At 41.3% G+C, this 113292-nt stretch overlaps 2 protein-coding genes and 2 long non-coding RNA genes across 10 annotated transcripts; 3 read left to right on the top strand and 1 right to left on the bottom strand.

Annotated features, from left to right (window-relative positions):
* The first annotated feature begins 3044 nt into the window (after nt 1-3044).
* On the top strand, nt 3045-11693 carry RNF6 (ring finger protein 6). Of its 2 annotated transcripts, XM_060079587.1 has the most exons (5): nt 3045-3394; nt 4130-4240; nt 5385-5595; nt 6493-6588; nt 9840-11693. In XM_060079587.1, exons 2-5 carry the CDS (start codon nt 4154-4156, stop codon nt 11543-11545), a joined length of 2100 nt encoding a protein of 699 aa, XP_059935570.1. In that variant the 5' UTR covers nt 3045-3394; nt 4130-4153; the 3' UTR covers nt 11546-11693. The 2 variants fall into 2 exon arrangements, 1 of the variants encoding a protein (XP_059935570.1); XR_009530258.1 differs by lacking the exons at nt 4130-4240; nt 6493-6588; nt 9840-11693 and having other exon boundaries at nt 5385-6165.
* On the bottom strand, nt 6917-34341 carry LOC132477321 (uncharacterized). 6 transcript variants are annotated; one of them, XR_009530261.1, is made up of 6 exons: nt 33900-34341; nt 23491-23586; nt 19548-19676; nt 18564-18690; nt 15252-18239; nt 6917-11624 (listed from the first exon to the last, which is right to left on the bottom strand). It is a non-coding gene; the product is annotated as an uncharacterized LOC132477321 (long non-coding RNA). The 6 variants fall into 6 exon arrangements; XR_009530260.1 differs by having other exon boundaries at nt 18564-18694; nt 33900-34340; XR_009530264.1 differs by lacking the exon at nt 15252-18239 and having other exon boundaries at nt 18564-18694; nt 33900-34313.
* Nucleotides 34342-55441: 21100 nt separating this feature from the next.
* On the top strand, nt 55442-78518 carry LOC132477633 (uncharacterized). The gene is made up of 6 exons (XR_009530303.1): nt 55442-55511; nt 56670-56748; nt 58151-58235; nt 64187-64325; nt 76607-76779; nt 78334-78518. It is a non-coding gene; the product is annotated as an uncharacterized LOC132477633 (long non-coding RNA).
* Nucleotides 78519-81793: 3275 nt separating this feature from the next.
* Nucleotides 81794-109108, top strand: LOC132477632 (uncharacterized). Its single transcript, XM_060080079.1, has 5 exons — nt 81794-81808; nt 82185-82368; nt 85329-85415; nt 86450-86999; nt 108806-109108. Exons 2-4 carry the CDS (start codon nt 82219-82221, stop codon nt 86588-86590), a joined length of 378 nt encoding a protein of 125 aa, XP_059936062.1. The 5' UTR covers nt 81794-81808; nt 82185-82218; the 3' UTR covers nt 86591-86999; nt 108806-109108.
* Nucleotides 109109-113292: the final 4184 nt, after the last annotated feature.

Genomic DNA, 113292 nt, shown 5'->3' with positions numbered 1-113292 from the left:
TGTGCATATAGTAAAAATCACTGAATTGTACACTTTAAATGGGTGAATTTTATGGTATGTGAATTATAGCTCAATAAAGCTCTTTTAAAAATATATTTTAAGAGGAAATTAATAAAATACTCTTTTAAAAAATCTTTGCTTTAAACAGTTAATATTCAACTTATCAAATTCCAATTCAATGCCCTACTTAAACCTTAGGCTTTTAAATCTAGTTTACAGCTCTCATTATTCTAATAATAAGTAAACTTTAACAGTCATTTGGAATTAGACTTTGACTAAATTTAGATCTCATTCACATACTTATTTAATTAATCATCTTCAAACAAACATTTTAAACTGTTTATAAATGTAATATTTTTTCATTTATAGTACTTCAAATGTTGGATTTAATGTCTTCCTGAATCCTTAAATAATAATCTTAAAATTAATCAGAAAACAATATGATGAGCCTAAATTTTTCTTAGCTGTTCTTATACTGTCCACAAACTTATTAAGATTTCGACTTAAGGGAATTCCCTGGTGATCCAGTGGTTAGAACTCGGGGCTCTCGCTGCCGTGGGCCCGGGTTCAATCCCTGGTGGGGGAATTAAGATCCTGCAAGCCAGGCGGCACGGCCAAAAAGAAAAAAAAAAAAAAAAAAAGACTTAAACATAAAAGTCTAAATCCACATCTCAGTTTGGATTTTAAATTTTAATTAAGGCTGTCATTCTAAGAAGCCAAAATCACTTAAACACTATAAGTACATAAAATAGCAAATATACAGAAAATCCTTCTAATGTTATGGTTTTAATTCTTTTATACCTTTTTATTCTTCATTGTAAAAAGTCCTGGAGTTGAAAGACGCCTACACACTAAAAAGGCGAGGTAGTACCCCAGCAAACGAGATTAATTAGACCCAAGATTTTGGCAGGTGATGAGAGATGGAAATACAGAAATCCAGAATGACCCCTCTCTCTGTCCCCATTATCATACGTACGACTCCTTTATAGTCACTTTGTCTTGGGCTACAAAAGTGAAGCAAGGTATTGGATTCAAGTTCCATACATTACCTGACTATCTATCCACAGAAATTTGCAGCCTCCCACCAGGTAAATCACTTGATTAGACTTTATATTTTTTGACTCTTAGGATATATACACGTCTTTTCGGTTTAACGTTTTAAAGTATTTGCACTTGATGGCGTATTACACTCATTACAACTGGTATAGGTATTTAAAATGATTTCTGCTTGAATTTTGGATATCTCACATGTGATTTTCTCAGACGTGTACTCAGAATTCCTGAGGTCATTGTACTAACATGCATTAATCCTGTTTGTAACAAGTTTGCATTTTTCTCTGCTCATCCACGCAGTTGGCTGAGGGGCATTTTGTGCCAGGTGCCATGCTGAGCTCTGGGACTCTAAAAATGAATAAATCCATTTGTTTGAACTGAAGGAGTTTGGACTCTTAGATGGGAGAGAACTATAAAACAACGGAAAATCATTGTAGGTACTCGTTCAGTGGCTGTCTTCTTCCATTCAAAAGGAAGGCACGGGCCTGGTTTGTCTTATCTTCTGCTGTTAGCATCAGCACCTCATTCCTAGTGGCACCCAGTAAATATTTGTTAAGTAAATGAGTAAGTGCTAAAATAATTATACAGAGGAAGCTATGGGAGCCACCGTACTAGGGACATGGGCCTAGCTTTATGCGTGGTTGGACGTTGGGGTTAGAGTGCCACTTCAGAGGTATCAGAAAAAAAATCCCTTGACCATGAGATATGAAATGAGTCCTGGGAGATAAAGGAAAAAGTGGGGTTGAGGGTTGCTTAATTGAACTTCAAGTAGTTCCAGAATGCCAAGAAGCGCCCAGTCTGTAGTGGTATACAGCAGAGATATCGTGAAGGGCCTTGAAGACTGCATCGTTTGTATATTTCCATTTTCGTATCTACAACAATATGCCGATTTCTAAAAAACCCTGTCCCTTCTACCCCTACTACACTGGTAGCTCATGGATGCTAAAGTTTGTTACCCAGGCGCTAAGCATGAGGGCCGGGATAGATTAGCTCCTCCAAAGATAAGGCAGGAATGAATGAGTGAATGAATGAATGAACGAACGAATGAAGAATCACAGCACGGTGAGCACGGTGCAATGATTAAACCTTCTAGAGGGTAGGGCAGTCGGGGAGCCTATACCAGGCTGGGCAGGGACTCAGTCAAGGGCGTAACTAGTGGTGAGGCGAGTTTGGTAAGCGTCACATCTCAGAAATAAAACCAGAGACGCGACTGTGGGGAGGGGCGTGGGTTAAAAGCGCATTCCTAGCGAGAATTCACTTTCTTCACTGAAACCCGAGTAAAGGCACTCGAAAATTGATTAGGGTTTGTAATTTCCGATTGGCAATAAGGGAAAGCGCCTGGGTGGTGATCTACGTGGTACCCAGGCAGTCAAGGGACAGGAACAGACCGCTGGGCTGCACTCCAGCCCAAGTCGTCCTTGGGCCGCCGCACGCCGGCTGGAGAGGCGTCCACGTGACATCAGCGCGGGCGCGAGCGCCGAAAGCCGCAACGCGGCACGCGGCATCCGGGATCCTACCGGACGCAGTTTCCAGACGGACCGGCGAGCGCCCGGCGGCGGCTGAGCGCCTCCTGTCGCGCAGGGGGCGGCCCGGCCGTAGGGAGACACGGGTGGGGCCTGCCGTCCCTCCTCCAGAGCCTCCGCTCCGGCTGGACCGTCCCGCTGCAGCAGGCTTCTCTTCAGCAGACGAGCAGAGGGCCCAGCGGCCTCCGGAGGCGCGGATGCGAGCCCCGCCCGCCGCCCGGTCACAGCCTCCGGGGCCGCACGCTTCTCTCCAGGTAGCGGGAAGACGGCCAGGTCCCCGGCGTAGCGAGCTCGGGGGAAGCACCGGGCCCCCCGCGGCTTCCGGGAGACGCGTCACCGCAGGCCCTCCCTGGGCCCCGCCTCTCCTGATTGGCTACCTGCGGTCTAGATGCCCTGCCCTGGCCGGTGATTGGCTCCGAGGCCCCGCGTCACTGGCTTCATTGTGAGAATCTAGGTCGCTAAGGGAAACGTTACTCTAGGCCCGGTTGGGGAGAGGTTGGTTGGGCCCGAGTCCAGTTTGTTTATTGTACTGGTGGCCCTACCCCGGCGCGAGCTTCCGTCGCAACTTCCAGGAAGGGAACCAGTATCGGGGCGGAGGGCAAGGGTGGCGAGCGAGTGAAGGTTTAGAAGTAAGCTGGAGGCCCCTAAGCCTGGCAACACCCGAGTGGGAGCGGCGTGGGAAGGAAGGCCTTGAGAGAAGAGTTGTCATCCCAGGAAGGGTGACGGTGGAGGAAAGAAAGGCCTAGTTTCTGTTGTGGCAGAAACGGGCCGTGAGGGAGATTTCCATGACCTAATTGTTTGGGGATCTCATTTTCTAGGTGAGTTTCTAACAGAATCCACTGGAGATTTTGCCTTGACTTTACAGTAGAGTTGGGAGACGACTAGCCGTTCCTAGCCTTCAAAGAGGCAACTTATTGAATAATTCAGCTCCCTTTTATCGCTTAGGATGGGCAGCTGTCAAAAAAAGCACACAGAGTGGAAGGATGGATACCATTGCATATATTAAAAGCATATTGAAAGGCAAGTAAGGTATTCACGTGGACTTAATTGTGGTTAATTGTACGAGAACATGACCACTTAAGGAGAAGCTCTTAAAGTTTTGAATAATATTAAAGTAGCTTGGCTTTATGGTAGGTTTCAGATATTTAAACTGTTGAATACAGAAACCTTATTACTGCTGTACCTACCGAATATGCTCTTTGCTAACGATGGTCTAGTCCTAATTATTCTGAAAATGGAAAGAAATGTGGAGTTTTTGATGTTAATTTGCATGTGAATGGATAGTGCTACTCGATCTTTCCTTTAAAACATGACGTAGGGATCACTGTGAAAAAATCCCTGGAAGTTGTAATTTAATGTCAGAATGTGCATGAGATTGGTTAGTTGCTAACTCATACAGTAGTTCAGACTTGTAGGCTAATTTCACTCTGTTTTTAAAGTAGCTTGCTTATTAAACACTGAGTCCTAGTTACCGAAGTTGCTTCTCTGGTCACCTGGTCATTCGATCCTGCGGCCTTTATTAAGTCATGTGCTGTATGACACGTACCCTTTAGTGATCTACCAGAAATCGTCAAGGAATGGTTTATTTCAGCCACAGAACACCCAGATCAGCTCTGAAGGTAGACCTGGGCCCTACCGTGGAAAATTCTGACCTAGGATTGGGGGTGAGCTCTGGGCATCTGTTTTTTTTTTTTTTTTTTTTTTTGCGGTACGCGGTCCTCTCACTGTTGTGGCCTCTCCCGTTGCGGACGCGCAGGCTCAGCGGCCATGGCTCATGGGCCCAGCCGCTCCGCGGCATGTGGGATCCTCCCGGACCGGGGCACGAACCCGTGTCCCCTGCATCGGCAGACGGACTCTCAACCACTGCGCCGCCAGGGAAGCCCTTGGCATCTGTATTTTAAAAAATTTCCTCAAGGGAATTTGATGTGCATTCCCAGTTGAGAACTGTAGCTTTAACAACTTAGTAAATAGATGTGTTTAAGAAATTCTGAGATATTTATGAAACAAATACTTTCCTCCCTTGATTTCCTTATGGTTTAAAAGTAAACTTCTCAGGAATGACATTTCAGTATAATCCAAAAGCAGTGTTTGCCTAGCAAGGTCAGGAAGTTTCACTGGCACTCAGAGACCTCCGGGACTAACCATTCCAGGCTTAGGAACAAGGTTTCCTATGGGGAAACCCAAAGGCTCTTACGTGCTTTTACAATCCCCAGAGCTGTGCACAGAGTATTGTTTCCTGTTAGCTGTAGGGAAAATCAACTCCAAGTCTGTTCAGCTAAGTTATTTTTTACCTCAGCAAAGTGCAGGGGGGGTAATATTACATTTATGAACTTTATTTTGGGAAGAATACCCTTACTGGAAATAAATGTAAATGATACCCTTCTGATACCCAATAGTCCTTTGCTTATGAAGTAAAGAATGTGCATAATTCAAGCTTAAGATTTCTATGGTAATGTGAAATACCCAGATATTTGGAACATCAGTGAGGGCTTTTAGGCCAACAGGAGAGTCAAAGACGTAAAAAATGAGATAATCACTTTGATTTTCAGCTGTGAGAAATGTGTGGTGCAACCAAATCCAATCTGACTTAGAGGATGGCTTTAGGCAAAGAAGTAGGTCCAGTTGTGTTCTATCACCTAGGAGCCGTTATTCATTTTATATGTAAGTTCTTCACTGCAAGATTTGGCATATGACGTATTTGAGTAGTGGACAGAATTTTAAAATGAAAATGAAAAAACTAAGTTAAAATATGAAGCCATGTGTAGTCCATGACTAATACCTTGAATTGTGTATATACTGTTTGAACAGAAAGCCAGGAATCTCAGCATGAATTGGTCTAGATCTAGATCAGATGGTGGTGGTGAAGAAACCTCATCTCAAGAACAGAATCGTCATGAAAACGAGAGAAGGTGGCAGCAAGAGCGTCTCCACAGAGAAGAAGCCTATTATCAGTTTATTAATGATCTCAGTGATGAAGATTACCGGCTAATGAGAGACCATAATCTTTTAGGCACCCCTGGTAAGAGATGGGTAAAAGAGGAAATACCTTTTCCAGCATTATTAGAAGTTTCAAAATAAGGAGGGGTTTTTACCCCATCTTCCCTCTCTCAAAATATAGTGTACTGTTTTTGTGACTTTAAGAGCATTGTAACATAACAACATAGAAAATCACTGGCTCACTTCTGTATTTTACAAGTAGGTAAGAATATTGAACCTAGAGCACTGTTACCCAAGTGTCAAACCAACAGGTTAATGTACATGATAGTGTCAGATATGTATGTGGTCCTATGTCTCTTAAGTAATATTCGTACAAATAAAATATGATTCATTTAAAACCTAATTCTAACTCATTGGAGGTCTTATCATGTATTTATTTAGCTGAATTAATGACTCCCCCAAAGTCCAATGTGCTCCATTAATGTTTTACCAATTAATTTCACAGATGAACTAATTGAAACTTGTATGCTTGTATATATTTGTGTGTTGCATATTTGCATTCTGTATACCCATATAATGAAGGGCATTCATTACCCATATAATGAACTAGGTAAAATTCAAATAAATAAAGATCTGAAATTTTCTCTGGAAATACTCCCTTCTTCATTTCTTTTTAACTCTGACGAAAAGCCACAGAATTATAGCTTATAGGTTCCTAAGTATATCAACTAGGAGCACTTCATTAATGATTCAAATTAAATCTTATTTTAATTTAAATAAAACATTGATAAATGAAACAACAAAAATGATGTGTATTTGCATGAATTAAACATTTTTTGCTGTGTTCAATTTATAGAACATGAAAACAATAGAATGTCTTCTACAGATTGCTAAAGATTAGTCTTACCCTTCATGAGTTTTCATAAAACTTAGTAATTTAAAGATTTTAATTTTAGTGGGCACTTTTCCATTGTTTTAGGAGAAATAACATCAGAAGAATTACAACAACGGTTAGATGGAGTCAGGGAACAGCTAGCATCTCAGCCTGACTTGAGAAATGGGACAAACACCGGAGGTATTGTAGACTCCTTTCCATAGGAACAGGTTTGATTGGAGTAATTGCAGAAATGAACTTACAGGACCTTGTACAATGTTTGTTTTTAGTGTTTTCCAGATTAAATGTGATAATCATTCAGGTAGTATTTACATATTAGATGCCGAGCGGTATAGTTAGGTAATACAGGACAGGGGTTGCATATAAAGATGTCTTACACACCTATTGCCTTCAGGGAGCTCATGTGTATGAAATAGTATACAATTAATTACCAGCAGAGTTCTTTTTAATTTTAGAATTTACACACTACTGTTTTTTTTTTTAAGTAATATAACTAAACTTAGCTTCTAAAAATTTATACAGAACAATACAGAAAGACTGAGTCAGGAAAACCTATTTTTGTTGCTTTGTTTTATTGGTTTTGTGTTGTGTCATTTTACTGAACAGACACTAAGTCGTAATATAAGAAGTTCTTATAAAAAAACAAATCACTTGTAAAAAAACCAAAATTCAAACTAAACAGAAGTGTATAGAGTTAAAGGTAAAGCCAACTTTAAGGTCCCTCTTACCAGTTCTACTTCCTTCTCCAGAGGTGTTCATTAGTAGTAGTTTCACATATTATATCAAGATCATGGTATTAGTTAGGGTGAAGACTATTAAAAACCCCAAATGCATTCGCTGATGAGATAGAAGTTTACTTTTGTTTTGTGCTCACAGTCCAGGGCAGACACATGTTAATCCATAAAGCCTTCTGGGACCCACACAGCCAGCACAGTGGTTCTACAACTGTGCTGTCCAGTGCAGTAGCTACTGGCCACATGGGCTTATTTAAATTTAATAAAATTGAAAATTCAGTTCCTCAGTCACATTAGCCACGTTCAAGTGTTTAATAGTCCACTGTGGCTAGTGGCTTCTGTATTGGACAGCACAGGTACAGAACATCTCCACTGTTGCAGAAAGGTTCACTGGGCACTGACTGCTGCTCCAGGGTATGGTTTGCGTGATCAAGCTAAGTCACAGCCACTTCTAGTTTCCAGCTGGCAGTTCCAGGTTCCAAGAGAAGGCCTAGGCCCCTGCCTGAAAATGAGCTCTCTCACTTCCACTCCCGTTCGATTGATGAGAACTTAGTCCCGGGGCCACACCCAGATGCCAGGTTGTTCACAGGACCACTTCAGTGCATTTCCAGTGGAAGAATGGGGTGACGGATTTTGTGAGATATGAGTGACCTCTTTCACACACTGCCATCACTATATTCTAGTAATTAAAGAAAGAAGTGGCATCTAGAATGACTTAATGTTTACCTGCCCTTTACTAATATCTTTTTGCAAATTAAAATGGAAAGTGGATATTAACCCTTTTTCTTCTTTATGTTTAGATATGCAAATTGTACTATATTGGTATAGCTGGTAATACTGGTCCTTTGAATATGTTTTAAGGGAAAATGTACTCATCACATGTGAAATAGCTTATACCTTTAGAATATGGCTGAAGTTGCTATTTTTATTGATGCCAGCAGCTGATTAACAGGTTTAGCTTTAATATTTAAAAAAAATTTTTATGAGAGATTGGAGTAATGAAATAAAATCAAAGCAGTCTCATTTAACAACTGTTTTTGAGAAGAATGAACTTGGTAAAGTCTGTGTAGCTAATGTGCATTAGAATGCTTTTCATTGAGTTTTGTACTTTATCTAATCCACTGGTTAAAATGGAAAACTTAAAGCTTCCCACAGTAGCACTGACATACTCAAAGAAGTTTATTAGGGGCACATTTCTTTCTTTCTTTTTTTTAAAATGTATATATTTTTTTAATTTTATTTTATTTTTGGCTGTGTTGGGTCTTCGTTGCTGGGTGTGGGCTTTCTCTGGTTGCAGTGAGCGGAGGCTGCTCTCCGTTGTGGTGCGCAGGCTTCTCATTGCGGTGGCTTCTCTTGTTGTGGAGCACGGGCTCTAGGCACACGGGCTTCAGTAGTTGCGGCCCATGGGCTCAGTAATTGTGGCTCGCGGGCTCTAGAGCGCAGGCTCAGGAGTTGCGGTGCACAGGCTTAACTGCTCCGCGGCATGTGGGATCTTCCTGGACCAGGGATCAAACCCGTGTCCCCTGCATTAGCGGGTGGATTCTTAACCACTGCACCACCAGGGAAGTCCCAGGGCACATTTATTTCTAAATCGATTCATTCAACAGTATTAACTGACAGTCTGATTTGTCCCAAATACTGTTGTAGGGGTTGGGGATTTAACAGTGAGTAAAATAAGGCAAAACTCATTGTCTTCATGCAGCTCATGTTCTAAATGAACAGAGAATGTATTTTATTGTATTATATATAATGGCTAACATTTATTGAGTGCTTCCTATGTGCCAGATATTATACTAATCATTTTATATACAGTATCTTATTTTATCCTCATGATAATCCTTTGACATCTATACGATTATTATCAAATTTACAGATAAGGATTTAGCCAGAGAACTTAAGTAACATGCCTGAAGTTTCCTATCTTCATACGAAGATATAATGTGGTTCTAACAGTTTACTCATAAAGCCATATTTCTTGGCTTATACATTTTTGGCAGTTTCTGAGAAATAGGATAAAATTCTTAAGGTTACCAAAATACCTAACTGCAAAAAAGATTGAGTTACCTTTACCAAAGAATTCTAAAAATTCAAGATAAATTATATATAAGTTTTGCCACTGTATTTTATTGATACTGCCATATGAATAAAGCAATTTTTTAAATATTTATTTTTATTTAGTTAGTTGCAGCGGGTCTTAGTTGTGGCAGGTGGGCTCCTTAGTTGTGGCATGCAAACTCTTAGCTGCAGCATGCATGTGGGATCTAGTTCCCTGACCAGGGATCAAACCCAGGCCCCCTGCATTGGGAGCGTGGAGTCTTATCCACTGTGCCACCAGGCAAGTCCCAATAAAGCAATTTAAATGTACAGTTTTGATACTGGATATATTTTTCATTTGCCTTAATATTTTGCCAATAACAGGCATATAGAAAGCAAAAGTGAGGATTTCTTCACACCTTTGCACAAATAGTATTTAAAAGTTTATAATTTTGATACAGTGTATATTATAGTATGCTTATAGTATACACCTTTCTTTTAGAAAGTTCAGTTTTTTGGCCGTTTTTCATTCATTAAAATGCACTGATGTTCTTAATTATATTTTTAATTTAATAAAAACTTAGTTTATCTTACAAGCTTTCAGTAAAGATCTAAAGATAGATTTTAGGAATTGATGTTAAGTTGATTTGGTTTGCTTTCCAGACTCAGGGGTCCCTCGAGAAAGTTCACGTGAACAGTCTCTGCTGGAATGGATCAACACCTTTCCTCTCAGGAGAAACGCAACTCGAAGTGGACAGAATGGGAACCAGACTTGGAGAGCTGGGAGTCGAACAAACCCACACAGTGGAGAGTTCCAATTTAGTCTGGAAATCCACATCAATCACGAGGATAGAGGATTTGAAATGGATGGCGAAGATTATGTGGGCGTTCCACTTTCAGATGTCAGCCAAGATCACACTACAGATGGGCCGCAGAGATCAAGTAGTCCTGTGGCCAGGCGAACAAGGAGCCGAGCTGCAGGGAACCTCAGTGGTAGTGGTGCCAGCGTTCCGAGAGCTAGGCTTGGATCGAGGGGGCGGAATTCAGTAGAAGGATCTTTGTCAGCATTCGGAAGATTAAGAAATGGAATTGGGGGGGCGGTTGGCACCCCTACAACTAGTGCTCCACGCACTAATTTCAGTCGTCCATCAGGTGGTAGTGAACTCAGGCAAAGGGAGGGGCAGCGATTTGGAGCAGCCCATGTTTGGGAAAATGGGGCTAGAACCAATGTCACAGTGAGGAATACAAACCAAAGATTAGAGCCAATAAGATTACGCAGTAGCCGAAGCCGGTCACCAATTCAGAGGCAAAGTGGCACTGTTTATCCTAGTTCACAAAGGGAAAGTAGACCTTTTCAGCAAACTAGTATGCGGTCTGTTAGGAGGAGAGGTAGATCTCGTGTCTTTCCACAGCAAGACCGAGAAGGCAGAGGTACCGCATATACTCCATTCTCTAACTCAAGACTTGGGTCAAGAGCCACAGGAGAAGAAGAAGGAGAGTCCAGCAGGTCCTCCACTGCTGCACGACGACATCCAGCAGTCACAATGAACCTTCAACTGAGAAGGATTCCTCCTGGAGAAAGCAGAGACTGGGACAGTATTGCAAACAGAACTCGATCTAGGGTGGGGCTGCCAGAAGACACAATCACTGTGGAAAGCAGTAGTGGGGGCTTTCGGCGCACCGGCTCTCGTTTAGAGCGCTCAGGTATGCGATCCTCCGTCACTACCATAACTGTTCCTCTTCATAGGATTTCTGAGAATGAGCTCGCTGAACCATCATCGGTGGTTCTTCGATCAATTGTAAGGCAGATCGTGAATGGACTTGGAGAACTGAGTTCTCTAGTGGAGGCCGAATATGAGTCAGAGGCTCAGACAAGTGGTCAGCATCGGCCAGAGACACACTCAGAAGTGAGTCTCCTCGGTGAGGCCGTCAGCCAGCACAGGGGAGGGTCCTCCCAAGGCAGGTGGACCCGAGAAGACAGCCCTAACACCCCGCCTCGTGCCCCAAACAGAGGTGGCAGGCAGTCGCGAAATTCAAGTAACTTAGTCGAAACTGGCACCCTACCTATCCTTCACCTTGGTACCTTCTTGCTTAATGAAAGGGAGGATGATGACCGCACACGTGGTTTAACCAAAGGGCAGATTGACAATCTTTCCACCCGGAACTATGAGCACAGCAGTATCGATAGCGAACTAGGGAAAACCTGTAGTGTTTGCATCAGTGACTACGTAACTGGAAACAAGCTCAGGCAGTTACCTTGCATGCATGAATTTCACATCCACTGTATCGACCGGTGGCTCTCAGAGAATTGCACGTGCCCTGTCTGTCGGGAGCCTGTCTTAGGGTCCAGTACAGCAAACAACGGGTGACATGCTGGATCCAGTCAAATGTTGCATCTTAGTAGAGCTGAGTATTCAGGCATTCTTTTGTTGAATTATTTGTGATAAGCTAACCAGGATGAAAAACAACAGATGATTATAGTTTGAACTATTTTTTTGTGTGCTTTTTTAACTTGTTAAAAAGAGAAAATTTATAGAAACTTTAAAATGTAAATGTTAAACTATCCTAAAGTACAGAATAGTTAATATTGCTAGAACCAAATAACTTTTAAAATGTTTTTATTTTGGTAATTTTGTCATGCTAAGCACAACTTTAATACTTACAGGATCATCTCTGGGAGGAAGTAGATTAAGATATTTAAAAATAGACATAATTTATGAAGCGTCTCTGACACTCTGACTTATTAGACAGCAAGCAATATATAACACTGAACAAGTATTTCTTTTTTCAGAAATGGAACATGGAAATTTTAGAACATAGAGGTTATTTAACTTGAGTTCTACCTTTTTGTGACCTTTTTGAAAGTGCAGACAATTTTTTGGATTACATTAAGTAAGATATACAATATGCATGGTTTCTCAAATTTAGTTTAAAATCTAAAACCAAGGGTCTATAAAGAATCAAATGCATAGATAATATGTTAAGTTCAACTGGAGACCAAAAAACTCCAAATGAAACAATAACAACAGCAGCAAGAAAAGTTAAGAGAATGTAGACTTTAAAACACGAAGTATGCATTGAAGATCTATTTTTACCAATAAATATTAAAATGTGTCAACTATTCTTCTCTATTGGTCCACCGTGGTTTATTCACTGAAAGAAGTAGTTATTTCGCACTAACTCGATGCCAGGCAGTGTTACAGGTGTTGAGGATTCAGCAGAGGACAAAGTCCCTGTCTTCGTGGGAAAGACAGATTTGCTCTTAGAAAATCGGAAATCGATCAATAAAAGGAGTTATTGTTCTGACTTTTATGTTTGTTTATGAATAAATGACATAGTTTGCTATGGTGATACCACTTGGACAAAATCACCAGAACAAATACCTCAAGGCCGATTCTGTGAAATTTAGGTATATCTCAAGATTTAGTTTTTGTTTCCAATTAGTGATTACGTGTAGTTCGTTCAGTAAGATGCACTCACAGAACTTGTTAGGGGGTGCATTTAGCCCCTGGAGTGAGATTTTAGTAAAGGTGGTGACTTTTGTAAGGCCAACTGGCCCGAGGCAGGGGAACGCAATCAGATTCACAGGTTGCATCAGACCGAAACTCTCCGGACCACCCAGTTCCAGAAACTGACCTGGGGGCTTTCCACCCGGCCCAGCCTTCCCACCTTTCGAGGGGCGGGACTAGCGGTCCCAAGACTGATGTAACCGGCACCAGATACTGGCACCAGATATTGCCACGATACCCGAAGACACCACCAGATAAGGAATACCCTGCGCCCTCCCAGATTCACCACACCCCTTTCCCTTCTTCCCCTGTAAAATCTTGCCCAACCCTCGCCCGGGTCCGACTTCTCTGGCCCCTTTCTCTCGGACCAGTGAACCTCGCCCGGGAGCGCCCCCTAATAAAGCTCACTTGAAGTTTTCCTCTGTTTCGCGATGCCATCTGTTAAGATCCGACCTTACAACTTTGTTTGGAGTAAATGGTTTATGTAGGTCACATATGGGACATAGGACTGGGGAGTTTGGTTTGAAGGCTTTAGATACCAGACTTACGGGATTTTTGCTTTACAGAGTCTAGATGGCTCTTGATAAATCGTATTGGCGAAGGGTAAGATCATTTTTCATGTTTCAGGAAGATTGGTATGGGGCAGCGTGCAGAACACAGTGGAGTGGAGAGAGATGGGAAGCAAAAAACCAATAAAGGAAATATTATGATCAATTTTTACTATTAGTTATCATCATCATCAGTTATTATCTAGCCTAGGTTGACGGAAGTGAAACTGGAAAGGAAGAAGGGCATAAAAATGTTGACAAAAGACATTCTTTGGTTTCTAGTTCACTGTGAGGAGGTGGGAGAGTCATGTGTTCACAGGTGGAGAATCTCTGAGTGGAGGAGGGCGGACAAATTACAAGCTCGGCCAGTGTAGTCCGACCTGAAATGGAGCCGTCTTCATGTATCTATCTATCACACTCACTTTCGTGGCACCATTTGTCCCCTGTATGACAAGAGACTAAATCCAGCAGTTACTGCTCATATGGAACCTTCCTCGGGACGTTCTACCTCCCCTGGTTTGAGCAGTTCGGAAAGTCAAGAGGAAAACAAAGAAAAGGGGAAATGAACAAAGTAGGGATAAAGAAGAGAAAAAAGCATGTTGATCCTCAGTCGTTTGCAAGACATGGGAGGACCAGCACGTGAAGAGATTCCCAAGTAGGCACTGGAAATAGAACTGGATTGTGCACTGTATGGAGAAGTCCCTGAAAGCAGCAGGAAAGCCTAATGAATTTGGTAGATTGGTACCTTAGTTGGGAACAAAGAAGTGTTTTCTTTAATATTTTCATTCATCTCCCAGTAAACAAGGCTGATGACAAACACAAAGGCTCATTTATAGCTTCTACTCAGCAAGGATTGTACCCTTTGTGCTTCCAATAAAGAAGGGAACAAATCACTTAAATTCTTCATTTGGGGGCTTCCCTGGTGGCGCAGTGGTTAAGAATCTGCCTGCCATTGCAGGGGACACGGGTTGGAGCCCTGGTCCGGGGAGATCCCACATGCTGCGGAGCAACTAAGCCCATGCGCCACAACTACTGAGCCTGCGCTCTAGAGCCCGTGAGCCACAACCACTGAGCCCATGTGCCACAAGTACTGAAGCCCACACGCCTAGAGCCCGTGCTCTGCAGCAAGAGAAGCCACTGCAATGAGAAGCCCACGCACCGCAACGAAGAGTAGCCCCCACTCTCCACAGCTAGAGAAAGCCTGCGTGCAGTAACGGAGACCCAACGCAGCCAAAAATAAAATAAATTTATAAAAAAAAAATTCTTCATTTGACTATTTTCCATGACATGTCCTTAGAGCTTGTTCTGTATGGTTTGGCTGTCTTGTGAACTTCTGTTTCTAAACTGTCAGCTTCCTAGCTGCCTTCCTACGTATCACATCCTTTTACCCTCTTTTTCTTGTATCCCAGAGTTTTATAATTTCGACTAGCATTGTTATGACTTGATTATCTTTCCCTCTTAGGTTGTGTTTCTTTCAGTCTTTGACATGAGTTCCTAGTTTAATCTCCCACGCTCTCCTTGAAATATTATTGCCACTTAGCGTGGTAGGAGGCAGAGTTAGAGAGCCAGTCACAGGACCATTTGCCTCCAAAGCCTGTGCTCTTCCCACTGCCCTGCATCCTGGAGAAGCTGAAATGCCTTGGGAAGTTTTCAGCCTAACTCCTTCCCAAAGATACTTGTCTAATTTTGAAACTTTGTTATATCATGTCTTTGTTTCCATGTGCAAATACACCTTTTCTTTCCCAAGAATGAAAAGAGAAGGACCACTCCTGAAAGATAGCAAACAGAATCTATACCCTGAGGATGAATCCAGCAAAGAGATGAATGAGGCATCTGAAGGTGCTGTGTTAAGGTCAGAGTTAATAAGCTGTCTGAGGCCTTTTTGTAAATATTTCTCCCGCACAAGAACTTACAGTGAACTTCTCATCTTCCTACATGTCTCCGTTTGAATAACCTCTGGCCAGAGGAGGAAGAAATGGTGTAGAAATAGGAGCCCATGTGAAGTGGCTGGTTGTTACCTTTGCAGTGGCAGCAGACCCCTGTAGGGTCTCTCCCTCAACCTTGTATGACGCTGGCAATCAGAGACCTGGGATCTCTCTCAGCACAGATGCAGGAGATGATTTCCCACGAAGCCAGAGCCGGCTCTCATCGAGAGGGCCAAATGTTCCACGTTCTAAAGGACATGGCTGAATGGCAGTGGTGGTGATCGTTTCCTTGATGTCGGCAGACAGTTTTGGGGTGCTTTTCAGTGACGGAGTGTATTAGGCCCTGATGTATCTGCCCTTGTGATAATTGGGGATCCATAAATACTTTCAGCAAATATGTTTGTTGTTTTATTTTGAGCATTACATCTCTGGAGACTCTTGAGCTGGCCCCTATAGTCTTCTTTCTCTTTTTTCATTTTTAAAAAAACAACAGTCACACTTCTTCTGGAAACTCAACACTTTCAGGCATACTTTTCCTCTATTAATGTCTCATTTGAAGACAATTACATATTTAATCATGGTCCTACTTGACTATAATCCAACTATCTTCTGTGCAGCTTCAGACATGTTCACATTTTCCCGGTGGGAGACAGTCCAAGGGCATGTGTAGCTTCTGTATCGTGAAGTGTCACAATTTTGAGTTCAAGTTCTCTGGATGGTGTCCGTTCTTCCGTGAGCTTGGATTTGACAATAAGCTTTTTTTAAAAAAAATTATTTATTGTTGGCTGCGTTGGGTCTTCGTTGCTGCACGCGGGCTTTCTCTAGTTCATTAGCTTGGATTTGATCAGGTTTAATTTCAACTCCTCACCCTCCAGCTTATGGGATACATGATAAATGTAGCTTGTATCTACCTGCTAGAGTGAAGTGGAATCAAGATCAAACTAGAAAGGGGGAAGGACATGTCCCTGAGCACATCGATTACTGGTGCAGAATACACACCAGGCCTTGTTGAGCAAGCTTAGTAGGATGAACGACAGAAACAGTCTCATGGCATCTCTTTGCTGCCCCACTTAGCTGGACGTGTTTGGTCAGCCACTATGGCTGGTTCAGATCCTGAGTCAGGGCCCCTTCAGAGAGTCCCTGAGGGAGGAATTCCCTGTTGGCGCTGGTGGTGGCACCAACGAAGGCACGGGCGGGAGGGTTTGGGGGGTGCTGGTGAGCAGGTTGGATATGCACGCTTGGTTCGGGCCCTGCTGCAAGGTTGAACAGTCATAACTGTGGAACCGGCTGAGGCTTCTGTGACAGCACAGCTGCCTTAAAACTGTCCTCAGGTCCTTAACAATCTCATTTGCGGTCTTGAATCCAATGCCAGAAATCTTGTCTTATCCTTGATCTGCTTGGGGGAATAGCCATGGCCATAACTCCTTAGGTTTCTGTTTGTTTTTCAGATTTTGTCAGGAGTATCCTTCTATGGCTCTAAATCTTAGTTAAATAAGGTATTGTTTCTGGCATAGCCGGGAGCCTTTCGTTAATCTTCCCTTGACCCTTTGCTGCATTTCAGACCAGTGTGCTTTACAGTCGGAGGGCACCATCTTCATTTTTGTCTGCAGGATGAGGCCAAGGGACCATTGCACTCTGACCAACTGGGGTCAGGTCATGTGGCCAGTCCACTGCAACCACGTAGATTGGGAGGGGATCAATTCCATTCTAATTCCCAGCACTGAATTACCCGGTGTTCCTGACAACTCCCTGTGTTGGAGTTTCCCCAGACCACTTCCAGGTTAGTGGTTGGCTAGGACTCAGGACTCAGCATACGGTCGTGCTTACAGCTCAGATATATTACGGGGAAAGAAGACAAAGCACAGTCAGCAAAGGGGAAAGGCACATGGGACAAAGTCTGGAGGAAGCCAGGCCAGCTTCCAAGACTCCTGTCCCTGTGGAGTCACACAGACGTACTTAGTTCCTCCAGCATCGAATGTGACAACGTGGGGAAAGTGTTTTCTCCCAGGGAAGCTCATCGCTGACTCAGTGGCTGAAATTTATTGAGGGCTGGGCGTGTAGGCATCCTCTGCCTGGCGTGTACCAAAATTCCAGGCTCCTGGGAGTGAAGCAGGTGTTCAGCATAAACCAGATGATTTGCACAGATAGTTCAGGCCCATCGAGACACGCCTGTCAGGGAACAGTGGGGACACCCCCACATCAAGTTCCTGGATGCTAGCCAAGGGTCAACCTTGCACACAGGGCTTTCCGAGGACAGTCTGAGGCTTCTACGTGAATTCTTTTCTGCATACACCCACATCATATCTCCATCTCTAGCTCAGAACGTTCTCCTATACTCCAGGACCACATTTTTTTTTTTTTTTTTTTTTTGCGGTACGCAGGCCTCTCACTGTTGTGGCCTCTCCGGTTGCGGAGCACAGGCTCCGGACGCGCAGGCCCAGTGGCCATGGCCCACGGGCCCAGCCGCTCCGCGGCATGTGGGATCTTCCGGGACCGGGGAACAAACCCGTGCCCCCTGCATCGGCAGGCGGACTCCCAACCACTGCGCCACCAGGGAAGCCCGCAGGGCCGCATTTTGATAGCCTTGGTTAATGTCTGCTAGGCTGGCCCTTTGGAACCTCAGGGTCAGTATATTCAGAACTGAAATAATCTTCCCCCAGAGTGTTCCTCACTTTCTTTTTCTGAGATCAATGCTTCTGCCGTTCACCGGTTCAGTCGAGGCAGGAACGGCCGATCCCCTTCCCCTGTGGGGAGGTCAGGTGGCACTGGCTTGCTGAGGATCGTTCCAAGGGGTCAGAATGAACCTCTGCCTCATGGCTGTGAGGGCAGAGAGTCAAAGTTCAAGTACAAAATTGTGATCAATACACTGATAAACCTCCGAGGTGGAGAACTGGGTTTAAATCGGGTGTCAGAACAGGAGGGATTGGAGAGACAGTCAAAAACCAGGAGCAATTAGTTCAATCCGATGAATGGGAGAGTGATCAGGAAAAATGCCTCCGATGGTGGCCGTTCCCATAGCTGGTTGGTTGCTTGGCTTGAGTTGGTGTATGTTTGATGGGGAGTCAGGCGCTAAAGAAAGGGCTGAGAAGGGGATAAATCAGAACCCAGATTCCTGCCTCTTTCCTCACATCCAGTTGAGCAGCCTACGTCCTTTGGAATCCTCATCGTCTCCTTCCCATTGTGTCAGGTCAGTGAGGGCGTGCTCATGTCCCACGTCACCCGTTAAGTGGCGGCAACCCCCCTGCGGTCTCTCAGGGCAGTCCTTCCACAGGCTCATTTGGGTGCGTCCCATGTCCACGTCCTCACTGTTCTCACAATAACACATAAGATCTTTATATTTTTGGCCTCTGCCTACCTTTCGCAACTTCATTTTCTACTATTTAGGGGGCCTCTCGGGGTCCTCACCTTGCCCTTTGCACTTCCAAGTGTGTGGCCGTGCTGTTCTCTCTTCCTGTGATGGCCTTTCTGGTTAACTCCTGTTTATCCTTCGACTCTCACCTCCAGCATCACTTCTGCAAATGCTCCTCTTGTCCTGTCTCCAGGGCACAGCAGACACGAGATCTGGGACCCGCACTACTTCTTAGGGGCCCATGAAAATGTTTTAATTTCTTTAAAAATCATCAAAATATATACGTCTATGTAAATATGATGTAACCTGTATCACATTTATCATTATACCAACACAGAAGTAGAATATAATTTTGATATTTTTTATGGAGGAAGGGGCCAAGGCAAAAGTGCCAGAATCCTGTCATCCCCCATTTAGGAGCTTCAGCTACTCTCTGTTTTCCCCTGAGAACTGTGAGCTTCTTGAAGTCATCCTCGGCCCCTAGCATGAGGCCAGGTACACAACAGGTCACTCTATGTATTTAATAAGTAATGGATAAAAGTTTGGGTATGTAGGTAGACACTGGCTTACAAATAGCTTGTATCAGTACATTAAAAGTTGTTGGTAAGATTTTTTTTTTGGAAATTCAGAATACATTTACCATGGAAATAATATCACACGTTTGTACTTTGAGGCAAGAGGAAAAGGCTTCTGTTCCAGGCCAGCCCACAAAAATTTACGTTACTCAGAATGATCCTGAAAATCGAGTTAAGCACAGTCAAAAGCAGAAAAACCCAACGGTCCTGGAAGTTAACAAAGAATGAAACCGAAGAAATATCGAAGTAAGTCAGAAAGAGAAAACCAAATACTGTATATTAATGCATATATGTGGAATCTAGAAAAATGGTATAGATGATATTATTTGTAAAGCAGAAATAGAGAGACAGACACAGAGTACAAACGTATGGATATCAAGGGGGAAGGGGGAGTGGGATGAATTGGGAGATTGGGATTGACATATATACACCACTATGTATAAAATAGATAACTAGGGGACGTACCTGGTGTTCCAGTGGATAAGACTCAGCCCTCCCAATGCAGCGGGCCCGAGTTTGATCCCTGGTCGGGGAGTTAGATCCCACATGCCGCAACTAAGAAGTCCGCATGCTGCAACTAAGACCCGAAGCAGCCTAAATAAATAAATAAATAAATATTTAAATATAAATAAAATAAGATAGATAACTAACGAGAACCTACTCTATGGCACAACAGGGAACTCTACTCGGTGCTCTGTGGTGACCTAAATGGGAAGGAAATCCAATAAAGGGGATATATGTATACGTATGGCTGATTCATTTTGCTGTACAGCAGAAACTGACACAGCAGTGAAAAGCACCTATACTCCAATAAAAAAGAAGAAAACAATTTATCTTGAACGCTAGCACTTGAGATGATGAGGGCTGCCTCTCCCAGATTTTAAGTTGTCCTCCCCTCATCAGCTGTGGCAGAGGGATTTAGGTTTAATCTTTAAAAGTGTTTACTCTGTGTGATTGTGTGATGGGAGAGTAGTTTGTGTCTTGGGAGTTGATGATAGTTAAGCACCTTCTTACTCAATATAACATCACCAAGAAGCTCTTGAGTTTGCCCAGGTGAGAAAGGGGTTTAACTATGTTGACTGCGTACATGGAGAAGGGCAATTACCACGTCCACCTCAGGAAAGTGTGAGTCCAGTCGTCCGGAGACACAAAGAGTAACCTTGACCCCTTGACACAGGGTGAGGAGTACTTACAGCTTCAGTGATTTTATAATGTTGACCCCCAACACTCAGAGTTTTTTTGGTGATCTGGACAGCTTAAATAATTTACCCCAGGTCTCATGGGTGGATAGAAGCAAGGCAAAAAAGCCTTGTAATGTTTTAAAGTGTCTTAACTTTGTTAATTACCAAAAAAAAAAATTTTTTTTTTCACAGCTCTGACCCCATGTGCTCATTGTCAAAAGATGTCTAACTCCTGGTCTTATAAGGCTAACGACTCGAGCTCAGTATAGGGAAAGACCTCTTCTAACCTATTCAGAACAAACGTTCTGAGCCCTGGGCTGGCTCTTTAGGGCTTTGGGGAAGTGTGATCTGATTCATCATGCTGCTCCAGGGATTCAGTTCAGTGCCAAAGCAGGCCCTCAGATCTGCAGCTGTCTGTTACACGTGAGCACTGGGCTCTTCTCACTTTTGCAGTAATTTTAATAGCATCTGCTAGAGTAGTGTAGGTTTCAGATCAGAGATGGTGACGTGATGATGTCATTCAGGCATTTCTCATTATCATTCAGGTAAATACCTTAAGGTCATATTTCTTAGGCCGTATAGCAATGAATATCCTTAAAAAAGGAAATAAACTAGGAACATTTAACCTGTCATATTTAAGCCCCAAATACAGATCCATGAGAGTTTCAGGCCTAGGGGAAGATGGACAGTCTTCTAAGCACATCCTCTTTGGGCCCCCGAGAGCCTGCACTTAAAATTTCTAAGTTAATTGCCAAGCCTGCTTTTAAAGACAAAAGATGTTATTTCCCTTTCACTTCACACTCAATATTATGTCAGTTCGGGTCTCTGACAAACGGACACATCAAGACAGGACTATACATACAAGAGGTTTATTGGGGAGACACCTGTTAAGGATAAAGGCGGAGAGAAAGGAGGGGGGACGATGGAGGCTCGGGGAGGAGAAGCTGCAGACTGCAGGGCTGTTCTGAGAGCAGCTCAGGTGGGCATCGTCAGGGCTGACACAGGAGCCCGCCACCGGCAGGGACGGCCCAGCTCTTGTCCCTGCTCAGGCCGGTCACTGGCTAGGGGCAGCTTGGGGAAGCGTAGCCTGGGCCTGGGTGCCTTGGCAGGCCCCAAGGGTGGGGGCACCTGGAGGCTGTCAGCCAGTTGTGTCCCCACCACAGGCTCTCTTGGGTGGTGCACCTGCAAGATCGCCACAAACACGTAGCATCATTCATTTCCAGAAACAGTCACAATTGGATCCTGGTTTAGTCTGAATCCTCTGTTTCTCTCCCAAACCACCTGTAACCATTTTCTATTGCTTGATCCCAACTGCCAGCGGGTAAGTTAACATTGTTAGGGACTTCCCTGGTGGTCCAGTGGTTAAGACTTGGAGCTCCCAATGCTAGGGGGGCTGGGTTCAATCCCTGGTCGCGGAACTAGATCCCGCATGCATGCCGCAACTAAGAAGTCTGCATGCTGCAACTAAGGAGCCCACAGCTAAGACCCGGAGCAGCCAAAATAAAATAAATAAATATTAAAAACAACAAACAAACATTGCTACGGGTCTCATTTTAACTTTCTCTTTCCCAGCTTAAAAAAACTTATTCCTTTCACTGCTACCCACGGGATCCTCTTAGGGTTTGCCAAACCCCTTTGCCAAAGCCCAGAACTCCAGCCGGTGTTCTCCACGAGCAGGATGCTGTCTGAGAGGCAATTTACAAGAGCGATTAGGAGCACAGACTCGGGTGACAGATGTTAGCTCAAGTCCAGAGTTTGCCACACGATGGCTTGGAGACCTTGTGCAAGTACTACAAGTCTCTGGTCAACATCTTCCTTGTTTGTGAAAGGTGGATAACAATGACACGTACCTAGTGGGGTTAAAGGGGATAATGCATGTACACACACCATGCTGCAGAAATAGTTTTAACGTTGTATCCAGTCCTGAGCTTAATTTATAAAAGGACTTTTGTTGCTGACTCATACCCAATTTGTGATCCACTTGGCTTAGCCTTGAAGTACTTCTGTGCATTATTCATTCTCAGTAAGTATCTGCCAGTGTGATACTGCTCTCTCTGTTTTTCCTTCCTAAATGTACTCTACTATTTGTATTCTTGCTCCTTGACCCTCCCTCCTCCAGCTTTTCTGCAAAGTCTGTGCTTCTGGGAATCAGTTAAAGGTTTTCATTTTTGCTTTTTTATTTTGGGGGCTTTTTAGTGATGCTGTGAGCCAAGAGGTAAGAAGCTACTTGTATAGTGGTTAAAGTGGTCCACCTCTGAGCTCTCATAACGAAGGCCTCTTCTGGATTCATAGTGGTTCCTAGGTTTTCAGAAAGTTGGCATAGCCACAAACTCTTTGATCTCTGTTTCATGAAAAGCAATATATTGAAAGGTGATGGGAATCCCCCCAATCTGATTATGATCCTAATTTGATCCCTCTCATTGCTAATAATCTGGAAGGGGAATGCCAGCCCCACTCTGAAATGCTAATCATAATCATAATCATAATCAGCACATCATCTTAATTTTCTATGACATTTCATTTGCCCAAAGAGATTTCATGCTTATTGTCTCATCTGATGTTCAAACCAACTTGAGAGTAGGTTGGGTAAGAATTATTTATGCTTATTTTGGAAGAAACTGAAGTACAGAGAGGTGAATAATTTGCCTAAATCGACTAAAAGGCCACTGGCAGAGTCAGAAACAGATCTTGGATTTCTTGATTTTTGTTTCATACTAAATGACCAAAGAATCAGAATGTTGTTGATGATGCTTGTGCAAAGCCTATGAACCCACCAGCTATTCCATCTTTTGGGGAACACAGGTGGAACAATGACAAATGGAGTAAAATTCACAATAGTAAACCATTTTTTTGTTTACAGCCCTCACTGCACCAGCTCATGTGTGATCTCCAGCTCTTTTCAAATTCTTCTTGTTGCTTTCTGTGCATCTCTCTGGAGGAGTCTCACGTGTGCTTGCAAACAAGTTCTCTCAGGTTCTGCCCATTGTCTGTGTCTATAACATGAGTAACAATCTGATATTGTTGTGGTCGTATTTTAGATCTGTCAACTCTGGAACTGCACCCAAGAAACAACTTCCTCTAAGGGTAGACTCTGAGGATTGGGTTGTTTTCTACAGTATTTTTGGACTATAATAGGTAGGGCTTTGCTCCTTCATCTGTGACGTATGTTTTTGACGTCTCATTTTTTTTTTCCTTTTTTTATGAGTGGGATTGTGTTTCTGTCTTACTGGTTGTTTGGTCCGAGTCTTCCAACACTGGAGTCTGTAGACTGTTGGGTAGAGCTGGGTCTTGGTGCTGAGATGAGGAGAATATAGGCAATCTACCTGAAAAAGAATTCAGAGTAATGATAGTAAAGATGATCCAGAGTCTCAGAAATAGAATGGAAGCACGGATTGAGCAACTACAAAAAATGTTTAACAAAGATCTAGAAAATTAAAGAACAAACAGAGATGAACAACATAATAACTGAAATGAAAAATACACCAGAAGAATCAATAACAGAATAACTGAGGCAGAAGAACAAATAGGTGAGCTGGAAGACAAAATGGTGGAAATAATGGCTGAGGAGCAGAATAAAGAAAAAAGAATGAAAATAATTGAAGACAATCTCAGAGACCTCTGGGACAACACTAAATGCACCAACATTAGAATTATAGGGGTCCCAGAAGAAGAGGAGGAAAAGAAAGGGTCTGAGAAAATATATTAAGAGATTATAGTCAAAAACTTCCGGGCTTCCCTGGTGGTGCAGTGGTTGAGAGTCCGCCTGCCAATGCAGGGGACATGGGTTCGTGCCCCGGTCCGGGAAGATCCCACATGCCGCGGAGTGGCTGGGCCCGTGAGCCATGGCCACTGGGCCTGCGTGTCCGGAGCCTGTGCTCCGCAACGGGAGAGGCCACAACAGTGAGAGGCCCGCGTACAGCAAAAAAAAAAAAAAAAAAAAAAAAAAACTTCCCTAACATGGGAAAGGAAATAGTCACCCAAGTCCAGGAAGCACAGAGAGTCCCATACAGGATAAACCCTAGGAGAAACACACCAACACACGTATTAATCAAACTAACAAAAATTAAACTCAAAGAAAAAATATTAAAAGCAGCAAGGAAAAACAAAAAATAAAATACCATGGAATCCCCATAAGGCTATCAGCTGATTTTCCAGCAGAAACTCTGCAGGCCAGAAGGGAGTGGCAGGATATACTTAAAGTGATAAAAGAGAAACACCTACAACCAAGATTACTCTACTCAGCAAGGATCTCATTCAGATTCAACAGAGAAATCAAAAGCTTTTCAGACAAGCAAAAGCTAAGAGAATTCAGCACCACCAAACCAGCATTACAACAAATGCTAAAGAAACTTCTCCAGGCAGGAAACACAAGAGAAGAAAAAGACCCACAAAAACAAACCCAAAACAATTAAGTAAATGGTAATAGGAACATACATATCGATAATAACCTTGAATGTAAATGGATTAAATGCCCCAACCAAAAGACACAAACTGCCTGAATGAACACAAAAGCAAGACCCATATATATGCTGTCTACAAGAGACCCACTTCAGACCTAGGGACACATACAGACTGAAGGTGAAGGGATGGAAAAAGATATTCCATGTACATGGCAATCAAAAGAAAGCTGGAGTAGCAATACTCGTATCAGATAAAATAGACTTTAAAATAAAGACTGTTACAAGACATAAGGAAGGACACTACATAATGATCAAGGGACCAATCCAAGAAGAAGGTATAACAATTATAAATGTTTATGCACCCAACATAGAAGCACCTCAATACATAAGGCAAATGCTAACAACCATGAAAGGGGAAATCAACAGTAACACAATAATAGTAGGGGACTTTAACACCCCACTTACACCAATGGACAGATCATCCAAACAGAAAATAAATAAGGAAACACAAGCTTTAAATGACACATTAGACCAGATAGATTTAACTGATATTTATAGAATATTCCACCCAAAAGTGGCAGAATACACTTTCTTCTCAAGTGCTCATGGAACATTCTCCAGGGTAGATCACATCTTGGGTCACAAATCAAGCCTTGGAAAATTTAAGAAAACTGAAATCGTATCAGTCATCTTTTATGACCAAAATGCTGTGAGATTGGAAATCAATTACATGAAAAAAACTCTAAAAATCACAAATACATGGAGGCTAAACAGTGCACTACTAAATAATCAAGAGATCACTGAATAAATCAAAGAAGAAATAAAAAAATACATAAACAAATGATAACAAAAACACAACAACCCAAAACCTATTGGATGCAGCAAAAGCAGTTCTAAGAGGGAAGTTTTTTTTTTTTTAAAAAAAGGGAAGTTTATAGCAATTCAATTTCACCTCAAGAAACAAGAAGAATCTCAAATAAACAATCTAACCCTACACTTAAAACAACTAGAGAGGGCCTCCCTGGTGGCGCAGTGGTTGAGAGTCCGCCTGCCGATGCAGGGGATACCGGTTCGTGCCCCGGTCTGGGAGGATCCCATGTGCCGCGGAGCGGCTGGGCCCGTGAGCCATGGCCGCTGGGCCTGCGCATCCAGAGCCTGTGCTCCGCAACGGGAGAGGCCACAACAGTGAGAGGCCCACATACCGCAAAAAGAAAAAAACAAACAAAAAAAAAAAAAAAAAAAAAAAAACAACTAGAGAAAGAAGAACAAAGAAAACCCAAAGTCAGTAGAAGGAAAGAAATCATAAAGATCAAAGCAGAAATCAATGAAATAGAAACAAAGAAAACAATAGCAAAGATCAATAAAACTAAAAGCTGGTTCTTTGACAAGATAAACAAAATTGATAAACCCTTAGCCAGACTCATCAAGAAAAAATGGGAGAGGACGCAAATCCATAAACTTAGAAATGAAAAAGGAGAAATCACAACTGACACCCCAAAAATACAAAGGATTATAAGAGACTACTACAAACACTTATATGCCAGTAAAATGGACAACCACGACAAAATGGACAAATTCTTGGAAAGGTACAATTTTCCAAGACTGAACCAGGAAGAATTAGAAACTATAAACAGACCTATCACAAGTAATGAAATTGAAACCATAATTAAAAATCTTGCAACAAACAAAAGTCCAGGACCAGATGGCTTCACAAGCGAATTCTATCAAACATTTAGAGAAGAGCTAACACCTATCCTTCTCAAACTCTTCCAAAAACTTGCAGAGGGAGGAACACTCCCAAATTCGTTCTATGAAACCACCATCACCCTGATACCAAAACCAAAAAAAGACATCACAAAAAAAGAAAATTATTGACCAATATCACTGATGAACATAGAGGCAAAAATCCTGAACAAAATACTAGCAAACAGAATCCAACAACACACTAAAAGGGTCATACACCATGAGCAAAGGGGATTTATTCCAGGGATGCGAGGATTCTTCAATATATGCAAATCAATCAATGGGATACACCACACTAACAAATTAAGGAGTCAGAACCATATGATCATCTCAATTGATGCAGAAAAAGCTTTTGACAAAATCAACACTCATTTATGATAAAAACTCTCCAGAAAATGGGCATAGAGGGAAACTACCTCAAGATAATATAGGCCATATATGACAAACCTACAGCAAACATCATACTCAATGGTGAAAAACTGAAAGGATTTCTGCTAAGATCAGGAAGAAGACAAGTATGTCCACTCTCGCCAATCTTATTCAACATAGTTTTGGAAGTCCTAGCCACGGCAATCAGAGAAGAAAAAGAAATACAAATTGGAAAAGAAGAAGTAAAACTGTCACTGTTTGTAGATGACATGGTACTATACATAGAAAATGTTAAAGATGCCACCTGAAAACTACTAGAACTAATCAATGAATTTGGTAAGGTTGCAGGATACAAAATTAATGCAGAGGAATATCTGGCATTCCTATACACCACCAGTGAAAAATCAGAAAGAGAAATTAAGGAAACACTCCCATTTACCACTGCAACAAAAAGAATAAAATACCTAGGAATAAACCTGCCTAAGGAGGCTAAAGTCTTGTACTCAGAAAGCTATAAAACACTGATGAAAGAAATCAAAGATGACATAAACAGATGGAGAAACACACCATGTTCTTAGATTGGAAGAATCAATATTGTGAAAATGGCTGTACTACCCAAAGTAATCTACAGATTCAGTGCAATCCCTATCAAACTACCAATGGCATTCTTCACAGAATTAGAAAAAAATTTTACAATTCGTATGGAAACACAAAAGACCCCAGATAGGGCCTCCCTGGTGGCGCAAGTGGTTGAGAGTCCGCCTGCCGATGCAGGGGATACGGGTTCGTGCCCCGGTCTGGGAGGATCCCATATGCCGCGGAGCGGCTGGGCCCGTGAGCCATGGCCGCTGAGCCTGCGCGTCCGGAGCCTGCGCGTCCGGAGCCTGTGCTCCGCGACGGGGGAGGCCACAACAGTGAGAGGCCCGCATACCGCAAAAGGAAAAAAAAAAAAAAAAAAAAAAAAAAAAGACCCCAGATAGCCAAAGCAATCTTGAGAAAGAAAAACAGAGTTGGAGGAATCAGCCTCCCTGAGTTCAAACTATATCACAAAGCTACAGTAGTCAAGACAGTATGGTACTTTCACAAAAACAGAAATATAGATCAATGGTACAGGATAGAATGCCCAGAGATAAACCCATGCACATATGGTCACCTAATTTACGACAAAGGAGGAAAGAGCATACAATGGAGAAAAGACAGCCTCTTCAATAAGTGGTGCTGGGAAAACTGGACAGCTACATGTCAAAGAATGAAATTAGAACACTACCTAACACCATACACAAAAATAAACTCCAGATGGAATAAAGACCTAAATGTAAGTAAGACCAGACACTATAAAACTCTTAGAGGAAAACATAGGAAAATCACTCTTTGACATAAACCACAGCAAGATCTTTTTTGACCCACCTCCTAGAGTAATGGAAATAAAAACAAAATAAACAAATGGGACCTAATTAAACTTCAAAGCTTTTGCACAGCAAAGGAACCATAAACAAGACAAAAAGACAACCCTCAGAATGGGAGAAAATATTTTCAAATGAAACAACAGACAAAGGATTCATCTCCAAAATATACAAATAGCTCATGGAGCTCAATATCAAATAAACAAACAATCCAATTAAAAAATTGGGGGCTTCCCTGGTGGCACAGTGGTTGAGAGTCCACCTGCCAATGCAGGGGACACGGGTTCGTGCCCTGGTCCGGGAAAATCCCACATGCCGCGGAGCGGCTGGGCCCGTGAGCCATGGCCGCTGAGCCTGTGCGTCCGGAGCCTGTGCTCCACAACGGGAGAGGCCACAACAGTAAGAGGCCCGCTTACCGCAAAAAAAACAAAACAAAACAAAAAATTGGGAGAAGACCTAAATAGACATTTCACCAAAGAAGACATACAGATGGCCAAGAGGCACAGGAAAAGATGCTCAACATCACTAATTATTAGGGAAATGCAAATCAAAACTACAATGAGGTATCACCTCACACCTGTCAGAATGGCCATTATCAAAAACATCTAGAAACAATAAATGCTGGAAAGGGTGTGTTGAAAGCAAACCCTCCTGCATTGTTGGTGGGATGTAAATTGATACAACCACTATGGAAAACAGTATGGAGTTTCCTTAAAAAACTAAAAATAGATCTACCATATGACCCAGCAATCCCACTACTGGGCATATACCCTGAGAAAACCATAATTCAAAAAGAGGTACCACAGTGTTCACTGCAGCACTGTTTACGATAGCTAGGACATGGAACCAACCTAAATGTCCATTGACAGATGAATGGATAAAGAAGATGTGGCACATATATACAATGGAATATTACTCAGCCATAGAAAGAAATGAAATTGAGTTATTTGTAATGAGGTGGATGGACCTAGAGTCTGTCATACAGAGTGAAGTCAGAAAGAGAAAGACAAATACCATATGCCAACGCATATATATGGAATCTAAAAAAAAAAAAATGGTACTGATGAACCTAGTGGCAGGGCAGGAATAAAGACATAGACATAGAGAATGGACTTGAGGACATGGTGGGTGTGGGGGAAGCTGGGGCGAAGTGAGAGTAGCATGGACATATATACACTACTGAATGTAAAATAGATAGCTAGTGGGAAGCAGCAACATAGCACAGGGAGATCAGCTCGGTGCTTTGCGATGACCTAGAGGGGTGGGATAGGGAGGGTGGGAGGGAGGCTCAAGAGGGAGGGGTATGGGGACATATGCATGCATATGGCTGATTCACTTTGTTATAAAGCAGAAGCTAACACAGTATTGTGAAGCAATTATACTCCAATAAAGATCTATTAAAAAAAGATGTAGGGCTTGGTTTGCTCAAATTGTCTCAATCATGTTATGTATTTTATGATCCAAACTCATGTACAAATAAGGAAATAAAGCAAGTTGTGGTCACCTGCCCCAGAAAGATTACATTTTGCCCTATGGGAATGGGAACCACTGATCTTTGCTAGTAGTCGTGCCCAAGTTCCCTGAGTTGATACAGGTAGTAAAAGAAGAGAGTGATCAGAGTTATCCAGAACCTTATAGAGAACTGAAAGGATGATATCATTATCATTCCACTGTTTACACAAACAGCATTGTACCACCTTTTAGTTCTCATTTTAGACCCTGCCCCCTCTTATAATTCAATTTCAAGTTTCAACTCAGCACACCCCCTTAGGGACCAAACAAAATTTAAAAATAAGAATCACTGAGAATGAAATGATCATCACAGGATACAAATTTGTATCCAACCAAAACAATACCAGAAACACTTCCAGCAATCATTAAGAAGGTCTTGGGAAATATGGCTGAAGTTGATCTGCAGCCAAAGAAGTCAGAATTTGAGTCTTATTCTGAGTCTTAAAGGCAAACATGCCTAAAAGAAAATACACAAACTTAAAAGATCATTTTGCAATAAAGCATCCAAATAAGAAAGCCAAAGGGAAGGAGAGACCTCAAATGTTAATTACAAAATGTATCCACTCCCAAACAATGGAGAGGTGGAGTCAGGATAAGTCACTCCACCCATGAACTTTCAACTTTACAGTAACAGCCACAGAGCCTCTAGAAGCTGGATTGAAAAAACCAGATTTTCATTTTCTGTCGGAAATTTGAGTGAAAATTAGTTAGCTTTATTTACAGTATTTCAGTTCATCTATCTTTTGGAAGCAGCAGTACAGAACATGAATGCAAATTACACATTCTATTCCCAGCTCCCAGCATGCATATGGCAGGGCTGAATTTAGACCATGGGAAAAGGGGGAGAATTTAAGTTAAGTGACTAAGAACAAACACCTCGATGATCTTCACCCACCAGAGCATCCTCCTGAGTTTATAGGTTGCCACCCCTTGGAGCTCTGTGGGAGACTCAGGTAAACTCAGTCACAGGAAGCTAGAGGCTGTTTAGCTCCAAGTTTTGTAGCCTGTAGAGATGTAGCCTCTTTTTTACAGGAACTTTACAGATAGTGTGGGGAGATGCAGAGCAGTGCTACCCAACTGCCGCTGAATTCCTAGTCTTCTCAGTGCCTTTGAAAAGACTTGTATTTAAAACTAGAGTAAAACACCCAAAATATGCCCTACCCACAGCCAGACGCCCAAACTAAAAGGCTTATCTGCCCCAGTTCTCCTCTTATCTGGCTGTTGTCTCCCCTCTAGGCTTTATTTATCTAACTCTACTCATCTTGGAAGGATCGACTTTTTTCAGGAAGTCATCTTTGCTTACTCTAATTGAAACTTCTTTCTCACTCAAAGTTTCTCTCCCTCAGGCCTAGAGTAAGATTTTCAGAGGACTGTGGGTGTGAGGTTTTAATGCTCGCCCATTATACTTCAAAGCAAAAACAACCCTAAAATATACAATATGTGTACAAAGTCTCTAACTTCTTCCTATAATTGTTAGTGTTTTTATAAAGTTTTTCATTAAAAAAATAATTTGTTTTTGGCTGCACTGGGTCTTCGTTGCTGTGCGTGGGCTTTCTCTAGTTGCGGCGAGCAGGGGCTACTCTTCCTTGTGGTGCGCGGGCTTCTCATTGCGGTGGCTTCTCTTGTTGTGGAGCACGGGCTCTAGGCACGCGGGCTTTAGTAGTTGTGGCACACGGGCTCAGTCTTTGTGGCTCGCGGGCTCTGGAGCGCAGGCTCAGTAGTTGTGGCGCACGGGCTTAGTTGCTCCGCGGCATGTGGGATCTTCCCGGAGCAGGGCTCGAAGCCGTGACCCCTGCATTGGCAGGCGGATTCTTAACCACTGCTCCACCAGGGAAGCCCTGTAATTGTTATTTAGATGATTTTTTACTTAAATCCAATTCTTTCAAACACTCTTTTGGTACCCTTGATTTGACGGTACTCAAGGCAATGCTAATGCTGTTTGTTCGATTAACCACCTGTTTCCTTCACCAAAAGGAATGCATTATGAGATTAGGGACTTTGGCTGGTTAATTGCTGTATCTCTGAAGCCTAGAACAGCAGGCACATATAATAGGTTCTCAGTATGTTCAACTAATGAATAAAAGGGAAATCTAGCTGTGTTCAAATATTTTAAGAACTTCATGTGGCAGGTGTGTAAGTGGGGATACCGGGCTGGGTTTTCTTCTGTGCTTCTGAAGGCAAAGAACTACGGATGGGAACTATTGGGACTGAACATACAAATTTTCTGAGATTTAGAGCTGGTCATTATTACCTCTAGATTAGAATTAGAGTTGAACATTACCCTTGGCATCCTCATAAAGCAGTGACCTCTCCCCATCGGTGCAAGTACTCAGAGTCAGAGCAGCATCTGTCAGGGGATTCCTTCTTGCAGAAAGGAGTAGACAACATAATCCTCCCGCCCCTCCAGCTATCCATGTCCTAATCCCTAGAACCTGTGACTGTGACCTTACATGGCGAAAGGAGCTTCACAGATGTGATTAAGGACCTTAAAATGGTGAGATGATCCTGGGTTATTGGCAGGGGGTTAGGGGTGCTCAATCCAATCACATGTGTCCTTCAAATCAGAAAACCTTTCCCGGCTGAGGTCAGAGTCAGAGGATGATGTGAAGAAGGGTCAGAGAGATGCAACGTTGCTGGCTTTAAGGAAGGAGAAAGGGGGCCACAAAACAGGTAATATAGTTAGCCTCTAAAAGGTAAGAAAGGCCAGTAAAGATCTCTCCAGCAGTAGCCTCCAGAAATGAACATAACCCTGCTCTCACTCTGATTTTTTTGTGACATGTGTTGAAGTTTTGAATTCCATTGGAATTCTAAATGTACAGAACTGTAAGAAAATAGTCATGTGTTTTAATCCATCAGGTTTGTTGGAAAACTAATACAATGACCTTTAAGATTATTTTCCAGATCTGAGACTCCATAATGCTAACCTGTCGGAGGAGGGATTGGATTAGAACCAGGAAAACAATTCCAAAAGTGAGGGTTATTAAACATGGAGGTGATTTATTAAGCAGACTGTGAAATCCCCATCTCTAAGGAGCTTAAAGATGAGAGTGGATGAATGTGACCTGTCTAAAACTCAGTCTAAAGTTCCACCATCCGAGTCCAGGGGATGAACTTGATGAATTCCTACTCTCCGGAGTCTATGAAAGGAGCCCAGTCTATGAAAAGAGGCAGGATTTCTGTAAGACTGGGGCAAACTGCCTTTAAATGGAAACAATTTCCCTTCTGAAAGCATTGGGGTATTAGGTGAAAATGTCCAAATTGAAGCAATTTAAAACCTCCATTTCCTATTTGGCATGAGTTATGAAATTTCATATGAACATATAGACACATAAACAATGTAGCCATTGATATTATGCCCAAACTGAGCCTGTCATTTGATTTTGAGTGATGGAGCAAGACCGCATATTTCCATCCAGGGATCTGTTACAATAGGAACCGTTTTGATTATATCTTAAATTTAAGAAAACTCCTTCTTGGGGAGTTTTGGGGGAGTGCAGGCCTCTGAGTCTGCAAATCAGTTCGAATACAGCCAACACCCTCTTCGGGAATCTGTTCTGTCTTGCCCAACTAAGGTCCCCACAGAGAGGGAGAGAAGAGCTGCAGATTTCACTTAAAAGTTCCCCCAGTCTGCTCTTCTGGGTACCTTAAGCAGTGACTGGAAGGTCCTGCTCTCTTTTCTTTCTTTCTTTTTTTTTTTTCTGATAGAGGGAATTTTTCTTTTTCTTTTTAAAAATTAATTAATATTTATTTTTGGCTGCGTTGGGTCTTGGTTGCTGCGCGCGCTTCCTCTAGTTGCGGCGAGCGGGGGCTACTCTTGCGGTGCGTGGGCTTCTCATTGCGGTGGCTCCTCGTTGCGGAGCGCTAGCTCTAGGCGCGTAGGCTTCCGTAGTTGCTCAACACTTCAGAGAGGGATCTAGCATGACTAAACCAAGACTCTCTGGAGTCTCTAGTCTGGGTTTGAATCCTGAGGGCCACTTCTGGCAACGTGACCTTGGGTAAGTTACTTAACCATGAGTTTACCCACAAAGTCACTGCTTCCTGACTTTGGCTTAACCCCTGGGAAGGGGAGCCCCAAGAATAAATGCGGTAATTTTAATTTTTTACGCAATCCATCAGATGGGACAGGGAAGGGTGGGTTGCACGTAGCTCAGAGTGGTCAGAAATTAACTGAGATCCAGAAAGTTAAGAGGCGTGATATTTCGTGCACACCTGAGCGGACATTCGTACCGATACACCAGACACCTCGAGAACTTCCGTATCCCGCGATCCCCACGGCTATGAGCCTCGGCCGCTCACCAAACGTTCACCCCTTCTGGGGCCGGCTCAGTTTTCCAGGCCTTTCCCCTTCCTAGGCGTCTCCTGTGGGTTCCCAGTCCGAAGGCTGGACGCCCACGTCGCAGCCGCGGCCGGAGGTGCCCACGGCGGCGAGACTAGCGGTCCTCCGGCTCGTGGCCCGAGCACGGTCCGGCAGCGAACCTCGGACCAGTAGAGGCCCTCGGGAAGCCCCCCCGCACCAGGGTCGCGGGTCGGCGCGTGAGCGGGCAAAAGGCCGGGGCGCGGGGGTCAGTCCCGGGCACGCCCCTCCTCGCCTCGCGCCGGCGCTCTGGCAACTGGGGCGGGGGGGCGGGGGGAAAGGTGGGCCAGCACCGCCCTCGCACCACCCACGTACCGCCCACGTTGGGGGGGGCGGTGCCGCGACACGCGGGACGGGCGAGCGCGGAGAGCGGCCGAGGAGGCCCAACCTCAAGCCCGGTGCGTGCGGGAGTGTGTGCGGGCGGGGCGGAGGCGCGCGCGCGTCCTGACAGGCTGGTGTCAGCGGCGGCGCGCCCCTCGGCGCGGCCGGAGCTCCAGCTCCAAGCCTGAGTCCGCCCTCCTCGTCTGGGGGAGTTTTAACTGTTCAAAGCTGCACCCGTTCCGGCCGCTCAAATTTCCAGAAGTGTCTTGATTGCTTGCTTTCTTTTTTTCACTTTGTTTTGAAATCTTGATCTGCAGCGTGTTATGTCCTGACTCTCGGACACGCTTTAGGCAACCAGGGCGTGAAAAATGGAAATGGAAGCTTCCGTAAGTGAACTTGAATTTCTACCCCTGATGAAAACCTGTGACTGGCTCCCCCGTTGCATTTTTAGGTACAGTCTAAAACCCTTCCACGGTCTCCGGGTCCCCAGGGGCCCGGTCCAGCCCCACCCGGCGGGCCTCACTCCCTCCCCAAGCTCCGGGCACTTGGGCCTTGTACAGTTCTTCAGCGAGAAGAGATCTCCGCTCAGCTGACACTTTTGCCTTGTTTCCTGTGACTGAGATTCCTCCTCCTCCTCTCTGCCTACCTCATTCTCGTCCTTTAGATTTCAGATCAAATGCCACTCGGAAGGATTTCACTGACCTCTCGAAACTTTATTTTCCTTGGTACTTAACAGTATATCATTTTTTTAAAAAAATGTATCTTCTGTTTATTTGTTCAATGCTTATGTTTAGTAGACTGTAAATTTCATGAAGGGACGACCATGGCTCTTTTGCCTTTTACTGTACTTTCAGAACCTCGCAGGAGGTGGGACATAGTGGATATTCCCCAAATATGTATTGAAGGTACAAAAGAACTTTACAAACATGTGATTACAGACCTTTGATTCTGGGAACGTGCAAGGTTTGCAGTTTGCCCCGGAGGAGACAAGTTGCGAATCATGGCCTCTAAACTTTTTCCACAGTACTTTACTTTCAGTAACAAAATTTTTTTTCTTGCACTCCAAATATATGTATATTTATTTATTTACAAATTATAAAAGTGTAGTGCATGCTCATATATATTTATATATTATTATAAAGCACACACAACCAAACAGAAGCTTTTTAAAGCTAAGATAAAAATAATAGCTATAAATAAAAGTTCTAAAATTTTTTTCCTTCACTGTGCTTTGGAGCCCACTATGCAGATAATTTGTGAGAAGAGGGCTGCCCTCTCTTGGTAGAGGGCAGCTAAAGACACGTGCTTTGCATGGTCCGAATTCCTCAGGCTTTCACAGGTTTACCGTTTTGTGACCTCCGGTCGTATACTCAGCATTCCTGGTCTACACTATTTTCATTCAAGGAAAATATAAAGCGAGGCATTGTTTTAAGACAGCACATTCTTTAAAATGCAGAGGTACTCGTATTATACACTTATATTGGACCAGGAAACAATGAAACATACTCATGTATAAATGTCTCAAAACTGAGTGTCCATCTTTATAACACCATGGTCACTACTCTATAAACGGAAAAATAATTAATCCGTTCTCATGTCTCAAGGCTTACAGAATTTTCACCTTTGAAGGCAACTGAAATATATTATTTTAGGTTTCTTTCTTTTCTTTTTCTTTCTTTTTTTTTTTTTGGCAGCGCTGTGCAGCTTGTGGGATCTTAGTTCCCCAACCAGGGCCCACAGCAGTGAAAGCCCGGAGTCCTAACCACTGGACCGCCAGGGAAGTCCCATATTATTGTAGTTTTGATGGTGGGATATTCCCTACTGACTTTTATATTATATATATAATCTATCTATACTATATTATAAATTTATAATATATTTATGTCATATTATAAATGTTTATACATTTATATATAAATAAAGCCTTATATACTTTAAGCCTTAAGAACTTCTAGGGTAAAAGCATAACAGATTTCTATTATATAGCATGTCTTTTGGACTTAAATAGCTCAGTGTTTGAACAAATTTTGAAATGCTTTTATGTATGGGTGAAATGGGGGAGACCAATCATAACATAGTCCTAGGAAAATATTACAGATCTATGTATGAGAATTTCCAGCAAAGTCAGCTACACCTCTGTGAGAGATAGGAGTGAAACATGTAACATAAGTCAAAAGTGCAATTGTTCACTAATTGTTTACAATTTCCAGTTGTGTAGATAAATAATTCACTTGACCGTTATTTATTTCTCCAGAGCTATTTTTTGCTACTTGATCAACATATTCAATTTTACCTTCTCATTTCTACTTCTGCAAAAACGATTATGTTTTAGAATCTAAGCTGCCCCTATTTTCAATTTGCAGTCTGTTAGGGATATAAGTAAAGAGACAATGATCACAAGCAGATAAGAGTCCTGAGCCCTCACCCTGTCTACCAAATAACAAACTCACCAGCAAATATACACAAATGCCCACAAATGCCTAGGCAGGGTAGGGAAAGGAGGAAAGAAAGACAGTAGAATTGCTTTAGATGTTCCACTGATTTTGAGGTTCTCACCTCCCATAGAAGCTTCCTTCACAATTCATTGTATTTCTCTACTTCATTTCCATGACACGTGTCAGGCAGGAATATTACGCAGGCAGCGCACAATCCAACCACAGTTCCCCAAGGGTACCAATCTCCCAGAATTGCTATGTCAAAGCCCACATCCTAATCCAACACTCCCATCCCTCTGCCTATCCCAGTCACCAAAGGAATTCTTTTGGGGGATGTTTTTTTACTCGGGCTCTACGGAATACCGAGTTGCGTGTTACCAGAGTTTCTGAAAACAGCAGCTCACTTATTAATTACACACGGAAAAAGGTGCCATTACGATGGAGAGAATTAGAGGACACTTTTAAGTAGAAGATCAGTGTATCATCACCAACAGCTTGTGGAGCCTTAGCTGGGCCGCCTCCAGCCGCAGGCGGGCCCCGCGACGGCTCTTCTCTCCCGGGGGCGTGGCACACCCTGGGTGAAGGGACGGAACCGCGGTGGGTGCTGAGTGACGGCAGCGCGACCTGGTCGTGGGGCCCCCCTCGCTCGCTCCCCGGAGCTCCCGGCAGCCAGGCGGTGACCCCACGCGCCGGCAGGAGGCGCGCCGCCGAGGCCCCCAGCGCGCCGACTGCGCAGGCGCAGAGCCGGGCGGACCCGCGGCGCCGGGGAGGCCGGCGGGGCTGCTGCTTGCGGGCTGCGGCCGCTCCCGAGGAGCCGGGGGGGGGGCCGGGGAGGCTGCCGGAGCAGCGGCCGCAGACCCGTGGAGGAGCGTGCTGGACGCTCGGGGGAAGCCGCCTCGCACGGGCCCTGAGGAAAAGCCGAGCTCGGCCGTTCCCGGCCTGGGTTTCCTCTTTTGTGACCCTGCCTCGCGGGGGCTGTGAGGGAGCAGCGTCGGCCGCGTGGCCGGTGCGCTGGAAGAAGACGGTGACGGGAAAAAGGCGCGGGCAGAGCGAGCGGCCGGCGGGCTGTGTCCCTGTGTCACCTCCCGTGCGAAAGCCGCCCGCGCCCTGGCGGCCGCTGCGCTGGGTGCTCAGGCGCCGGGTCCCTGCGGTCGTTGGTGGTGGGAGCCGGGCTGGGGACCCTGGGGACGGCCTTGCTTCCTGTGGAGACGGCTCACACCGTTCACATGACACTTCATCGCAGTCTTCAGTGTCGACGTTGGACTTAAGTGAAAGATCATCTTGTCCAAATATTTATTGAATGACTATTCGAGAACTATTTTTAAAATCTGAGTGCTTAGGCGAGCGCCTGGCACCCAAAAGTGTCACATTCCTGGTTTAATACCGTAACCTCACAAGGCCCTTTCTCTTCATCCGTAAGAGTGACTCCACCGCCCAAGGCTGCCCAAGGTCACAGGCCAGGGAGCTGCAGTGCTTGCTGAGATTTTTTAAGATTAAAAAAAAAAAGTACAGTTGATTTAGTGTTGTGTTAATTTCTTTTTATTTTATTTTATTTTTTTTGCGGTACGTGGGCCTCTCACCGCTGTGGCCTCTCCCGTTGCGGAGCACAGGCTCCGGACGCGCAGGCCCAGCGGCCATGGCTCACGGGCCCAGCCGCTCCGCGGCATGTGGGATCTTCCCGGACCTGGGCGCGAACCCGGGTGTCCTGCATCGGCAGGCGGACTCTCAAGCACTGCGCCACCAGGGAAGCCCCGTGTTGTGTTAATTTCTGCTGTACAGCAAAGTGATTCAGTTATACGTACATTCTTTTCTTTATATTCTTTTCCCTTATGGTTTTCACAGGATACTGAATAGAGTTCCCCGTGCTAAGTGCTGACTGAGATTTTAAGCGAGGCGTTTGGCCTCCAGGCTGTGTGCTCTTAGTCACAACAGTTAGCAGTGACTAAGGAGCACGTTTTTAGATGCCTTCTCCAGGCTCTTTTTCTATTTTATTTGTACTTCTGTTAGATTAGGAGATAAGTCGCTTTGGATGGAATCTATGATCTATCAATTCTACATGGACCTTCAAAGTGCAGTGGATTGAGATTCCTGTGTTTTTCACCTCGACTTATGGCACCGTCTGGTCGCCTGAATTACTTCAGTGTAAATGATATCCACACTGAAAATATACATGGGCAACAGAAGGCAACTACAAAACTCACAGGACTGAAACTTTCTAGGTTCCACTGGGTCATCGCTCATCTAAAGGAAACTGTAGCTGTAACTGCTGGTGAAACTGACGGGGTGCAGATATTATTTCCCCTAGGAGGCTGGTTGGGCATCTCATAGGGCTATACTTCCAGAGGTCAGTCGTTTATGAGATTTGTTCTGTTCTTTGAAGCTACACATTTCAAAAACATTTCTTCTTAAGGCTATGTATTCCTATAATGTATTCCTTTCACTGATTTCTGTGCTAGAGGAAATGAAGGTAATCAGTGGGGCGTATGTGAGAAGACTCTTCAGGGAAATGTTAAACAGTTGGCCAGAGGGCAGTTCACCAGACAGCTGGCATTGTTGCATGAAGAACCATGGGAGCAAATATTAGACTCTTTTTAGGGGTCATGGTTGGGTTTTCAGGCATCTCCTGTTAAATCATGGTAAAGAATGCACATTTGTGCATTAGAGGGGCCTATTTTACATGTTAGAAAGAAGACCTTTTGTGGAGTACAGAGTTATGCTTTAGGAAGTGTGAGCCCATTGTGATAGGCTGAAAGTGCCCCAGGCCCCCGACCCGCCCCCCCAGGATATACACAGCCTAATGCCTGGAACCTTGAATGTTACCTTATTTGGAAAAGTCTTTGCAGATGTGATTAACTCAAGGATCTCGAGATGGGGAGGTTCTCCTGGATTACCTGGGTGTGCCCTAAATACAATCACAAGTGTCCTTAAATAAGAGAGAGGCAGAGGGGATTCGATACAGGAAAAAAGAGAAGGAGGCCATGTGAAGATGGAGGCACAGACTGGAGATATGGCCGCAATCCAAGGAATGCTGGCAGTCATCAGAAGCTGGAAGAAGCAGGGAACAGATTCTTCCTTAGAGCCTCCAGCGGGAGCACAGCCCCCCTGATACCTTGATTTTGGTTCACTAAAACTGATTGTGGATTTTAGCCTCCAGAACTGTGAGAGAATACATTTCTCTTGTTTTAGGCCACCAAGCTTGTGATATTTGTTACTGCAGCCGCAGGAAATTAATACTCATAGTTAATTCAGGGAACTAATAGATCTCTGAATCTGTATAACAAGGAACTCGTTGATACCAGTTTTGTCCCTTTGATACTATTTTCCCTTCTTGGAATGCTTGACTTTGTGGTTGATGGTATAGAGACTGACTTGGTGACCCTGAGTAGTGTGGCTCCAGCCCATACATTCAGGTGTTTTTGTTTGTTTGAGTGGTCAGGGATAGCAGTATAAATAAGACAATGTCCATATCAAGGCCATGAGGTCCGTATCCGCCTATCAAATGTCAGTATTGGCCTCAGAATATTAACGTTACAATTAATTGCTCACCTTGGCTCACCATGCACTAGTAGGGTTGGATAAGCTTCACAGTCTGTCTGGGATTATAAGGAGGACCAAGCCAAAAGAAAAGACACCCTTGGTTATATACATTTAGCACTGTGAATATTCAATACTTATATGTATTTATGTTATACTCAGTGTATTTATGTTATACTGGGTTTGTAAATCATTACCTCTAAACATACCCCTGAAGTCCAGAGTGAGTCAGGAGCCCAGCGGGCCAATGCTGGTTCCTCTACTTTAGGCAACTTAGTTAAACTTTCTGGAGAGTGGAAATAGCATGAGATATAATAATAAATATTATTTAATGAACACGTATGTATCAGAAACTGGACTAAGTCCTGTACGTATATAATCTTATTTAATCCTTGTAACAACCCCTAGCAATAAGTGTTAATCCTAATTATATAGATGAGGAAATTGATGTTCAGAAAAAATTAAGAAAACTTGTCCAAATCTGCAAAATCAGTGGCTGAACTGGAATCTGGACACAGGATGTCTTATTTCCAAGTACATACTCTTTTTCTCCCCCCAATATTTACTTATTTATTTATTTGGCCACGCTGGGTCTTAGTTGCAGCATGCAGGATCTTCGTTGCTGCATGTGGGATCTTACTTGCGGTGTGCAGGATCTTTGATTGCAGCATGCGGGGGTCTTTACTTGCAGCATGTGAACTCTTAGTTGCGGCATGTGGGATTAGTTCCCTGACCAGGGATCGAACCCGGGCCCCCTGCATTGGGAGCGTGGAGTCTCAGCCACTGGACCACCAGGGAAGTCCCTCTAACTACATACTCTTTTTTTGTTTTTAATTTTTTTAAATAGATCTTTATTGGAGTATAATAGTTTCACAATACTGTGTTAGTTTCCATCGTACAACAAAGTGAATCAGCCATATGCATACATATGTCCCCCTATCCCCTCCCTCTTGAGTCTCCCTCCCATCCTCCCTCTCCCACCCCTCTAGGTCATCGCAAAGCACGGAGCTGATCTCCCTGTGCTATGTTGCTGCTTCCCACTAGGTGACTATTTTACATTCCGTAGTGTATATATGTTGATGTTACTCTCACTTCGCCCCAGCTTCCCCCTCCCAATGTGTCCTCAAGACCATTTCCTATGTCTACATCTTTATTCCTGCCCTGCCACTAGGTTCATCAGTACCAATTTTTTTAAGATTCCATATGTATGCGTTAGCACATGGTATTTGTTTTTCTCTTTCTGACTTCACTCTGTATGACAGACTCTAGGTCCATCCACCTCACTACAAATAACTCAATTTCGTTTCTTCTTATGGCTGAGTAATATTCCATTGTATATATGTACCACATCTTCTTTATCCATTCATCTGTCAATGGACATTTAGGTTGCTTCCATGTCCTGGCTATTGTAAATAGTGCTGCAGTGAACACTGTGGTACCTGCCTCTTTTTGAATTATGGTTTTCTCAGGGTATATGCCCAGTAGTGGGATTTCTGGGTCATATGGAGTTCTATTTTTAGTTTTTTAAGGAACCTCCATACTGTTTTCCGTAGTGGTTGTATCAATTTACATTCCCACCAACAGTGCAGGAGGGTTCCCTTTTCACCACACCCTTTCCGGCATTTATTATTTCTAGATTTTTGGATAATTGCCATTCTGACTGGCATGAGGTGATACCTCATTGTAGTTTTGATTTGCATTTCTCTAATAATTAGTGATGTTGAGCATCTTTTCATGTGCCTCTTGGCCATCTGTATGTCTTCCTTTGTGAAATGTCTATTTAGGTCTTCTGCCCATTTTTTTTTTTCTTTTTTTTGCGGTACGTGGGCCTCTCACTGTTGTGGTCTCTCCCATTGTGGGGCACAGGCTCCGGACACGCAGGCTCAGCGGCCATGGCTCACGGGCCCAGCCGCTCCGCGGCATGTGGGATCTTCCCAGACCGGGGCACGAACCCGTGTCCCCTGCAACGGCAGGCGGACTCTCAACCACTGCGCCACCAGGGAAGCCCCCTTTTATATTTTTAAAGGTGTGTTTTATGGCCAGAATGTTTTCTATCTTGGTGAGTGTTCCATGGGACCTTGAGGTGATGTGTATTCTGTTGTTGTTGGATGCAGTATTCTGAAAGTGTCAATTAGATTCAGTTGATTGATGGTGCTGTTCAGTTCTACTATATCCTTACTGATTTTCTGCCTGTTGGAACTTGCAATTACTAGTAGAAGGGTGCTGGAGTTTCCAACTATAATGGTAGATTTGTGTATTTCTCCTTGCAGTTCTCTCAGTTTTTGTCTCATGTATTTTGATGCTCTGCTGTCAGGAGCATACACATTAAGGATTGTTATGTTGTCCTAGAGATTGACATCTTTATCATTATGTAATGCCCCTCTTTATCTCTGAAAATTTTCCATGCTCTGAAGCCTGCTTGGTCTGAAATTAATGTAACTATTCACGTTTTCTTTTTTTTTTTTTTTTTTTTGCTGTACGCGGGCCTCTCACTGCTGTGGCCTCTCCCGTTGCGGAGCACAGGCTCCGGACACACAGGCTCCACGGCCATGGCTCGCGGGCCCAGCCACTCCGCGGCATGTGGGATCTTCCGGGATAGGGGCACGAACCCGTGTCCCCTGCATCGGCAGGCGGACTCTCAACCACTGCGCCACCATGGAAGCCCTCACGTTTTCTTTTGATTAGTGTTAACGTGGAATGTCTTTTTCTATCCTGTTAATCTGTATCTTTACAGTTAAAGTGTGTTTCTTATAGACAACACATATTGTGATCTTGTTTTTATTTTAATAATTCTCATGGCCTTTGGCTTTTAATGGGTATATTTAGATCATTTATATTTAAAGTGATTATTGATAGTTGGATTAATATCTACCATATTTGTTGAAAGTCAGGTATGATGTATCTGGTAAAATGAAATAGTCCTTTAATGTGAGGTTTTATGTTTATCTGCCTAGTAGTTATGCTGTACTTATTGTTTGCTGTAACTGTAGGTGTCAGAGGCTAAAATTTCCCCCAGTGTCCTTATTTTATCTCCTCTGGTTTCTCTAGAGAACCCTTCTTAAATAGGGCCTTAGCCTTGCAATTCTTTCAGTTGTAATTCCTGTTATTACGTAGGAACCCTGTTGATATAGTGGTAAGGTGTGGGGAAGGGGTGTGATCTATAATCCTATGATTAGGTTTCAGTCTGTTATATGCCTGTGTCCCTAGTCTTGCCTTTCACTAGTGCTTTCTGTTTTGTTTTGTGTCTTTGTTTCCCCTCCCCTTAAGTAAGAAAAGAAGGCTAGAATGGGCTGGAGTTAGGAATTTTCCTTCTTCCAGGTTGGTTTGGCTGTGACGAAGTACTTTTCCTTGATTGCAGGCCTTGTTAAGAAGAACAAAATGCAGCTGGGCATATTTCATAATGATCCTGTTCCCCTTTCCTTGCTGGAAACGGAGGGGCCTTTTCTCTGATCTTCATCCTGAGAACCTGTTGGTGCTACTTAAAGAAAACTCACAGACGTGTGGGTCTCCCTCTAAGACTATGTCCCCAGGAGATTTTATCTCCCAAGGTAATCCATGGCTCAGTCTCCGGCAAGTGGAATTATTCAGTTACCATTTTAGTGCTTCTACCAGTTGCTGGCTCCAGAGATAAATTGTGATTCTTTGAATTTGTAATAGGGAATAACCTTCTGTGTTGTATTACAAGTTAATCATTAAAGGGATGTTGCCTATAAGCTTAGATTATACATAATGGTCCATTCCTCGGAACCCTGCTTCCCAGGTAATGAGCATTAAGCTAAAATACCTTTGTTTGGCTCGCAAACATCCTGACCAGGCTCACCTGTGAATGACTGCAGGAGGAAGAAATTAACACATCCCCTCCAGAGGCTGATGGGAACCAGGAAGTGTTTGACTTTACTCCCTCCTCTTTTAGTACAAAAGAAGCCTGAATTGTAAGTCAGGTAAGATGCTTCTCTGGGGGTAAGGGTCTGCCATCTTCTCTATCGGCTGGCTTTCTGAATATAGTCATTTTTCCTCACCCCAACTCCTCTCTCAATTATTGGCCTGTCGTACGGCGAGCAGTACGAGCTTAGACTTGCTAAGAAATTTTGGCGAGCCTGTGCCCCTGCTCTGTGCCCCTTGCTGCTCGTGGCCAGCCGGCCCCAGTTGGGGAATTTTCAGGTAAGGCCCTAACAGCTTCCAGGACCTCTTGTCCTGAGGATCTGCCCTACAAATTCCCTGAAGCAGCATCGGCTGCCCCAGCGCTTGGCAGTTGGGGCAAAGGAATCGACCTTTGGGAGCCAACGGGCTCGGTACAGTAGGGTAAGTCACTCTGGTGTGTACAGCCGGGAGCTTCACTTCCTCTCCGTTTGGGGCTTCTCTTCCGGAATAAGCCAATTTGTTTTGTATTGGACTGGGGTACCCTATTAAGGAAAGAGTTGTTGGATATGTACCCGGTTTGTGAACTGGTTCGTTGGTTTCTTTGGATGCTAGCACTTGTTTGTGTTTTGTTTGTCTTGAAAAAGGGGGACTATTTCAGCTATCCCTAAAGAAAGTCCTCTGAGGCGCATTTTGGATAAGGGGTCTGATTACAGCTATGAACCCATGGATGAGAGAAAGATGATATCTTATTGTAACAGTGTGTGGCCACAGTACCTGTTAGGATCTCTACAGGGGGTTTAGAAAGGGTTATCTTGGGACCTTGTGCACTGGACCACCAGGGAGCTCCCTGCTACACCTTTTGAAATTGTCTGACAGTTGTTGAATATTCTGTTCCATTAAAATTCCCTTTTCTCTTTGCTTTTTAGTTTGTGAAGTTTCTTTTGACATATCTTCAAGCTAACTGATTCTTTCCTTGGCTATGTCTAGTCTACTGATGGGCCACTGAGAAGCATTATTCACTTTTATTAATGTTTTTCATTTATACCATTTCCTTTGGGTTCTTTCTTAGAGTGTACATATCTCTGTTTACATTACCCGTCTGTTCCTGCATACTGTCCACTTTTTCCATTAGAGCCCTTAGCATATAATCATAGTTATTTAAAATTCCTAGTCTGATAATTTCAAAAATCTCTGCCATATCTGAGTCTGGTTCTGTTGCTTGCTTTGTCTCCATCTCAGAGGGAGGAATATTAAACTAATGGGGCTTACTGGTGTATTGAATTGCATGGGAGGCATTGTCAAATGAGTGATAAAACTTTTTAAATTGTGTCACATGGGTAAATATTAAATACATATTCTAGAAATTATATGGAACTCCTAACATTCTGGTATATCCTGGTAAATGATATCAGTCATAATTTCAGTAATTATCTTAATTGTTTGGCACACAAGTAGTCAAGTTTTTGTTCAATTGCATTGTAATCCCAGTTGGTTGATGCCAAAGCAAAAAGGCATCCTTTTAATGGTTAGATGATCAACTGCTTTCTATGGTTTTACAGTGGCTTTTGAATGACTCTAGGTATTTTGTGAAAAAGCAGGGAAGAATGATGAAATCCTTCACGTGTAAGCATTTGTACTACAGTAAGTCTCCTATATACGAACGAGTTCTCTTCCCAGAGCGTGTTCCTAAATCCAATTTGTTCGTAAGTCCAAAGTTAGCCTAGGTACCCAACTAACAAAATTGGGTATATGTAGTACTGTACTGTAATAGGCTTATAATACTTTTCACACAAATAATGCGTAAAAAACAAACACAAAAATAAAACATTTTTAATCTTACAGTACAGAACCTTGAAAAGTACAGTAGTACAGTACAACAGCTGGCATACAGGGGCTGGCATCGAGTGAACAAGCAAGAAGAGTTACTGACTGGAGGAGGGAGGGGAGGCGGGAGATGGTAGAGCTGAGGGTCGTCAGCAATAGGGGACGGAGGGCAAGCTGCAGTTTCACTCACTCACATCCTAGGCTTGAAATAAAGATACTGTACTACTGTACTCCATACAGTACTGCACAGTAAAGTACACAAAAGCACAACCACTTGGAAAGGATGCATGCACATGACAAGGTACGCCAGACACGTGAACCAAGTTGTGTGATTGGACTTGTGAACGCACGTTCACATCTCTGAAAGCTGGCAACTTGAAGGCTTGTACGTAGGGGACTAACTGTATTATCAGGGGAAAGAAAAGGAAGGGAGTGAGAGTGAGGATGTGCTGCTCCAAACCTTAACGCCTCTGGCTGAGTTGGCTGTCCCAGCTGCTCTGGCGATTATGCCAATAATTGCAACCACCTTCCGTTCCTATTCAACCCCTATTCCTGACACTGGGGCTTAGAACTTCCCCTCCTTATAGGGATCAATTAGAATATCCTGTGTTAGTTTCTGGGGCACACGGACTTGGTCTGGTATCGCCATCTAAGACCTGACAGGGCACCCAGTTTGGGCCAGGAGCCACTTCCGGGAAGGGGCCATTTCCCTTATGCCATTATCTCGTAGGGGCCTAAATGCAAATGAACAGCCGGCTGGGTTTCTCAGACTTGTTCAGTTGGAAAGATGGCAACCCTCCTTACAGGGCGCATCCCCTACCCCTGAAGCCCACCTGGCAGCGCCCACAGCTGAACCCAATGGGGACCACAGTGAGGGAAGAAGGCCCCTATGAGAGCACTACTCATTAGTGTGTCTTGGCGGGGCTTTGAAAAGGGAAACCAAAGCAAAAGAGTTTGAACAATATTCAAGAAATATAGCAAAACAAATGAAGACCTCTTAATTTTGGGGAAGGATTTATCAGACCTACAGACGTCATACTAATGCAGATCACGAGGCCCCTGAAAACATTAGAATGGTAAATCTGACCTTTTGGGGCAAAGTGCATCAGATATCAGGAGAAAGTTGCAAAAATTAGATGGTGCATTTGGAACGAATCCTTCCCAGTTGGTAGATGTTGCCTTTAAAGTATTCAACAGGGGGCTTCCCTGGTGGCACAGTGGTTGAGAGTCCGCCTGCCGATGCAGGGGACACGGGTTCGTGCCCCAGTCCGGGAAGACCCCACATGTCGCGGAGCGGCTGGGCCCGTGAGCCATGGCTGCTGAGCCTGCGTGTCCGGAGCCTGTGCCCCACAATGGGAGAGGCCACAACAGTGAGAAGTCCACATACGGAAAAAAAAAAAAAAAAAATTAAGTAGGCTTTATTTACTCCAAAACTTATCTGAACCTATAATAATATAGCTATATCTGAATGAGATAATGAGATTGCAACTTAATATATTTTATATGAAAACTTGCAGTTTTTTTACAAATATGGTTTATGTCTGCTTTTATACATGACTAGAATTCCTAAAGAGTTTTATATTTATAGCCTGTAACCATCGTATTTCCTCTCTCATTTTCCCTTAGAAATCAGTCAGAGAGAAGTGCTGCTGGTGAAGAAAACTTAAGGTAACTACATACGGTCTTTTCTCCTTTGCCCCATTCCTTTCCCTTGCGGTGGACTTTTTATCAGTGCCAGCGCACCGGCGAGTAATAACACGGCCCCCTTGTCCACCCCCGCAGTGGCAGTTCCCAGGAAGCTCCCCTAGATCTCTCCTGTGGGATATTCAAAGAACCCAGAATCTAGTCTTCAATTTACTGCTTTCGTGGCAATTTACTCTACCTCAAACTCCGTATAATTGTACAGTTTTCAACACAAGTTTACGCATTTTCTAATGCCATTTTGCAGCTCGAGACCCGGGAGGATGTATAATTTGACAGAACCCTAAATATTTACTAGCTGGAAGTGTGACTTAGTGAAAACAGAAGATGGGGCTGTGTTGGATTTAGATCTGCTTGATTATTGACTGGTACCACCAGGAACTTTTAGTTAAAACGAATCGTATCTGTTCTTCCTCAGTCAGTCACTTTGTCCTGTCCCAGAGTCCTATGAATTCAATGACCCAACATTATTGCAGAACTTTGAGAATGACCATGTAAGTCTGCTATTTTCCCTCTAAGTCAACAGGGTAATGCTATATAACTTTAAAACATGCATATGGTTTTCTAAAAGGAAGAGAGAGAGAGAGCCTTGAGAAGTTTTGGTGTTAATATAGTAAGCAAGGGATTTTACACCAAAATTATGAACTGAGGCCTGAACTTGAGTGTGAATGAATTCAGACATTATACAAGAATTTTCTACTGTGTAGCAATCTGTGAAATCCTGTCTCTGTCTGCTTTTAAACTCTTTGGTTCTATTGTATGCTACCAATATCTGCACTTATCTATTTTAAGATGTTGATCTACCTGATTTGAAATCTTGATCTTCTTAAAAATAAAAGTGATCTTTCAAAATGCAAACCTGTACATGTTCTTCCTTTGCTTAAGACCCTCCCGAGGACTGGCCCCACACTTAAGATAAAATCCAAACACACTACTGTGGTCCTCTCTCTCCCCTACCTCATTCTGTATCATTGAGCCTGAGGCTCAAGATGCTGGGGTCATGCTTGTCTTGAAGCTCCGCTAACAATGAATCTTTGTCCTGACTTTGGGGCCTGGGAAGGTGCTACAACCTTTGTCTGGTGGGTGCCACCACACAGGTACACAAACACCCACAACTAACCTTTCTATTTAGGGCTTAATTTAAACATTAAAAAATTTTTTTTTCCTGATCACCTACCTAAAATAGGCCCAAGTCTTCTCTATCACAGCCCTTACTTGTTTCCTCCAGCTTTGAGAGAGCCTGTCTACCCAAGGAGAACAGAAGCTCCAAAAGCGCAGGTTCCTCCTGTTTTCTCTGCGGTCTCCCCAGCCCCCTGCGCTCTCCCTGACTCAGTACCCACTCCACTCCATTTTCAACGCACGGTATGGTTTTTAGCTGGTGCCTGACTGTATGGACCTGAAGTGAAACCTCAGTTGGTCCTAATTGCAGATTGCATGCGACTCTCGCGGGATGCGGGGTGGAGCGGGGGTTTGCGTTGGGAGACGCTCACTAGCTCTGGCCCTTTCTTACAGCCCACGAAAGCCTATATCAAGGAATTCCTTACCCTGTTGTGCACATGCCACACTGTGGTTCCCGAGAGAGACGGAAATAATATAAGCTACCAGGCCTCCTCCCCAGGTAGGTGCTGTGTGCATGTAGAGACCTGGCAGGTGATGGGCCCACAGAAGAGCTGATGCCATTGCTGATCTCCTGATAGCACCTGCCTTTCTCCTTGCCTGAAACTCCTACCGGTTAGGGCCGATCACGTACAGCGCAGCTCTGAGCCGCTCTGTAGCTCTGGGGCTCCCACTCTCCACACCCCCTGAAAATGCCTAAGAAGGCTGGCAGGGGATGGCTCTCGGAGCAGGGCTCAGTAGCATGTTATAATCAGTAACACGGCAGGGGGCAGGTTAAGGCCCTGCAGTAGTTGATGGAGGTGCTCCCAGCAGCATGGAGAACAAACAAGACTGCAGCGAGCAGGAAGAATGTATTTTCCTCCCAGGCTGGCGAGTTAGTCCCGCTGACGGAGGCCCTGTTTAACCAGATTTCCTCTTCCGTGAGCACTCTGCTACCTGGAAGCACAGATAAGTGCCTTTGGATAAAAAACCCAAGTTTAAGAGAATGACATGATAGTTTAGTGCTGGAGAAATCTGTATTGAATTAAATTTAGCGTTCATACATTTGCTCAATCTCCATTAATACAGACCTTTTACTGATAGGTGAAGCAGCTTTAGTGAAAGGAGCAAGTCAACTTGGCTTTGTTTTCACTACAAGAACGCGGTACTCTGTCACCATAGAAGCTGTGAGTAGTACTTGATACATTGTACTTTCTAGCAGTTACACGCATCTGCTCATCCAGAGAGACACGTGTGTACAGCGGTTTGGGGTAGGAGCTCGGAATCCAGTGCCCGGGATTCCCACCTGGGAATCACGTATGCAGTAGGGTCCTTGCAAACATTAAATGGGTTAGTATGTGTAAAGTAATTGACATTAATGCGTGATGCAGAGCAGGTGCTCAATAAAACTGAGCTATTCCCAGCCTAAGTGTTCATTGACAGATGAATGGATAAAGAAGATGTGGCACATATATACAATGGAATATTACTCAGCCATAGAAAGAAACGAAATTGAGAGAGGTGGATGAACCTAGAATCTGTCATACAGAGTGAAGTAAGTCAGAAAGAGAAAAACAAATACCGTATGCTAACACATATATATGGAATCTAAAAAAAATTTAAAAAGGTTCTGAAGAACCTAGGGGCAGGACAGGAATAAAGATGCAGACGCAGAGAATGGACTTGAGGACATGGGGAGGGGGAAGGGTAAGCTGGGACAAAGTGAGAGAGTGGCACGGACATGTATACACTACCAAACGTAAAATAGCTAGCTAGTGGGAAGTAGCTGCATAGCACAGGGAGATCAGCTCGGTGCTTTGTGACCCCCTAGAGGGGTGGGATAGGGATGGTGGGAGGGAGGGAAATGCAAGAGGGAGGAGATATGGGGATATATGTATATGTATAGCTGATTCACTTTGTTATAAAGCACAAACTAACACACCATTGTAAAGCAATTATACTCCAATAAAGATGTTAAAAAAGAAAAAAAAATTGCTAACATAAAAAAAAATTGAGCTATTCCAAAGAGTTAGAATTGTCAAACATTTAAGAAGTAAACTAATTTTTTCCTATGAAGAATCAAAATGTTTCTATTTTTTGGTGAGTTCTCTTTTTATCAATACGTTAATTTATTCATTTTGTTACATATACCCTTGTTCTATCTTGATGACCACTTACCACAATCCTTTGATATTATGGGAAAAAAATGGAAGCAATGTAAGCATGGTGGCCAATGCACTCTTTTTCAATTTTTTCAATTTTTTTTTTTTTTTGCGGTACGCGGGCCTCCCACTGCTGTGGCCTCTCCCGCTGCGGAGCACAGGCTCCGGACGCGCAGGCCCAGTGGCCATGGCTCACGGGCCCAGCCTCTCCGCGGCACACGGGATCCTCCCGGACCGGGGCACGAACCCGCGTCCCCTGCATCGGCAGGCAGACTATCAACCACTGCGCCACCAGGGAAGCCCCAATGCACTGTTTTTTTTTCCTAGTAGTAATGCAATGGTTAGAGATGCTCACTAGATGTTGAGTCCTTGCTAGAATGGACTGATTAATTCATCTTTATATCACATAGATATATATATAAATATCATACATCACATTTGAACTTCTGCAGTGGTGAAGCTGAGAGCTGGTAGATGCAGATAAATTGATCATGGTTACAGGAATTCAAGAGGCCGTAACTGGAAAAATTTAGAAAAGAATGCATGTTTCATTGATATATTTTTTAGCATGCTACCTCTTTTTTTTTTTTAGCATGTTTACCTCTTCAAATGATCTAAGCATTAAGGATTTCATTTGATCCATGCAATTTTATTAACAGATTTATTTGTTCTCATTTCTCTCTGCTGATTTTCTCCCTTACTGCATGTAACCTTACAACATGAGAGTGTTCATACAATTTTTCTAATCATGCGGATTTTAGATGGAAGAGAGAGGTGTTTCAGTCTTAAATTGTCACTATCAGAAGCACTTTTGCTAATATTGCCTAGGTTGCAAACAATATTCTTACCAGAGGAGGGCACCATTATCTCATCAGACTTGCAGGAAGATTTATATTTTGAAAAAGATATGTATTTGGAGGGTAAAACTTGTTTGTGATTGGGAAAATGAGTTATTCTGTGAGATGAATACTTTTTTCCTCAGGTAAGAATATGTTGTCTTATCTTCCTGTAGATGGGAGAGGAATTCACATTTGAAATTCTTAACGTCCTGGAATTTTCTAGGTAAGCTGCCTTTTCATTCTATTTGTGTATTTCCCAGGGCTCTTTCTGTGACTATTCAACTGAGATTTGGCAATGTAAATCAAAACCTTAATACAGAATCCTGAAATTCTAGTTAGCTTCTACCCACCCTTTCATCTCAGCTCAGTTTTCACTTCTCCAGTAAAAATTCCCTTTTGTAGTTGGCGCAGGTTCTTGACCTCTCCTTTCTAGCACTTGTCAGAGTCAGAGCTGCAATTTTAAATCTGGGTTACAACTTAACAACTGTGTCGCTAACTAGACTGTAAGTTCCAGGAGGGCAGGAGTCACCTCCTGCAGGGGCTGGTATCCAGCAAATACTCAATAAATATTTGGTGAATAGATTTTTGCCTTAAAAAGCAAAATTCAATGAGTAGATTTTAAGGATCTTACTGGCTTTATTCAGTGATTCATGAGTTGGGCAGCATCCCATCGAGCAGATAAAGTAGCTCTGAGGAGTTGTACAAAGTGGAAGACTTTTATAGGAGGATGGGGCGGGACAAAGAGAATACGAGCAAAAAGTAGATTGTTTGGGACAAGGTCATCTTCCTTTGGGGGACCCCTGAGGTCTGTCACTCAGGTTACCTCAGTAGTGCTGACCAGGTGATTCCACACTGACTGGTTAAGATTAGATTCCCGGGAGAGTCTGAAATTGCAGTTAGGTCAGGTACTGAGTCTCGGTTTGGGGATGTGGGCTGAGCACACAACTCCATTTTGGGCCTATTGTCTCTTTTTTAACAAATGGATATTGAACATTATTTTCACAAATAAACCAAAAACTGTTTCTTTGAAAATAGACATGAATTGATTAATTTTTCCCCAAACAATGTGCCTCCTTCTTTCCTCTTACACCCCAGCATCTGTGGCCTGATTCCCCAAAGCATGTTGTCAGGATATTGGTGATGATTTTATTTCCATTGGATTTTCCTCCAGACTCATGAAGTCATATCTCTTGGACCATTTCACTATTTCTAATGTGAAATTTGAAAAATTAGAAAAGGAAATTAATAAGTAAATCATTCGTTCTTCCTAAAGCCAGATGATTTTTTTAAATTGTATTTTTAAAGCCTCGCTTCCCAATGACATTTAAAAAAAACCCCTTTAAATCTCAGAAAAGTTGTTGTTACCCCCTCTCTAGGAGAGATTTTGGTGTTTTTTTTGGCCATGCCAGGTGGCATGCGGGATCTTATTTCCCCAACCAGGGATTGAACTTGTGCCCACTGCAGTGGAAGCACGGAGTCCTAACCACTGGACAGCCAAGGACGTCCTAGGAAAGATTTTTCTAAGAACTTTGTTACAAGAAAATACATCTCAGTATTCATTCTAGCTTTCTTCTGTCTTAATACCTGACCACTGCTACCACTAGAGCAGTCATTTCCGGTCATTAACACCTGCTCTCCTAGTTAGGTAACAGGTAAATGATTCATTTGCTTTGAGTAGTGTTCTAACAGCTTTCTAAGTATTTAAAACAATTGCTAATCCTTTATCCCTGTTGGAAAGTCCCTTCTAGCTGAAGCATTCCACTGTAAGGTTGGTCACCGGGACCATCCTTGGAGGGTGGGACTGTTGGCAGTGAGGCGGGGACAGATGAAGACTGTGTTTTCAGTAGGCATGGCCATGGGGCTCCATGGCGGGTGGGAACCATATTTTCTTGCTGGCCCTCTCTGCTTGGTGACCTGGCAGAGTTGCCGTCTCAGTGGCTCATTTTGTTCCTTGGTGGCTCTATTGACAGGGGCCAGTGGACCAGAGAAGGAAGAAGGGGAGAAGGAAGATGACAAGCATGGGTGCATGTGGAGAGGAGGGCGAGAGGGTGAAAAAAGCTTGGGGGACAGAGGCGGGAAAAGGATCACTTGTGGTCGTAGTTGTGGTTCTGTTACTTACTAGCTCGTGACCTTCCTGGTCACCTAACCTCTCTGTGCCACAGTTTCTTGATCTGTAAAATGGGGCTAGCAATGGTGTCTGCCTCACAGGATTGTTGTGAAGATTAAATCACAATGCCCGGCACATAGTAAACACTGATAGAGCACTTGGTATGAGTGTTTATTATTACTATTATTTTAATTGGAACACTCTTCTCTGAGGCTTGTTTGGATTTCACTAGGGTTTTCTTCTCCCTGAAGGAGATCTTCCTTCTCCCCTTCGGCAAGCATTTCTATGAACCTCTTACTTCTCTTCCAAGCTTGAACATCCTTTTCTTGATCAATCTTATTCCTGAAGAAAACTAAAATTCTTTTTGTTGGAAGAGCTTGAAAACGTGGAGGAACTAATGACTGAAAGCCCAGCTGGTCTGCTGGACACACACAGAGCAGTCCTCTGAGGCCAGTGGTGGTCACTGCACTTGAAAGACTGGCCGCTGGGGCTCCATTTCAATGACCTTCCCCACGTCGCTCAGCAAATAAGTGGCAGAATCAGGGTTCAAATCCAGGTCGATCTGGTTCCAAAGTCCTTGGTATTGTCAACCAATCTGTGCCTCCAGAGGTGAAAGGAAAGTTAAAGAATGTTAAAAAAAGCAAACAAAACGGACTTTCGTCTTCATGGGGAGAACTGCAGTCTATGTAGCTACAAATGGTTTTCTAGAATACTGTTCTAGGACTAGGGTGGACCACCTGTTTGTGGGGTCCCCTGCTTTAGTAAACAAACAAGATCATTCCCCGTCGTTCTGAGAGTGATAAAGAATACTGAAGAGTATCTGATGGAGACAATAGTACCACTGGTGGTGGAGGTTTACCTCTGAGCGGCCTGGGAGCCTTGGTGGGGAGGTGGGACTTGGGCCGATAATTGAACGATGACAGCAGGGTTAAGCGAGGGCGAATGAGATGGTGAGGAGGAATTTAACATCTCTGTGCAGCAAAGTGGGGGCAGGAAGGTCTAGTTGATAAAGATGGTGTGAGGACTGGATAATAGACAGACCCAGGGCTGCTTTCCCCTTTCCTCATCAAATTTTAATGATTATATTATATATATTACATGTATATAAAATTTATGTATTATATTATAAGTAATATTTGTACATATAAAACATAAGAAAGGTATATTACATTATATATATGTCATGTACTATGTTATACTAGTACATATTAATATAAAATATATATGTAATTATATTAATATAATTTATCATAATATAATCTATTACATATTTTTGTGTCAGTAAACTTCCATGGAAGAAAAGAATAGTAGGAGAAGAAGGTGGAGATTTAGAGTTAGAATCTCAGTTAAAGGAAGCAGGTAAAGAAAAAAGAAGAGGCTGGCAAGAAACATGCTGGCCTTTTCAGCAATGGGCAACTGAGGACTCTATTAGAATTCTTTGGACTTTGAATTTTTGTGTGGGTATTAGTGTCATGTACTGAGGAAAATAGAAACTAATAATACACTCTATTGTTTTAGTACTAGAAAGAGGGTGTCTGTAATTGTGTGAACTCCTACAGGACGGCTCCGTCTCTACTGCAAAGGGGCTGTAAGTGCTGGGATTCGTTTTTTGGGGGGTTTTTTTTGAACAGTTTTATTGAGGTTTAATTTCTACACCATAAACACTCATTTTAAGTGTACAAGCCGATGATTTTTAGCACATTTGCAGGGCTGTGCAACGATCATCAGAATCCAGTTTTACATCTCCATCACCCCAACAAGATCTCTCCTGACCGTTTGTAGTAACTCCCTAGTCCTACTTCCAGCTCCCAACAGCCACGAATCTACTTTTTGTTTCTATAGATTTGTCTTTCTTGGACATTTCATATAAGCACAGTGGGATTCATTATTCATGTAACTCCTTCCCTCTATGTTCCAACAACTTACAGGAAGCCTCTTAAAACTTCACAATGTTTTATTTTTTTTTAAATTTTTTTTTTAAGCAAAGAATGGTTTATTGCAGGGCCAAGCAAGGAGAAAAGTGGCTCATGCTCAAAAAAACCCCCAAACTCCCACAATATTTTAAAACGTTGTTACTTTGTATGCTCTGTTATCACTGGTTGTTGACAGCATTACCCAAGATTGAAAAGTCCATCTCAGGGCAACCGAGAAGGATACCCCCCACCCCATCGCCCAAGCTGAGCCCATTGAAATTTGTGGTGGCTCACACCATAATTTTACTAAACTTTTATGTCAGGGAAAACTTGCTGTCACTGAGTTGTTTTTTTGAGAACCAATCATTAGATGGTTGATGCTAAGGGTTTGTAGCAGGAATTTTGATCCCAGTTCCAAGCCCAAAGTGCTTGGATTTGGTGTCTCAGGAATTTGCTTTAACTCTGTAAATCTCTTTTTATAAAGCACTTATGTATTTGTTCACTACCATATGTACCTTAAAAAACCCAGCTTTATTGAGGTAAAATTGACATAAAATAAATGGCACATATTTAAAATGTACATTTTGTTAAGTTTTGACACTGATCTGCTTTCTGTCACTATAGATTCATTTCAATTACTAAAGTTTTATACAAAGTCATATAGTTTATATGACTTTTTGTCTGGCTTCTTTCACTCATAATTACTTTAAAATTCATTCACGTTGTAGCTTGTACCAGTAGTTCATTTCTTTGTATTGCCGAGTAGATTCCATTGAATGGATATACCAGCATTTGTTCATCTGTTCATTTGTTGCTGGACATTTTGTTTACAGTTTGGGCTACTACAAATAATGCTCCTATGAACATTTGTTTGCAACTCTTTGTATGGACATATGGCCTCATCTCTATTTGGTAAGTATCTAGGAGTAAAGTTACTGGATCATGCGGTAGGCATATTTCAACTTCTTAAGAAACCGCCAAATTATAGTTACATTCCTACCAGCAGTTGTCACCAACCCTTGGCCTGGTTAGTCTATTTAATTTTGCCATTCTAATAGGTGTGTACCTCATTGTGAATGTAATTTACATTTGCATGCTCACTGATGATAGCAAACATCTTTTCATATGTTTATTTGCCATCTGTGATGGGGGTTCCCAAGACCACCCCTATGCTTTTAGTGAATCTCTAAAAGGATTCATGGGACTCAACATATAGTTGTGCTCATGGCTAAGATTTATTACAGCAATGTAATAAGGATATACAGCTAGATCACAAAAGAAAAGACACGAGCAGTGTCTGGAGGAATCCCATGGAGGTCACACAGGGAAAGTTCATATCAGTTTAGAGAATTGTTTACCAGCCAAATTCCTAGATGCCAGCCAAGGGCCAATTTTGTAAGTAGGTCTTTCTAAGGATAGCAGTCTCTGATCTGCCATGTCAACTCTTTTCTACACACCATCCACTTAATTTCCTTGTTAAAATGTGTTTAAATAGTTAACCTTTTTTTTTAAGTAACTTTTTTTCTTATTGAGTTTTGAGAGTTCTTACTTATTTTGGCAACAAGTCCTTTATCAGATATATTACTTGCAAATATAACCCAGCCTGTGGCTTAACTTTTCATTTCCTTAACTGTGTCTTTTGAAGATCAGAAGTTAGTAACTTTGATCTAAGTCAATTTACCAATTTGTTCCTTCAGATTTCTTTTGATTAGTATTAGTATGGTATAGCTTTTTCTTTCCTTTTAACCCATTTGTGTCTTTAAAGTGTGTTTCTTCTAGGGATCATGTAGTTGGTTCTAGTGTTAAATAACAAGAAAAATAATGTATATATACTCATGTGAATACCATTTTCAGTGCTCTTCAGACCCATATTAACATTTGGTATAATGATTTTTATCTGAAGGGGTTCCTTTACCATATCTTATATAGTAGATCTGGTGGTGATAAATTTTTTCAGCCTAAATTGGAAAAAAACTTCATTTCATCTTCATTTTTTTCTAATCTTCATCTTGAAATCCATTTTTGCTGAGTATAGAATTCCAGGCTGACCATTTTTTCTTTCAGTGCTGTAAAGACTTTGCTCCACTGGCTTCTCACTTGCATTGTTCCAATGAGAAATCTGCTGTGTTCCTTGTCTTTGTCTCTCTGTATGTAGCATATTTTTTTCTGGAATTGTGCCTTCACTGGGGCTGCTTGAGCTCCTTCACATCTATTAGCTATAGCAATAAAATTATAGAACAGTATTTATAATTTAGACTGTCATGCTTAGATGTTAATCACAGTGTGTGTATTTGTGTGTGTGTGTTTTCTATAGGATTCAGGGATTTATGAGAGACTTTCAGAAGATTCTCTCTTTGTGGAGGAGACTTTAGCCCATCTGGAATGTCTTGCCAAAAACGGTAAGTGAAAACTGTTTAGAATCGACTTCCCTTTCGTAATTCTGTTCTCAACTGTTGAAATTGTAGCCTCAATGCATGTCGCTGCTGCTCAGGCCCACAGGTAGGCAAGGGGGAGCTTGTTGGTATGTGAGACCTTGTATGCCTTCTCTTTGCTTAAAAATAAATGGTTCCCCAAACAAACCCTGTCAAGGCATTACTATTATTTTCCCTTCCTCCCACTTCCAACGGTATTTTGTGCTTATGCACAAACAGTAAAATGTATGTTTTTACTATGTGGCTCTTCCTTTATTCCTAAGGCAGTGTCTTCAGTCTATTATCTGTTTCTATTTGCTAAGCCTTACCTTTTATCAAGCTGTAGTAGTAACTACACCTATAGTCGGAGAAAAAGGGAGGTTTTTCCGGTTTGTGTTGTGTATTTTGAAGTTAATTATTTTGTGCATATAACTCAGAATGCTGACATAGTTGATATTTTCCTGCCATTCTCTTATCCTTCTGATTTTGACTTATCATCCATCTCTTAAGGAAATAAAATTCCTTGAGTGAGTTTTGAATAAGGACAACATCTACTGAAAGGTTTATAGAAGCTTTGCAAAGCAAGGTGTAATATCAAATAAGGGTAAAGCTAATAATACCTTGAAAGCTGTAGCCCACTTTCTCCTTTTAGTTTATAAGCTGCTGCTTCCTACAGACACATGTGTCTTGTCTGAACGTATGGATATTTTGCAAGTTTGCATTTTGGGCCTTTTACTGCTATCTGAAAATATACCTGTGCTGTAAGCAGGTTACAATAGGTAGAAGCATATGGGAACTATATTGCAATTGAGCTCAAAGCAGAATAACAACTTCTATAGCTCTTCTGCAGAGAATTAGTTTCTAGGGAATCCTTAAGTATTTGAATGTTTTACAGGAGTTAGCCTAAAATATTACAGTCTGGTTTAAGGAAAAAATGTTTCTCAAACCAGTCCTTGCAAAATGGGATTTACATTCATTTTCTGTTATTTTGGGGACTTTCTGGCTTACTGAATTGGAAACCGAAGCCTCATTTGTTCCTTCCTTCATTCAACAAATAGTTACCGCGCATCTATTCAGTGCCATGCACTGTTCTCAGCTTCCAGGACAGAAGTGAACAAAACATAGAGAGCTAATGCCCTGTGGGAATTTGCCAGTAATAGATGATGTCGTGGGGTGATGAGTGCTATGGAGAGGAAGTAAGCAGGATGAAGGGAACAGAGGGATGGGGTGCTCTCTGTATGGGGTGAGTTAGGCAGAGACTGCAGGAAGGGAGGGAGAACCACGGGCTCTCCAGGAGAAAGTGTTCCAGTGGAGGGAAGAGCAAGTCCGAGTGTCGGGAAATAAGAGGACTGGCGGGCGCCACCGTGAGCAAGGAGGAGGGGATAAAGGAGGATCAGTGGGGAGGCCAGGCCAGGTCCGGGAGGGCCACACGAAGGCCTTCTCTGTCACACGGGCTCTGAAACGCTTTTGGATTTTGTTTTCAATTTCTCCTTCTCCCTGATCCCTGGAAGCCTGTCCAGGTTATCCCTCTCTCGCAGGTCTGAGAACTCTGTGTTGCCTACATAGATTTAACTGAGAGAGAGTATCAGCAGTGCTTGGTGATGTATAAAGAAGCCAGTACAGGGCTTCCCTGGTGGTGCAGTCGTTGAGAGTCCACCTGCCAATGCAGGGGACACGGGTTCGTGCCCCGGTCCGGGAAGATCCCACATGCCGCGGAGCGGCTGGGCCCGTGAGCCATGGCCGCTGAGCCTGCGCGTCCGGAGCCTGTGCTCCGCAACGGGAGAGGCCACAACAGTGAGAGACCCGCGTAACGCAAAAAAAAAAAAAAAAAAGCCAGTACAGTTGTACAAGACAGAACTCAAAGTTTGGAAGACTGTTATGATGCTAGTGAAAAGGTAACATACCCTCTATGTGTTGTATATGCCAAGATAAATACGTGAAGAAAAGGCACTTATCAAGGTATTCATATCTTGATGTAATTTTAAAGCTCAGTTAAATTTTTTCCAGAAGTATACATCTGTCTTATTGTATTGAAAATGCATAAAATGTCTTTTTGTTTGTTTGTTTGTTTGCGGTACGCGAGCCTCTCACTGTTGTGGCCTCTCCCGTTGCGGAGCACAGGCTCCGGACACGCAGGCTCAGCGGCCATGGCTCACAGGCCCAGCCGCTCCACGGCATGTGGGATCTTCCCGAACCGGGGCACGAACCCGTGTCCTAGGCATCGGCAGGCGGACTCTCAACCACTGCGCCACCAGGGAAGCCCCATAAAATGTCTTTTAAAATATTCAAAATATTTCTCCCTCTTTTGAGTTGTATCCTAATCACCTCAATCTTGGTATCCTTTTTATAACTTTTCCCATTTCAAAAGAAATGCATGTTTATTATAGAAAAATCAGCTAGAATAATAAATAATAATCATCTGTAATGTTGGGCTAGTGACTAAGTTCGTCTCTTTTCCTTCTTCATATGTGTGTGTTGTATATGTAGTATTCCATTGTATGTATTTAACACACACAGAAATTTTTCCCATAAAAATTAAATGTAAAAATCCCCCCATCATTTTTCCCATAAAAGTACTGCTTGAATCATGAAGTCTTCACTGTAATAAATTGGGAATATTTTCCCATATCACTGAATATTCTTCTATGTTATCCTCCTTGATTGTGCCATGGTACTTCACTGTGTGGATACACTTTTATTGTGCTCTCTATTCTCTGGTGGTTGCTTTTCCAGGGGAATCTCATGTACCCCGGGCTGTCGAGTGTCACTGGGAATTTCAGCTGAGGCTTCAGGGATTTAATGGGTCCTGGGCCAACTTTTGTTTCTTGGCCTGATTTCTCTCGCCATTTGGTCCCATGAACTGTGCAGTTCATTCCTGCAGGAGCTTGGCCAGAACAGATTTAGGCTGAGGGTATTTCTTAACATCACTGGGTCCATCTTTTTTTCACAGTCAAATATTGGAAGACTAGGAACCTAACCCAGCTTCATACCAAGTGCATGAACATGCTGCAGTAGCCCTCATGGGCGATTACTCTGTTGACAAAGCACAGGAAAGGAGCTGATTGTGTAACCTGCCTGTTCCTTATGGGAGATGGGTGGGTCTGTTACTCCCACACACTGAGAAGACATCTGGACAATAGAAAATTGGCCTCTTGAAGGACTGTACACGTATTAGTGTGGCAATTCTGTTTTTAATCAAACTGTTATAATTTATATTTTAGATTTAATTTTAATCTGGAAGTCGTATGTGGGGAAAGAGAAAGTCATAGGATGAAGAAAAGAGTAAGTTTTCCTTTCCCAGGGAATGTGAGGTGGGAAACAAGGTCAGGGAGCGCAGTGGCCTTAAACTGACTGATTCCTTCATCAGCTGAATGCTCGTCTCCAGCAGGTACACAGTGCCTGGCATGCAGTGGGTGCTCAGGAAATATTAACTGTACTCAGTTAATATTGGGGGTTGAAGATTTCAAGTGTGTCTGCTGTCCAAGGAAAGTAGGTGACCTGTATAACTGGCAGGGCTCTTTATTCTCTTCCTTAAGCTTCAGAGGCAGAAATAACAGGCAGAAGAACTATCCCAGGCTGGCTTTTCCTGTCTGGTCTTGGAGGTTGTCTGGCCTAAGTGAGTGCCACACTATATTCTAAAGGTTACCTGAGTACCCAGAGCTGCTAAGGAGCAGCATACAGTGCTTGGAAGGTCTGAGTGGAAATCTTATCATTCTTAGATACTTTAACAGAGCAGAATCATGTTATTTAACAAAACACTGATTTTTTTTTTTCTCTCAACGGCTATAAGCTTTAAAAGTTCAGGAGTCAAAAATACTGAATATCCCTGTTTAGTGTGGATGAGAGGAGATTTAGCCCAAGTCATGTATGCAAACGATCAGGCTCTGTGATACTAAAATCCCATTGATAACTGTCAGATTATTTGTTCATTTGTGTCTTACCACCATCCCTTCCCTGTTGTTTATCTATTTTGTTATTAGAGTGTATGTTAATCCCAAACTCCTCTAAAACATACATTTATTTTTTTAGAATAGTTTTAGGTTTACAGAAAAAATGAGCAGAAAGTACAGATAATTCACATATAACCTTCCTCTCCCCCTTACAGTTTCCCTTATTATAAAACTTTTGTACTTGTGGTACATTTGTTACAGTTGATGAACCAATATTGATATGTTGTTATTAGCTAATCTGCATAGTTTATATTAGGGTTTGGTTTTACTGTACAGTTCTGTGGGTTTTGACAAATACATGTGACTGTCCACTATTGCAGTATCATATAGAGTAGTTCCACTGCCCTAAAATCTCCTATGCTCCACCTACTCTGCTGTTGTTGGATGAGTATTCTTTAAAAGTCAATTAGATGCAGTGGGTTGATGGTTCTATTCTGTTCAACTATATCTTTACTTATTTTCTATCTGCTGGATCTGTCAATTATTGATAAGGAGATGTTGGAGTCTCCAACTATAGTAGTATATTCATCCATTTCTCCTTGCAGTTCTATGAGTTTTTGCCTCATATATTTTGATGCTCTGTTGTTAGGTGCATACACATTAAATATTGTTATGTTTTCCTAGATAATTGACTCTTTATCATTATGTAATGCCCCTCTCTATCACTGATAATTTCCTTGCTCTGAAGTCTGCTCTGAAATTAATATAGCTACTGCAGCTTTCTTTTATTAGCATTAGCATGGTATATCTTTCTCCATTCCCTTTATTTTAATCTATCTGTGTCTTCATATTCAATGTGAGTTTCTTACGGGCAATGTAAAGTTAAGTCTGTGTCATTTTTTGTTCAATCAGACAGCCTCTTTTAGTTGGTGTATTTAGATCATACATGTTTATCATGATTATTAGTTTAATATCTGCTGTATTTGTAACTATTTTTTATTTGTTCCCCTTCGTTTTCTTTTTCTTTCTTTCCTTTCCACTTTTTTCTGCCTTTGGTTCTAATTGAGCATTTGGTATGATCTGCTTTCTCTCTCTCTCTCTCTCTCTCTCTCTCTCTCTCTCTCTCTCTCTCCCTCTCTCCCTCTCCTTTTTTTTTTAAAGCATATCAATCATACTTCTTTTAAAAATGTTTTTAGTCCACTTTCAAATAACACTACACCACTTCTCTCTAGAGGTAGGGAGATACTTCACAATAGGAACAAAAACTGTAAACCATCTGGTGATGAGACATTTATGGAGAAAATTACAAAATTTTTCTTAATGACAAGTAAGGACCTATATATGTGGAAGGGTGTATACAATATGTGGGAAAACCAGGGTAATAAACATGGCAGTTCTCCTCAACGTAATCTATGAATTCAGTGCAATGCAGGAATGCATAAAAGTACCAACAGAATTTTCACAGAACTTGACAAGTTTGTTCTAAAATTCATTGAGAAGTAGGAGGAGGCTAAGAATTATTGTGATATTTTTTGAATGAGAATAATAAAGGAGGCTTACCTCTCTAGACATCAAGATTTATCTTAAGCTTATAATAATTAAAATAATAGATAATATTTTTGACCATTTATAATCTGCCAGATATTATTCTAATCACTTTCCAAATATTAACTCTCACAATAATTCTATCAGTAATCTTATTTTCCCCACTTCTCCAGTAATAGATGAGGAAACTGAGCAACAGAAATTTAAGTAGTTTGCTTATGATCACACATCTAGTAACTTGTAGAGTTAGGGAATGAATTCAAAAACCTAGCTCTTAACCATCATGCTACCCTGCCTCATGCTGTAGTGAAATACGGACAAACAAATAGACGAGTGGAAGAGACTAGAGTAAAAGCGTGTGTGTGTGTGTGTACATATATGGGACTTCATGTAATAAATTATTAGACTGTATATCTTTTGTCAGAATTTGCTCTGTTTATTCCATTTAAAAATATTTTTATCTTTAATTAGTAATAACAAATACCTCTTTCAAAAAACATCTAGAGGTTCCTGCTACTTGGAGCCACAGCCATTGAAGATCTCCTTCAAGCACGTGTTCCAGAAACGATGACAAATTTACTGAAAGCAAACATAAGAATATGGATCTTGACAGGAGATATACAAGAAACTGCAATTAACATAGGTAATAGACACAAAGAATGTTTTTTTTTAAAAAAAATGGTTGTACGTGTCTCCTAAATATGCCCTAGAGTTTAGAGTGTATGGTTGAGTTTCCCTCAGTAATTGCTTTATATGCCTTCAGGAAAATGTAGTGCAATGAAACCTTGCCGTCATATGGCAGAGAATTTGAACAAACTAAGCAAAGCAAACTCTTATCTTTCCTTCACATTCTTGAAACATAGAATGCAGAATGCCCACATGAATAATATGTAATTTCTTGTCCTTTTCCTCTGATGCTTGAAGTTATCTTATGACATTTCCCCCCCAATGATGTATATATGTATGCTTGAATTATATATGTCTATTCATAAACATCTTGATCATTAGTGAGAATATTCAGTTAGCGTTTTTTTTCCAGGCTCTGATGTCACTTCCTTGCCTTTATAGTTTGTTTTTTTAAAAATTTCACTGTTTGATTGTATGTTAGGGTTGAGGTATGCAGAAAAGGAGTTGAAAAATCAACTTTTAGCTGTGAATGTGTACATTTTGGTAAGAAGGAATTGACATTACTATTTTTCCATGATCATCATGGTAGCCAGCCCTGGGTAGATTAACACATATTATAAAATCACTCTGTATTCATCAGACACCCTTTAAATGATATCTCCACTAATTTGTCTATTCTACATTCATTCACTTAATAAATATTGAATACTTACTACATGCCAGTAAATTCTAGGATCTCGGAATGAAACATTGAGTAATAAAGTCTCTGTCCTCATGGGACTTACATCCAAGTAGACAAGACAGAATTAACAAGCAAATCACTGTCTGTTGTTAATATTATTGCAGTAAGTGCTAAGACTAAAAACAGCAGGGCATAGCCATGGGTAGAGGGGTAATTAGACAGAAAACATGTTAAGGAGGTGACATTTGAGGCAGAGACCCAGATGGAAAGAAGGAACAAGCATTGGGAAGGTTCCAGGCAAAAGTATGGTGAACACAATGGCCCCGGTGTCCTATTTGAGGAAAAGTAGCAAGGCCGGCGTGGGTGGAATACGGGGAGCACAGCAGGTAAAGAGGAGATGAGAGCTTGTCAGGCCACAGTAAGAAATGTGTAGAGTTGTGAGCAGGGGAGTGATATGATCTAATGTGTGTTTTAAAAATACCTGCTGGCCGTTGTGTGGAAACTAGACTAAATGGAAGCCAGGAAATCACTTAGGAAGCGTTTGTAGGAGTCTAGACAAAAGATGACAGTGACTTGTACCAGGATGTGATGGGGAATGTTGGGGAGGGACTCCAGCTGACCCTTGAATGACATGACTTGAACTGCATGGGTGCACTTGTACTTGGATTTTCTTCAGTAGTGCCTAGTGCAGTTCTACAGGATGCAGAACCACAGATACGGACGGCCAACTATAAAGTTATACGTGGATTTTTGACTGTGTGAGGGTTAGTGCCCTTATCCCAGCGTTTTTCAAAGGCCAGCTGTAAATTTGGGATACATTTGGTGGGTTGATCTGTCAGCCCTCATTGATGTGGGTGCAGTGGGTGCAGATGACTGTTTATAAGAGTTTTGCCGTGAAGGGAGCAGAGATCTAGGGTGGTAGCGGAAGAGAACATATAGTTGACGAAGGGTTGGTTATTTCTGAAGGAGCTACTTTACCTCTCTAAGCGTCAGTTATCTTGTCTGTAAAATGGGATGATAATAGTTTTTACTTCATAGGGTTCTTGTGAGGATGCCTTGAGGTAACCCCCGTGAAGAGTTTAGCTTGGTGCAAAGCACTTAGCCAGTCCTGCAGGAATGTTAGATGTTAACGTGATTAATAAAGACTCGCAAAAGGGGTCCAGCCATGATGCTGACACTCATTTATCCATCTGACAAACATCTGGAAACATACCATGCATAGGCTCTCCTTTTTCCAGCTCTTCTACATTTCTGCTTTAATGTGACTTGCTATGTTTCTTGAGTACCACAAACTCAGTGACCACAGTAACTTAGTGCTTGTCTTGTGAAGAGGCTCAGATGACCCAGCACCATAAAAAAGGACAGTTGCTTTCTCTCCACCTTGCTAAATTACGTCTTTGCCGAGCCCACTACCTGACACTGTTAGTTTTACCTGAGCCTTCACCTGTCTCTTCAGCTCAGGACTGAAACACAACCTAGATGAGACCCAGCAGTTATTGTTAAGAGCAGAATTTGCTTATCGAATGAGACTTACTTCTGTTACCAGACGTCTACAATTCACTTGAAGCACGCTTTGCTCAGAATAAATGGATTGGGTTAGCTAATTGCTATATTGAACTGCACCCATTTCAAACAAGTGTTTAGTAACTGTGGTGGATTTGAAAAAAGAAAGGAAACAAACTCGATTTCTCAGAGTAGGGCTTGAAAACCCTGGGAAGAACCGGCAGGCCTAGAATGAAGAGCAGTACACACACATAGTGGGCATAGGTCAATCATACGTGTTTAGGGGAAAGGGCAACACACGCATGTTGTAGCGGGGAGTCCACAGGGGCAGCGCTGGCCCACTGGAGGGGCAGCCAGTGCGTCCGTGCCTTTTGGAATCGAGTATCCACCATTGGCACAGGTTTTTAGTTTTTAAAAGATAATTGTGTTTTGATATAAAATATCCTGATTTATAACTGTTGCTTAATGTATAAAATGTTGTAAGGGCAAAGCAAAACACGTCTGATGGCTTAGTGCAGCTCGCCATCCCCCGACCCTTTCTGAGTTCTGGGTCCTAGATTGGACTTCACTGTCTTCGCTTAGAGGCTGCTCAGGAAGAGGAGACCAGCTGAAAGCCAGTCAGTAAACTTTGCCTGGTAGAAACTGAAGACTGTGCTGACATAATTTGTTTTCGTAGAGGCTTTCTGAGCTCTTGCTTTTTTCCCCAGAAAAGCAAGAGCCTTTGGTTAGAGAGCTTTCACGTTACTTTCATGGGTTTGAATGGCTGATGAATGATTCAAAGAGAAAAAAGGTTGAGAGCTGGTTCTGTGAGCTGACATCTTTGCATCTTTGAAGAGAAATGTATAGCAGAGTGGTTGAAAAGACAGGCTTCAGAGTTATAAAGACCAGGGTTTGAACCTGAATCTTCTTCTGCCTCTACATTTATCAGCCGGAGCCTTTGTGGACTTTTCTAACCCCCAGTTGTCTCATTAATAAAATGGAGATGGTCATGATACCTCTGTTTGTTGTGATGATTAGGTGAGATGGTGTCTGTGAAGTTCTTCCTAAGATGTTGTATTGGGCAGACTGAGGGCTTTGTAGATGTTAGCTGCTGGCTTTATGAATATTGTGACTGTTGAGATTACCACCATCTCTCAAGGAGGTAAAGCTGGCTGACATGGTGCAGTTAAAAGACTATGCATAGTCTTGACACAGGTTCCAAACAGAATTTGGCTAAGGATTTGGCAGTAGGTTTACTTCCAGGAATCAGTTTGTCAGGATTGTGTTTTGTCGACAGCAACAAGTGGAAATAAGGGTTACCGTCACACATTTTGGGGGCACATTTTCTAAGACCAGTTTCTCAGTCTACTACCTTCTGGGAGTTTCCTGAGAACATGGCTTGACATGCATCTGCTGCCTCTTGACCTCAGGAGGACACGTATCCTTACCTTTGGTTCACCAATGACTTTGTGTGTGGTTTGTTCTCGTTTGTGTTAGCTTTGCTTCCTTAGGTTTCAAGAGGCTTATCACATATCTGTTGTAAATCTTCCTTTGCACCCAGTGTAAGGCTGGGTACGAGTAGAAGCACTCAGAACTTGCACGCTGATTTGATTTGCATTCTCATCATAATGCATGGAGACTGTTTAGCCTTTGCTTAGAATCAGCCAGTGGAGTCAGCAGTAGCTTCTGGAGAGAGGAAGGCTCCTCACGGGGGCAGCGCCAGGACCCTTGATGGGAGGCTGGCTTGCCCTCTGTGTCTGGTTTCTGTCCCTGAGCAGCTGCACAAATGTTAACTTTCCAACGTGAGCACTGGGTCAGGAGCTGCCAGCATTCAGGCAGTTAACTTCGCCAGTAACCTATTACAAAATATAAGTGGACACGTGGACATTACAATAAAACATGTCAGGAAGTCATGAGAATTCTTTGAAAAGTTTAGAATCTCTGGTTTTGAAAAAGCATTGCAACAATGCAAAGCAAATATCCACATGCTCCAAATAGAACTTTAATTTAAAGATCATCATATTTGATGGAATAGAACACTGTTTACCTAGGAAGCATCAGATAAACCAATAATTCATGAAGAAGACAATTTAAAAATGATTCTCTCCTTGTAATTGAACAGACTACATACATAAACAGGCATTTTGAATCACATACATATGAAGCTACTTTTGTTATTTTGTACTACATCTACAAGTTTCAGGAAATTTCAATGGAAACATTAAAATGATAGTGTATAAATTTACATTTAAATTCCAACTTACATGAAATTGATTTGTAGGAAATCATTTTAGAAAATTTGTTCCATAGGAATCATCAGTTATACATGTACAAAAATTTAATTTTCAAAATTATTTATCAGAAATTTACCACAGAGTTCTTACAGCCTATAAAACTCTCTTAGTAGTTGTAGCAATAGTTATATTAGCAGAAAGATCCTGCTCAAAATTAAAAATGATCAAAAATTACAATCTTGCATTTGTCAAGAGTAACATTGCTTTCAATTATATTGCTTGAAAATTAAGTTGCTAAAAGTAAATTTTGATGATCTAATAAATGAATCTGCAGAAAATTAAGGCAGAAGAATCTTATGATCAATCAAGATTTCACATTAATAAAGTATTTCTTGCATTATATAAAATGATGGCACCAAAACATAACTTTTTGCAGTTTGTAAGTTTATGTTGTTATTCACCATTACACCTGTTACGTTTTGTAAGTATAAAATATTTTTAAAGAAAACCTTTATATTTTCGTATCTGTGATGGCATTTCCTCCTTCCTTTTTTTTTTTTTTTTTTTTGTGAACAAGGGGCCCACATTTTCATTTTGCTGAGAAGGAAGCTGGAGAGGATATATTGAAGATTCGTGGGGAGAAGAAAGAGTATGAGAGGGTTGTCTGGAGAGTGGGAGGGTGCGTGGACCAGTGGGCAGCTGCTGAATTATATGCACACACACCATCTCCTTAGGACAACCATTAATTCTCAGAGAGGAAAACTGAGCCTGTGAGATGGAGGAGAAATACTGTCCTAACTTGCTCAACCTGTGAAGAGCTCGCCTCTTAACAACTGAATCACTACTTCCCATTATTTTCCACAGCTGGGTTAGTTCCTTTCGTTTATCCAGGAGCTTTCATATCATGCCCCTTTAACCCTTTGGGAGGAAAAGAAAGTGACCTATCATTGAACTATCTGTTTGTTAGTGGATGTCTCCTCAGCTTCACACAGCTTAAAATGACTGCTTTTATAAAGACTCAACCTTTCTGGTAAGGGTTCATCTATCTCAGCGATGGTTTCATTCTTCTAGATACAGATTGTATTTGGGCCCACTTAGGCTAATTCTGTATATGTATTTATTTCTCTAATTTTAAAAGTGAGAATGACTTAAAATTTTCAAATTGGAAAATGCTTCCTGAGATGTACGAGAAATGTACACATTTATTTCTTTTGGTCATACCTTGGATGATATTAATAGTAGACTAGGTATCATACCATTGATATAGCAATTTGACAGAGCAGAACTTGGCTTCCTCAAAAACTTGGAATTATTATAAAGCATAAACTGAAGCTCATGTCGTAAAAAGATAATAAAAATAAAAATCTATAGACATTGAAAAGTACAGATTTAGCCATTAGTTATATGCACCTTCCCAATCTTTTCTGTTTAAGTTGCCTTTTAAGATTTAAATGAACCAATTTTTTGATTCCTTTTCCTTTTACAACCCCTTGCTCAGTTTTTGTGATGAGCTACTGGGGTTTGAAATAGTCGTGAGGCAGAAAGTATGGTAAAGGAAGAATATAAATAGATTTTTAAAATGAGCTCATGCAAGGCATTGAGCCATCAAATATGTGACATCTTTCTCTTTTTGTAGCATATTCCTGTAAACTGTTATCAGGTCAAATGCCTCGTATTCAAATTGAATGCAAATTCATTAGAGGTAAGTGATTTTTAAAATTATATTTAATATGAATGTAACCAACTTGTTACTTGAGGGTTACCCAGCTCCTTTAAAATCTACATAAGATTGCCTTCAACTCCCACTCAAGTCCATTGGAGAGTCTAGATTTGCTCCAAGATGCTTTCCCAAGACTCTGAAAATTCTACTGGTTTTCTGTTCTATGTCAGCCCTGGTTCCCACTTATTCCTCCCTCTGTCTGAGGCTAGTCCTTTATCAGCCCCCTGGTGTCATACCAAATCCAGGATTCAGATCCTTCATTTTTAAAATGGAAAGAGGAGAAAAAAAAAATCTGTCTATACAGCAGTCGTTATGAAAAGGTTGAAAAGACAGATGGCATTTACCTTGCAAGAATGAAAGGACTTTGGAATTCAGTATTGAACATCCTTGCCCTTAAAAGTTAAATGGCCAGTTCTGTTCAATATTTTTTACTGTATCATTTTCTTAGACTCATTTTTAAAGAATTTTAAATAGATTTCATTTATTCCTTTTCTGACACTCTTCCTTTAAAAAATGTAGGTCTGAGTTTCTGACATGATCATTCTTCTCTACGAAAAACTTTAAAAGATATTTCTTACAAGGCAGATCTGCTGGTGATGAATTTCCTCAGTTTTTGTTTGTCTGAGAAAGTTTTTATTTCTTTCACTTTGAAGGTTAATTTCACTGGATATAGAATTCGAGGTTGGGGTTTCTTGTTCTTTCAGTACTTTAAATATTTTACTTTCTTCTGGACTGCAAGGTTTGTGATGAGAATTCTATCATTTCTTATCTTTATTCCTCTACAGGTAAGGTGGATTTTTTTCCCCGCTCTGGATTCTTGCAAGATTTCCTCTTTGTTTTTGGTTTTATGCAGTTTGAATATGATATGCCTAGGTGTAGATTTTTGGCATTTACCCTGCTTGGTATTTTCTGAACTTCCTGGATCTGTGCTCTTGTGTCTGCAATTAATTTTGGAAGATTCTCAGTCATTAGTACTCAAACTTTTCCTCCTGTTCTCTATTTCTTCTCCTTCTAGTATTACAATTGCTTGTATGTTAGACCTTTTAAATTGTCCCACAGTTCTTGAATATTCTGTTGTGGTTTTTTTTTTTTCCTCTCTGAATTTCACTTTGGGAAGCTTCTGTTGACATATCTTTAAGCTTGTTAATTCTTTCCTCAGCTGTGTCCAGTCTACTGTTGAGCCCATAAAAGACATTCTTCCTTTCTGTTAGTGTTTTTACAGCCCTGTGGGTGTGGTGTTAGGGCATGTGGGAGGGGAAGTGTTCTGTAATCTTACAATTAAATCTCAGTCTTTAACTGAAACTGTGCCACTTATGTCTTCATAAGTGTTTCTTAGTGCTTTCTTTCTCCCCTTAGGTGAGACAGGGAGGCCCGAGGGGGCTGGAGTAGGGTACATGCCTTTCCCTCCAGGTGGGATAAGGCTCTGGTAAAGTCTTTAACCTGGGAGACTAGGCTTTTGCAGTGGAGAATGCTCTGGGCATATTTCAAAACGGTTACTTTTCCCCTCCTTCTGCTGAGCCATGAGGGGAATTTTTTTAGCTTTTCACCATGAGAACCTCACCGTGAGGTTCTCAGAGGTAAACGCACAGAAGTGTGAGGGCCACCCGCTAAGACTGCAACCCAAGGAGTTTCTCACTTTTGTGCTAGTCCACACTCAGCCTCCAACAATTCCTCAAAATCACCATTTAAGTGTTCCTACTTGCTTATGGCTCCAGCTTCTGTTCCAGATAAACAGATTTCAGCTGTAATTCTCTGTGTTCACCCGTCTCTCCAGATTTTGGGGTGGCAGTTAGTCCTGTAACCTCAGTTCTCTGATGGATGCAAGCGGAGTTGATATTCAGTACGTTCAGCTTTTTTTCTGTAACAATGGCAGTGACATTCTTACAGAAACCTAGAATCATAGAGGTTTATTTCTTACCCTCTACTGAACTTTTATAGTTTTCCTATACACTCATTTAAATGTATTTTTCTTAGTACGTTAAATCCTCATAAGCCAATGGTATAATTTTTGCTTTAAACAGTTCACTGCGGGGCCTCCCTGGTGGCGCAGTGGTTGAGAGTCCGCCTGCCGATGCAGGGGATACGGGTTCGTGCCCCGGTCTGGGAGGATCCCATATGCCGCGGAGCGGCTGGGCCCGTGAGCCATGGCCGCTGAGCCTGCGCGTCCGGAGCCTGCGCGTCCGGAGCCTGTGCTCCGCAGCGGGAGAGGCCACAACAGTGAGAGGCCCGCATACTGCAAAAAAAAAAAAAAAAAAAAAAAAAAAAAAAAAAAAACAGTTCACTGTGTTTGAAAGAAATTAAGATAAAAATAGTCTTTTATACTTTACTCATAGATTTACATAACTTTAGATTTTCATGGGTTTTTTTCTGCTTTTCATGTTATATTCTATTTCACTAAGTGTATATTTTTAATCTAAACCATTTTTCCCCAGCTCCTTGATTTTTATGTATCAAATAATCACTATTTATTAGAACTTTAAGTTTTCTTCTGAGTAAATACTTTTATTACATGTATAGCAGTCATGGTTCTTAACTGGAAGCAAGTGTGTGTGTGTGTGTGTGTGTGTATAAAGATTTATTGAGCTGTACGTTTAAGATTTGTGCATTTTACTGTCTGCCTATTATACCTCAATAAAGTATTCAACGTAGTATAAGAAAAGAAATCTCATCATGTTAAAGGAGTAGTTAATTCATGTCTTACCTCTTCATAGCATATAATAGTGATGGTATCTTTTCTATCATTTTTCTTTATTTCTCAATTTAGTTTGCATGTGTTTGGGGTTGTATATGGCTTTTGTACTATTAATAAGGCCTTTAAAAAATTAATTAATTCACTTTTGGCTCCGTTGGGTCTTCATTGTTGCACGCGGGCTTTCTCTAGTTGCAGTGAGCGGGGGCTACTCTTCATTGCAGTGTGTAGGCTTCTCATTGCGGTGGCTTCTCTTACTGCGGAGCATGGGCTCTAGGCGTACGGGCTTCAGTGGTTGTGGCGTGTGGACTTACTAGTTGTGGCGCATGGGCTCAGTAGTTGTGGCTTGTGGGCTCTAGAGCACAGGCTCAGTAGTTGTGGCACATGGGCTTAGTTGCTCCACGGCATGTGGGATCTTCCCGGACCAGGGTTCGAACCCGTGTCCCCTGCATTGGCCGGCGGATTCTTAACGACTGTGCCACCAGGGAAGTCCCATTAATGAGGGTTTTAAAAGTATAACATAGAGCAGCATCTTCTTATGTTTTATAAAGCCCCTCCATTGTTAAATATTAGATGAAAGCTGAATTATAGTTTTTATTTCTCCAAATTATATACACCAAAGGAAACTGAGACATATGTTCAAATTTGTGTTTACAAAATTTGTGAACATTTTGGTCTCGATTACATAGGTAATTAGAATTATCCAGAAGCTAGTCTTAGTGTAGCCTACTTTGGAAGGCTTTATTTCACTTAAATATTGTGGTTTAAATAGTGATCCTTGGTACTTTGTCTAAGCTTTTCTCATGTTTTAAGTTCCTGTAAACTTTAAAGTTATATCATTTTCAAAGCTCGTTATCCCTAAATAATCATTATGAAATACTGATGTACTTGTTTTACATGATTGAAGCATATAATGCAGTTTTCTCGTATAATGTGCTGCCAGTGACCAAACTGTATTTTTTTTTTTTTTTTTTTTGCGGTACGCGGGCCTCTCACTGTTGTGGCCTCTCCCGCTGCGGAGCACAGGCTCCAGATGCGCAGGCTCAGCGGCCACGGCTCACGGGCCCAGCCGCTCCGCGGCATGTGGGATCTTCCCGGACCGGGGCACGAACCCGTGTCCCCTGCATCGGCAGGCGGACTCTCAACCACTGCGCCACCAGGGAAGGCCCCAAACTGTATTTTACGTCATTAATTTCAGAAAGTCAGCCACAAAATCACATTCTAGAATGAACTATGTCAGAATTGGCTTAACTCCTGTTGGTATTGGCAGCAGAAGCAGTGGAAAAGAGAAACAGATAAATAAATTAGGGACGAGAGAAAAAAATTAAACATTAAAACTGACAGTTTTAGCTTCAAGCATCTAGTGTTCCTAAGCAATTGTAAAATTGAAAACAATATGGTAGTTAGAAAAGCACCAAGTTTTGGGTTCAGTAATCAATGAAATGTGGGAAAAGTTATGAAAGTAGAGGCAGCCTTCAATTTTGTCAGATTCCATTTGGGGGAGAGGACAATTGCAGCCACTTGAGACCATTCATGGGACGTTCAGTCAACCGTGTGGGAAGAGTAGAGGTGGAAATGTTTAATACGATGTATACGTTATGTTACACTTAATAGTTCTACACAGTGTGAAATCCAATTTCATGCTTTTGAATTCCATCTGTTATTAGACCTTCAAATTTATATAAAGGCCTCAGTAATTCAAGGGTTATTATATTACCTTTTAATTCAGGAAACACAGTTATTGCATTTGAGTAATAAGTAATGAAGGCCCTTTAGGAAAAGAGGCTTGAGGATTATTTTATTAAATCTTTTGGTGCTTGATACCTGTTGTGCTTTTTAAAATTTTCCCCCAAGTGGCACATTTTGTTAAAATTTCATTTATTAATATGTTAAGGAAAGTAGAGATCTTAAATCTCCTCTATTGATCATTGAATATAAGTGAAAATTATAGTTCAGAAAAATAATTAAATAATAAACTTAAATATGATTTACTACTTTATGGCATTCATTTTAGCGAGTCGTAGAAATAAAGCAGATACCTCAATAAATATTTGGTACACTCATCAGGTCCACCAGTCTTTCAATAAATGGTGATAACTGATATTTTTCAGTTTTTTTTTTATTCTACTTGCATTTGATGAAGGAATTTTCTTTACTGTTAATCTATATCACTTAAAATTTCATTACATGTTTTGGTTGAAATACTCCACTACTTGAATGTTTGACTCTGTCACTGGCATGGGAGTCATTTGTGTAAAAGTTTGAGCTTTCAACAGTTTATGTGAATTTTGAAGGAAAGAAAGGATGGGGTAAAAAACAAAATAAGGTACAGGAGGTGACTCCTGCATCTTAAATCAAGTTTCTACAACAGTCCTTCTCTCTACAACAGTCCTTCTCTCTTAGACACCTGATACACAGTTTTACAGAGGTCGACCCCATTATTCTGTTCCCATCTTTTAAAGTTTTTCCAAAATTTCCCCTAACTTCCTCGTCTGCTATTAGCACCCTTCCGTATTTTCCAGCTAAGAATTCACTCCTACTTACATACCTTTTCAAAAACAGCTTTATTGAGATATAATTCACATGGCATAAAATTAATCTGTTTAAGATAATTCAATGGATTTAAATGCATTTACAGATATACGCAACCATCCACAGAATCAATTTTAGAAACTTTTCATCATCTCTAAAACAAACTCTGTACCCTTTAGCTGTCATCTCCCTCACCCTCCTTCCCCCCACCCCTAAACAACACTCACCTACTTTCTGTTTCTATGGATTTGCCTCTTGTGGACTTTTATATTAATCAAGTCATATAACAGGCAGTCTTTTGTGACTGGCTTCTTTAATTTACCATAATGTTTTCTAGGTTCATCCACGTTGTACCATGCATTAGTACGTCATACCTTTTCTTATAGCTAAAGAATACTTCATTGTATGGATATACTGTATTTTGTTTATCCATTCATCAGCTTGTTTCCACTTCTAGGTTAATTATGAATAATGCTGCTGCTTGTACATTAATATACACATTTTTGTGCAGACATATGTTTTCATTTCTCTTGAGTGTATATACACTAATGAGTGGAATTGCTGGGCCATTCAGTAGTTCTACGTTTAATTGTTTGAGGAACTGCTGGACTATTTTCCGAAGTTGCTGCACCAGTTTACGTTCTGACCAGCAGTGTATGAGAGTTCTGATTTCTGTACATCCTCACCAACACTTGTTATTATCTGACTTTTTAACTTTAGTCATGCTAGTGGGTATGAAGTGGTATCTCATTGTGGTTTTGATTGGCATTTACCTGATGACTAATGATCTCACACATCTTTTCATGTTATTTATTTACTTTTAAATTTCAATTCTGTGAGATTTTCACAGGGAAGAAGGAAGTAAACATACGCCTTAATCTACCATCTAGACTCAAAAGGTCTTTTCATTTATATTTAAGATGATAAAGATAAAGTAATTTTCCCCTCTTTGTTTTAGGCAACACAACAAGTGATTAATCAGAACTGCCAAGATCTTGGAGCCTTGTTAGGTAAACAAAATGACCTGGCCCTAATCTTTGATGGTAAAACATTGAAGCATGCCCTCCACTTTGAAGTTAAGAAGAGCTTCCTTAATTTGGCCCTCTCATGCAGAGCAGTATTATGTTGTAGGTAAGAATATATTCACTCTTGTGTTTTTTCCTGCTATATTTAATATTGCTTATGTGAAGAAAATATAGACATGGAAGTATAAGTTTTTGTAGAGACAAAGTTCCTTCCTGGGAAAATATTTGCTCAAACTGAAATGAAAAGTCTGAATTTAATTCATATTGTCAGGTTTAAGATTTATTCAAAAGCAGTTTATAATTTTTCAGTGGTACATTGTTCATTGATGTAATGGCCAAATGAAAGAAGTCTTTCAGGTAGAACAAAGGCCCTCCGTTTATTTACAGTGAGGGGCAAATTTAAAAACAATTCACTGACACCTAGAGGAAAATGAAGTTATGAGTAGGAGTGCAAGCAAAAACATTGTTTTTTTAAAAAAAGCAAATCATCTACAACCAAGATGCCTGGAACTGAGAAAATCCTGAAGCTATGTACAGAATAGTTGTTCCTTGCTCCTCAGTAAAAAAAGTAAATGGACCAATTCTTAGAGCGTGTTAGTGCATTGGACTCGTCAGTATTATCACAGTGGTCCTCAATCAGTGCGGTCCACTCTACGCTTCACACACCTCCCTTAAATGTCCTTCTGTGTTCACTGTCATTCAGCATCTACTAAAAATATTCAGCAACTTCTGTTCTTCACTCTGCTTTCCCCTGAGCTGTCTGTAGTTTATTTAGCCTTCAGGATTCTTTGTGACCTAGTCTTCTATCAGTTAGAGCTGACAGACATGATGGAAAGCTGAATTCAAATCCAGCTTAGGTGAAAAGGGAATTGATTAGGTCACATAGCTGAAAACTCTGCAGGTAGAACTGACCTCAAGAGGAGCAAGCAAACTCATCAATAATCAGTTCACCAAAATGGTTTCTTTTAACCGTTCAGATTTGATAAACCGGTTTTTATTTTGCATCATAACAGTATTTTGAGGAATTCTCACTTTTTCTCTGCTCTCACTCCCTACCCATGCTGGTGGAAACTGGAAGGGACAATGAAAAGATGTACCAGAGAGGCAGGGAGGGGAAACACAGGGGCTGATTTTGCCACTAAGGATGGATATTCCAGCAGTTGGCTTGTGTGGACTATTGGTGATTTGTCCTAAATCTGGCTTCACTTATGGTTTGATGTGGGCTCAAACAGTGTCTCCTGTGTGATTCATCTGGTGCAGGCTTTATCCCCAGGCTGGTTCCCATTTGGCAGTGGCAGACCTGAGCCTCACATCCTCATAGGTTTGTGTCCAGGGGAAGATTTACATACGCTCTCTCCCAGAAATGGGGCATCATCTCTCATTGGCTCTGAAAGTAAATACTTGCTGTCAGGAGCCTAAAATGAGAAGCAAAAACAGAGGGATTATTTACATGCTGGTAACCGTGAAAGTGCTGCTGTACCCCTAGGTCTAAAGGGATCAGAGGAGGTCGTGGTCACTGGGACCTGAAAGGAGAGGGTCCTGCAGAGTGGGCTGCCCTGAGAGGAGCAGTGAGCTGTGGCAGACAGACAACCAGATGGGGAGGACATTGCAGGGAGGAGCAGGGAATGACCAACCTGACCTCACTCTCCTCCCCTTCCAGCTCCTGCAGGGGTCACTCACCAGCCGGCACAACTATGACTCCAACTCAATTATCCAGGCTTATGTGATCCGGTGCCTTGGTTTCTCCGTGTCCTCACTCTTAAGTGTCCCCATCAGATGAACAGTAAACATAAATGCACGTAAAAGTGAAGTCTGCTGACTGAGCTGTATGCTGAACTGGTGAAAACAACTGGGTATGGAATTGGCTGAAACTGTTACTTAAAAGAGGAGTGGAGGGCAGTAAAAAAGAAGAGCAGGCTGCATCTCCCACATCCTTCATGGCTTTAAAATTTTATGATTTAATTTTATTTTTCTACACATTCTGCTAAAATTTCATTAAGAATTTTTAGTCTGTGCCCCTGAAGGATACTTCTTTGTGGTTTTCTTTCCTTTAATGTCTTTGACCAGCATTGGTATCGGGATAATCCCAGCCTGATAAAATGAGCTGGGAAGCGTTCCTCTGTTCTGTTTTCTAAAACACTTTCTGTAGCATTAGTAGTATTTCTTCCTAAGATGTCTGATACATTCACTGTTGACACAATCTGGACCTAGACTTTCCATTTGACAGATTTTGATGAATCATTCAATTTCTTCAGCACATATTTAGGTATTTTCTACTTCTTCAGTTAGTTTTGGCAGTTTGGGTCTTTCAAGGAATTTGTTTATCTAGTTGTCAAATGTGTTGGCATAAAGTTCTTCACAGGGTTATTTTATTTTTTTTGCTGTTGTGTGATTTGTGGTAGTATTCCTTCTTTCCTTCCTCATGTGGATAATTTGTGTTTACTCTCTCTTTTTTTTTCCTTGATTAGTCTAGCTTGGGCTTCACCCATTTTGCTGATCTTTTCAAAGGGCCAACTCTATGGTTTGTCCAGTTTCTATTTGCCTTCTGATATATATATAGCATATATAATGTGTACATATATATTATATATATAACATATTAATATATATTATATAGTCATATAATGTATAATCATAATATATAATAATATAATATTCCAATATATAATACAACATATTCATATCTGTATTATTTTCTACTTTCACCTTACTTTAGATTTCATTTATTTTTCTTTTTCTAGTTCTTTAAGGTAGAGGCTTTTATAGTTGATTTTAAGTTTTTCTACTATAAAGCATTTCAAGACATAAATATTTCTTTAAGCAATGATTTAACTACAGCTGACACATTTTGATATGTTGTCATTTAGTTCAAGGTACAGTATTTTCCTTGCAATTTCCTTTTTGACTCATGGGCTATTTAAATGTGTGTTGTTTAATTCCCACACATTTAGGTATTTCCTATCTTCCTTCTGTTATTGATTTCTAACTTAAATCTATCGTCAGCGTAAATACTCGGTTGTTTTTTTCTCTCCATACTTTGAATTTGTCATTCTGTTGTCTTCTGGCTCCATTGTTCCTGACGAGAAGGTCATCTTATTGTTGTTGCCCTGTATGTGATGTATCATCTTCCTCTTGCTGCTTTCCATATTTTCCCTTGTCATTGGGTTCCTGCAGTATGCCTATGTTGCCACTAAGTGTAGTTCTCACTGTGTTTATTCTACTTTGGATTCATTGTACCCCTAAGTTAATGTGTTTTAACCAAATTGCAATGTTTTCAACTGTTATTTCTGCAAGTATTTTTCTGCTGCTTTTGTTTTCCTTTACCTTTACTCCAATTACATATATGATTGAATGCTTGATGTTGACAAGAGATCTGTGGCACTGTGCATTTTTCTTCAGTTTTCCTCCCTTTCTTCTTTGGAATAGATTTTTTTTTTTTTACTGGTCTAATTTCAGATTAGTTGATTCTTTCTTTTCCCATCTCAGATCTGAAGTTCATATAGTATATTATTTCTTCCCTAGAGTTTCTATTTTTTAATAGTTTGCATTCTTCTTTTGGGATATCCTGTTTTTTGTTGATTTATAATTGTCATAGTTTCTTTGATTTTTTTGGAAAGTAATAATGTCTGTTCAGTTGAAAAGGGTAGGAATTAGCTGTTTAATGTCTATTTTGAATTCCTACTGTGTTTTAGGATTATGTTTTCTTATTGCATTATATAGCATATTCACTTTTTTTTTGTCTATCCCTAGTAGATTTCTCCCCCTTATTTCAGATATTGTGAAATAGACCACTTTGGAACTTCTGTGCTGTTTCAGCCAATAGAATGACAAAATGAACTTTTCCAGACATGACTGTAAAGACTATCAATTAGGTATAATCAATTCCAGGATTAGGGAGATTTGGCTTAATGCCCACATATGGAAACATGACTTAAAATATTTTATTGATTGAAGCTCAACTAACAGATAGTTGTTAAGACTAATATTATTTTAGGCTGTATTTTCATATATGGGTGGGGAGCTCCAAAATCAGAATAGTGATAGTCCAGTGCTCTTCTTAACTGGTCAGAGCTGACTTGGAGCTTTGGTAAAGGGTGCAGAACTGCATGAAGAAGTGCTTGAAGGACTTGAGGGTGTGTGGCAAGGGGCAGAGAAGGCTTACTAGGTTGGCCCCTGATATTGGGAGAACTTGGTTGCCAAGAAGATGGAATTAAGATTTGAATTAAGACATGAAGAGTCAGACTTGAGATTAATCAAACTGAGTTAGTTTTTTTCCCCTTCACAAATATCACAGTCTAAATATGAAAGTGATCATCAGTCTAAATGGTGAAGTTATTATCATTGCAAGTATTTCAGTAAAAGAACCAGTATCTCTTGATGGGAACTAGGCTTACAAATGGTTTCTAACATCCTCTACTTCAGAAACTTTTCATATTATACCTACGATGTAGTGATGGTAATGCATTATATTCTCTTCATTATGAAGCAAAAGTTTTTACCAACAGTGCTTCTACCTTAAAATTTGGAGTGTGTTCTAATCAAGGAACCCTTCTCTCTCCTCAGTTTTTAATAATCTCACCTGAAGTTTGAAAAGGTTAAATTTAAATGAGTTTTTAGGAGCTGTTCTGTGGGAAGAGAATGATAACTGAGGTCATTTGCTTACTAGAATATAAAACCCTTGTGTGCCCTTATCATTTTTGATGAAATGCGTGTCTAGCTTGCTGAGTGAATGAATAAATGAGTGAGAATTAGAGGTAAAGTTTTGCCCTCCTTCCTTGGCATATTTGTAAATATTTTATGGGTAGACAGGGTCTGCTATTCTGAAATTTTTTAGGAATATAAAATTTGCTTCTGTAGCTTGTCTCTGAAAAAACAAGTATCAATGATGTACCCTAATCTGCATCGGACACATCACATGAGAAAGAAACAAACTTTTGTTAAGTCACTTAGCTTTTGTTTGTTGCTGTTGTTTCCACAGCATGACCTTGACTCTCCCAACTGATAACCTTCTCGTTTTTATGTCTCCTTGTATTTTTCAAGTAGTTTGATCTTCAGAGGCTACTCTGTGTTCCAGTCTTTGGGTACATGCCTTCATACAGTTTCAGAAATAGTAGCCCTCCACTTCTTCCTCTCACGTATGTAGATAATGTAAATTAATATAGCAGGCCAGCATTAGACAACAGGTAGTGGTGGGGAAAATGGCAAACTCCATGTAAACTGGTCAACTAATATTGTGTATTTCTTTGGGGATGTTAAAGCAGTGAGTGTGTTTTTTTGGTTTTACTTTTTATTTTGCTTTTTGGTTTTGGTGGGGGTAGGTAGGAACTTTCTTATATCTGTAAAAAGCTTACTTAATGAATTGGGAAATTTACCAGTAACTGCCATTTGAATGTGGCTGTATGTAGATTATTGCTGACTCCTTTGTAAAGCCTTTTAGAACAGGATGAAGTAAAATGAACCAAAACAGAACACTAAAACATGGTCGTTTGTCTTTTTTTTTTTTTTTTTCAGGTTATCTCCCCTCCAGAAGGCTGAGATAGTGGATATGGTTAAGAAACATGTAAAGGCCATCACCCTGGCCATCGGGGACCAAGCCAGCCATGTTGGAATGACCCAGACGGCCCACATGGGTGTGGGAATCCATGGGAACGAGGGCATGCAGGCCACCAACAACTCGGATTATGCCACTGTACAGGTCAGTGGTGTGGGTGGTCAGGTGGGCATGGAGAGGGTTGAAGACCTCGGATTCATCCCCCGAGCTTTACCCCACTCTCTAAGCTCCTTTCTCTAAGAAACTACCAGCACCTTGTTACCGAGCCCAGGCTCGTGCTGCTCGCCACATACAGGCCAGTAAATGGAGAGACAAGGTGTTGGGACAAGGAATTGCAACTTTATTTGAAAAGCCAGCAGACCAAGAAGATGCTGGACTTGTGTCCCAAAGGACCACCTTGCCTGGGTTAGAATTCAGGCTTCTCTTATACTGAAAGGGGAGGGAGTGAAGTCAAACACTTCTGGGTTCTAGTCAGCCTCTGGAGGGGCTGTGTTAATTTCTCCCTCCTGCAATCATTCACAGATGGACCTGCTCAGGATGTTTCCTGTGAGCTAAACAAAGGTGTTTTAGCCTAATGCTCATTACCTGGGGGGCAGGGGTCCCAGAAGATGTGCCATTATGTGTAATTTAAGCTTCTAGGCAACATCCCTTTAGTGATGAACTTGTAATAGAATACAAAGATTCCTTCCTATTACACCATTTGGGGTTCTCTTTAGTTTTGTCCGTATGCACGTTGCATAAGTAAAGTCTTCCCGTTACCAGCTCTGGAGTTGGCAAAACTGCTGCCACTGAGAATCTGTAGCTCCACCAATATAACCTCCAAATCCCCAGTCTCTCCAGTCTGTACTGTATGCTGTGCTTTGTGGTGTCTCTTGGTAAAGACTTAAAATATCCCTATTTCCCTTTTTTTTTTTTTTAAAGGAGACACTGCCTCTTGGCAGGCATTTTTAAAAATTGTGTTTTTAGAGGAGTTTTAGCTTCACAGCAAAATGGAGCAGAAAGTACAGATATTTCCCATATATCCCCGTGCCCCCCTACACAAAGCCTTCCCTGTTATCAGCATCCTCCACCAGAGCAGTACATGTGTTATAACTGATGAACCTACACTGACAGGTCATTATCACCCAAGGTCCATAGTTTACATTAGGATTTACTCTTGGTGCTGTACAGTCTGTGGGTCTGGACAAATGTACAGTGACACATATCCACCATTACAGTGTCACAGAGTAGTTTCACGGCCCTCAAAATCCTCGGCACTTCACACGTTCATGCCTCCCTTTGCCCTAAACCTTGGAAACCACTGATCTTTTTACTGTTTCCATAGTTTTGCCTTTTCCATAATGTCATATAGTTGGAATCACACAGAACGTAACCTTTTCAAATGGGCTCCTTTCACTTAGTTATATGCATTTAAAGTTCCTTCATATCTTTTAAGCCTTGATAGCTCATTTCTTTTCAGTGCTGAATAATATTCTATTGTCTGGATGTATCACAGTTTGTTTATCCATTCACCTGCTGAAGGACATCTTGGTTATTTACAAGTTTTGTCAGTTATGAATTAAGCTGCCATAAACATCAGTGTGCAGGGTTTTTTTTTTTTTGGCTGCATTGGGTCTTTGATGCTGCGTGCGGGGTTTCTCTAGTTGTGGCGAGCAGGGGCTGCTCTTCGTTGTGGTGCGCGGACTTCTCATTGCAGTGGCTTCTCTTGTTGCGGAGCACGGGCTTTAGGCACGCGGGCTTCAGTAGTTGTGGCATGTGGGCTCTAGAGCACAGACTCAGTAGTTGTGGCACATGGGCTCAGTTGCTCCACGGCAGGTGGGATATTCCTGGACCAGGGATCAAACCCGTGTCCCCTGCATAGGCAGGCAGATTCTTAACCACCGTGCCACCAGGGAAGTTCCAGTGCGCAGGTTTTTGTGTGGACAGAAGTTTTCAGTTCCTTCGGGTAAACATCAAGCAGTGCAATTGCTGGGTTGTATGGTATGTATAAAAGTATGTTTAGTTTTGTAAGAAACTGCCAAACTGTCTTCCACAGTGGCTGTCGCATTTTTTGGAAGGTGTTTAAGAAGAGTGCATGGTCCTATGATTTAAACCTCCTGCATGTTTATGCACCATCCTTTGCTGTTAACAAGAACACCTGCTGTTTCTACATTTTAATATTTTTACTTTTGAAGAATATTTTAATGAACAATTAAGATATTTTGGAACAATGTTTTAATATTGGCTTTTAATAGATGTAATTTTTTTATCACATTTGAGCAATGAGCAATAACACTCTCATTCTTGCTGGATTCAGGAGCCACATGTAATTCTTGAGCAGCTCCCTAGGAATCACCCTGGGGCTCTAGGTAGGCCATCCCTAGGGGGCTGTTCTTATGGTGGCTGTCCCTGAGAGGCTAGCTGATTTAGTAGTCTGTCCAAAGGTAAGTGGATGCCTAAAACTAGAGTGGTAACAGCATGGATTGTTAGGGCTCTGCCACATAGATGGAAAGCATACAGTCTCAATGTCTGAATCAGGTCAGTTCTAGAATCTTCTCCTTACTCATGGATTAAGTGTCCTGGTTTTATAGATGGGAAGACTGGGGCTCCCATGTACGAGGGGTCTGAGTTAAGGAAAGTGTCAGTGGATTACCGTCAAAGCACCTGTCTGTAAACACAGGAGTGTTTGCACCACACTCACCTGTTTCCTTCACTGCTCAGTGCCGTTGGGATGCATGCTTCCTGTGGGCTCAGCAATTACATGTGCCCTAAACACTGACCTAGTAAACACCTCAGCTGCACACAGCTGGCCGGAATTAGGTGTCCTGGGCCCCCGGGGAATATCTGTTCACCATTTTCTCTAGGGAAGGCAATTCCAGTGTTCTCTTCTTACACCAAATATTAAAAGGGTTTAGAATTGCAGCTGCAGCTGTGATCAGGCAGATGGTATAGGATTCCAGGCTTTCTTTTCTTCCTTCCACCCACCCTAAGTCGCCTCACCAAGCCAGTCACTAATGCGGGAGACTGATCTGACTCATGCTTTGACCCCTTTTTATTAAAATGCTATTTCAGGTTGATGGAAACACTTTGTGCTCCATCCGTTTTTCTTTTTGTTTGTTTTTCAGTCTCGATTTTACCTGAGAGCAGCTCTTGGACCGGAGCTGGGCAGAAGGGTGTCCTCCACGCTGGGGGCTGTTTCATACTCCTCCAGGGTGAGTCTTGTCCCCAGGGCCGTAGTGGCCATTCTCCCATTTCCGCCCCATCTGCCCCCCAACAGGTGGGCTGGAGCTGAGGGTCCAGCCGTCTTTCCTTTGCCGCCTCTTGCAATGCACGACCCTCCCTTCCTCAGAGAGGTTCAGTGTAACATTCTGCTCACAACCTAGATCTTTTTCCTCTCAGAAAAGAGGGGCTTCCCTGGTGGTGCAGTGGTTGGGAGTCCGCCTGCCGATGCAGGGGACACGGGTTCGTGCCCCGGTCCGGGAAGATCCCACATGCCGCAGGGCGGCTGGGCCTGTGAGCCATGGCCGCTGAGCCTGCGCGTCCGGAGCCTGTGCTCCGCAACAGGAGAGGCCAGAGCAGTGAGAGGCCCGCGTACCACCAAAAAAAAAAAAAAAAAAAAAAGAGCAGAGTATTTGTTTCTTCCTCTTAAACTTCTTAATATTTTAAAACCATCCCAGGAAATACAACTTTGACTTCAAATGTCTTTTTTCCCCCGCAAATAAATCAGTGCAAAGCTAACAATTGGGGCGATAGGAGTGTTGTCTATAATGACTGGTTTAATAGCAAGCTCTAGGTAAAAACAAACGGTGGCCGCCTTCTTGAATTCACTTATTTCAGTGTAGCTGTGCATTTTATGACTCAGCATCTCCCTCCCCATCCTGACTCTCATGTTCCAAACTCTTAAGCAGTCTTTTTTGAAAGGCTCTTTTTTCCCATATGTACCACCTTATGCCACTTTGAGGTCAGTATTTAATTTTTGTGGTCACAATTACTGAATGTCTCGTTTTGTGGAATAATTCTCCCGAATATTCATCCCCCAAAATGTTTATTGAGTGCTTCCCACATCTTAGGCATGAATCCTGGGTGTAAGCAGTGAGTGAGCAGTGAGCCCTGCTCACTTGTTTGAAGGTGCAAAGTGCTGTGGAAAAGGAACACATAGATGAGGTAAGGCAGCTGAGGTGTGCTGCAGAGATCACACGTTACCTCCTTTTTAATTTTACTTTTTCTCTTTATATATTCATTACAGGAAATGGGGGAAGCGATTCCCATAAGTCTTACGATTCCTATAAGACTTGATCAGACAGAAAAATCCGTGACAGAGATTCTTGTTTCCAGGTTCTTACTTCATTCAATAATTCTGACCCCCTTCTCACGACTAAGGTCCTAGATGTGGATCAGATTAAATTCAAAGCCTTGTAGGTGACAAGTGAAAATCCAAGCAGAATCTCCTGGGCAAAAAGGTGATGTTTATTCATTTATTTTAATGATAAAAGTTAATTTTATAAAGCTTTAAAAAAATTCCTTCACAGTGAACAGTCACGTCAGGTTGTCTGGGAACAGGTTTCATTCTGCTTCTGTCCTCCAGAGTGGGAACTGCTGAGGTGGGAAAACAACGTTTTGTGGAGTTGGTCAGTAAGTGGTAGGTTCCTTTGAACTCCATTGACCATTATTTCTGTCTTTTAGTTTAGCTACTTAGAGAAGCTGCTGTTGGTTCATGGAACTTGGAATTATTTTCGAGTGACCAAATGCATATTGTATCGTTTGTACAAGAATGTTGTGTTATATACATCATTGAGGTAAGAAAGGAGATAACACTTTCTTTACTTGAGGAGTTAGATCTTACCTTTGACATAGAACTTGATAGTTTAGTTTTTTTCGTATTTATCTCACTTAAAATACTGTTACATAATCCTGCTTTAAGCTTTTGCTCACATAAAATCGATTTAACATATTTTGCTTAATATTTTTTGTTATGATATCATGATAACTTGTTGACATAATCTGTGGTTAAAAAAAAATATCCTGTTTGGAACCGAAGTGCATCTCTGCCGGCTCCAGAGCCTCCTGGTGATTAAAGGCACCAGAAATCTCTGGGCTTCTGAGCTGTCTTCCTCCTGACATGGGAAATCTTGTCCCAAGGCTATTGTTGCCTTCCTGACATCCCATTAAGGGACAGGAAGGGCCTTGTTCTCACAGACGCACGCTCTTTCCTTTTGTGTCTCGGCTGCACTTAGCACTGGTGGTTGAAGCAAGTGCAAAAAAAAAACTTTTCACTAGCATTGTCTCCACATGAACAAAATAACATGAAAGAAACCCGTCCCCGCCCTCGTCCCCGTGTTGGGGGCAGCGGGGCTGTGGCTTCCACACTGCAGCCAGCCTTGCTGCCCCTGGCGGGCTGCCGTCCTCACAGCCACACTGGCACAGCGCCGGGCGGCAGGGCCCCTGTTTTCCTGAAAATGGACCCACGAAGAGATCCATAACTGCAGTTTTCATGGGCTCTGAAAGTTTGCCATGCCTTTATTGCTTCTGAAAAAGCATGTTTTCTCTAGTATGTAGTGTATAAGGGTTATGGGGTATGGGTAGTGAATCTTCCTTTTTTTATTGAAGTACTGTTGATTTGCAATATTATATTAGTTTCAGGTGTACGACATAGTGATTCAGTAGTTTTACAGATTATACTCCGTTTAAAGTTATTACAAAATGACTACTGTATTTCCTTGTGCTGTATAATATATCCTTGCTACTTTTAAAAAAAATTATTATTTATGTATTGTTTTTTTTAATTGAAGTATAGTTGATTTACAATACTATATTATTTTCATGTGTGCATGCTTAATTTTTTTTATACATGGTAGTTTGTGTCTTAATCCCACACCCCTATCTTGCCCCTCCCTCACTTCCCTCTCCTCATTGGTGACCACTAGTTAGTCCTCTCTGTCTATGCCTGTTTTGTTATATACATTCATTTGCTTTATTTTTTAGATTCCACATATAAGTGTTAACATATAGTATTTGTCTTTCTCTGTCTGGCTTATTTCACTTAGCATAATACTTTCTAGGTCCATACATGTTGTCTCAAATGGCATCATTTCATTCTTTTTTATGGCTGAGTAATATTCCATTGTATGTATATACCACATCTTCATTCCTTTGTAGATGGGCACAGTATTTACAATAGCCAAGGTATGGGAGTGAATCTTCTAACTACCGTTCTGACTTTAAAAATACCTGTGTAAGCTTTAAATTTGGTTGTGGAAATATGTTTTGAAACATTTTATTTTGAAGTAATTATAGATTCACAGGAAGTTACAAAAAATATTTACAGGAGATCTTGTGAACTCTTCACCCAGTTTCCCCCAAAGATAACACTGTATAATACAGGTGTTAATATGAAAACCAGGACATTGATACTGGTACAACTTACAGAGCTTATTCAGATTTCATCAGCTTTACATGCACATGTGTGTATGTGTGCATGTGTGTCGCTCTATGCACTTTTATCCCTGTGTAGACTCACATAATCACCAGAGTAATCAAGATACAGACCTGTTCCAGTAAAAGGTAGAAACCTGCCCCATCACCACAGGATCTGCCTTGTGTTACTCCTTTATATCCACACCCACCCCTAAGCCCTGGCAGTGGCTAATCTGTTCTCTTTTCCTACAGCTGGGTTCTTGCAAGAATGTTATAAAAGTGCAATCATGTAGTACGTAACTTTTTGAGACTGGATTTTTTTTCACTCAGTATAATTCCCTTCAGATCCATCCAAGTTGTCACACGAACCATCATTTTTCCTTTTTATTGCTGTGTAGTCCTCCACCTGTTGAAGGACACGTAGGTTGGTTTCAGTTTGGAGCCATCATGAATAAAGTCCTGTTAACATGTGTATAGGCTTATGTGTAAACATGAGTTTTCACTTATTCAGGTAAGTGTCCAAGAGTACATTTGCTGAGTCATATGGTAAGTGTATGTTTAGTCTTAAAAGACACTGCCAAACTGTTTTCCAGAGTGACTTTACCATTTTAAATTGTCACTGGAAAAGTATCTGTTCTCCTGTTTTTCTAGATCTTTGCCAGCGTTCGGTGTTACTACTATTGGTTATTTTAGCCATTCTGATAGGTGTGTAGTAAGATCTCACTGCGGTTTTTTTTGTTTTGTTTTGTTTTTTGTGGTACGCGGGCCTCTCACTGTTGTGGCCTCTCCCGTTGCGGAGCACAGGCTCCGGATGCGCAGGCTCAGCGGCCATGGCTCACAGGCCCAGCTGCTCTGTGGCATGTGGGATCCTCCCGGAGCGGGGCACGAACCCGCGTCCCCTACATCGGCAGACGGACTCTCAACCACTGCGCCACCAGGGAAGCCCTCACTGCGGTTTTAAATTACATTTTGCTAGCGGCTAATGATGTTGAGCACCTTTTCATGTGCTTATTTGCTCTTTGCATATCTTCTTCAGTGAAATGTCTCTTCATATCTTTTGTCATTTCTAACTGGATTGTTAGGTTTTTTCACTGTTAACTTTTGAGAGTTCTCCACATATTCTAGATATTACTCCTGTGTCGGAAATGAAGTTTGCAAATATTTTCTCCCAGCATGTTGTGTTTTCATGGTATAATGTTAGCTGTAGGTTTTTTATAGATGCCCTTCATCAAGGTGAGGAAGTTCCCCTCTTTTCCTAGACTGCTGAGAGTTTTTTTGTTTTGTTCTGTTTTTTTAACATCTTTATTAGAGTATAATTGCTTTACAATTGTGTGTTCATTTCTGCTTTATAACAAAGTGAATCAGTTATACATATGTTCCCATATCTCTTCCCTCTTGCATCTCCCTCCCTCCCACCCTCCCTATCCCACCCCTCTAGGTGGACACAAAGCACGGAGCTGATCTCCCTGTGCTATGTGGCTGCTTCCCACTAGCTAGCTATTTTACGTTTGGTAGTGTGTTTATGTCAATGTTACCTCTCACTTCGCCCCAGCTTACCCTTCCCCCTCCCTGTATCCTCAAGTCCATTCTCTAGTAGGTCTGTGTCTTTATTCCCGTCTTGCCCCTAGGTTCTTCTGACCTTTTTTTAAAATTTTTTTTAGATTCCATGTATATGTGTTAGCATACGGTATTTGTTTTTCTCTTTCTGACTTACTTCGCTCTGTATGACAGACTCTAGGTCCATCTACCTCACTGCAAATAACTCAGTTTCGTTGCTTTTTATGGCTGGGTAATATTCCATTGTGTATATGTGCCACATCTTTTTTATCCATTCATCTGTCGATGGACACTTAGGTTGCTTCCATGTTGCCTATTGTAAATAGAGCTGCAGTGAACATTGTGGTACATGACTCTTTTTGAATTATGGTTTTCTCAGGGTATATGTCCAGTAGTGGGATTGCTGGGTCATATGGTAGTTCTAATTTTTAGTTTTTTAAGGAACCTCCATACTGTTCTCCATAGTTGCTGTATCAATTTACATTCCCAGCAACAGTGCAAGAGGATTCCCTTTTCTCCACACCCTCTCCAGCATTTATTGTTTGTAGATTTTTTTGATGATGGCCATTCTGACCAGTGTGAGATGATATCTCATTGTAGTTTTGACTTGCATTTCTCTAATGATTAATGATGTTGAGCATTCTTTCATATGTTTGTTGGCAGTCTGTATATCTTCTTTGGAGAAATGTCTATTTAGGTCTTCTGCCCATTTTTGGATGGGTTGTTTGTTTTTTTGTTATTGAGCTGCATGAGCTGCTTGTAAATTTTGGAGATTAATCCTTTGTCAGTTGCTTCATTTGCAAATATTTTCTCCCATTCTGAGGGTTGTCTTTTGGTCTTGTTTATGGTTTCCTTTGCTGTGCAAAAGCTTTTGAGTTTCATTAGGTCTCATTTGTTTATTTTTGATTTTATTTCCATTTCTCTAGGAGGTGGGTCAAAAAGGATCTTGCTGTGGTTTATGTCATAGAGTATTCTGCCTATGTTTTCCTCTAAGAGTTTGATAGTTTCTGGCCTTACATTTAGGTCTTTAATCCATTTTGAGCTTATTTTTGTGTATGGTGTTAGGGAGTGATCTAATCTCATTCTTTTACATGTCCCTGTCCAGTTTTCCCAGCAACACTTATTGAAGAGGCTGTCCTTTCTCCACTGTATATTCCTGCCTCCTTTATCAAAGATAACAGAAGCCTAAACTCTTCACATGTGTTTTCAATCATAGCAGATCATTCTAGAGTAACCACATGACATTTGTACCCAATGTATGTTGATAATATAATCAAAATCTCTTTAAATCTGCCTGTACAATGTTTTCATATTTTTAAAATTAATTTATTAATTTATTTATTTTTGGCTGCGTTGGGTCTTCATTGCTGCGTGCAGGCTTCTCATTGCAGCGGCTTCTCTTGTTGCAGAGCACGGGCTCTGGGCACGCGGGCTCAGTAGTTGTGACTCGCGGGCTCTAGAGCACAAGCTTAGTAGTTGTGGTGCACGGGCTTAGTTGCTCCGCGGCATGTGGGATCTTCCCGCACCAGGGCTTGAACCCGAGTCTCCTGCATTGGCAGGCAGATTCTTAACCACTGCGCTGCCAGGGAAGTCCCTGTTTTCATATTTTTAAGCCAAGTAAAAACTGCTGAACTCTACCTAAACCCGTTCCATTTAATACATATAATTTAGAGTTGTCTACCTTTGTGTCTATGTGGGTATGTGTGTATGTTTATAGTATAATTCCATGTCCTTTTAAGCCTCTTGGTAGAAAATTTGTACTTGTGGAAATATCACACTGTGTTTGTACTAAATGATGAATTTTTATATCAAGCCTACAGTAAATACTATTTTCCATTTTAGTGGAATTTTCTAACAATAAATAATCCCATACCATTACTTGAGTTATTCTGAATTCAAAAACTAGATGGAGGGACTTCCCTGGTGGCAATTACTGGCAATGCCAGAGATAGACTCTGTCTACTTATTTGATAACTAAATTTGAATGAGTTGTCATACTACTTCTAGAGGTTATACATTATTTCTGCTACTGCTCCTGCATGACTAACTGCTATCAGAATTACCCTCCTACCAGAAAAAAACTAGAATACCAGAAAAATACCAGTTTTCAAGCATTAGACACCAGGCTGCTCATTGCTGTGATCTCTGAGAGCAGGCCTGTTTCTAGGCCACAGTGAAGAAAGATGGGCCCAGAAGAAAGCCCACCTGTCTTACTGAATTGAAGATACAGACTGAATTCAGTGGGCCAAGAGGACTAGAATTTGCCAGATAGAGTATCAGAGACAGACAAATTGTACTGAGACATGGAGAGAGAGAAAAAGAGGTGCAGACACAGAGAAATACAGAGACAGAGTGTTTCTGGAAATCTGTGGAGAGCCCCCTTGAGCCTTTGGCTGATGATTTATCTGTATGTGCATGAGGAAAGTCTGCCCAAAGCTAAGGAAAAAACCACCAGAAAGCAGTAAGCTAGACTCCTGGAGCTCATTCAGGGCTGGGAACAGTTTGTATTCCTATCAGCCAGTTTGGGAAGACTTACTATGCAGGATATTGGGGAACTTCCTTACATAAGTCACACTTTTAAAAATAAGGATGAATTAGTCCCATAATAAACACTATTCTGGACCCATCATAACGAAACTTAAAAGCACACCTCAAAAGTATTAAGCTGATTTGCAAGTCACTTACCTGCATGTTAGAACACAAACAATTTTTTTTTAGTTTTTAATTTTTAAAAATTGAATAAAGTTTCTTTAAATTCTATAGTGCTTTACAATTTTCAAAAGTTTCACACACATGATTTCACATAATCCAATAATAACCCCTTTTTTCCCTATTCCCATATTGCCCCTACCCACTTCCCTCTCCCCACTGGTAAGTACTAGTTTGTTCTCTATATCTGTGAGTCTGCTGTTTTTTTCTTCTATTCACTAGTTTGTTGTATTTTTCAGATTTCACATATAAGGGATATCATACAGTATCTGTCTTTTTCTGTCTGACTTATTTCACTTAGCATAATGCCCTCCAAGTCCATCCATGTTGCTGCAAATGGCAAAGTTTCATTATTTTTTATGGCTGAGTAGTATTCCATTGTGTGTGTGTGTGTGTGTGTGTGTGTGTGTGTAATCAAATATATGTATGCGTATATTGGGTTGGCCAAAAAGTTCATTCGGTTTTAAGTAAAAAGATACATTTTTCATTTTCACCAAGAACCTTATTGAATAACGTATTCATTAACCAAATGAACTTTTTGGCCAACCCAATATATATATATACCACATCTCCTTTATTCATTCATCTGTTGATGGACACTTAGGTTGCTTCCATGCCTTGGCAATTGTTAGTAATAATGCTATGAACATTGGGGTACATGTATTTTTTCAAATTACTGTTTTTGGTTTTTTTCAGATATATACCCAGGTGTGGAATTACTGGGTCATAGGGCAGTTCTATTTTTAGTTGTCGGAGGAACCTCCACACTGTTTTCCACAGTGGCTGCACCAACTTTCATTCCCACCAACACTGTACGAGCATTCCCTTTTCTCTGCATCCTCGCCAATGTTTGTTATTTGTGTTCTTTTTAATGACAGCCATTCTGACAGGTGTGAGATGATATCTTTTTTTTATCATCATCCAGAGATAACCTCTTTTTAAAAATAATTTATTTATTTTATTTATTTATTTTGGCTGTGTTGGGTCTTCATTGCAGTGCCCAGGCTTCTCATTGCAGTAGCTTCTCTTGTTGTGGGGCATGGGCTCTAGGCACATGGGCTTCAGTAGTTGTAGCATGCGGACTCGGAATAAGTGTATGGGTTTATTTCTGGGCTCTCTATTCTGTTCCATTGATCTATGTATCTATTTTTGTGCCAGTACCATACTGTTTTGATTACTGTAACTTTGTAGTATAGTCTGAAGCCAGGGAGCGTGAATCCTCCAGCTCTGATCTTTCTCAAGATTGTTTTGGGAATTCGGGGTCTTTTGTGTTTCCATACACCTCTTAAAATTATTTGTTCTAGTTCTGTGAAAAATATCATTGGTATTTTGACAGAGATTGCATTGAATCTGTAGATAGGCAAACAATTTTTAAAGAACAAAATTAAGCATTCGGTAACACAAAATTCACCATGTTTTGCATCCACTAAAGGATATAAGGCATACGAAGAAATAGGTAAATAAGATCCATAGAAGGTCAAAAATAAATCAGTAAGAGCAGGTCCAGAAATTATAAGATGATGGAATTAGTAGATAAGGACCTTATGAGCATGTTCAAGGATATAAAGGAAAACATGAATATAATGAGGAGAAAAATGGAGATATAGAAAAGAAACAAATAGAACTTTATGCTTAAAAATTCAATATCCAAAATGAACATTTTTCTGGATGGGATTAAGAGTAGATTAGAAAGTTCAGGGAAAAAATTACTAAATATGAAGACATAGCAATAGAGAAGCCCAGAGAGAAAAATCGGAAAAATTTAACAGAGCCTCACTTTGCTCCGGTACAATATTAAGCATTCTAATTTTCATAAACTTAGAGTTTCCAAAGAAAGAAGGTGAAAAAATAATATTTGAAGAAATAATGGTTGAAAGTGTCAAATTTGATGAAAACTGTAAACTCACAAATCTAAGAATCTCAACAATCTCTTCTCAAGAAGAGTAACCTAAAAAATGACACAGAAATGTTCTTCATAACCAAATTGCTGAATATCAGTGATCAAGAGAATAATCTTTAAATCAGCCAGATAAAAAACAAGAATTACATACAGGAGATAAATCTAAGAATAAAAGCAGATTTCTCATTGGAAACCATGCAGCATAGAGGACAATGGAGTATCTTTAAAGATCTGAAAGAAAAGAAATCCATTAACCCAAAATTCTATACCCAGCAAAAATGTCTTTTGAAAATTAAGGTGAAATAAAAACTAATTCAAACCAAGAGAACAGAAAATTCATCATCAGAAGACCTGTAATACCTGTAATGTTAGAGGAAGCTCTTCAGGCAAAAGAAGAAGTATACCAGAAAGAGATCTGGGTCTGTCCAAAGCAATTTAAAGCAAAAGAAGTGTTAATTATGTGGGCATTCATAAGAGACCCTCCCACCCCATTTTCGATCATGTTAACAGACATTTGGCTATTTAAAGCAAAATGTATTGTAGGGCTTGTAACTACAGCACAATATAGATTGATAACTCTAGGTATCTATCTATAGTTACAGGTAGGTAACTATAGCACAATGAATGGGAGGGAGGAACTGGAGTATATTATTATTTGAACTTTATGATACATTGCATATGTTTAAAGTAAATTTTTAAAGAACAACTAAGAAAAACAAAAACAGAAAAGGTATAACTAGTAAGCCAATAGTGGAGATAAAAGAAAATCTTAAAAAATATTCAGTTAATCCAAAAGAAGTCAAGAAATGAGGTAAAGAGGAAGAATAAATGCAACAAATAGAAAAAAATAGGAAGATGGTAGATTTAAATCCAGACATATTTATAATTACATTGACTACAAGTGTTCTAAATACTCCAGTTAAAAGGCAGAGACTGTCAGATTAAAAAATCAAGACACAACTATATGATTTCCACAATAAAACCTACTTTAAAGACACCAATAGGTCAAAAGGAAAAAGATGAAAAAGGTTTACCATGTAGATTCTAATCAAAAGAAAACTGGAGTGGCTATATTAATTACACAAATAACAGCCTTTAGAAAAAGAAATATGGCTAATAGTGAAGATGGACATTTCTTAATTTTAAAGGGGTTAATTTATCAATAACACATTAGATTCCTAAATATGTAAAGTGTCTAATAACATAGCTTATTAGAACTTATTAGAAATGGAGCAGAATTTCATACAATTAAATGACACATTAAGTAAATTGACAATGACAGTCAAAGTTTTAAATACTCCTTTCTGTAGTTGATAGAAACTATAGATGAAAATTCAGAAAGGGTATAGAAGATTTGAACACTTTTATAACAAACTGGCCCTAACTGACATTTATAGAAAACTACCCAACAACAGCAGAATACGCCTTCTTCTCAAATGAATATGGGACATTCACCAAAATAGACCACATACTGGGCAATAAAACAAGTCTTAATAAATTCAGAAGGATGAAAATCATATGGAATATGTTCTCTGATCCCAGGAATTTAAACTAGAAACCAATAACAGCAATAGATCAGAGAAAACCACACATATTTTAAAATTAAGGAACATGCTTCTAAATACGCTGTTGAATCAAAGGATTGGATCAATTAGAAAAATTAAGTCATGATTTGGTAGATCTGTTCCAATCTATGTGTCTCAATAATGACTTCTTTGTAAGTAACTTTTTTTTTTTTTGGTGGTACGCGGGCCTCTCACTGTTGTGGCCTCTCCCGTGGCGGAGCACAGGCTCCGGACGCGCAGGCTCAGCGACCATGGCTCACGGGCTCATGGGCCCAGCCGCTCTGCAGCATGTGGGATCTTCCCAGACCGGGGCACGAACACGTGTCCCCTGCACTGGCAGGCGGACTCTCAACCACTGCGCCACCAGGGAAGCCCTGTAAGTAACTTTTGTGTTTAAATAGTTTATGACTTACCAGAAGTTTGCAAAATTAGTTTTGTGTACCCTTCACCCAGCTTTCCCCACAGTGATACCTTAATAATTGCAGTACATTATCAAAGCCAGGAAAATGACATTGCTAACTCAGATACAGACTGAAAGCTCTTTTTAGTAGAGTCTTGTTTTCCTATGTAGATTTTCACTTCACTGCCACCTATTACTCTGGGAATCTTTGAACAGTGTTGCAGTCAGGAGAGCCTGCTTAGGTATCCACAACTCTACACAATTTCTCAGACAGGCGATATTTTCAATATAAAGGTAAGCAGAAGATTATTGCAGGTCTTTCATCTCAACTTCCCTCCAGAAGGTACTTTTGTCTCTTCCCTTTCTGCTGCTTTAGGAAAAATAATAAAAAAAACACAAGGAATGCAGCCCTGTGCCATGTTTTTATGTACTCTACCCAACGTTCCATGAATTCTGAGGTTTTCCAATTTGGTAGTAGCTTTGTTTTTGAACCAGTTTCTTACATTCTTTCCTAAAATCTGCTTCACTCCAGGAAATTTGAGTCACAGGCCAAATATGTTTTTTCCACATTCTTTTCTTCTCTAGTCCTTTATCTGTTAGTCTTTGTGGCAAGCATGAATAAAAAAAAAAAGCTGGTATATTTAGAATTGAATGAACAAAGACTTGTTATTGTTCTATCATTTCCTAACTGATGTGCACCCTTGTTTGATTGATCCCATAGATTTTATATTGAGATTTCCTTTAAGAAAGTTGTTCAGGCATACCTTGTTTTATTGCACTTTGTAGATAGTATGTTTCTTACAAATTGAAGGTTTGTGTCAAGCCTGCATTGTCAGATGATGGTTAGCATTTTAATTAATGTGTGTACATTGTTTTTTTTAGACATAATGCTATTGTACACTTAATAGACTACAGTATAGTGTAAACTTAACTTTTATATGTACTGGGAAACTAAAAAATTCATGTGACTCACTTTATTGCAATATTTGCTTTATTGTGGTGGTCTGGAACCAAACCTGCAGTATCTCTGAGGTATGCCTGTATATGGGGTATTAAAAATTATTTCAACCAGAACCAGGGTGTAAATGTAAAGGTACAGAGTGTATCATGTAAAATATGGTATTAAATTATATTTAAACTACTATAATTTAAAGACTGAAAGTATTTTTATTATTTCTTTAAAAAAATTCCTTCTGGTTCTCTTCTGCTGGATAATTTAAGTTTTTATATGTTTTTATAATAAATATACTATCTTTGAGATCTACACATTTATATTTAATAGATTTGTTTTTCAAATAATATCATACTGTAATTTCACAGTCACTTCTTTTAAGAGGAGAATAAAGAAATAGAAATTTTCAGTCTCCAGGAAGACATTTTAGCTTTGCAACTGTGTTTCACCCAGCAAATATACTTTATAATGTCACATATTTTTAGATTTAGACCAGGGTACTATCTTGACTTTCTTGCTTTGTCTTCTTTTAGGTGCTTTGGATTCAATGTATAAATGCTTTGGTCCATTCCTTCATTCTCTTCTGATTGCCCACAAAAATGCTGGAACATGGTAATAGCTTAATTGTTTCAAATATTCAGCAAAGAACATGTTATTCGCAATGTGGGGGGTGTGTGTCAGTGTTTCTGTGTGTGTCTCTACAGAAAGAACTGAAGAACGAAAATAGGATTAAAAATATATTTAGATATGTATTCACCTAAATCTAATAGTATAATCTAAATAACAGAGTGTAGTTTGAACATTTAACAGATGGCCTTTAGAGACCATTCTCTTTGCCTCTGACATGTATAAATTGTGAATTAGTGCTTTTATTGTTAATTTTTAATAAATATTTGAGATACTATGTGCTTTGTGATAGAAAGCACAACAGTTCTAATGGGTCATAGATTCTGTTAGTTTGAAATTTATGTCTACTTTATGTATTGTTTTCATTTCTCAAACTGCATGCTTCAACTTAAACTGTAATACAAGTCCAACAACAGTGGTTAAGAGTCTGCCTGCCAATGCAGGGGACATGGGTTTGATCCCTGGTCCGGGAAGATCCCACATGCCGCGGAGCAACTAAGCCTGTGTGCCACAACTACTGAGCCCGCATGCTCTAGAGCCCTCATACTGCAACTACTGAGCCCACATGCTGAAACTACTGAAGCCTGTGCACCCTAGAGTCCCTGCTCCACAACAAGAGAAGCCACCACAATGAGAAGCCCGCACACTGCAACGAAGAGTAGCCCCTGCTTGCCACAACTAGAGAAAGCCTGCACGCAGCTACGAAGACCCAGCACAACCAAAAATAAATAAATAAATAATAATAATTTAAAAAAAAGAGAGTCCCACTAAAATCAAGGCAGCTGTGTGCTTGCTCAAGGCTGCACTTTCCAAGGAGCAACACTGAGGTTTCATACTATGGGGGAAATAGATTTCACTAAAAAAGCCTAGCCAAATCATGAAACAAATAAACGTGCTTCAACAATAAGTACAAGCCTTAAAGGAGGAGGAGAGGAAACAGTATTCAGAGCAGCTATAATATATTATATAAAATGTCTAGTTTTTAACTACAGAAAAAAAAGAAAAATGAAACATGCAAAGAAACAGAACTGTGTGACCCATACACAGGAGAAAAAAGCAGGCAACAGAAACTGCCTGTGAGAGGGCCCAGATGTCAGATTTAACAAAGAGTTTGAAGTAGCTGTTAAAAATATGTCCAAAGAACTAAAAGAAACCATGCTTGAAGGTATGAAGGCAATTGCACATCAAATAGAGATTATCAATAAAGAGATAGGAATTATAATAAAGAACCAAATGAAAATCCTGGAGTTAAAAAGTACCAAAGTGAAAAATGTGTTAGGCTCAACAGTAGATTTGAACTGGAAGAAAAAAGGGTAGCAAACTTGAAGTTAGATCAATAGAGAATACATAATTTGAAGACCAGAGAAAAAAATAGAGTGAAGAAAATTTAACAGAGCCTCAGAGAATGTGAGAAGCCTTTAAACACACCAACATAAGCACAATGAGAGTACCAGAACTAGAGGAGAAAAACAGTGAAGTAGAAAAAAAATCAAGAAAATAATAGCTGAAAAGTGTCAAATTAGCTAAAAAACATTAATCCACACATCCAAGAAACCCAATTAACTCCAAGTGAGATAAATACTAAGAGATTCACACCCAGACACACTGAAGCAAAAATGTTGAAAGCCAAAAATGATGGAAAAATATTGAAAGGAAAGAAAAATGACTCATCCATACAAAGGAACTCCAATGAGAATAACAGATGATTTCTTTTTGGAAAAGATGGAGGCCAGAATATAGTGGGGTGACACAAAGCCGAAAGAAAAAAAAAGAAAACACCTATCAGCCAAGAATCTTAGCTCAGCAAAATAATCTTTCAAAAATGAAGGCAAAATAAAGATATTACCAGATAAACAGAAAAATGAGAGAATTTGATGCTAGAATACACACCTTTATAAGAGATACTAAAGGAAGTTCTTCAGGTTAAAAGCAAGTAAACCCAGACGAAAATTTGAGTCCACCAAAACCACAAAGAGCACTGGTAGAGGAAATGATGTATTTATACATGACAGTGTAAATGCATACTTTGTCTTCTGTCTTTTCATAACTGATTTTAAAAGCAACTTAATAAAACAATATAGATGCAAAATCTTCAACAAAATATCAATATGCCAAATTTAGCAATACATAAAAGGATTATAAACAATAACCAAGTGGGATTTATCCCAAGAATGCAAGGTTGGCTTAACATCCTAAAATAGACTGATGTAATACATCATAGCAATAGAGTAAAGGACAGAAATGACATGACCATCTCAGTAGATTCAGTAAAAGAATTTGACAAAATCCAATACTCCTTTGTGATAAAAATTCTCAACAAACTAGGAATAAAATGGAGCTTCCTCAACCTGATCAAGGACATCTACAAAAAACCCATAGTTAACATTATGCTTAGTGGTGAAAGACTGAATGCTCTCCCCCTAAAATCAAGAACAAGACAAAGATATTATTTCTAACATTTCTATTCATCATTGTGCTGGAAATTCTAGCTAGTACAACTGGGCAAGAAAATACAATAATTGTCATACAGGTTAGAAAGGAAGAAGTAAAATGATCTCTCTTTGCATATGACATTTTATAAATAAATATATATATATATATATATATATATATATATATATATATATATATATACTAGTGAATCTACTAAAAACCATTAGAACTAATAAATAAATTAAGTAAAGTGTCAGGATACAAGATCAGTATACACAAAAATCTATTTTATTTCTATAAAATAAAAATAAGAAAACTGAAGGTGAGATTAAGAAAACAACTCAACTTACAATTGCATCAAAATGAATAAAATGCGTATGACTAAATTTAACAAAAGAAGTGTAAAATTCATACTTTGAAAATTACAATTCATTGTTGAAAGAAATTAAAGAAGGATTAAGTGAATGTAAAGACATCCCATGTTTATGAATTAGAAGACAATATTGTTAAACTGGCAATACTGCTCAAATCAGTTTAAAGGTCCAATGCAATTCTTCTCTAAGTCCCAGCTGACTTCTTTGCAGAGATGTACAAGCTGATTCTAAAATTGATATGGAAATGCAAGGGACCCAGAATAGCCAAAACCTTGTCAAAGAAGAACAAGTTGGAAGACTCACACTTCTTGATTTGAAAACTTACTGCATAGCTACAGTAACTAAGACAGTGGTACTGGCATAAAGATAGAAATACATAGCTAAATGAATAAAATTGAGAAAGAAGCCTTCAAATTTATGATCAATTGATATTTACAAGGGTGCCAATGCCATTAACTGGGAGGCAGGGAAGAACAGTCTTTTCAACAAATGCTTCTGAGACAACTGGATATCCATTTGCAAAAGAGTGAATTTGGGCTCCTACCTCGCATCAAACTCACAGATGAAGTCAAAATGGATCACAGAACTAAATGTAAGAGCAAATAAACCTCTTAGAAGAAAGTACTGCATTAACATTTTATGACCTGGGTTAGGCAAAGACTTCTTGGATACAACACCAAAAATAGAAGCAACACAATAATAAATAACTAAATTTTACTTCATAAAACTTTTGTGCATCAAAAGATACCATCAAGAAAGTGAAAATATTGGGCCTCCCTGGTGGCGCAGTGGTTAAGAGTCCGCCTGCCGATGCAGGGGATACGGGTTCGTGCCCCGGTCTGGGAGGATCCCATATGCCGCGGAGCGGCTGGGCCCGTGAGCCATGGCCGCTGGGCCTGCGCATCCGGAGCCTGTGCTCCGCAACGGGAGAGGCCACAACAGTGAGAGGCCCACATACCGCAAAAAGAAAAAAAAAAAAAAAAAGAAAGTGAAAATATTGAATACAACCCACAGAATGGAGCAAAACATTTGCAAGTTATGTATAACAAAGGATTTGTATCCAGAGTATATAGAGAACATTTATACCTCAACAAAAAAAGACTATGACCCAATTTTTTAAAATGTGCAAAGGATTTTAATAGACATTTCTCCAAAAAGATATACAAATAACTAATAAACATATGCTCAACATCATTAATATTTAAACAAAAGCAAATTAAAACCACAACGAGATACTACTTCACACCCATTAAGATGGCTAAAATCAAAATGACAGATATCAACAAGCATTGACAAGGAAGTGGGGAAATTGGAACCCTCATTCACTGACGACAGGAATGTAACATGGTGCAGCTGCTTTGGGAAACAGTCTGGCATTTCCTTTAATGGTTAAGTATAGAGTTACCATATGATCCAGGAATCCCACTCCTAGGTATATGTCCAAGGGAAATGAAAATCCATGTCCACACAAAAACTTGTAAACCAGTGTTCATAGCAGCATTATTCATAGTAGCCCAAGTGCTCATTAATCAATGAATGGGTAAATAAAATGTGCTACATCCATATAATGGAATAGTGTTTGTTAATAGAAAGAAATAAAGTACTGATTGTGCTACAACAGTGACACATCTTGAAAACATTATACTAAGTATGAGAATCCAGTCACAAGGAGCACATATTGTGTGAGTCCATTTATATAAAATGTCCAGAACAGACAAATATATAGGAATAGAAAGTAGATTAGTGGTACCTAGGGCTGGGAGAATGAAGGGATTGGGAGGGGACACCTAAGGGGTCCAGGGTTTCTTTTTGAGGGTAGTGAAAGTGTTCTAAAATTGATTATGGTGATAGTTAACACAACTCTGTCAAAATACTAAAAGCCATTGAATTGTACATTTTAAATGTGTGGATTGTATGATATGTAAAGTATATCTCAATAAAGCTGTTTTTGAAAGTTAATGAAATATAAATGGCAAAAAATATAAGAAAGATACACAACATCTCAGTAATCAGGCAATGAGAAGACATCTAATGCCACTATACTGGCAAAGTTAATATACCTGATAATACCTGTGGAGTGACCAGGTGTCCCATCCACTGCATACAGTTTTATGTCAGTTTTGTAGAAGTTATAATAAGCATATATATTGTTTTGGGATACATACCTATTTGCCAAAATTATAAAATAAAGCATGAGAATGATTAACACACACATTTTTAAAAAAAGGTAATGAAGACAACTTTGTAATATACCCAGTAGTCCAGAGAAAAGAAGGCTCAATATACAGTAAGTAGAATATATTTGGGAATCATAGATTATCTTCAAAATATATAAAGGAATATAAACGGTTGTGGTGAGAATGGGTCCAAATCCAGAACCAGAAGTACCACAATTTTATTGAATTTTATTATTTTGCAGAAGTTATCATTAAATGACAAGCGTTCAGTCAGCTAATTCTTTATAAAAATATTCATTTTTATTCTTTTTTCCTTAAGATTCAAAAATTTTAGTCTTCTTTTAAAAATATTCATTTTTTATTTTTCCTTAAGATTAAAAAATTTCTTTAAAAAATATTTAAAATATTTCAGTCTTCCTTCAACACACACCCAGAAAACACCCTCAGATTCTCTATAAGGAATAAACAATTATTGATTATTTGTGCTTCCTGGGTGGGAAGGAGGACTAATTGATAAAATGCTCTTTGCAAATTTCCTTAAAAGTTTATAGGACTGAATTCTTTATCCACATCACCTGGTGTGCTGTTTTGGCACTAATAATACATGTTTAAATTTAATTTAAAGATGCTTTGTACATAATAGGCAAGCAAACAACATAAACACAAAATATCACTCATCACCATGAAGTTATATGACGTGAGGACCTGGAAACTTTCCAGGCTCCTACTTTGTAAATCCAGCCTGAATGCCAACCCTAACTGACCAGGTGTACATAGTCTACGTGGTGGCCTCTCCTGTGTTTCAACTTGCATCACATGAAACCTATTACTGTAAGACCCTGAAAATAAGAGAGTTGCATAGGATCATCATCTCCATATCATTTTCTACTAGTGTTTCCAAACTTGTCTGTACACTAGAATCACCAAGAGATTTTTTAAATTCCAAAGCCTGGGTCACACCCCAAACCAGCTGAACCACAATCACTGTGGTTAAGTTACAGGCATCAGTAAGTAGTTTATGAAGTTCTTCTGAAGATTCCAGTGTGCAAGCAAGTTTGGGAATTGGCTCTAGTACAAGTGCTAAAGAAAAGGAGAAACAGGCAAAGAATGATGATTTTCAGTATTTAAAAAATGTATGTATTTAAAAAAAGATTTTGGGCTTCCCTGGTGGCGCAGTGGTTGGGAGTCCGCCTGACAATGCAGGGGACGCGGGTTCGTGCCCCAGTCTGGGAAGATCCCACATGCCGCGGAGCGGCTGGGCCCGTGAGCCATGGCCGCTGAGCCTGCGCATCTGGAGCCTGTGCTCCGCAGTGGGAGAGGCCACAACAGTGAGAGGCCTGCGTACAGCAAAAAAAAAAAACAAATAAAAAAAGATTTTAACATGCCTTATGTTCTATAGTATTAATTATATTTCTGGTGATTGACAGCTAGTGAAAATATTCTATTCTAAAAGTCCATTTAAAAATTATTTGGAATTTGGGATGCCTTTCTCCCTCTTAATTATAATTGTGTCACTGACCCACTCAGAGACCATTGCTGTTTAGCCTCTTCGGGCTCTCAGAGAATGAGGTGGTCAGGTGCAAACTGCAGCTGAGTATCTCCAGTAGCTGTGCTAGTAAAGGCTCTCAGGGCAGGAAGGTAGGAAGGTGGGATGGGGGATGGGGGATGGGGCATAGGGGAGAGTCAAGATCTGGGCAGGAGATTCCTCTCAGAAAGGTCTTGGAAAGATTTTGGTGCCAAAGAAGCCAAATCATGGGGAGGCCATTTACAATTTGGATATATGTAAATCAGGGACTGTAAATTTAAATGTATAATATAATTAACTGTTTCTTATCAAATAATCTTAAATTAGAAGTTTAATATGAATAAGTTCAGCCCAAAAGTTTTATGGTATACCACTTATTGTTTATGACCTCACTAAGATATTATATACTATCTCTTTGTGATTTTATTTTGCATTTTTCTGATGACTAATGACACAGACTCTCTCTTTGTGTGGTTGTTTGCCATATGTATACCTTCTTTGAGGAAGTTTATTTTCAAACACTTGGTATTTTTTAATTGAATTGTTCTTATGGAATTGCAAGAGTTCTTTCTGGATAAAAGTCCTTTGTCATGTGTGAACTGTAAATTTTTTCCCCCTAATTTGTGGCTTCACTATAACTTTCTTAATATTATTTAAGTTGGAAGTTTTAAATTTTAAGTCCAACTTACCAAAAATTTTTATGATCTGTGGGGACTTCCCTGGAAGTCCAGTGGTTAAGACTGCGTGCTTGCCCTGCAGGGGCACAGGTTAAACCCCTGGTCAGGGAACTAAGATCCCGCATGCCACACAGTGCAGCCAACAAAAAAGATTGTTTTTATGATCGGTACTTTTCTTTTTCTCCTAAGAAATCTTTGCTTATCCAAGGTTACAAAGACTTAATGCTATTTTCTTTTAAAAGTTCTCTTTTTAAGTTTTATGTTTAGTTTTCTGATCTACTTTGAGTTCATTTTTGTTTATGGTGCGTTGTACAAGTTAACATTCATTTTTTGCGTATGGATGTCCAGTTCCAATATTTTTTGTTGAAAAGATTATGCTTTTCCCATAGAATTACCTTGGCAACTTTGTAAAAAAAAAAAAATCCATTGAAGTTATATGTATGGGTTTATATCTGGAATCTCTATTCTGTCTCATTGATCTCATCTATAGACCATATTGTTTTGATTACTGTACTTCATTTTTAAATCTTTCACCATGTAGTATAACCTCTCTGAAAAAGTTTTGGCTATTCTAGTTCCTTTGAATTTTAATATAAAATTTTAAATCAGCTGTTCAAATTCTAATAAAAATGCTGGGATTTGGGTTGGGGTTGTATTTAATTGTAGATTAATTTGAAGAGCATTGGAGAATTGACATTTTAGCATTATCCAGTCTTCCAGTCCATGAATATAATATATTTCTCCAATTATTTAGGTTTCCTTAATTTCTCTCAAGAATGTTTTGTAGTTTCTGATATACAGTCTTTTTACATCTCTTGCCAAATTTATCTGTCAATATTGAAGTTTTGAATGGTATTTTAAAATTCAGTAATGGTATTTCTTTAAAAATTTTTAAATTTATTTTTTGGCCATGCCGTGTGGCACGTGGGATCTTAGTTCCCCGACCAGGGATTGAACGCGCACCCCCTGCAGTGTAAGCACTCAGTCTTAACCACTGGACTGCCAGGGAAGTCCCAATGATGGTATTTTAAATTCTCCTTTTCCAATTTTTCATCGTTACCATTTAAAATTTTTTTTTATTTATTTGGCCTTGCCGCGTGATGTGCGTGCTCTTGAATCTAACCCACGTGCGCTGCAGTGGAAGCAGGGAGTCTTAACCACTGGACCGCCAGGGAAGTTACTGTTACTGTTTTGAAGTACAATTTTTATAATTACCTTATAACTTGTGACTTGCTAAATTCACTAATCATTCTCGTAGCTATTTTGTTCTTTATTAGGATTTTCTCTATATACAACCATGTTGTCTGTGGATAGAGAGGTATGCTTCTTCCTCATTTATTTTTATTGCATTAATGCACAGGCTGGGCCATCCAGTACAGTTTTATTTATTTATTATTATTATTTATTTTATTTATTTATTTTGTGGCTGTGTTGGGTCTTGGTTGCTGTGTGCGGGCTTTCTCTAGTCGCAGCGAGCAGGGGCTACTCTTCATTGCGATGGCTTCTTTTGTTGCAGAGCACAGGCTCTAGGTGCGTGGGCTTCAGTAGTTGTGGTACACAGGCTCAGTCGTTGTGGCTTGCGGGCTGTAGAGCGCAGGCTCAGTAGTTGTGGTGCACGGGCTTTGTTGCTCCGCAGCATGTGGGATCTTCCCGGACCAGGGATTGAACCTGTGTCCCCTGCATTGGCAGGAGGATTCTTAACCACTGCGCCACCAGGGAAGCCCCTTGGAGTCATTCTTAATTCCTCCTTTCCATTGCATTGGCTCTGCCATCTCATTATATTCAGTCTGGTCACTTCCCACTCACCCACACCACTGCTGGCACGTGGTCTGAACCACTGTCGTATGTCTACACTGCTTCAAAAACCTCTTAAGGAGTTTCCTGCTTCTATCCTTGCCCCTCAGACAGCAACCAAAGTGATGCATTAAAATTATGTCAGCACAAGCACATCAGTTTTCTGCCCCAAACCCTGCAATGGCCATCCATCACATTCAACGTAAAAGCCTGCCAGTGGCCCAGAAGACTGACTTGATCTGGATGCCGTACTTTCCTGGTGTCATCTCCTACTCTTCTCCCTCCTCCCTCATCCCACTCCAGCCTTTGTGCTCTCCTCACACTGTACCAGGAGTACTCTTGCCCCAGGGCCTTTGCACTGGCTGGCAGCTCTGCCTAGAAAGCGAATCCCTCATACATCTGTGGGCGCCCCCCTTCACTTCCTTCAAGCCTTTGCCCAAATGTCACCTTCTCAATGAAGCCTACTCTGACCACCCTCTTGCTACACAACCCTCACCCCTGATTCCAGTTTACTTTTTTATTTGTTCATGACACACTCTTGGGTGCTATATGATTAACTTTTTATTGCATTCTTATTTATTATCTGTCTTCATGGCTAGACTGTAAACTCCACGAGAACAGAATTTTTTGTTTCACTGATTCATTCCAAGAATGCTATATCTAAAAACAGGAATATTGTGGGCCTCCCTGGTGGCGCAGTGGTTGAGAGTCCGCCTGCCGATGCAGGGGACACGGGTTCGTGCCCCGATCCCGGAGGATCCCACATGCCGCGGAGCGGCTGGGCCCGTGAGCCATGGCCGCGGAGCCTGTGTGTCCGGAGCCTGTGCTCCGCAACGGGAGAGGCCACAGCAGTGAGAGGCCCGCGTACAGCAAAAAAAAAATAAAATAAAAAAATAAAAAAAAATAAAAACAGGAATATTTCCAGCATTATGGATTCTCTACCAAGTTTAATATTGTCTGTTGTCCCCTAACATGTTTTCAGCTTCATAAACTACCTTTCTGGGTTCTAGTTGTAAGGTTCAGTTTCAAGACTCAGACCTTTCTAGGGCCTCTCCTCTTGAATGGTGGTGGGAAAATGAAACGAGGGACCCTGGGCCACTGTTTCAGCTGCTCAGACAAGCCCCATATAAACAGGCATGAGCCACCCGGCCCCTCAGCCAGGCTGCATCCTCCAGGACACGTTTCTCATGTAGGGCCTGGCACCACATCAGAATCCCTGGGAGGACTTCAAAAAGCACACACCAATGTCCAGCCACCCACAGATCAATTGTGGCCCCAGAAAGAAGGATGTAGAAAAGGCTTCTTAAGTGGTTCTAATGCAGCCAGGTTTGCAAATTGCTCCATCACCAAGCCCTCTCCAGACTACCTGCCTCGGTCACTGGCCTGGCTGACGTGGCCACTGTATCCCAGTCCGGTGGGAGTTTTGATTTCTGTCACCAGAATGTTCACTTGTACGTATTAGTCCTCTAACAGAGCCCCCTGTGCTTTGCTCTTTTAGGTGGGCACGCATTTTCTCAAGTAGACCATGCTGTGATTTCTCAGGAAGAACAAGTCCGTTCTTACGACACTACCAAAAGCAAACCCCGGAGGACTTTTACTTCTGCTTTTTCCACGTCCACCACTGAGTAAGATCTGGGTCCTTGTGTCCCGCATTTTATGTCCTTCCCTGAGATGGCTACAGTGAGCCAGTACTCCTCAACACCCCTTCCTGTGACTGGCCAGTTTGTTATTTATGTATCGATTGAGTCACGATCCTTGGGTTTAAATAATGGAGGAAACCTATTGGCTTTTTCTTAATTTATCTTCAGTGTTTTACCTAATTTATTTATTTTTCTGTGGCTGTGAGATAATTTGTCAGTTCAGTCTAAAGTATAAAATTAAAAGCATTATGTTTTACCAAAATTTAAACTTTGGTACAAGTTGTTTTGGGGAAAAAAGGTAAAGGATGTTACGTTGCATAATAAGCTTGTCTTGCTTAATTGGAAAGGGGTCAGACAAACTATCTTTTGAAAACTGACAGATTAAGGGTACAAGGCACCATATAAAACATTTTTCTAAGTAGAGTGTCCTGTCTTGTCATGTTTGAGTTATATTTAATGTGTATGGAATGTGCACTGTAGTCTTGATTTCAGTGAACTCACATAATGAGTGTAGCATAGACTAATCTTGGGCCTCAAGATCAGGTGTGCAAGAATTACCATATCTCATTAATCTCGCTCTGATTCCCCCCTACATTAGGGCTAGTAGAAAATTCAACGCCAATCACTCTTGTGGCTCTGCCTTAGGTGTGTACAGACTTCCTAGGGTTTCAGACACTGCAAAGCACTGGCACCTCCATCCTTCTGTCATCTGCCCACACAGGTCACCAGTAAGACACACAGTTTCTTTTGGCCACTTGATGAGGGTTCTGTGCCAGGTATGGGGCACTGGAACCTTTGGGGAGGTTGAGATGCCCACGCCTGCGGTCTAACATTCCTGTCCCGGAGAACATCGTCTCCCCAGCGCACTTTGAGGGAACAAAGAGATGTCTTTCAAATCCCTCCTCTAGTCCAGGGTAGAGCCCCCTTTCTCAAATCCTATTCTACTTAGTGAGTTTTTAGAGGTCAAGACCAAGAATTCTTGTAAACTACCTCTGTTTTCTGTGCTGCCAAGCGACCCTTCTGAGCAAATGAACTAAAAAGCCTGATACCTGTTTGAATGGAAATAAGGCAACAAGGAAACACTGGGAGAAAAAGCCCAATAAACATCTCAAAAAGTTATTCACAAATAGATAAACAAAATGTGGTATAGCCATACAGTGGAATGTTATTCAGCCGTAATAAGAATGAACTACACACAACATGGGTGAACCTGAAAAACATTATGCTAAGTAAAAAAAGCCAGTCATAAGGGGCCACATACAACATGATTCCATTCACAGGAAATTTATAAGCAAATCTATAGATGTAAAGTAGATTAGTGGTTGCCAAGGGCTGGGGGCGTGGGGTTGAATGGAGTGTGGAGTGATTGCTAATGAGCTCAGCGCTTCTCTTGAAGGCGACGCAAATGTTCTTCCTTTGGACGGTGGTGGTAGTTGCACAATTCTGTAACAATCTAAAAAGCATTGAATTATGCACTTAAGGGTGGGTTTTATGGTATAAGAATTATATCTCAATAAAGCTGTTAAGTTTTTAATCACCTATTTAAAAAGTAATAAATAAATTCAGAAATTGTGAAGCTACAAGGTCCGTATAAAAATCAATTGCAGGGCTTCCCTGGTGGCGCAGTGGTTGAGAGTCCGCCTGCCGATGCAGGGGACACGGGTTCGTGCCCCGGTCCGGGAAGATCCCACATGCCGCGGAGCGGCCGGGCCCGTGAACCATGGCCGCTGAGCCTGCGCGTCCGGAGCCTGTGCTCCGCAACGGGAGAGGCCACAACAGTGAGAGGCCCACGTACTGCAAAAAAAAAAAAAAATCAATTGCATTTTCATATGTTACCAACAAACAACTGGAAAATGAAATTACTTTTAAGATAACACTTATAATAGTATCAGAAGACAGGAAATAAGTATAGGTCTAAAAAACATGTGCAAGATCTATATACTAAAACTACAAAACACTGATGGAAAAAAACTAGGCAGACTTAATAATTGAAGAGATATACTATGTTTTTGGATCAGAAAGCTCATTATTGTTAAGATGTCAGTTCTCCCCAAACTGATCAACAGGATCAACAAAGTCATAATAAAATCATAAGTAAAAATACTATTTACAGTAGGGATTTACATTTAGGAATAAATTTAACAAAATAATACTGAGCACTGAACACCGTAAAACATTGCTGGGAGAAATGAGAGGTGATCTAAATAACTGGAGAGATAGGGACAATCACATCCTATAGATGAATAAGTGGAAAGAGTCCAATCCTTGGTGGAAACATACCAGCTCTGGTCAGACTACCATAAGCCACTAATCTGAGAGGAGCCGGCCTGGAGGCAAAGCCAGCCCTCAGAGGATGGTGGATAAAGAGATGGAAGAAACCTGGGTCCTTTCAGTGATCTAGTTGAGCAGGTACCAGGGGATGGGGGTGGGAGGGTGGAAGGCGATTGAGTTAGTGTGAAGGAACTGTGGATAAATAGGGTGTCCTCGCTGACGTGGGTTACATGAGTGACTTTCAGGAATGCCAGACTCATCCTATGATTCATCAACGCTTTTATGTGTTTGCAGTAAATATTTGTTATGCAGACGGTGCATACTGCACATTTCGCCAGGGGTAACAGCAGGAAACAAAAACAAGTTGCCTGACATCATGCAGGTTACAATCTGGTTAGGGAAAAATTATTACATACATACTTTACTTAAACAGAGTCTTGCCTATTCCCTGAAAAATATCTTTTCCCCAGCCAGTAAGGCTCACTGAGGAAAAGATTTCCTGACCAAAAACTAATCCAACTATGGACTATCCTACGTAAATTATCTGGGGAAATTTCTTCTTCCAGAGCTCCCCGTTGAAGCCTTATTTCTCCTCAGGAAGCCTATTTTGGAGGCTTGCTGGTGGAAACGAACTTATTTTTTTTTTTTTTTTTTTTTTTTTTTTTGCGGTATGCGGGCCTCTCACTGTTGCGGCCTCCCCCGTCGCGGAGCACAGGCTCCGGACGCGCAGGCTCCGGACGCGCAGGCTCAGCGGCCACGGCTCACGGGCCCAGCCGCTCCGCGGCATATGGGATCCTCCCAGACCGGGGCACGAACCCGTATCCCCTGCATCGGCAGGCGGACTCTCAACCACTTGCGCCACCAGGGAGGCCCGGAAACGAACTTATTAAAGACCTGTGTGCAGTCTATTGCCAGCCTGTGTTTCCCAAGGCTGGTTGCTTAGATTTCCTGTTCGTTGTCGCTGTTTGGTTGGTTTCTCAAGAAGTAGGACACTAGGTGGAACGGGTGGTCTGTCCATTTCCTGTCAATGCATGCCAGCCACAGGCCGCCTTTGGGCGCTTGGTCCACTACGGATCCCCAACCTAGTAGAATGAAATGCAACATTCACCAGGAAATGAATGATCTCATGGCAACTACAAGATCAGGTCTTCCCTGAATTCGAGTTTTTAACCCCTGAAGTTGGCATTTTTGTCCAGTTATCTTCAAGTTTTTACATTTATGAACCGTGCCCAGAAAGACCAACCACATTCCATACTTTGAAAACTAAAACAGAAATTGATTAAGACACCCTTGGACAAGTCACCTCTCAAGAATCTTGTTTGTGCAAAACAAGGAGGCCATCCCTTGGAGTCCCTGGGAGCTTTAACATCTGGGGGTCCTCCTCTCTGTACAGGGGGCTGGGGGACCTGGAAAGACCCAGGACGCTCCGGAAATCCAGGCCCAATAGGGCGCGGCGCGGGGCGGGGCCGAGCGAAGAGGAGGGGCGCGGCCCGGGGGAGGTGGTCGTCCGCGCCGGGTGCAGGCCCGGAGGTGAACGCCGCGCTGGCGCGTCCTCCCCGCTCGCTCCGGTAGCAGGGCACCCGGAGGGCAGGAAGCGGGCCTCCCAAAGCGCCCCCAAGGCTCACGGCAGGTGGCGCCCCCGCCAGCCACACCCCGCCCCAGCTCTTGCTAAGCCGGCCAAGTTCGCGGCACCTTCTTCTCGTTTTACCAACCCGGGGCCTCCTCCAGCCCCGCCAGGTGAGTGGGGTTGCGCTGGGCCGGCGGGGAGGGGCGGGGCCGGACTCGGTGGGGCGGGGCTTGAGCAGACGGGGGCGGGGGCGAGCAACCTCGCTGCCCGCGGCGGGCGGAGGAGGAGGTGGGCGCCTGTGTGTGCACAGGTGTGTGCGCCGCCTGCACGTGCACGTGAGTCCGCTAGAGGGGAAAAGCGCCCCGACACCCCGCCGGGCGCCGTTTGTCCCCCGACCCCGGGGGTAGGTCAGCCGGGGCAGGCGTTGGTCGCCGAGCTCGGAGGCGAGGAAGCGGCTCCGGGCACGTTCACCAGCCAACCGGCCTCGGCATCCTCCTCCTCTTCCGA

This window comes from Mesoplodon densirostris, chromosome 17, assembly GCF_025265405.1.
Source record: "Mesoplodon densirostris isolate mMesDen1 chromosome 17, mMesDen1 primary haplotype, whole genome shotgun sequence".
In the NCBI taxonomy this organism is placed as follows: domain Eukaryota; kingdom Metazoa; phylum Chordata; class Mammalia; order Artiodactyla; family Ziphiidae; genus Mesoplodon; species Mesoplodon densirostris.
The sequence above is the reverse complement of the archived record's forward strand: the minus strand, read 5'-3'. Positions and strand labels throughout refer to the sequence as shown.

Coding starts and splice junctions, on each gene's coding strand:
- LOC132477632 (XM_060080079.1), top strand. CDS start 82,219: ATGGTTAAGAAACATGTAAAGGCCATCACCCTGGCCATCGGGGACCAA. Junction 82,369..85,328: donor CGGATTATGCCACTGTACAG/GTCAGTGGTGTG, acceptor TTTGTTTTTCAG/TCTCGATTTTACCTGAGAGC. Junction 85,416..86,449: donor CTGTTTCATACTCCTCCAGG/GTGAGTCTTGTC, acceptor TATTCATTACAG/GAAATGGGGGAAGCGATTCC.
- RNF6 (XM_060079587.1), top strand. CDS start 4,154: ATGGTTTATTTCAGCCACAGAACACCCAGATCAGCTCTGAAGGTAGAC. Junction 4,241..5,384: donor ATTCTGACCTAGGATTGGGG/GTGAGCTCTGGG, acceptor CTGTTTGAACAG/AAAGCCAGGAATCTCAGCAT. Junction 5,596..6,492: donor TAATCTTTTAGGCACCCCTG/GTAAGAGATGGG, acceptor CCATTGTTTTAG/GAGAAATAACATCAGAAGAA.